Source organism: Panthera uncia, chromosome B4 (genome assembly GCF_023721935.1).
Source record: "Panthera uncia isolate 11264 chromosome B4, Puncia_PCG_1.0, whole genome shotgun sequence".
In the NCBI taxonomy this organism is placed as follows: domain Eukaryota; kingdom Metazoa; phylum Chordata; class Mammalia; order Carnivora; family Felidae; genus Panthera; species Panthera uncia.
This window is the reverse complement of record NC_064809.1, coordinates 81,373,677-81,510,370: the sequence shown is the minus strand read 5'-3', so window position 1 is coordinate 81,510,370 and position 136,694 is coordinate 81,373,677. Positions and strand designations below refer to the sequence as shown.

Here is a 136,694-nt window from a genome sequence, read left to right as displayed (position 1 = left end):
CTCTGCGGGTGTGCGTGAGTAGCAGTCTGCGCCTGCGCAGGCGGCGGGTTTGCGGGCAGATACCCATCACTCACGTCAGCTCCTGGAGTTTGCTGCTCTTCTCATGCTCTTCATTCTTCAGCTTCTCGTAGTCAGCCTGAAGCTTCTCTAGCTCTAACTGGAGCTTCTGATTCAGGCTGCACGGGGCAAGGAGGTGTCGGAGAGAACAGAACGATGTCAGGGACCGGGAAAGGGAAGACCGGCGCTGCAAACATTTTCCTTCCGGTACAGCCGGGCCAAGTTGGGACTGATGCGTCTACCTTTGGATATCAGAGGCAGACGCAGGCCGCTGACAGAGTGAGGAACCCTGAGCTATCCAATCACAAGAGCTCAAGGAGAGGGACTAGTCCTCACTCCCGTGTCTCCTGGGGTTGGGTGATAAAGCTGTGGCATCGCTGGGGGAGGGGCGCTTGGAAATGAGCAAAGCAGACCTTGGGCCAAGAGGGAGCACGCGTGTGGGCAGAGCAAGGCAAGAGGACCCGGGGAGGCCGGGGCTGCCCAGGGGGACTCTTACTCTTTGAGCTCATCGATAGTCTTCTGCTTCTCATTGATCTCGTCCCGGAGCCGGGCCAGCTGCCGGTGATGGGCCTCCCGGTGACTTTCCATCTGCACCTCCAGGGCCTTCTGCAAACAACCCCACCGCACACTCAAAGCTGGACTCCCTGACACCAGCTTGGAGCGGGCCGGCTCAGCCCTGCCAAGCCCCAGTGGTCCCCTACAGCTTCCCCTCTCACCTTCACTTCATCTGTGTCCTGTGTGTCTGGCTCCTTGTCCTTCAGGGCCACTTCATGCACAGTTTCTGAGGGAAAGAAGGAAAGACAGCTTACCTCACACCTACCTCCTCCGGAAAGAACTTCCATTTTGTGACCAGAGCTCCGGGTCGGGCAGGCGACATCTACCCAGTATGGACCCTCCGTGATGTTCTTCTGGGTTAGGACAGTCCAATTGGACACAGCAGGGAAAGAGATCAACGGAGGGTTTATGGTTCGTGTACAATAAGCTCTGTGCAAAAGCATGCTAAGTAGCGTATGAGTTGGCCTCTGTGATGTCAGTCTAATGCATTGGATGAGTGTGCTGTCAGGTGGTTTCTTCTGATGTCTGCCACTTTTCCTCCCTGCCCCCTCTGGGATCTCAGATCCCAGGATAAGTGGTTTAGAGGTTTAAGAAGGCCTCACCCTGGGCCTGGAGCTTGGCCAGCTCGTCACTCAGGGAGTCATAGGACTCTTCCAGATGCCGCTTCTTTAGCTCCACGCTCTGCATATACTCTGTAAGCGAGCGGATCTTCGCCTCGTGCTAATGGGGGAAGGGTTGGTGAGAGGAAGAAGAAGGGTGGAGTCAAGGACACAACTCCAGGCAGCACAGACCTCTGCAGCTCTCCCAGGCCCTCCCCTCCTGCTGCGCCTGCCTGAAGACACAGGGCCAGAGGCCATTTCTTTGGACCCTTCCTTTAGACCCCATCAGCTCAGAGCGTGCTATCTCCTCTGACCCTTCACTTCCCTGGCCTGGACCCTTCCCTGCCACCCCAGGCTCTTCTCTTCTATCCTTGACTTTGGTTGACCCTAGGTCCTTGACATGAAAGTGGGTGCTAGGAGTTTTATCCCACAAGCTACAGAATCACCCTCCTTCCCATTGCACGCAAAGGCCCTCAATGCCCAGCGCTCACCTGGGAGATGAGGAGCTGACAGGAGGAGAGTTCCCGCCCAGTCACTTCCATTTTGCGATGACATTCGACTTGCAGGTTCTCTAGCTGCCGGCAGCGCTTGACCACAGACTTGACTTCTGATTTGATTTTGCTGATATAGAGTCGGGCCACCGTGAATTCCTCCTCGATGGCTCCGCTGATCTCCACCGGCTGCGGGGTGGGGGAAGGCAGGAAGAGGTACTTCTCTGCTGCAGGGAAGCTTTTGCCCATTCCCTTCCACCCTGCCTATCCCCGTGTACACCCACACACACAGGGATTTGGGTGGGACAAGTATTTTCCAAACAACTTTTACCTGCCATCACCTGGCATTTCGTATTAAATCCTTCTACCTGCACTTAAAGATCCAGTTCCGACAATCGCCCTCTTCCATCTTATAAAGCAATATGATTTTCTTTTGCAGTCAAACTGTTCTGCCCGATCACCCAGATGGGTCATTTTCACTGCCACAGATTTGCATATATCATTCTCACATCTGTGCCTCATCTCTAAAGCCTGCTATAGGCACATCTCCATTCCTTCTTTATTCAGCACCCTTTGGAAGGTGTATTTACAGTTGAGTCTGTGCAAAATTCTACTTGTTTTCCTGTATCTAGTTTATTTTTTTTTAATTTTTGTTTAGTTTTTGAGAGAGAAAGAAAAAGAGCACGAGCGGGGGAGGGGCAGAGAGAGAGAGGAACAGAGGATCGGCCGCAGACTCTGTGCTGATAGCAGAGAGGCCGAGGTGGGGTTCGAACTCACAAACCAGGAGATCATGGCCTGAGCCGAAGTCGGATGCTCAACCAACTGAGCCATCCAAGCACCCCATGCTAAAGGCATGTTTCCCAGATCTCTGGCCCACCTTCCTCAGCATCCCTGAGGGCCTGGACTATCCACCCTGCATCTCCCACCAGTGCCCAGAACAAGAATGACCTGAACAAGATTCCTGCCTCTGTCTCCACTCACCAGCTTAATCTCCCCGTTGCCCACGATGACACTGAACTCACTCAGGTCCTTCATCAGCCCATTCAGCACCTCAGCAATGCGTTTTCGCTGGTGTCCACTGACCTCCTGTAGCCGCTGCAACTCAGACTCCAGGGACAGCATGGTGGCCTGGGGACAGCCCCTTAGGTCATCCCACTGCCATCTTCCTACCCCCCTGCCTAGCCCAGGCAGAGGCCTCCCCCTCATACATGACCCTGAGGGCTGCTACAAAGAGAACATGGGCCCTGCAAAAGGGTTTGGAAGAGACAGGAGTCAGGAGGGCAGTGTGGTGACAGGTGGGAAAGGTTCCCACAACACACCACACAGCAGTGCAAGGGTACAAACGTGACGCAGGGGTCGCTTTGGATGTGGGGGACGTTCTGGAGGCCAGGGAGCTCTTGCACCCCAGTCAGCCACTCACCACCTTCTGAGATAGCTCATCCACCAGAAGCTGGTTCTGCTGGCTCTTCTCCTCCACTTCCTGGGACTTCTGGTCGTAGTTCACGGCCAGCTCCTCCAGGGCCTGTAGCACTTCCTTCACCTCATCCTTAGCAGCGTCATTCTCTGACTGCAGGTGGCTCAGCTCCCGCTGGACCTTTTCATTGTCTCCTCGGGTGGATACCAACAGCTTCAAGAAAGAGGTAAGGCACGTGAGGGACCACCGCTATGGTCCCCTGGTCTGGGGAAGCTCAGAGCACTACCCCAGACAGGGTCCCTCTGGCACCCGAAGCCTGGAGCGCACAGCTCTAGGAGAGGAGCAAGGGCCAAAGTGAAAGTCAGGAGGAAGGGGGGTGTAGGCTTCTTAGAAGCAGGACAACAGAAGGAAGAAGCACCCAGACTCCAAAAGCCGTGGTTTACACAAAGCCCCAGTTAAGTCCCCAGACTTCTATAGTTTTGGGGCGTGACTAAGTCCTAAGCAGAAGACTAAGCCCTTCCTCGGGAACACACCGCTCTCCTCTCATGTCTTGTCCTCCTTCCCATTACCTCTTCCTGGTCCAGCATCTGCTGCTTAAGCTTCTCTATGAGCTGGCTCTGCTGGTTGATCTCATCATCCTGTTGGAGGCAAGGGGGGAAGAGGGAGTGAAGGAAGGCAGCCCCTTCCAGTCTAGATGGATGGGGTTGGGGCCAGAGGTCGGATCCTGACAAAAATCCAGACTGGTCAGGCTTTGAGTTAGAAACCCCAAAACCTAAAACGAGGTTTTCCCTTCAGCCTCTCACCTCACTCCTACCCTCACTTTCAAATTCCTTTCTTCTGGAAGATGATCTAACCCTGCCAATACCCAGCAAAAGCCTTTAGATTAAAGGACACGGCCTCTAACCAAGAACTCCCACTTTGGTCCTCCATTCTAATCAAATCATTCAAAAGCAAAGTCTTATGCATCAAAGGCAAAGATAGACCTTTCAGGGTTACTTATAAGAGCAAAAACAAACTACCCAAAACAAAGAAAACTAGAGGCCTTGCAGTAAGCAAGTGGTTAAATAGGTTTTGAATAAATAAATAAATAAATATGTTTTGAGAAATGGACTTTTAAAATGCTTTTAAAATGCTTTTACAAAAAAGATTTTTAATGAAAAAATACTTTTATGAAGAATTGTTAACAAGGTAGGAAATTGCTCCTTATAGAATATGGAATGAGGAAATCAGATGCAAAGTTACACACACAGTGCATCTCAACTGCATGCTCTATGTATGAAGAAAAGCAAAATGTTGGTAGTGTTATTTCTGAATCGTGTGATGATGGGAGACTTAAATCTTCTATTTATTTTTATTTATCTTCCAAATTTTTTTAATGTTTAATTATTTTTGAGAGAGAGAGAGGCGGGGGGGGGGGGGGGGGCAGAGAGAGAGGGAGACACAGAATCCGAAGCAGGCTCCAGGCTCTGAGCTGTCAGCACAGAGCCCGATACTCGAACTCACGAACCGTGAGATCACGACCTGAGCCAAGTTGGATGCTCAACCGACTGAGCCACCCAGGCACCCCTAATTTTTTTAATAATATGGGTAACATACAGTGTTATGTTAGTTTCAGATATATGATACAACAATTCAACAATTCTAAATGTTAGTCACTGCTATCTTCCACATTTGCAGTAATGAGTGAGCATTTGTCCCTTTTAAAATAAGAAAATATATATATGGGACACCTGGGTGGCTCAATCAGTTAAGCGTCCGACTTCGGCTCAGGCCATGATCTCACGGTTCGTGGGTTCGAGTCCCGTGTCGGACTCTGTGCTGACAGCTCAGAGCCTGGAGCCTGCTTCGGATTCTGTGTCTCCCTCTCTCTCTGCCCCTCCCCCGCTCACGCTCTGTCTACCCTTTCTCTCAAAAATAAACATTAAAAAAAAATTAATAAAAAAAATTTTTAAAAGGCAGTAGAAGCTAATTCCTTAATCCCTCACTTTTCATCCCCCTGGCCTCCCCTCTGTGCCTTGGATGTCCTCACCTTGTCATCGAGCTGCTTATAGAGGCGGCGGATCTCCTCCTCGTATTTCTGCCTCTCCTCAGGCGCGATGCGCACCACGATGGACGAGTTGTCATTCACAGGGGTCTCCTCACAGAGCTCAGCTCCCAGGGCTGCGTCGTCCCCAGCCAGGCGCTCTGTCTCAGGCACGTTCTCTCCTGGCCAAGGGGCAGAACAAGGTGAGGGACAGGAGGAGACAGAGCTGTATCCAGGAGTCCTTCCTCCCTCGCTCCTCAACGCCAAGACCTCCGGGCAGGTCTCCAACTCTGTTGCCAAGTGCACCTTCAACCTTTGCTGGGGGGTGGGACAAGGGTGGTCAGCCCCCTCTCCCCTTCCCTCATGACCACTCTACTGCACGCCTCCAGAAACACAACCCTCCTGGGAGGTTCGCCTGTCCTTAAGCACCACCCCAGACAGGGCCCCTCTGGTCCCCCAAGCCTCCTCCTCCCGCAGTCTCTCGCGCCCACTGGAACCCTCTCTAACCGCTGCGCCACCGGCTCAGCTCAGCCTCCAGCTTTGCGATCGTCTCTTTCTGAGCTTTTGTCTTCTCTTTCTCCTTCTCATATTTCTTCTTCCACTGCTCAGCAGTCAACTCCAGATTCACCGAGGCAGTGTTCTTAATGGTCTTTGCCCTGGGTGAGGAGAATGAGGAGATGAGACCTCCACAAAGGCTTACGTGATCCTGAGGGGTGAGTGCAGCAGGGGCTGGCATAGGGACGAGGGACTCTGCCACTGACCGCTGCCCAAACATTAGGGTCGACTTGGTCTCCGCATCGTTGTAGCTGGACGGTGAGCAGCAGATGAACATAGTTGTCCGGCAGTTTCCTCCCAGAGAGTCCTGGAGGATCCGTGTCATTTTGCTGTCACGATAGGGAACGTAGCTTTTCTGGGGGAAGGGGGGGGAGATTATGAATCAGGACAACACTCAACAAGGGAATCAGAAAGGACAGTGGTGCTGACTAAGGATCGCACACCCCATGAACTGGGCGTGATGAGATAGCAGCGGCAGCAGGAGGAGAAGCTGGAAGACGGGGTGCAGCCTGCAGAACAAGGGGGCCTGAGGAACACTCACTGTGCCCTCAGCCAGCGCGGAGATGACGTTCCCGAGGGCTGACAGTGACTTGTTGATATTTTTTGCTTCATCCAACACGGCTCCCTCTGCTCCGGTCTTGCTGACCTACCAGAGAATTAAGGGATGAGTGTGTCATAAGCACTGCAGAGGGAGAGGGCTCTCATGGCCTCTTCTCCATGTAGGGAGATTCAGTCCAAGAGGGGCAGGGGCAGGAAAAGAGAACAGAAAAGGCCCTTCCTCTGTTACCCTAAACTCTCTTGCCAAAAGCTACCCACATATTAAATGAAATGTCCAGAAAAGGCAAATGCACAGAAAAAAAAAAGTAGATTAGTGGTTGCTAGGGGTTGGGGGAAGGGAGCATAAGGAGTGACGGCTAACAGGTGATGAAAATGGTCTAGAACTAATGGTGATGGGTGCACAACCTTCCAAATATCCTAAAACCCACTGAACTGTATACTTCAGAATGGTAAACTTTATGGTATGCGCATTATATCTCAACTAAAAAGTTATTTTTTTTTAATTTTTTTTCAACGTTTTTTATTTATTTTTGGGACAGAGAGAGACAGAGTATGAACGGGGGAGGGGCAGAGAGAGAGGGAGACACAGAATCGGAAACAGGCTCCAGGCTCCGAGCCATCAGCCCAGAGCCTGACGCGGGGCTCGAACTCACGGACCGCGAGATCGTGACCTGGCTGAAGTCGGACGCTTAACCGACTGCGCCACCCAGGCGCCCCTAAAAAGTTATTTTGATTGAAAAAAAAAGCTCCCCCCGATCTCCTTGCCTACCCACCCCACCCCCAGGCCCCAACCTTCTCGCTCCCCGCCAGGTCCACTAGATACAGCTTCCCACTGAGCTTCTGCTCGGTCTCCATGTTCTCCTGCTTGATGTTGATGAGGAAGATGCTGTGGCTCCGAGAGCTGTGTTCGTTCATGTCTGCAGGACCAAGGGAGGAGCAGTCCCTGTACTAATGCCTGTGGAGCCAAAGCCCTCAGCCCCCAGCTTCCACTGACCGCTGGCCCACCCAGAGAGAGAGGGAGCCGGTCAGGACTAGCCCTGCCCCAGCGTCTCCCAGGCAGCTGGGTTGCACACACAAGGGCAGCCTCTTCTTGCAGAGGACACAGTCTTCCCTCGCTTACTTCCAGTCCCTCAGCCCCAGAGGATGCAGACAAGCAGCAGACTCCCAGACTCGAGAGCCCCTTATATCCCCACTCACTGGTGACAGCCACATGACGATTTGATTTCCCCTCATCAATCACATCTAAAATCTCCTCTGGGCTGGACACAAAGCGTTCAGTACAACCCTGTGGGGGTGGGGGGGGGGCAAATGGACAGCAACCTGTGAACGTTGATCTGCAAATTACCTGCACACTGCCCACGTGACCTTTCAAGACTGTCTTTTCCGAGCCCTCAGACTCTCCCTGGTCCCTGAGCACATCTCACTCCTCCAAGCTATCTGCCCTCCAACTTCTGGGTCTCTGGTCTATCTTCTTCCCACAACCCCACTGGTCAATACACCCACCCAGGTGCCCCTGTCCCCACTCTCACCTTGACGAATGGCACCCGATTCTTGTCCTCATGCACAGATAGATTTGTCTTGGTCACTGAATCAAGACAATGCAGGGTAGGCAAGGTTAGCATTTCCATCCCCAACCCCACACCCTGTAGTCTGCTGACACAGTGGTTTCTTCTATGTGCAAAAGAGGAGAAAGACTTCCCCATGAAGCTTAACGTCCCTGCATACACTGAAAACTCAGTTTCTCCTCCTCCAGGATTCTAGCCTCAAGGTTCCAGCTGGTCTCAGGCTGTTTCTATGCTCTGGGTGAGCAGGCTCACCTTGCGTGTCTAAGCTCATCTTCTGACCCTTTGTTTTTGGAAATTCTGGTTAGTGGAGGCAAGGAACATAGGTATGAGTGTGTGTGCCCTCTCTTGCCAAACAGCACGCAATCCCAAGAGCAATGTGACCTTTCTTTTCTTTGCCCTCCTCACACCCCCACCCACCCAAAGGGATTAAACACCACTCACCATCCAGAAGGTCACGAATTTTGTCCAGGTAAATCTCAAAGTAAGAAACCTGGTTAGGGAGAAAGTGAAGAGGGCCTATCTTAAATCCGATACAAGAATCTCAAGTGAATGTGACTTACTCAAACGGTGGTAGTAGGAGCGAAAGGGCAGAAGAGAATATCTTAGCAGAGAAGAAGAGCTGAGGTGACTAGAGCAGGAAAATAAGTTGGGGTTCCCAGGTTCTCAGTGGGTTCATGTTACATCTTCCCCTCCCAGGCCCCATCTGAGGATGCCCAACTGTCATGCTGTGATCACCTTGATGTGGAACTCAAGGTTTTCATCCATGGAGTAAATGTGGTTAAAGATGTCTCGGGCAATTCGAGGAATGATTCCCATCAGCTGAGGGTCATGCAGCTTTCCCTGGGGAGGAAGCGTATTCCAGAATGAGGCTGGGACTCAGAACGAGACAACTCAAGAATGCAGATGAACACAGAGGTAATAGCTGATAAGAAGACCATCTTAAGGTAGGAGGCAGTCACTGCCATGTCTACCTTTTTAGTGGAACAAGGAGAGAACTGAGTAGCCCTTTTAACTCTTATTGTAGCTGCTTTTCCAGATGAAAAGGAAAAAAACTGGAATAGTGGAAAGGATGGGAAACCGCAGCAGGCTGGAGGGATTTCACTAAACTTCCACAACAGTAATGCTCCTCACTTCGTCCTCCAGATCAAGCAAGCTTGATTCCAAGATCTTGCCCCACACTGAGATTCCTTGTCTTCTCATTATCACTCCCCGCTCTTCACCTCTCATGAAAGTCAGAACCCTCACCTCCATGGTATGTGTTTTCCCTGAGGATGTCTGTCCATAAGCAAAAATGGTGCCATTGTAGCCAGCAAGGACATCTGGAAGAAATGGCAGAGAAAGAGCACTGGTGGAAAGAAGTGGGGTAGGGAATGGGAACCTGAAAACATACATTATAAAAATATACCCATTACCTTTAACAATCTGCATGGCGCATGCATGATAAACTTGCTCCTGGGTCGTGTTTGGAGGGAACACCCGGTCAAAGACATATGGCTTCCCCTAGAATGGAAATAAAACATGGCAGACATCAGCAGGCAGGGTGTGAGGGAGAAGAAATACTGCAGCCCCCTTTCATTAGTCTGCAAAGGCACCTGTCTTTCAACCATCCATATCCATGGATGATTTGGGGGGATGAGGGAAACTAGAGAAAGAGGAGCAAAAGTTAGTACTGACACCAGGAGTTGTGCCCATGCACTACTGAATGTCATTGAGAAGTGTCATACCATGAGTTCGTGTGAGGGGATCTTAGTTTTCATGTGACGATTTAGTACTCTATCACTCCAGGCCCCTCCCTGGGAAACCAAATGGGAAAAGACAATAGGGCCACAGGCTGTAGAGAGTGAAGAACAATTCATTAACACTAAAAATCTACCTCTAGCTTTAAAAATATCTTCCTCAATAGATCCACATGTCCTGATATGGAAGGATCTTCGAGATGCATTAAGTGAAACATGGAAAGTTAGGGACATATGTATAGTATGTTTCCTGTTGCGTAAATGAAATATACATATACCACAGCTACTGAGCTGTTGTGCAAACACTAATGCAAGCTCTCTCTCTCAGTGAAAGAAATATATGAAATCAGAAACATGGGTCTCCTTTTAAGGAATCAACTTTAAAGAGAAACTATGAAGCAATTCACTGACTTGCAAGTACTTAATTCGGTTTATATGTTACAAATCATGTGTGCTGATAAGAATGCTAAAGATACAGGGGTGCCTGGGTGGCTCAGTCAGTTGAATGTCTGACTCTTGGTTTTGTTTTGGGTCATGATCTCATGGTCATGGGATCAAGCCCCACATTGGCCTCTATACTCAGTATGAGCCTGCTTGAGATTCTCTCTTCCTCTGACCCTCTCCCCAACTCATGCTCACACTCTCCCTCTTTTTCTAAAAAAAAAAAAAAGAAAAAGAATGCTAAAGATAAAAAATATTTAAACCTGGGGAGCCAAACCAAGTATGTATTCACTATCCAATCATACTAAAGATCTCTGGTAATATTAAATGAGACAATGTTTGTTCTCCACCACAAGTGACAAATTTCTGTCATGTTTCCCTGCCATTCAGTTTAAAGAAACTATGACTGGGGCACTTGCATGATTCAGTCAGTAAAGCATCCGACATCAGCTCAGGTCATGATCTCGCAGTTCATGAGTTCGAGCCCCACGTCGGGTTCTGTGCTGACAGCTCAGAGCCTGGAGCCTGCTTCAGATTCTATGTCTCCCTCTATCTGCCCCTCCCCAACGTGTGCTCTCTGTCTCTCTCTTTGTCTCAAAAATAAATAAAAATCGGAAAAAAAGAGAGAGAGAGACTATGACTGGGGCACTTGGGTGGCTCAGTTAAGCGTCCAACTTCGGCTCAGGTCATGATCTTACTGTTTGTGGGTTTGAGCCTTGTGTTGGACTCTGTGCTGACAGCTCAGAGCCCTGAGCCTGCTTCAGATTCTGGGTGTGTGTCTCTCTCTCTGCCCCTCCCCCACTTGCACTCAGTCTCTCTCTCAAAAATAAATAAAGCATTTAAAAAAGAGAGACTATGACTTAGTTGTCAAATTGTTTTACTACAGAGCCCATCTTTATCCAACTGAAATGTAGAACTCTAGGTCTACGGTCACCAGAGTTTGGGAGACATGTCTTAACTAATTAAGGAAAAGTCATAAAACTTGGCCAGAGCTGGATATGGTGGTGCTGGGAATATTCGCACTATTCCATCTATATGTAGAATTGTTTTTTAGAAGGAATTATACAAAAATATTGGCCGTGGTTACTATGGAGAGAGACAAGTCTTTTATTTTTCATTTTGTATCCTGGGCAGAGAGAGAGGAAGAGAGAGGATCTCAGGCAGGCTCTGCACCATCAGCACAGAGCCTGACGTGAGGCTCAAACCCCCAAAGAGCAAGATCATGAGCCACCTGGGTGGCTCATTAATCCACTGAGCCACCCAGGTGCCCCGAATTCTGTTAAATATTTAAATGTCCATACTGTTTGTACTCTATATCAGTGATTCCAGTGCTAGGAATTCATCTTACAACACTTACTTAAGCACTTAAAGATTTCTGTAGAAGGATGTTCAGTGCAGCAGCTTGTATTAAAGTAAAACTAGAAACAATTCAAACATCCATCAACAAGATGTTGGCTATGGTAACTCCATATTCCACCCCCATTAAAATGACTGAGGTTGGTTTACATATATTGACATGTCCAAGCTTGATAAAGTGAAAAATAAAAACAGTATGTGTAATGTGATTATACTTTTTAAAAAGCATATGGACAGAATTGTCTTAGAAAAAAGACATGGAGGGACTATATACAGAACTGCTAACGGTGAGTATCACTGGAGAGCAGAATAACAGGAACTTATGCTTTCAACATTTTTTCTGTGATATTTAAATGTTTTACAGTGACAACATATTGCTTTTAAACTAAAAATGTAAATTATTACAGGGCACCTGGTCCATTGGTTAGTCTGTGCTGACAGCTCGGAGCCTGGAGCTTGCTTGGGATTGTGTGTCTCCCTCCCTCTCTCTCTCTCTCTCTCTCTCTCTCTGCCCCTCCCCTGCTCATGGTCTGTCTCTCTTCTCTCTCTTCTCTCTCTCTCTCTCAAAAATAAACACTAACAAAAAATTTTAATGTAAAATATTAAAGAAGATGGTAGAGAAAATGTGTAATGACAAGACTGCACAAAGTACTGTTAACCAAGAAAGTAGTTTTTAAAATAGTATGCAGTATAGGGGCGCCTGGGTGGCTCAGTCAGTTAAGCATCGACTTCGGCTCGGGTCATGATCTCACGGTTTGTGAGTTCGAGCCCCGCGTCAGGCCCTGTGCTGTCAGCTCGGAGCCTGGAGCCTGCTTCGGATTCTGTGTCTCCCTCTCTCTCTGGCTTTCCCCCCTCACACTCTGTCTCTCTCTGTCTCAAAAATACATTAAAAAAACCCCCAAAACATTAACTAAAAATTTTTTTTAAATAGTATGCAGTATAAAAAGCAAAAAGAAAAGTATGTAAAGGATGAGTCCCTTTCTGTAAAAAAAAAAAATAAAAAGTATATGTATGTATGTATGTATACCTTGCTTAGAAAAGCATGTTAATAGTGGTTATCCTTGGACAGTGGAATTTTAGGAGTTTCCACTTTCTTCCGAAAATGAAGGGCACCTGTCCGGCTCAGTTGGGAGAGCATGAAACTCTTGATCTCAGGGTCATGAGTTCGAGCCTCGCTTTGGGTGCAAACATTACATTCTTTTACAAAAAAAATTTTTTTAATGTTTATTTTTGAGAGAGAGAGGGAGAGGACAGAGCGTGAATGGGGGAGGGGCAGAGAGAGAGAGGGAGACACAGAATCCAAAGCAGGCTCCAGGCTCTGAACTGTCAGCACAGAGCCTGACGTGGGGCTTGAACTCACAAACTGAGATCATGACTTGAGCCAAAGTCGGCTGCTTAACTGACTGAGTCATCCAGGTGTCCCTGTAAACATTGCTTTCTAAAATGAAAATACATAATTTTTTAAAGTTTATTTTCTTTGTTTTGAGAAAGAAAGAGAGAAAGCATGAGCAGGAGAGGAGCAGAAAGAGAGAAGAGAGAGAATCCCAAGAGCCATTAGCTTAACCACATGAGCCACCTGGGTGCCCCCAAGATACATAATTTTTAAATAAGAAAATCTTAAGTTTTTCAAACAAAGATATTAATATTCTTACTACATAAAGAACTCTCATAAATCAGTAACAAAAAGATAAAACTCAACAGAAAAAATGGACAAGCGCTATGTACTAACAACAGAAAATTATATACAAATGTTCAATGTTTTCTTCTTCTTCTTTTAATGTTTATTTATTTTTGGGAGAGAGAGAGAGAGAGCACGTGCATGACTATGGGAGGGGCAGAGAGAGAGGGAGACACAGAATCTGAAGCAGGGTCCAGGCTCTGAGCTGTCAGCACAGAGCCCAACCCCAGGCTCAAACTCACAAACCATGAGATCATGACCTGAGCCAAAGTCAGAGGCTTAACTGACTGAGCTACCCAGGCACTCCAAATGTTCACTGTTTTCAAACTAAAACAGTAACATCGTTACTCACTTATCAAATTGAAAAACACAAACTTAATTATAATACCCAGTGTAGGTGGGGGTTCAAGGAAGTATCATTTCCACACAATGGGTACCTTTATCCTTTTCTGGTAAGACAGTATGTCCATTCAATTTTTATGGGGCAATTCAGAAATACATAATCAAAATCCTTGAATTATGCATATCCATTGACTCAGATGTTCTACTTCTAAGAATTCATGCTATGAAAATATTTGTAGCAAATATGTAGCTACAAGAATGTTTATTATCATGGGGTGCCTGGGGGTGGCTCAGTTGGTTAAGTGTTCAAATTTGGCTGGCATCATGATCTCACAGTTCGTGGGTTTCAGCCCTGCATGGGTCTCTGTGCTGACAGCTCAGAGCCTGGAACCTGCTTTGGATTGTGTCTCCCTCTCTCTCTGCTCCTCCCCCCATGCTCTCTCTCTCTCTCTCGCTCTCTCTCTCTCTCTCAAAAATAAATAAAATGTTAAAAAAATGAAAAGAAAAGAATAAGTTGTTTTAAGAAGAATGTTTATTATCACACTGTTTATAATAACAAGAAATTGAAAACAACTAAAGGGGAATAACATTTTAGGGGACTTGGTTGATTAAATTATGGCATGTGCATATTTTTATCCTTTGCTGCTATTTAAAATGATGTCATAATAGAACATCAATAAATTTCAAAAATGTGTTAGTAAAAGAACAAAACAGCACATACTGTATTATTCCCTTTGTATAATGTTCAAGAAAGGACAGAACTTAGCTAGTGATAGAAGTCAAAATAGCAGATGCCTGGGGGTGATATTGACAGGAGGGGGCTAGAGAGAACTTTGAGGAGTGATAGAAATACTCTAGTTTTCAATCTGGGTAGTGGTTACATGGGTGTCAAAATATGTTATAAAATTCATCAAACCACTTAAGATTTGTGCACTCACTGAATGTAAATTATATACCTCTTATAAAATACGACATCATAAAATGGTGTTATTATAGTGGTTCTTAAAAATGAATTGATACACAACCTCATTATTAAGACAAATGCATATTAAGACTATGAAATACCACTTTAACCTATCAAAGTGGCCAAAGCATTGCACTGGAGAAGGCATATATAAGCTGGAGCCGACTCTGTGAGAGGCAATTTAGAACCAGTTCTTAAATTTTTAAGTGCATATATATACTTTAAGACCTCAACTTCCAAAAATGTATTCTATATAGACATACTGCACATATGCAATATGTATACACACACACACACACACACACACACACACACACAAGATCATTTAATTGTTTGCAGTAGCAAGTTAATAGGATAACCCTAAAAGTCTACCAATAAGGACCTGGTTAAGTAAATTATGGCATATCCCTACAACAAATTATAAAGTTGTTAAAAAGAATGAGATGTATCTTTATGTGCTGATAAGGAAGACTCCTAGACTCGTTGTTAAGTGGAAAAAAAAAAGTAAGGTACAGAACAGTATGTATACTATGCTTCCATTCTTGTTAAAAAAAAAAAAAAATACATGCACGGGCACCTGGCTGGCTCAGTCAGTACAGCATGTGACTTTTGATCTCAGGGTTGTGAGTTTGAGCCCCACATTGGGTGTGAGATTACTTAAATAAAAAAATTTTTAAAAAGTATACGCACGTATATATGCCTTTGCTTATAAATGTATAGTATGTTTTTAGAAGGATCCATAAGAAACTGGTAATCAAAGGCAAACTGGTTGTCTCTTGAAAGGGGAACAGGGTGGCTAGAAAACAGAGGTAGGAAGGAGACTTACTTTCCATTGTATACTTCTTTATATCATTTGAATTTTATCACTTGTGCATGTTAAGACTTATGCAAAAAATTAAACATTTAAAAACATAAATAAAATTATGTAAAATATTTAATGATAGTAAAGTAGTAATCATAGTAATCATAGTATTGCATATAATACTATGCAAAATAATATATAGTTTATGATACACTTATTAAAATTAATATATGCATATATGCAGCAAAAACTCACTGGAAATAAATACATTAAATTGTTAACAGTGTTTTTCTTGGGGTGGTGGGATTTTGAGTGATTTTGAGTTTCTTGCATGTGTTTCTCTTTGTTTTTAATTTTGTCAACAATTAAAATATGTTAGTGTTGCAATCAGACTATGTTTAATATTATTCAAGAAAAATCTACCTTAATTCTTTTTTTAAGGTTTGAGTGAGTTTATGGATTATTCATAGGACTTTTGTGAATTTTTCATTCTTTTTATCCAAATGGTTCATCATTACACTTCCTTACAAAGAATAAAATCCTTATTACATATAAGAAAATCATACAGTGTTAAACAGATTTAAAGTGGCATTGATACTTGTCCTCCTCAGTAATACCTTTCTTTTTAAATTAAATTAAAAAAATTTTTGCGTTGAAAATTGATTCTTGAATTGTAATCTAACTCAGTGTTTCTCCCATCCAGCAGCCGAGAAACAGAGACAAACACGTCTATCTCAAGCCAATGACTCTTGCCTCTTCTCCACCAATGATGGCTATCTATGCTTCTTGAAACCAGGAATGCAGCCAAAGGGGGTTAAGTAGAACTCTGGAGCCAATTTTGCCCCTCCCTTCTTCCCGTCTGGGAAAATGGGTACCAACTCTCTCCCTCCTTTCCCTTTGTCTCATCCTCTCACTTAAAGGATTCTACAGGAGGCTATGCATGCATTAAAATGGAGGGCGCTCTCCAAGTGCTGAAGGCAATTATTGCCTGAGAACCCCTTTTCTTAGCCTAGGCCAAGAAGAAGGAAGAGACCACAGAGAGTAAAAAGGGTGGTGTTCTCCGTACTGTGAGGCTAAAAGGTATCCAAGAACTAAAAATAGGTCCACTTAGGAAACTCATAAGCAGGGAAAGCCATAGACACAGATTATAATTTCAGGGTTTCTGGAAAGGCCTGCTATCTCTTCCTTACTCTTGGCTAGGCCCTTAAATTCCAAGTTTAGTTCATTATTTTATCTTAAGATTTTTATTTCTGTTAAATTGTTGATTTGTTTTAAATTTTCTATTGATTAAACTCAAGATGAATTTGTTTATCAGCTATTTTTATGCAAATAACTAGACCAGTGGTTTTCTACTTATTTTGCCTCTAGACTACTCACATGGGAAACATCACCATTATTTATGTCTTTTCATGACACACAATTACTTTGAGTCAGACTATAGTATGTTGTGGGAAGTTTCTTATCAGAATCTGGGGGAGTGAGTATAGTTAGCAAAAGCCATTTCTTCCTTCCTTCCTTCCTTCCTTCCTTCCTTCCTTCCTCCCTCCCTCCCTTCCTTCCTTCCTTCCTTCCTTCCTTCCTTCCTTCCTTCCTTTTTTAGCCATTTCTGATGCCCCCTCTCAGGCTTCTGCCCAGACCACTCCACAGCCTGGATCACCACATAGACCAAGAGTTTCTTGAAGGCAGGGATTCCCTGTAAAGCCCCAACATCGAGCCCAGTCCTTGGCCCACAGGATGTTCTTCATAAATATTTGTCAAGTAAATACAGATATTGATGGAGTAAGAGTGTAAAAAGATACTAGAGACCTGGATGTTTGGATAAAACAACTAGTAAGAAGCGGAAATGTTAACTACTTCCCAATGTGTCAAAGGCTAGCTTGTGGGGAGACAACATGTATACAATTATAACAACATCTAACTCTTATCAGGAGTTTATTATGTGTCTGTCACTGTGCTAAGCAATATGCATTATCTCATTTATTTTTTTTTAATTTTTTTAACGTTTATTTATTTTTGAGACAGAGAGAGACAGAGCATGAACAGGGGAGGGTCAGAGAGAGGGAGACACAGAATCCGAAACAGGCTCCAGGCTCTGAGCTGTCAGCACAGAGCCAGACGCGGGGCTCAAACTCACGGACTGCAAGATCATGACCTGAGCCGAAGTCGGCCGCTTAACCGACTGAGCCACCCAGGCGCCCCAAGCATTATCTCATTTAATGTTCACAGCAATCCTAAAAGATATGTACTGTTATTATTCCATTTTATAGATGTGGGAACTGAGTTTCAGAGAAGTAAGGTAGCTTGCCTACAGTCACACAACTGAGAAATGGTAGGGCATGGTCTCAAACCCAAGCAATCTGAATCCAGACCCCCAGTGCCATACTGATCCAAAAACTTGGGGCGCCTGGGTGGCTCAGTCAGTTAAGCATCCAACTTGGGCTCAGGTCATGATCTCACAGTTGGTGAGTTTGAGTTTGAGCCCAGAGTCAGACTCTGTGCTGGACAGCTCAGAGCCTGGAGCTTGCTTTGGATTCTGTGTCTCCCTCTCTCTTGTGCCCTTCCTTGGCTTGTGTTCTCTTTCTCTCTCTCTCTCTCTCTCTCTCTCTCTCTCTCTCTCTCTCTCTCCCTCTCTCCCTCTTTCTCAAAATTTCAAAACTGAAGTGCCTGAACACTGAGCACTGCATCAGATCCTTATCATGGCTTTCCTTTCCCCTTCGCCACATGCCACACACCCCCCTCCCCATTTGGACATTTCTCCAAATGTTTCCAGACTCTAGATGTTTCATCACTCCTTTTTTCCAACCTCAACCCCATCTTCAGAAATATGTGATTCTCTCACCCATCCTCTCTCAGGAACCCTCCCTCACCATGACAGCATCAGAGACTGGAAGATTTATTTCATTAGAAACACTCAGGGAGACTCTCCACCTTTGAGGAATGCCCCTGAGATCTACTCCCCTACCCACAGCAATCTAAGCACTCCTCACAGCCTTCTCCAGAGAGCCCACCTTCAGAGTCCCTCAGCCCAGGGCTCTGTTCTCCCCACCCCACACCTCCTTGTTGTTGCCTACTCCATTTGTGTCTCTTGGCACCTTTCAGTAGTTTTCCATTATGTGAGCTGACTAAAGCTAATGGAGGGCCTAAGATCAGGGGTCCCAAGATGACCAACCTTTTCAACCTTCAGTAAAGCACTTGGTAAAGGCTGGACTTCTGAGCACCAGGCCTGATTTCCATGGTGACACCCCTGGGGATTGTTGCCATGGTAATGCTGGAGAGACACTGGCCATGGTGAACATTACCTCTCCTCTCTATTTTCCTTTATGAGACTCCCCCAAAGCTAAAGGGAGACCTGCTCCCCCTCTTCAGATATCAAAGGAATCCTAGGCCACCCCAAACAATACTGACTCTTATCCAATAACCCATCAGGTCCCAACCTAGCTTTTCCAAACAAGGTACTTGATGGTCCTGGATTTTTGCCTGCTTTCCTAAATGAAGTACTTGATAGTTCTGGATTTTGCCTGCCTACTAACCCATTAGGAGACCTGAGGGAGGAAATATTGTGGACACTTGAATGAATGAGGGAGAGAGCAACAGGGGGAGGGAGGGAGAGTGCATTGTCTTCTCTTACTGTCATCCCTCCCATGTCTGGTATAGAGGCAACAACAGCCCAGACAGCAGGCACCAGGATACTTTGCCCACCAAGACCAAAGCAGAGAAACACTTAAATGGGTCCAGTGAAAAAGTCACACTGGATTCTGAGTGACACAGAGAGCAAAACAAGGTACACAGCACACAGACAGTGACCCAGACACCCTTCTACTATGACTCAGGCCATTAACTTTGGCTAAGTCCCATCCCCCAGATTGCTAGGAGAAGTCAGGGGAATGGGGGAGGGATAGGGCTGAAAGAGCTATCTTTCTAGCTTATTTGCCAAGCAGAAAAAGCCCACAAACACTAGGGACTCTGAAGCCCAGAGCTAGCCACAGTGCCGCAGAGGCAGAGAGGAGAGCCATTAGAGAAAGGAGCAGGGACTGGGTTTGGAGAGATTATTGTCTCCCCCTTCACTCTTCCCTCACCTTCCTGAAGCAGCTTCCTCCATTAATTCCTCAGATGCTGGGCCCCAAAGGGAGACCGAGGAAGAAAGAGGAAAGTGGGTAGGGGATTTACTCCCCTTGGTGGGACTCAAGGATCACCTCAGAATCCCTTCGCCTATAGCCCTCCTCCTCCCAAATGAGCAAGGAACAGTCAGCTTGGGAAGGCAAGCTCCAAGGACGCTGCCTGAGACAAAATGGCCCCCCAGCAGCATCTATCTCGGCCAGAGAGATTGACAGGAAGGGCTTGGGCAACGGAATATACACAGTGAGACAAAGGTGCAGCCCTGTAAATATCAGGCAAAACAGACAGGGAAGGACCAGCTGTGGAACTAAGATAGAATCTGAATTGGCAGGGGGCCCTGGGCCTCTCTTCATCTCTCCCCCTTCTCCACCTTCTACTGTGTCTTTCCTGTTTAGCAAATTGGACAGATCAATACCACCGCTCCTTCTCCCAACATCACCCCATGCCCCATGCCCGCCACACTGGGATGGCCTGAGAGCCTAAAGGAGTTTTTCAGACTTACCTGAAAAAAATAAAGCAAGGAAACTAGGCTTCACAGTAGAAGCCTTTTGTGGATGGGCTCTCCCATGACCACCTCCCTCTTGTTTCTCAGCCTTCATACCTCAGGGGACCATCAAGCTCTAACTCTCACAGCTAATGCTTGCTGTCCAGACTACTTGGAGAGGATCCCCCAGGCTGGTCATGTTAGCCTGGCCAGACAGACCAGACTGTAAAGCCTAAGGCCCTTGAGGCAAAGAAAGACAAGAGCCCTCTGTATGTGGTGAACACACACATATGTAACCACACACACAAGGCAGAGGCACCCATTTGAGTTCAGTTGGTGACAGCTCAGCATGGTGACAGACTGGGGTCCTTGGGGACGGGACATACAAGCAGGCTCTTCTTAAAACATGTTTATTCAAAGTCCCATTCTCACTGATTCAAAAGGCTCATGCTCCCTCCCCATCTTTCCTTAATTCCTTTAATAAGCATGCCTTGTGCCAAGCACTGTGGACCAAAGATATATAAACAGTGCTCCTGACCTTGACAGCAGTCCTCATATGTGCCCCTCCCTTCTCCAATTAGCTGCAGTTTCTTGGCCCAGCACCCCTCAAAGCCTTACAGGACTCAGCACCCAGATCCTTTCACTCCATAGCCTGACATCCCTACCAACCTCAGAAAGGAGGGGTGGGTGAAGAATTCCCTAGGAATTCCCTTTAGGCCATCACAGATAAAGGTCCAGAAGAGAAATCCGCAGAGGCAGTGTGATAGGAAAATCTATGAGCTTTGGAGTTACAGATTAAGGTTCAGATCTATGAGTTAACAGTGTGACCTTGAGAAAGTCATTCAACTTCTTTGGGCCTCAATTTCCTCATCTGTAAAATGGAAACATTAATACCTACTTCAGAGTGTTGTTTTGAGGATTAAATAATACACGTCAAGTAACAAACCCACAGGAAACATCAGTCCTCCTTAACAAGATCTCCTCCACGGATAGGGCTGTCATGATGAGGTAGAAGCGACTTGCTACTTTTTTTACTGGATCATCAAGAGAAAGGATGAATAAGCAAGTACCTATTAAGACCTCAGGATTTGGTTATTTTTATTTGTTAGGGGGGACTGGGGTGTCTGAAATCCTCTTCCTACTGTACCTGGGAGGGAAAGGCAGACATTTCCTTAGGACCCCAGAGCCCCCCTCCCCGACTGGGTGTGGCATCAATGTATTCCTCAGAAAACCCTTCATCAGATCTGTGCCCTCCGCCCCAGTCTAGGCTGCAACTACTTCAGGGGCTGACGGAGGGCTTGGTCCTAGAGCCCACTCTCATTTATACCTCCGCCCGCAGAAGCCCTGGACTGCCCACCTGTCATCTAGCCCATCCACTGGTCTACCCCCTCCCTTCCTGGGAGGTGGGGGTAGAGATCCGAGCCAATAACAAAGGGAAGATGTGCTTTCTCTAGGGGAGAGGGAAAACATCAGAAAAACATGGGACCGGCTCTGAGGGGTGCGGACGCTGCAGCGAGCAGCAAAGGAGAGTTGGGTCCCCCGACTGCGAGGAAGTAGCCCCCTCCCACTCTGCGGAGACTTGGCCACCAGCCTGGCCAGGCCACACCCAGTCATCCTGATGCAGGGGAGAGGAGGGGCTGCGGCGGAGGATGGAGGCTGAGCGGCGGGGAGGGGGTGCAGTGACAGCCAGGGGCTAAGACTCGGCGGGGGCGGGGTAGAATCTTCCCAAATTCCCTCCCGGGGCGACACTCACCCCAATAACGACGCTGTCGTCCCCTTGGAAAATTGGGATGAACTTGTCTCCCCGCAGAATCTCGGCCTGGTTCAGGGGCCGAAATCGGCAGAGCACCTTGATGCTGCATTCGTTGTTGGTCTCCGCCATGGTGGTCGCCGGCGACAGGCTGCAGCACTTCTCGGGCAGCAGGGCTGTGCGCGCTCCGGAGGAGGGGGGCTCAGCTGAAGCCGAGGCGGAGGACAGGTGCTCGGTCTCTGGGACCGAGGAAGCAGGTGGGGCGCCCGGGCGAAGGCTGGGGAGCAGGGCCGGGGCGCGCTTGCTCGCTCCTGCGGCACAGGGATGCAGGCGACCTGGGCGTCTGGTCCTCCTCTCTCGGCTCTCTGCCTCTCCGCCCCTCGCGCTGCAGCGCCGCGCTGCGGGCCTGGGCGGGGCGGCGGCGGGCGGGGCTTCCTTCGCGGGGGGCCTCCCGTTCGCCTCCACCCGAGGGGGCGCCGGTTCTCTCCTCTCGCCTCCTCCCTCACCCCCGAAGCTCCTAGGTAACCTCGCCCTCACCCCTTCCCCACCCAAGTCACTCGCTGCATCCCAGCTCCCCACCTCCCTGGCCTGCCTGTCCCTCCCTCGGACTCCACCCCTCTAGAAGGGATAAGGGGGCTGAGGTGGGCTTGTCGCCTGGGTAGGGAAGAGAGTCAACGGCGCTTGCACCCTTTTTATTCCGGGACATCCTCCTCCCCCACCCCCGCCCCGCCCCTGTCACTGTCCTCTCTCCATATTGAGAGCCTTCTTCTCATTCTCCATCCCCAACCCCCTCACACAAGATTCCCAACCCACTCAATTTTCAAGGGCAGCTGCCTATACCCCTGTGGAGGAGGGTGTCCAGGTCTCATTTTTCAGACAGGGGTGTCAGGGGAGAGGCTAGTCTCAACCCCTTCTACGTCCAAAGGTGCGCTCGTTCCCCACTATACACACCAGGTCCCCGGTGTGAAGGAAAACAAACTCTGGTTCTGGGCTATTAGAATTCAAAAGCAAATAAAATTCTCAGTTTTGCCTCATAGGCTGGGGCTGGGCATAAGGTGGGCAGGAGAAGCTTTTGCAAGAGAAAGGGAGTCAGAAAACAATGAAGGAGGGGTAATGATGAGGGTGGGGAAGGCCACAAGGGCTTTGAGAACCTATAGGGCAGACCTCTGCCTTTAGGTTTCAGGCAGGTTTAGGCACCTATGTGTTTCCTGTCCAAGTTACCATTGGTCAGAGTCCCAACACCCCAGCCCCTTTCTCAGGCCTTGTTCTGTTTCTCCCCCTTCCCTAGCAAAATGAAAAAAGAAAAAAAAAAAGCCTTAGAGATTCTTTGTCCTTCCTCCCCTCAGGTCAGACTCCTGCTGCAGCCCCTGGGCAGAACCACCTAGAAGCTGGCCAAATTGATTTTTCTTCACGTCACAGGCCTTGCTAGCCAACAGAGAGTTGGACTGCAGGAGTTGAGGCTCTAGGCCAAGGGGAGGAGTGGGGTGATGGGAGAAGGGAGGAGGGGATGGAAGTTTTGCCTAGCAATTGTCTGAGGTCACTTGGACATTATGAGGCAAAAGTGAGAGAATGGTGGCCTGGCCAGACAAGAACTAACTGCACAGAACTCAGCTGAGGGCTTCCCCTTGTTGGGCCTATACCTCTAACCCACCTTGAATCTTAAGGAAACTGAAGAAAAAGGGTCCAGCATAAGAAACCGGATGGATGGATGGAAGAGGGGTAGAGGTTTGGGGAAAAAGCCAGGAGAGTATGCATAGAATGACAATGAGTTCCAAACTCAGGAACATCAGCATCTCTCCAGTCACTTGGTCTGGCACTATTTCCAAGTGTTGCAGCATCCTGAAAGCTCAGGAAGCCTTCTGGAAAACATCCCAAACTCAGGTCCCCAGGGACTCCAGGGTGGCAGCCTTAGTGGAGTTGCAAAAAATGCTTGTCTTAAAAAAAAAAAAAAAAAAAAAAAAAAAAGCTTTGTCTATGGAGGGTCAGGGACAAAAATGTACTGGGTATAGGCCCCTCCCTCCCCCAAAAAAACATCCACACGTGATGCAGTAAGTTTTACATAAAGCTAGATTTATTAAGTTTCAAAGGATGGCCTTTCATTCTGAGAGTATGTCCTTCCTACTTTTCTACTAAGAAATGATGGTTATAGTAAACAGTGTTTTCTTTTTCTAGTGCAGTAATGGCAGAATTAATTTTAATTTTACTGAACTGTGAAAATTCAGAAGTCTGAAAACTATTAGTGAAGTGGTTAAGAGCACAGAGGGTGTTCATGGGGCGCCTCTCACCCACAGAGGGTGCCTCAGTAGGTTGAGCTTCGGACTCCTGCTCAGGTCACGATCTCCCAGTTCCCAAGTTGGCACCCCGCCTTGGGCTCTATGCTGACAGCTTTGAGCTGGGAGCCTGGATCCTGGTTCAGATTCTGTGTGTGTGTGTGTGTGTGTGTGTGTGTGTGTGTGTGTCTTTCTCTCAAAAAAAAAAAAACATTTTAAAAAAAAGCACAGAGTGTGTTCAGACATACAGCTACCACTTACCTATTTATGAACTTGAGATGGGATTGCCAGATTTGAAAAACAAAACAGGATGCCCAGTTAAATTTGAATTTCAGATTAAAAACTATTAGTGTGTGTGTGAGTGTGTGTGTGTGTGTGTGTGTGTGTGTGTGTGTGTTAGTATATCCCAAAAATGATGTGGGGCATACTTATACTACAAAAACTATTATTTATCTGAAGTTCAAATTTGCCTAGGCGTCCTGTATTTTATCTGATATCTCTAACTTGAGAAGATTATTTTCATTCCTAACATGACTAAGCCTTTACTAAATTTTACCTGCTATTATTGTTTTTGAAGCCTTTTCTGTGCCACAGCATGACAGGATGTGTGATTTTTATCTAGTCATTTAATTTCTGGAAGCCCAAACGAATTCTTCTGAAAAACAGGAATTATAAAACATTTATCATAGACCTGATGTAAAAATGAAAGAAAAGAAGTTGTGTGAAATAACTCCCAAGGCGCGTTATTGTCGTTCTCCGTCCAAGCCCCTATCGGCCGAGACTACAGGTCCCATAATCCCAGGCTGCGTCCCTCGCCATTACCTCATTCCCTGGCCGCATTTTCGCCAATCCCGGCTTCTCCAGGGGTGTGGTAGCGGGCTGTTCTCGCGACTTTTGCCTTGCCCTTCTCTCTCCTGTGAGATTCCTGTCGCGAGACTTCCTGCTCTCCACCTCCTCCGCCGCTCCCTTTGCCGCCGCCTTAGCCCGGGACCCGGACCCAGCCTCTCCCCTACCCGAACACCGGCCCCGGCTCCGCCGAGGCCCCGGTCCCCCAACCCCGCCTCGCCGCCGCCATGGCGGACCCTAAGTACGCCGATCTTCCCGGCATTGTGAGTACAGGGCCAGCCCCGGCTCCCAGGACCGCACCCCCGACCTACTAAGGACCCCCAACAGACACTAACCCGTGACCCCTCCCGCCTGCAGCCCCTCCTCCGCCCCAGGGCTCCAGCCCCTGGCTCCCCGACGGGCCGCAGCACCCTCCGGAGTCTTCTGACCCGACTTGGCCCTGCCGCGGAATGGCTTACCAGGCCCCTTTTCCGGCAGTCGCCGGTTTCTCCGCCCAGACATCGTCTCTGGGCGCTTATCGCTTGTGCCCTAGTGTTTCTTCCAGCCATGTCAGCACCACCCGTGTCTCCCCAAATCTCCCCATTATCCCCCCCCCATCCCCACTCCAAACAGACATACCAGGCCACTTGGTGATGGCCTACAACCCGCCAAAGAAGAGGTTAACCTGGCAGAACCCTTCTTGTGCCAGATAGAAAATTCTGCCCTCCCAGAAACCCGACCACCCCGTGGCCGACCCCCACATATGCCGGCCTGTACCCTCCTTTTGTGTTGCCCTGCCTGCATTCTCAAGGGTGGGGGTTGGGTCACAGTACTTTTGAATACTAAGGTCCTGAGTCACTCTAAACCTTTGTGCCAGTGTGCTAGGGTAGTGGTGTATAGGCTGTGGCCTAATTTGAAGATAGCCCTCTCCTACTTCTGATATAATGATTGCCAAGGGCCCGCCCCCATTCTGATTCAGGATAACATCTTTGTCATCACTTGCACTCGCCACCTACCATGAGGTCCCAGTTGTCCCTGCTGTCATCCCAATGCCTTCAAGACTGGGAACTGACATACAGTTCCCTGGGCAGGTGGAAGAGAAGGGACAGAATCTTGGCCTCACAGCCTGCCTTCTCTGTTAGCTTATTCAAATGGAGTGGTTTAGGGATATTGGTGGATGCTGGGTAATGAGGTAGGGTGGTCACTGCTTCTATCTGCAGGCCAGGAACGAACCAGATGTTTATGAAACCAGCGACCTACCTGAGGATGATCAAGCGGAGTTTGATGCGGTAAGACCATGTGCTGCTTCAGGACTCCTCTGGACCCTAACCTCTCTCCCCTAGGCAGACCCTTTCCCTTTTCTGGTGAGCCACAACAATAAGTGGGTATGCCAACCCAGCCTGGGAGGTATGTAGGTTGCAATAAATCATGCCAGGAAGGAGATTGAAGTCAGTGGAATTATAGCCAACAAGTCCTGATCCTTGGGTTTTTTAAACAAAGTCGAAATATCTCTCAAAACAGTTTAGTTTGGGGCTAGTGATTTAGGTAGACCTCTGGATGCTAATCCATGGTAATGAATCATGGAGTCTGAGCACTTACAGACTACTTGAGGTTAGGAACTAGGCCTTTGATTTCATAAAATATTTCACTCAATACATGTCCATTAGTGTATCCTACCAAGAGCTAGATTTTGAAGTATAGAGGAATACACTTTTACATGAATACCCAGTATCCTTTGAGCAAGGAGTGAGAAAATGATGTGGAGATTGTACAAAGATAAGGAATATGGTCAGAGGAAAAAAAAATTGAGAAAGAACATAAATATTTCATATCAGCAAAGGAGAGTGTCTTAGCACTTTCAGATCTAAGATGAACTCTGAGGAAGGAATTAGCTGTGGACACATTTTAACCATGAGGGGAACCACTTAGCATTGTTTATTGAATGTGTTCATTCTGTGTTGGTTTTTGTGCAGCACAGAGGAATAAATGTCCCTACCCTCAAGGATCCCCCAGACTAGTGAGGGAGTTAGGATACATATAGGAAACATGTAGTAAACAAAATTAAGTGAATGGAAACCAACACAGTAAAAACTTGTATGTTAAGGGCCAAGGAGAACAAAGGTCTACTAGTAAAGCGTGTCTTACAAGATGTGTTTTAGGTTCTGTTCCAAAGAGAACTGGGCTGAGGTCACATGGATGATAAAGCAGGCTCAGTATGTGTGTCTGTAAGTCCTGTGGCTATGTCTGTGGGGCTGGTTAATCCTGGAGAATGCTGGCTGCTGGCTTATAATGTATGGCTTGGCGTACTCTCTTATTCCTTACTTGGTTTCCCCTGTGTGGAAGTGGTTCCTACTTTGTGGGAACACCTTCCCTGTCTCCTCTCAGTGGTGTGTTCCTTGTGGCTTCTGTACTTTCTGGCATGTCAGTCTGTCCCCCAAGCTTGAGTATCTGGAGATAATGCAGATGTCATTGCTGAAAGACCTGGGTGTGCACCTGTCACTCCAGATGTATCTTATTAGGAAGCTGCCTTTGACCTCACAGAGCAGGCGTGTATAAGCTGAGGACTTCAGTCCTCTGCCCTGTTTCAGAGACGGTTCAACTTTGGCCTAGGCCTCTGCCTATAAAGTATCAAGCCTTCATGGTGAGATGATCAATGGAAGTTTGTCCATTTGTCACTGACTAGCATACAGACTGGCAGTATCACAGCAATCCCCTTTCCAAACCAAAACATACATTGTAGTTTTCCTTTTGAAAGTACTGGAATATTTCTTAATAAGATGACAAGCGTGGACGCCCCTGAATATGCAGCCGTGATTGGCTGTTTCTCCCCGTTGAACAGCTTATTTCAGTAGTAAGTGGGGTGGCTGATAGGGAGTGGATACCCAAAGTGTTCACGTCCTGCAGCATACTGCCTAGGATGACAGAATAGGAGTGATGGGAGCTGGATGGTACATGCAGGAAGAGTCGAGTTGCCTGCGTCACCTAAGGCTCAACTAAATGACTCTTCATCACTAGGCAGGAGTGGGTGAGGTGGGGAGACCTTCAGCTGCTTCAGGAGCCCAGGTGGGGGCAGGGAGCTGAGATGTTTACTGATGTCAGCTAATTTCTCTGGCCTCTGGGTGTCCCTGTGGGCCTTAGGAGGACAGCCTTCGGGAAGTCAGCTGAGTAATGGTTCTGTTCCTGCTCTTAATATTGATGTAAATGTGCAACTTGAAGAGATGTGAGTTGTACTTAGTCCAGAAACCTCGTGTTGGTGAGGTCTGGATTGTCACTAGCAGCCTATAGCTTTTTCACCTGCCTTCCCAAGACCTAGCACAGATGACAGTGCACATCACCAGTATCGTGGCTGAACCACGAGGTGTTCAGTCACCTTCCTAACTCCCAGCAACGGAATGTTCTGCCTTAGTCTCCAGATTATTTTCAACTTTAATTTGATCAGTTTTTAAAATAGACAGTATAGGCACATAGAGCAAAAGTGTCTTCCTAGCCCTGCCTGCCACCACTCCGTTCCCTTCCCTGAAGACAACCAATATGACCAAATCCTTATGGAACCTTTTGGGGGATCTCCAGATTTTTATTTAAAGAAATAACCAAAGTGTGGACCCTCACTATCTTTTAACCTCCTTCCTCTGATTTTCCCACTGTGGAAAAAAAAAAATGAGGTGCTGGAGGAGATAATGTTCTCTAACATCCCTTAAAGATTGTAATTGCTAGTTTAACCTAAACGTAAAAGTATTACAGTTCTCATAGTGGGGAGGATGAGGGAGGAAAGTAGTGTAAAAGGTTTAAGTTTTGCTAAAGATGATCCTGATTTTCCTGTTATCCCTTTAAAACAATTTTAGCAGGAAGTAAAATATTCTAAAATGAATGGGCCAGGCAGATGCACAGGCTAGCCCTTTCTTCTTCAATCTGGGAGAATCTCATCTCTGTATCTCAGACACTCCTAGGTCGATTTGGGTGCGGGACTGTTTGGAGACTTTTTTTAAAATGTCTTATCAGGAAAGTTAATTCCCAACTGGAATTCCCTCCCTGCTGGGCCCACAGCCTCCTTTGGGTCGGTAAGGCATTCTGCTCATGGCTTTTGAACTGCTGGAGCGAGGAAAGTAAACTTAGAAAACCTCCCTAGAAACAGGGTATAGTTTCTCCCTTTATGCCTTATCCATCTCTAATGCCATGTGAAAGGGGAGAGGTGACCTAGCCATAGTTCGATGGGGCCCTGGCAGAGGCTGTTCTTCAAAGGGCAGATACTGCGGAACCCTTCCCCGGCCCGAGATGAGAAACAGTACGTTGTCTTCCTTATGGATTGAGATATCATAGAGTTTGCTTGATTGTGTTCATTGACTGTTGGCACTCTTGAACTTACCTGAGTTTTTCCTAATGCTTCCCCCATCCTCCCTCCTCACCACCTTGCCTGGACACTAGTTTGCACAAGTAAGACCATTCGATGCTTCTTCTCTGCATGTTTTTTTTTTCATCTGCCATCTTGCATGCAATGCGCTGTCACTGTGCTATTGGTGTAGCTAATTGTTTTAAATTCTATTGAGTCCCTAGCGGAGTCACTAAGGGGCCTGCTGGCCTTGTGTTTAAAAATCATTAATCCAGGTTTAGAAGTACAACTATGGTCCATGAATCATTGTCTCTTTCCCTTATGGGGTCTGCAAAATAAAACTGTCCAGTGGAGGATGGAATAGAAACATGGAGGCTAGGAATGCTTTTGGATATGAGGCATTTAGACGCTGGAGTTAGAAGGGGGTTGGCTCTTTTCTCCTCAGAGTGAAATGAAGTTAGGAGAAAAGGACTGTTAGCCATTCTGGACAAGGGTGAAGAACAAGGAGGACAATCACAGTCCTCACTTCCTAGCTGTATGTAGATTACCCCTTGGAAAAACTCGTTTTAATGTTCCTGTGCTAAGCCTTTAGACAAAGGTAAATGGGATGGAAAAGGAGTGTTACGTGCAATTTTAAAGTAATAACTTGGGTTATTTGTGCTTTCATGAGTCTCTGTTTCTGTACCCCTCCTGACCATGGATGAATGGTCAGCATTGTGTTGATCCATCCTGGACAGTTTTATTCTACAGCACTCTCCAACTTCCTTGTCATCGTGGTTCTGAAGTTCTCCTGGCTGCAGTGTTGGCATAGAGCTCAGAGAGCAGCAGTGGCCTCTTTCCTTGTCTGATCTAGAACCTCAGGTCTTGCCCTCTGAGGCACAGCCATTAAGCCAAACAGTCCTGGGGAGTCAGGGGGTCCATTAGTGAGAGGGACTGGAAGTCATGTACCAGGTAAGCTGGTACCTGAGTTCAGGGCACTTCGAATTTTCCAATCGAGGTGGCTGGGTGTACTGTTTCCATGGTGACTGTCACTACTCTAGGTTATAAGAATGATGATGAGGAAAAACTCATCATCCCACAATGCACCCGTGGGACAGCCCTGGAGATGGTATATACTGTTTACAAACTAATATACCACTTTTCCTTTTCTTTGATTTTCTGTCCTCCCCCATTCTGCTTGTTCCTCATGATTTGAACTTGAGCTTACGGCTCAATGTTCTCTCCTTCTTTGAGTTTCTCCCAAGCTGGTTTTAGCTTGGTGGGGCAAGTAAGAGAAAGGTAGTGTGTGTGTGTGCCTCCCTTCGTATGTTTGCATGCGTGCACCTGTGAGTGCTTATACTCACTCTGCGCAGAGACATCCCGGTGTAGACCACAGGGCCTGGATCCGCCTCGACCCTGAGCTGAAACAGGAGTCTTGGATTAGCTGGACCCTGGCATCAGACAGGACGGAGAGGTTGAGGCTCAGGTGTACCTAGCTGAAATCTCTGGGGCAGGAAGCACTTGTCTTTGTCCCAGCATGCGTTTTCATATACACAGCCATCTTCAATCCTCCACCATTCTGTGTGCCCATCAGTAGAGCTCCTGGAGAGGCAGGGCATACAGCTAGATTTCGCCTCCTGGCACTTCCTCACCAATCTTGCTTAGAAGCGAGAACTTTATCTATGTGGCTGGACTCAAAGAAGGCCTCTTTAAAATATTCTCACCTTTCCCTCTTGTCCACCCGCTAACTTCTGTGAACCTTGAGAACAGAGGGTTGAAGAAACATTTTCTGCACATGTGCTGGTAGCCCGTGAATCTTGGTGTCCTCTACACTTTTTGTGCTAGCACGTCGTGGCCCAGTTGCTCTGGTTCCCTCAGTGCTGCAGGGCGAGTTACCAACTAATCAAGATGGATACAAACACACTGGACTATCCAAGGGACCAGGACTTGCCCTGTCTCTACTCTGACAGCAGAGAATGAGAACGGAGCTGCAATTAGGGACTTCATATCTCCTGAAACTCACCATCTCCTGACATATTTTGTTCTGCCTAACCTAAAGTCATATCAAACCATCCACATGGGCACCCTCATTGTCACCGATTCTGCCATCCAAATGTCTAATTCTTCAAGACTAGAGAAACCAAGAGACAGCGAGACTTGAACCATGAGCTCCCACCTTGAGAATTGTGAGCCCTCAATCAGCTACATGTCCTCAGAATCTCCATAGCCTCTGCTTCACATTCTGCCTTGTCCACCTCAGCCTTGTCTCCCCCCACTTTCCTGTTCCATGCCACTAGCTTGCAACATCTCACTGGTTCCCAGATGATCTTAAATTGCTGCCAATGGCAAAGCTTCATGACAGTCTCCCCACCAGAGAGGAAAGGGTCCCAGGCTCTTCTTTCTCTTGGGGTATGTGGTGACTCCAGCTGAAACTTCTTGGCCCCCAAATTTTGCTAGGCTCCCCTGGGCCCTATGGTGCAGTGTGTTTGAAGCTATCATATAGTGCATGTGACAATTTGCTAATAACAATTTTGTCTTTTTTTTCCCTCCCTCACCCCCATTTCCCCACTCCCTTTCCTTTTAACTCTTTTGATTTTCTCACCTCTGGGGAAACCACAAGGAGCTGGTAAGAAGCCTGACCTTTCATCTGCTTTTTAATGGGGTGTGCTGTGATGGGCAGTTGTTCCTCTGTCCTTTTGTCTCTGCTAAATTTTTAATCCCTCTATCCAGCCCCTCCCCAGCTGACAGCCTTTTCCCATCTTCCAAATCACTGTAATGATACTGCCCCTAGCCCATGCCCCCAGATCTCTGAGACACTGGCGGAGTGGGTGCCACTGGAGGACTGAACAGTGTCGGCCACCTGAGTCTCTGGGGCCACATCCTTGGAGAGGCTCTGAGATGTTGCCCGCGTCGGGCAGCTCCTCTCCTGATCCAGGACATGGTCCTAAGTGGGAATAGTGACATGAAAGCACTGTTCATTCTTGTCACCGTCCAGGACCTCTGAGACTCACGGTCTGTGTGTTGATCCTTTTCTGCTCGTCTCCTTCCCTATTTAGGAAGCATGTAAGAAAGTAGGTTCTCATCAACATAGTGCCTGGCCCAAAATAAGGGCTTACCAAATGGTATCTATGATTAATTTCATTCCTTGGTCTATATGTGCTTCCCATTTCTCTTTTTAGGAGGATTTTTTTTTTTTTTTAATGGATTTCTACTTCATTGGCCTTGACTGGAGCACTCACAGGGGAGAGTGGCATACTCTTGATTATGAACTTAAGAGAAGGTGGTTGCCACTCCTGATCAGGAGTGCTTCTCGGACAAGAGAGGCCAGAGACTACTCAGTTATTTGGCCTGTGGGTGTTCTAGCCATACATTTCAGAGAAGGTTAAAGAGCTGATAATTTGGAGCCCAGTTGTCTCTTTACCGTTGCATTATGGGGCATCGAGCCCTTTTGTTTTCCCTTAATCTTTAGCTCTTGCCCCTCTGCTCAGCACTTCCCTGAAGAAGAGGTAAAGATCAAAGTTGATGTTTTCTCCTTACTCCATCCTTTCCCTTATTTTTAAAGCTGCCACTCACACTGATTCCTTCTCCAATAGCAGACCGGAGATGCTGCTGCTCTTCATGATGTCTCTCCATCATCATCCTCCGCCCCCACCCCCAATACCCACACACAGGCAGAGACTCTGTCCAGTCCCGGCTGCACATTAGAATCATCTGGGTAGCTTTTCAACTGGCCTGCTATCCCAACCCTACCCCAGAACAATTAAATCAGAATCTACAGAGGCGAGCCCAAGCCTCTTTTTTTTAATTTTAATTGTCTTTTGATTTGTTTTTACATTTTCTAAGTGATGCAACTGTGCAGGCAGGGGTGAGAACCATTGTTGTAGTGAAAGGAAAGACTCACTTTGCCTCCTGTAGAAGATGGAGATGGCATCCTCAGCACAAAAGAACTTCTGGTCTCCTCCCTGCTCCTTCAGTAATGTAGAGAGAGCTGTCGGACTGCTGACAAGTGACGGGGTTGGGTAGTTTGGAGTGCCCCGGCTTGGTGTAGTTACTGGAATCTGAACAGCCAGTCGATAACTAGTAAGGAGGAAACCTCTCTGCTTCGGTCCCTAGGGTAAATTGTCTTTATCCTTCTCTTCACCACGCGCCCTATTTATGGAAGAGCTAGTGCTTGAGACACGGCCAAGGACTCAGGGAGAACAGTTAGGTGCTGCAGCTTCTCTTCGAAAAGATGCTGGGCCACCTCCATGTCAGGACCTAGGCGTGGCCCTTACCCACAGGTCCTCGTGGCAAGCAGATGGCACATACGCTTATCGCTTCTAAGATGTCCCTTAGAGAATACATTACTCTCTTGCCTGTTTTCTGTGTGCACTGAGCTCCCCACCCTCATGGCAGCCTGGAAACAGGGCTGCTGGTCAGGCCCTCTGCCAACCTTCCTCTTGTGTCTAAGAGTTGGTGTCTTCCCTTCAGCAGCACATTCACCCTGGGAGTTAGCAGCTTGCTTGTCTGCCATCCTTCCTCTCCCCAACCCCCAGGAGGATGGAAGGTTAGCTTGAAATGGCCTTCCTCAGCAGCAAGGAAATTTACTTTTGGGAGGGGGAGGTTAAAAGAGGTCAGGTTGGTTTCTTGCCCTGAGTGCATGGTGTGTGCCAGATAAGCGGGAGGGCCCAGTTGGATGGGGTCGGGGGATGGGAGGCTTATGTACAGAGTGGGTGGGGAGGTTATGCTACCTCTGTTCCCACTTGAATCAGGGTGTTAATATTTATACAACTGAGACTAAATTTACCGGGAAGCTTCCGTTTCCTAGGCTGAGCCTAGCTCAGCAGCTTGGAGTGGAACTGCCCTTCTCTTCCCTTGGGAAAGTAGGGCCCAGTCTCCTCTAATGGTTTGGGGATTTTGTGGGGTCAGGGAAGTCTGGGGGGAGAATGAATCTGCCCTTGGCCTAAACTACCTATTCCTGCAGGAGGAGCTGACGAGCACAAGTGTGGAGCACATCATTGTCAATCCCAATGCTGCCTACGACAAGTTCAAAGACAAGAGAGTGGGGACAAAGGGACTTGGTGAGACCAGGCTGGAAATTGGTTGGGGGGAGGCCTATCCTCAGGCGGTGGTGACTTTTGCTTTGGGGAAAGGGTCGTTCATGGAGATCTTTCATGGTAGCCCTGACAGTCAAGTCACTTGAGTCCATGACTGCCTTGGGCCTAGATCAGGCCCTCAATTCTATCTTCTTTTCTTGGCAGATTTCTCAGATCGTATTGGAAAAACCAAGAGAACAGGATATGAATCTGGAGAATATGAGATGGTTTGTTGTGTGTGTGTTGGTGGGGATGGTACAGTGATCCTGTTTAGGAGAGAAACCAAAGGATACAGTCAGGCTTCTGAGTTTTTCTCTCATTAGGGGTCCTGAGGAACCCAGCAGGATACAGTCGGGATGCTTAGTCCCCCTGCTGTTTGCTCTGGAGAGTCTCCAGGCCTCTAGCTACCTCCAGTTTTTCTGTACTAGGCTGTTGTGAATTCTGAGGTGGATAGGATACCCTTATAACTTGGGCCCAAGGTTTGGATAAATTCTTTTCTCTTTTTTTTTTTTTTTTTTTTTTAATTTTAATGTTTATTTATTTTTGAGAGACAGAGAGAGACAGCATGAGCTGGGGAGGGTCAGAGAGAGAGGGAGACACAGAATCTGAAGCAGGCTCCAGGCTCTGAGCTGCCAGCACAGAGCCCAATGCGGGGCTTGAACCCACGGGCCGCGAGATCATGACCTGAGCCGAAGTCGGACGCTCAACCGACTGAGCCACCCAGGCGCCCCTTGGATAAATTCTTGAAGCTCCCTGTATTAAGAGGTGTAACTTCCCTGTCTGTGCTTGCTCTCTAGCTTGGAGAGGGTCTGGGAGTGAAGGAGACCCCACAGCAAAAGTACCAGCGACTACTGCATGAGGTCCAAGAGCTGACAACTGAAGTTGAGAAAATCAAGGTAACTAAACTCTCTTCTCCCCTCTCTGCTCTGACTTATGTCGCAGAGGAGGACCTCACAGCAGGAGGACAAACATTCCCTAAGCTCCTGGCTAAGGGAGCTGAGGTTCCTAGATTTAGGAATATACATAAATCTACATTCAATGCCATAGATGGGTAAGAACCATCCAGTGACTTCCAGCCACTGCTGTTTTTTTTAAGTTTATTTTGAGAGAGACAGAGGGAGAGAGAATGAATGGGGGAGGGACAGAGAGAGAGGGAGAATCCCAAGCATGCTCCCAAGGTCAGCACAGAGCCTGATGTGGGGCTCAAACTCATGAAACCGTGAGATCACCACCTGAGCCGAAATCAACAATTGGACGCTTAACCGACTGAGCCACCCAGGTGCCCCTAGCCACAGCGATTTTTAAGGGTCTTGATCCTCTTTTTTTTGGTCTTGATTCACACTTGCCACCCCTCATTGTCTACTTCACACTAGACAACGGTGAAGGAGGCGGCCACTGAAGAGAAGCTGACCCCCGTGGTACTGGCTAAACAGCTAGCAGCCCTGAAGCAGCAGCTCATTGCTTCCCACCTAGAGAAGCTGCTGGGACCGGATGCGGCGATCAACCTCACTGACCCCGATGGAGCTCTGGCTAAGTGGGTGCCCTACGTGGTTGGGAAATCATTGCTGATTGGGGCACAGGGGGACTCAGCCAGGTGCTGGCCAGGATACTAAGGGGAGAGGTAGCCCAGTTTTTCCTTAATGCTGAACGTGAGGCAGAAATGACCGTGACTGGGCTGGCCCACATGCTTCAAGACTTGATCTTACTACTTGGTCTCCTGGCCCAGGCGCCTACTGCTGCAGCTGGAAGCAACAAAAAACAGCAAAGGAGCTGGTTCAGGGGGAAAGACCACCAGTGGGACCCCTGCAGATAGTAGCCTTGTCACTTACGAACTACATTCTCGGCCCGAACAGGACAAATTCTCTCAAGCTGCCAAAGTAAGTATGGGCGTGAGGTGGTTGGGGGGCCGGGGTGAGGTGGCCCTAAAGACTTTCCTGCCTCCCTCCAAGGGATCGGATCTGAGGAGAGGGTGCTGGGAATGCTTCTGATTCCTCTTGATGTCTTGTTCCAGGTTTCCCTCACCCATCTACTTTCAGTTAAGATTTTAGGATTGTGACTAGGGATGTGTTCCAGGGAAAGGAGTCGCTGGGCAGAGTAGAGAGGAGGAGAGAGGGAATGGCAAGTGGACAAGCAGAGAAGAGCAGGATCTTAGTGCCCGCTGCAGCAGCAGGGAGGCGGGTGGCGAATCGCACCTCCTTTCTCCTCTCTAGGTTGCAGAACTTGAGAAGCGCCTGACAGAGCTGGAAGCGACCGTCCGCTGTGACCAGGATGCTCAGGTCAGGTGCTCTCCTCTACTTAGTCTGACCCTTGGATCCCGCGCCCTTCTTCCTAATGTCCACAGCATTCCACAGAACCCTGGAAAGAGTGGGAAGGGCTTCAGTTATCAGACCAGCCAGTGGGTTGCCAGCTAGAACCAGAAAGGATGGGAGAAGGTAATAATCATGTGGAGATACAAGAACCACTGATTTCTTTCCTCCTTTTCCCAACTAGAATCCCCTTTCAGCAGGTCTACAGGGAGCCTCTCTTATGGTGAGTGTAAAAGGAACCGGTGTTAGGATTACAGAGGTGATACTGGGATTGGGTTTGCTTGGAGAACTGTGTTTGGGTGTGTAGCTCTATACTTAATTCCCTTCAGTGGAATAGGGGGTGGGCTCTTCTAGTCTGATCCTTTCTCTCTCGTGAAGTTTGTCCCAACCCCCACCCCCAGGAGACTGTAGAGCTGTTGCAAGCAAAGGTGAACGCCCTGGACCTTGCAGTTTTGGACCAAGTGGAGGCTCGGCTACAGGTACTAAGCGGAGGGCAAACTGGATTACAGGTATCTTGGGACTTTGGAAGCCCTGGGTGCCCTGTCAACCTTAAGTCTGTGTTTTCAGAGTGTCCTGGGAAAGGTGAATGAGATCGCCAAGCATAAAGCTTCTGTAGAGGATGCAGATACACAAAGCAAGGTCAGGAAGAGCCCTTTCCCTCATTTTTATACCCTTTCCTGTTCCCTCGTGTTCTTGGAGTCCTTCTGGTGGTCCTGCCAGAGCGTGGGAGCATTGAATCCCAGGTGCTGTCTTCATAAGCTCTGATCAGCTGAGAAAGTCAGGGCAGTGTTTCAGTCCTGTCCCACCCTACTGAAATGACCCTTGTGTACTTCGCTCAGCCACCCCCTCTGGGCCCTGTCATGTCCCCCCCCCCCACCCCCAGGTGCATCAGCTATATGAAACCATACAGCGCTGGAGCCCCATCGCCTCCACCCTTCCAGAGCTGGTGCAGAGACTTGTCACCATCAAGCAGCTGCATGAGCAAGGTGGGAGGCCGGCGGCCAGGGGAACTAAGAAGTGGAAAGTGGGCAGTCTTTGTTTCCTTCCCTCTTGTCTTAGATTCTAACCTCACCCGTCTCTTTCTTACCTTCTCTTGCAGCCATGCAGTTTGGTCAGCTCCTAACACACTTGGACACCACACAGCAGATGATTGCTAGTTCCCTCAAGGACAACACCACCCTCTTGACCCAGGTGTGTGCCCCTCTGTTAGTCTGCAGCCTCCCTTCGCTAGCACAGACTAGTGGGTTCTGCCTTGGCCCATATCGTAGCACGTTATTGTGGCAGGAGTTTGCTCTCTCTACTGTGTTTCAGTGGTCATGGGACCTTTGACAACTGCTTCACCTGGGATCTTCCATCTCACCATCGGGAAAACTATACCTACCTCAGGGTTGTGCGGATTGGGTGAAACACCAACGGGTGAATTGTTAGGAGTCCAGTGAACTTCAGTTTTTCCTGTAACACCTACCCCGTCCTCATCCAAATGCTCCTGTATCCAGAGCACGGCACATCGGGAGGAACATGGACTTTGAAGTCAACAGCCAGGCTCCAGCCTAGTTCTGCCACCTCTTCTCTGACACTGGGCAGAGCCTCACGTTCTTCATTCTTACCAGTGCCCAGCACATAGTCCTCAGTTTCTCTTGGAAGGCACTGTTTTCAGTGCTGAGGGCAGAATTAAAGCTGAGAAGCCCAACACGATAGGACCGTCAAGATAAATGAAAAAATATATCAAGTACAGTATGTCCTTCCTGTACATGGCAGTTTCCTTAAGTTTTGAGTCCATAAAAACCCTCACTTCAACAAAATCTTACATGTCCCTCATCACATGAAACAGATCAAAGAGTGGTACTGCTTGAGTCCTGCCTGCGTGGCAGATCCTAAGCTGGGTCCATCGGACTCCAGGGGTATTTAAAAACTGCTGCTCTAACCTCCCTGCTCCAAGGCCCGTCAGCTAGGCTTCCATGTCTCTTTTGTCTTCTCTAAGAGAACTTCTCCAGGTCCTCATCCAGGTAAGCACCTGGACCCGACAAAGAGTAAAACGTCTCTGTTATTTTCTAGGTGCAGACAACCATGCGTGAAAACCTGTCCACGGTTGAGGGGAATTTTGCCAACATTGATGAACGGATGAAGAAACTGGGAAAGTGAGCGCCTTTAAGAGATGCGGAACGGGGGTAATCCCTACCCCTTTGAACTCTGTTAACAGCTTATATAGGGTTTCCCCTTCATTATAACTCTCACATCCCCATCCCATTTGACACTGGGGGCAAGGGGTTCTTCTTGCATGTGGGGTTTACACCCCTCCTCTGATGAATACAGACTGGTAGTGGGGGGGGAGGGACATGACACTGTGGTCTCCCCTCAGGCCTCGGAGACACGGGCCCAGCCACATGCCAGCTCCTGTCCAGTACTGCTTTGCCTGGGGTGGGGAAGGATTGGGCCCGGTCCTCCAGCACAGCTCCCGTGGCTGGTTGTAATACTGTACAACTGTTTCTGACCATTAAATGCCGTTGTACTCTGCGTGACCCCTGCTGTGTTTCCTGGGGAAGAGGCGGCACTGAGACAGACCTTCACAGTGTAACAGGCAGTTTAAGCCACTCTCCGCTAGTAGAGGATTTAAATTGTAACGTGTTCTTCAATTAAGGAAAAAATGAGTACAGAGTCAGAGCCAGAGTTTCAAAATATTCTCATCTGTTAAATTAAGAGTGTCTCCCATAGAAAAGCAGTGGAGGCCCCACAGGGCAAGTACAAAACAGAATTAAAACTCCCAAGGGTCTTGTCTTTACAAAAGAAAAGGCAGGAGGCAGCCCCTGGACAGCGGGTCGTGCTGGCCGCTCCGGTTGGACCACGGTGCATAATCCTCAGTCGCATCATCACAACGTCTCTGAGCGTTTCGATGGGGGGAGAAGGGGCAGTGTAGTGTGTGTGGGAGGAGAGGCCCAGAGGGCTCTCTGTGCCCCCTTACCCCCTTTTATATCCCAGAGGAAAGTAGAGGGAAGCTGGCTACACCTTGAAATGAGGCTATGTGTTTCAAACCTGGGGACAGGGGTAAGAGGGGATCTGTGCTTTGAGCAACCTGAGCCAGAGGCAGAGGGGTGTTGGAGGGGTGAGGGGGGAATGCATGATGCTTATTGCTTTGTACCTTTCACTGGGAAGGAGGGCAGCAGCCAACAGTAGCTCACAGGTTTGTAAACTGAGCCTGCTGGCTTCAAGAAGGGAGGCAATGAAGTCGAATTAAATATAAAAGAGTCATTTGTGCAAAAATAACTTAAACAAATAAAAGACCTGGGGAAGGGGGTGTTCCCCTTAGCCTGGTGGGGAGAGGGCCATATACCACCCCCCCCAGGCCTTTTCAGTGACATGGCTTTGGGGGGGAGAGGGTGAGCTTCCCTACCCCCTGCAATGGCTCAGGATGGGATTGTAGGGGAAGGGGTTGCATTTGTGCTCTGAGTGGGGAGTAGTGCCCCCACCCACTGTCCACAGGTGCAGGTGGCTGGCAGGGGCTCCCAAGGCTCAGCACTCAGCTCTCCCCAGTCAGGGTCAGATCCAGCTCCAGGTATGGCTGCTAAGGGGCCAGTTTCCTCCTCTTGTTTTTGGCAGGACGGCCAGGGCGGGCCCGGGGAGGCAGAGGGACAGCCGCCTATACAAGAGGGGAAGTTGAAAGAAGTGATCAAACACCTAGGTATTGGGAAGTCTTTTATTTTCTCCCCATGCCCTCTAATCCTCTTCTCTTGCCTCGTCCCTTACAACCTCCCCCCATCCCCCCCACCCCGCAACCCTGACACACACTTACGCGGGTTGTGGGACTGGGGTCCAAGGTAACGTCCTGGCGGGAGCTATTGCTGTTCCGAGCAGGGCTGCAATAAGGGCACAGATGATCAGGAATACCTCCCCAAGCACCAGGTGAAGCTCAGAGTTTGGGTGGGAAGCTTTCTACTTTTGGATAATAAAGGCATAATATCCTGTTCATATTTAAACATGAGCCTTATTGAAAGCCAAGCCACTCTAGACATTTCTATAAACCCATCAAGAAGTGGGAGAAGGCCAGGACTGTGGCAGGCCCAGCACTCACTTGTATTTTCTCCTCCGGCCACGACGAGACTTTCTGACTACCCCTGGGGGCACCTGGGAAAACATGGACTGTATGTGTAGGAAAAGTTAGGAAAAGGAACCAAGTTCCCAGCCTTTCCTCAGAGCCCTTCAGCCCGGACCTCCATCACCCTGCACTCACCTTAAGGTCCTCAGAATGGGGTCCAGGAGGGGATGGATCCTTGGGTTCAACACCCCCTTCAGCCAGCTCCCCATTATGCTGCCAGTGATGGGTCCTTCTTGGGGACCGTTCCATTTGTCCATTGAAGCCACCACGTGCCCCCCACTTGAGGGCCAGTCGGCCAGGCTCCCGCCGGCTACCAGGCTTTCGGCCCCGGCCTGGCCTGGCCTCACCATTAATGCCCCTAAGTCCCCCTCCTCCCCTCCGGCCCCGTTTCCCTGACCCCCTCCCAGCGAGCAGCTCAGGGACTGGGGGGTCGGGAGAACCGTGGGGTGGGGCTAAGGCACTGAGGGGAGGCCGGGCAGGCTCCGGTTCCAGGGCTGAGGTGGGGCTCTGAGGGGGCAGACAAGGGGCTTCTGGCTGCTCTGGAGGAATCTGCAGGCGAAAAAATAAAATCTTAGTCCCAAATATGGTTACTCTGCTACTGTAACTCAGAAAGTCATACATCCAGTTTGGGAAAAAATTCTGTCCCTGATACACACGTGCCCACAGGCTCACCTGGAGACTCTGTAGCAGGCAGGCTAGGGGACTAGAAGCCTCTGAGAGGGGTGGAGGAGCTCCCCCCCCAGGGAGGAGCTGCAGCCCCAACTGGCCAGAGAGAAGAGGGCCAGGAGGCTGCAACAGGCTGGGGAGGGTTCCAGGGCTGCTGGTCAGCGAAGACAGATCACCTGTTGAAGAGTTAGGTCAGGAGTCTCCCTTGGCAAACCAGTTAGGCTGAACAGACCCTATTAATCTTAGGCTTAACCCCAGGGTCAAAAACTCTTCCCCAACTCATCCAGTCTCTACTCCCAATTTTTACTGGTTCCTTTCTTCTCTTTCACACCAGAGTTTTCCCTCAGGCTCACCCAGCAGGCTGGCACTCAGCAGAGGGCTAAGGAGTTGGGGGGGTCTCCCTGAGTTGGAGGGGGCCTTGCCCAGAGAGGAGGCCCCCGGGTCAGTAGTTGCCGTGGTGACACTGGAGGTAGGTGGTCCAGGTTGGGGGGCACTCAGGACACAGGGCTAAAAAGAAGAATGACAACACCATATGCGTAAAGTATTTAACAAACGTACAGTACTTTCACATATACGATCTCACTGAAGTCTCACGTGAAGTAGGCCACGCTTATTAAATACAGACCCAGTTCTTGCAGCCATCCTACCCCCAGCCAAGAACTAAGCCCTCCCCAAAGGCCCTGAGGAAGAGCTCAGGCATGAAACTGAAAGCCTTTGATTCCCAGCTCCCATCTCTGATTCTACCTCTTGTTCTGTCCCACCCACTCCTCCCTTATCCTCACCTGGGGGGGTGTCCCCGAGGGGGGATCCAGGCTGGCAGCCAGCAGCGCAGAATTTAAAGCTATGAGGGTAGGGGGGGCTGAAAGTGGGGGGAATAGTAGGGGGGGCAGGTCTCCCAAACCTGAAAATGTCTCCCCACTTGGACCCCCAGCTCCTTCTGCAGATCCCTCCCCATCCCCAGCTGTGGGGCCCAGGGCCAACAGGGGCAGGAAAGAGGCAAGGAGGTTGCTAGGAGGTGCAGAAGGGGGTGGAAGAAGGTCTGAGGGGGGTGGTGGAAGCAGGGAAGCCACAAGAAGTGAAGGCCCTTCAGGTTCTCCTGGGGCTAGGGGAGGGCCAGGTCCCCCGGGTGGGGGTAGCAAGGGCTCAGGGGGAGGTTGTCCCCCTCCCCCAGCCAGCACGCCAAATAAACTGTGGCTGAGCAATGGAGAAGGTGGAGGTTGCCCCAGACTCAGAGGGAGAGGCAAGGCCCCTAGCATCCCTGGGAAGCCGGCTCCACTCAGCGCCAGGCCCTGCTCAGGACTAGGGAAAGGGAAAGCCTCCCCACCAGCCAGGGGAGGCAGAGGACAGGCTGGGCCCGCCCCCATCCCAAGCCCTTCAGATGGGCTTTGAAGCACAGGGCTGGGGACAAGGGGGGCTTTGGAGGCAGCTGGTGGGGCAGGGGCACCTGCAAAGGAAAAGAAAAATTCAGCTCAAGACAGGAGTGTTTGTTTCTCCCAGTGTCCAAAGAACCCAACCCTCATGCCTCCGACCCAGAAAACCACCCAAGACCTCTCTAAGCTCCCCTAAATACCTTGGCTGCCTTTATCCACCAGAGAAGGGGAAGGCTCTACCACACTCACGTACCTGGCACACTGCTGAGGCTGCCACTGGTGGTCCCAGGCAGGGAGGGTGGGATAGGGTGCCTGGGCTGGGGAGGGCTCCCTGAGGAGAGGGTTGGGGGAGGAGGAAGGTGTGCATCTGACCCCAAAAGGTTAAAGCTTCCATCAGAATGGGAAGGGCCAGGGGTGGGTAGTCCCAGCAGGGACAGCACAGAAGGGAGAATAGGTTGGGATGGCTCAGGGAGAGGAAAGGGTTGAGGGGCAGGAGCAGGGGCCCGAGGACGGCTCCGTCTAGGGGCTTGAGGGCCTCCCCCTTCTAGCAATCGCAATACCGTTGGGGGTCTGCGGGGACGACGCTGAGAGGGACGGGGTGATGAGGAGTGGGAAGCTGAGGGTGTCTGGGCACGGGGCCTTCGGCCCTGTAAAGTGCTGGGAGGGGGGAGCGGGGGATGCTGTGCCTTGGCCGCTGCAGAGAGTAGGCTGCTAGCAAGGAAGGGGGGTGCCCCAGGCCCCTCCACCGTGGGGGCCCCTCCCAGGGGTCCCAAGACCAGGGGCAGGTGCATAGTGGCTGAAGACACTGGTGGCTGAGTGGCAGGACCAGGGGGGCCAGGGGGACCAGGGAGATTATTGCTTGGGGGCAGAGGAGGGGGCGTTAAGGCATCACTACAGTGGAAAAGAGAAGGGTCTGAAGGTGGTGAGGAGGAGGCATGGGGGGCTGGAGATGAGCCCAGGTCAGGGGGCACCAGGCTGGCTCGGAGGGCAGCTCCCCAGTTGTAGGAGGGAGCATTGAGGCTGATAGCAGGTGGAGGCGGTGGGGCTGGAGAGGGGGCATTGCCCCTTGGAAGGAAACAGGGGCTGCTGCTGCCTCCAGAAGGGACTGGGTCAGGAAGCCTTGGTGGTGGGAAGAGCCCCCCAGGGCCTGCTAGAGGAGGGAAGGCCTGTGGAACGGAGGGTGGTTCTGGGGGAAGGGAGCCAGGACCCCCATTAAGTGGAGTTGTAGGAGGGACTCGACAGGGAGGGCGGGCAGCGGGGGGCCCTGGGGACACAGTGTGGAACATTTGGGGGCTCGCTCCCTCTCCTGCAATGAATGAGAAATGAAGGGTCAGCCTGTGGCTCCCCTTCCAACAACTTTCTTTCATCTTCTCCATCCCATCTCCCATAGATCCCCAACCTCCCTGTACCTTCCTCTCAACAAGCAGCTCCCCGCGCCACCCTTCTCCTTACTCCCTCTCATAGAGCTCCTCCCACCATCCCTCTTCCAGGCCCTTAAGTTTTCCTCAGTTGTCGGGAAAGTGGAGAAAACTCACCAGGAGAAGAGTGTGAGCAGGTGGTCTCCATGCTTCGGTACAGAGTTGCCATGGCAACGGCTTTCCGCCGGTGGTTGCACAGCTTGGTCATGTCCTCCTCTGATGCGGGCCCCACCCCAGCCCCACCCGGGGTCACCGGGGCCAAAGGGTCAAAGTTGAAAACCTGTAAGGCAGGAGTCACGGACAGGGACTCTGAGAGGGTGAGATCTGTGAGAAGAGCTACCATGATCAGTCATTTGCAGTAGGTCACTTGGCATATCCCTGTATTCTCTGGCACCCCTCACCACTCTGACCTTGGGGACATTGAGTGGACACTCCAGACCGCACTTGCAGGTCCCATCGCTGAGGAGGTAGCTCCGGGTTTGCTCCAAGGAAGACAGCTCTGTGCCACTTGGGCTGGCAGACGACAGGGTCAGAGATATAAAGTTAGTTGACACCATATCAGGAAACGTGCCTAAAAGGACAGTTCTTTAATCAAAGACCTTCCTGGGAAGGACAGAGGATAAGGGATGTGGAAAGAGAAAGAAACAGATTTAAAGGGCCAGATACAGACAGCAAAAAGGCTGAGGAAAGAAGAACAGAGAGCAATAGGGTAGGTACCAGAGATGCGAGCTTTGAGAGGAGGGGTGGGAAAGAAAACTCAGGCACCGAACAGCCTGAGGACAGAACTGTGGGAACTCTGAGGAGCCATACCTGATATAGAGCACAGCACCCTCTCGAACACAGCGCTGCCAGCCGATGGGGACAGATGTGGCCACAGGGCCCCCAGCTCTGTCTGCTCCACTGCTCTCATTGCCCCCATTCATTGTGTGTAATCAGCTCCCACGTGCCTGATAACAGACATCCATGTGGGCATTAGGAGGATTAAACTGTGCTGGGTACCTGAGGGAGTACTCCAGGAAGGCAAAGATTCTGGGGAGACCCGAGAACTCAGGAGTATGGAGAAACCCTCAGAGAGCTGAGAGAGAAAATGAAGAAGAACTCTCTGCCATCCCACCATGGCTACCTGAACATCTCTGCAAACATTGTGGGGTCCAGTCTAAAGCCGGGGCCTCCGGCTTAGCCCACACCTGCAACACAGGAGAGAGAAAGGACTGTCGGGAATCTGCCCAACTCAGAAGAGCACCAAAGCTCAGGATACTCTCAAGGGAAAGATCCTTAACCACATGAGGTAGGTGCCCACACATATCTCAGGGTTCTGTTGGCTGAGTCCACAACCATCCTTTCCGTGTACAGGACTGAGGAACCAGAGGATCAAAGCCTCCACTACCAGGGACCAAGAAATCAGAACCCAATTACTAGACGTAAAGGGCAAGCCCCCTTTGTCCCATCAGAGACAGAAGACTTCATCCTGGAATATGGGCAAATTCCCATGCCAGGCCACTAGGAAGTTTCCCAGAGAGTCTGGCCCCCTGCTGTTCCCTACTCCCCAGGAAGATCACATAAAAAGTGCAGATTGCCCCACAGGTCATCAGGCAATTGCCCAACTGCCCGCTGGGGTGGTACCAACAGATCCCCTCCATGCCTGTTTCATTAGACAATCACTGATCTAGTTCATTTGGGTCTTCTGAAGAAAGGTTGGATCCATAGCTCTGTCTTCTCCCAAGATACTTAAAAGCTCCTGATTTCCCCCCAAGCCTAAGGCAAGGGGCTTCAGGACCTCCTACCCCACTGGCTTCAAATTGCCTCTAAGAAGGATTCTCTTCTGATATGTGGGGAGGCCCCCCCCCCAAAAAAAAACCTTGCAAGTATCCTCTCCAAACTCACCATCGCTCCCACCCCACACTGGCGGCTTCTAAACTTTCCCTCTCATAACAAGGCGCCCTGTCACCCAGCCTGCTTCCCTCAGCTTGGGGAGGAGGGGAAGGCGCACGAAGTAGGAAGGAACTTGGGGAGAGGGCGGGCGGAGGGTGGGAGAAGCACTGAGGGGAGGGAGGTGAAGAAGGCAAAAAGTCAAGCAGTGAGAGGGAGAAACGGCGGGGGCAGGTGAGGGTAGGGAAGTGGGGATGAGGCCAAGGAAAGGGGCCGAGAGGACGCGGAGGGGGCAGAGGGTAGGGACTGGAGGGGAGGGGAGGGGGAGGGGCGGGATGGGGGGGCCGGGCCCTGCACTCACCGCGGCCCATGGTTCGGCCGGCCCCGCCCTGCGCAGTCGCGGCCCAGAGGGTGAGTGGGAGGGAGTGGGAGGAGGGTCGGTGGAGCCCGAGCCTCCGGTACGGCCCCGGCCGGTCCTAGCAGGAAGCGCCGCCGCCGCCGCCGCGGATCACCGAGCGGCCTCCCGCGCATGCGCCATGGGGGCCAGGGGCAGCCCTGGGGATTCCGTTCCCAGAAGGCACCGCGCAGGCTGGTGCCGCCGCCGCCGTCGCTGCCGCCGCCACCGCCGCAGCCGCCGCCGCCGCCGCCGCCGCTGCCCGGACGGGAGAGGGGCGGGGCCGGGCCCCCGCCCAGCGGACAACGACGAGCCAACAGGAGGGGCCGCAGTGCGCATGCGGGAGCGCGCCTACCCCTCCCCCACAACCCCCCATTAATCCCCAAGAGAACAAACACCCCACGCGGCCCCCCCGCCCTCCGCGGAAGGATCTGAGCCTCTTCCCAGGCCACTGGTGGCCAATCCCAGCCCTCCCCGGGAGGGGCCCCTTCTAAAGCCACAATCTGTTGGGGGAGCCAGGAATGCCAGGTCCGGGAGGGGCCAGCCCCAAAAGATGAAAGTCGCGACTTGCCCTGCCCCACCCCAAAGGCTTCCCGGGTAGTGTGCTGGGACTTGACCCGCCTCCCCAGGTCAACATGTCACAACACGACCTCAGCCTGTCAAGTCACATGACCTTTGCCTGTCACTGACAACCTGGTCATGTCTTTGGGCCAGGAGAGACCATCTGGTCTAAACCACCCCCCACTCCCATTTACAGAAGGGGAAATGGAGGTCTGGAGCAACGCAGCGCAGGCCTGGCCAAGGACCTGTCACTGTCACACCACCACCGATACCTGTCTTCCAGCCACAACCGACCTTGTGACAGATTCTACTGAACCCTGGCTGCCCCCACGAGGGTATGACAGTATATGTAACCGGCCGTCACATGGCATCTTTTTTCTACCTAATGGCACAAGAAAAATACTTCGCATTTTAAATGGTGCTTTTCACTTTTGTTCAGGCTGCCTCCAAGTTCATAGTTCTCTCATTTTACCTTCACAACTCATTATCTTTTATTTACAAATAAGAACGGTTGAGGCACACACTTAGGTGACTGGCCTGGGATCCCTGGGCAAGTGAGGAGCAGCTGAGGCTAGAATCTGGGCTGCTGACAACCCAGTCCAAAGCAGTTGTGCGCTCAAGTGCATGCAATGTCCTAGGCGAAAGGCTCTAACGCAGCCCAAGGCACCTCCGCGGCAGGAAGCTAGTGCAAGGCTCCTCACAGCAGGGAGTCACAGGACTTGGGCATCTGGTACAGTGAAAAGGGCGGGTCTTGAGCTTTCGTGAAGAGCGCCAGGGCACCGTGGGGGAATGATAAGTAGGGAAAACAGTGAGAATCGGCTCGACTGGTCAAAGGACACGAATCCTGGCATGCTGGGGGCCCATCAGAAACTTTACAAAGATAAAAGTTAAGGGTGCTTTTCTGAAAGGAGCTGAAAATGACAAGCAAAAGTATTCAAGTTCCTCGGCCTCTTCTGGGGGAGTTGGGGGCTAAAAGAGAAGACCTTTTTAAGAATACTCGAGAAGACGTTAGGCAGTCCTGTAATGCGAACTTTCAAAAGTGGTTGGTTTAAAAGGCCTTGTGTCCATTAACTGGGAGGGGACCAAGCAAAATGGGAGTCTCTTATGGAGAAGGTGAAACAGGGGCTAATGCCAGGTGGGCGGAATCAAAGCTCTTGAAGAAGACAAGCTGCAGTGAGGCTTCTCAGGCAGCCTGGGGGCAGCCACGGTTGATAGCCGTTGGGGCCGTTGGGAGCCGGGCCCTGGCGCCCCGCCCTCTCTTCTCCCCTACACCACCCCCCTACCCTGCACCTCCCACCACCCTTGTAGTCCCCTGCGCGTGCGCGCGAAGACACCGGTTGCCAAACATTGCATCATCCCCGCCCCCCTTTCCTCCCCTCCCCCTCCAGCTCTCCCCTCCGCGCGCGCGCATGACTCACTCACCTCCTCCGCGAAGCCTCGTGACCCAAAGCCACTTCCGGGTCCAACACAACGTCTACCCCCAAGCCGGAGGGAGCCATGGGGGCGGGGCCGCGGGAGCTTCTGAGTGGCGGATGTAAGGGATGAGGCGGGGTTGGCACCGGCGTGCCGCGCCCTGATTGGTAAGCTTCTGGATCCGCCCCTGAGAGGAGGGCAAGGCCTTATTAAAAGATCGGCGCTCCCAGCTACCGAGGTCAGAGGCTTGAGTCTAAGGCACAGAGCATATCATGTTGAAGATGAGCGGGTGGCAGCAGCAAAGCCAAAATCAGAGCCGGAACCTGAGGAGAGAGGCGAGTACTGATCCCTTATCTACCCTTTACCTTCCGAAATTCGGGAACACCAGTTGTCCCCTCCGAGTCAGGCATTTGTTTTTAGGATGTGGCCCCACCCCCTCCTCGATGAAATTAGTGACAGTCCGAGGGAGGGATGGGGAGAATCCTTTATTCGGGAGTGGTGCTTGCAGACCTCTCTTCCTTCGGACGATAGCGTCACCCCACCCCTGCCCGGAGCGTGGGCCCTGCTCTGTGCTCTTGGTCGAAGGGGTCTGGATGCCCTCGGGAGATTTATTTTATGTTGCTGACCCCCGGCCTCTTTAGGCCTGTACGGTGGGAGGCGAGGCAGCAGGACACTCCCCCACGCTAAGACGCCTGGGTGACCATGGCTCACGCCTCTGCCACCGCCTTACGGTCAGCGGCACTACCCCTACCCCACCCCCAATCCTTCTCAGCCCCAGCGTCTCAGGGCCAGAGTGGCCACGTCGGTAGCCGGCGCTCCTGGATCCTCCACAGGATAGCCATTCCGCGCCCTAACAGAAAATTGAACCTTAAGGAAACTGACTCAAGGCTTTTGGGAGGAGGGGTACCGATGGACAACAGGGATTGGAGATAGGTTTTCACATTCCCCCAGAAGTCTCTGGGCCTCCCGCACAAGAGAGCATCCTGGACCTCTTAAGTGTGGGAAGCCATTTGGGACCTCTCCAGTATACTGTCTTTCCCCTGAGATTGGTCCCTGCCTCTTTCCCTCTGTCCTGTCTCCATACTAATCTCTGTGTAACCATTGCATCAGGCCAGCCCCCTGTTTGGCTCTGCAGCCCTCTGGCCTGGGGCTCCACTGCTGATGAAAGCTGCAGCCCACACACTGGAAGGCAAGGAGGGTTCCCCAGGGAGGACAGCCCTGAAGAGAAACACTCTGGGTGATATTGCACCTCCAGTCCCCAGGGACAGGCAGCTACTGCTCTGCCTCTGGGCTTCCTCCTCCCTTCCCTGTGAGAGACTGGGAAGAATTTATCCACTCATTCCTAACAAATATTTAACACATACCTGCTACATGCCATGCATTTTGGGGCCCAGATATATCCGTGAACAAGAAAAAAAAAAAATCTCTGCTCTCACAGAGCTGATATTTCAGTGGGAAAAGGCATACCACAAACATATGTTAAGTGCCATGGAGAAAACTAAAGCATGGAAAAGTAGAGAATGCTCAGGGTGGGGGGGTTAGTTTTACATTGGGTGGTTAGGGATTCTCTCACTGAAGTGACTTCTAAATGTAAGATCTAAAAAGAGGCAAGGCAGTAAGCCAGGCAAATATGTGGAAGGAAGAGCTTTCCAGAAGAACAGCAAGAACAGAGGTCCTAAGGTGGGAGCATGCAGTCTCTTTGTGGGACAGGAAGCCAGTTTGGCTGGACTAGAGTGAGCAAGAGGGAGAGTGGCCAATGAGAAATCCAGGGCAGGGAAGGAAGAGATGGTATGGGGCCTTTTTAGCCATTTTAAAGACCTTCGCCTTTCATATTCATGAAATTGGAAGTCATTGGGGGGTTTTGAGCAGGATGACAGCACCTGGCTTAAGTTTTAAAGGGCTCACTCTGGCTGCCTATAGTGAACAGACTTGGGGAGGGGTAGCAAGGACAGAAACTGGGAGACCTGCAGTAATCCAACAGAGATAACAGTAACTTGGTCTGGATTGGAAACAATGGAGTTGGTGAGAAATATTTAGATTCCGGGATTTTGAAGAATGAGTTAAAAATTTTTGCTGGTGGTTTGAATTGTGGGGTGTGAGAGAGGAATCAAGGACGATTCTGAGGTTTTTGGTTTAAGCAAGTAGAGATGCCATTTACTGAGATGGGGAAGACCATGGAAGGGAAAGGTGAGCAGGGATTTGTCTTTGGACATATAAAAGTCTGAGATGCCTTTTAGACATCCAAAAGGAGATTCAGGTAAGCAGTTAAATAGCACAGTTGGAGATCTCATTAGAGGTCCAGACTGGAAATGTGCATTTGGAGGATGTCAGTGTGGGAATGGAATTAGGAGAATACCACTTGATTTGTTCCTTACCCTGGCAGGTTTGAATTTAGAGAAAGTAGAGTTGGCCGTGACTTTTCTATTATGTAATCAGGACTACTAATGTCAGCAACTAAAAATAAAGGCTGTCTTCTGTCCTTGGAAATGGCTGCAGGGACCATTGACTGTACCCTGTAAGACAGGAAATGAGGAAACACCAATAGGAGGCTGGAGATAAAAGAAGCTACCTCTCTCCCTTCCAAAAAATGACTAACATCTGTCTTTGATCCCTACAGTGTTCCAGAAGGAAGTGTATCTTCATACATCACCATACCTGAGAGCAGGTAAACTTAACCAACCTTTCCCAAAACCAATTCCTAAGAGGTGCTGCTTAGGGTCACTGTACTGGGAGTCCTAACAAGTTATGAAAGCACCTAAAGAAGACAGGAGAGGAGGGTCTGAATCTGAGCAAACTTTTGCTGGCAGGCTAAATCCATCCTCCTGGCCTTCCCCTAACTAGGTGACCAAATCACTATTCTTAGAGCATGTCCTAATTGAAAGCTGGCTGAGTGAGCAGTCAGTCCCAACAAAGATAATTGGTTTGTCTTACCAAACCTCAGTCCCCATCAAGGTTAGACTCACCCAAAGGACTCCCCACACAGGAGGAGAAAGGAACACAGATGGTCTGATAATTGCCCCTGGAAACTACCAACAAGTTCCCCCAGGGAGGCGGAGGACTTTTACTAGGATCGCCTAAGAATGTATATTCCAGATCCTTGCTTCTTCATATGCTGGGCAAAAGCAAGGAAGGAACGTTAGTATAGACCAATTGGAAAACTTTTTAAAGGGCCAACCAGTAAATATTTTGAATGTCGAGGTCTCCGCTGTCGTAACATGAAAGCAGCCGTAAGCAATATGTAAGTAAACGGATGTAGTTATGTTCCAATAAATCTTTATCTGCAAACAGGTAGCAGGCCAGTTTGCCGTCCTGGGGTATAGACTGTTTAACTGCTTTGTGGAGCTTATTCCACTCCTACCCCTGACCTCCACATCCTGAGTATGTACTTTTCCAGAGCCTGATCAAACTGCAGAGATGGCAGCCGAGTCATTGCCTTTTTCCTTCGGGACACTGTCCAGCTGGGAGCTGGAAGCCTGGTATGAGGACCTGCAGGAGGTGCTGTCCTCAGATGAAAATGGGGCTACCTATGTTTCACCCCCTGGAAACGAGGTGAGAATGCTAGGCCTGAAGCTGGAGGGTGGTGGGAGGGTCTTGCCCTTCCCTTCTTAACTAATATCTATTCTATCTTTCCTCATTCCCTTGAAGGAAGAATCAAAAACTTTTACCACTCTTGACCCTGCCTCTCTGGCTTGGCTAACTGAGGAGCCAGGACCAGCAGAGGTCACGAACACCTCCCAGAGCCCTCGCTCTCCTGATTCCATTCAGAGCTCCCTGGCTCAGGAGGAAGAAGAGGAAGACCAAGAAAGACCCAGGAAGCGGAAACAGAGTGGCCAGTCCCTAGCTGGAGCTGGAAAGCAACGCATGAAGGAGAAAGAACAACAGAATGAGAGAAAAGTGGCACAGCTAGCTGAAGAGAATGAACGGCTCAAGCAGGAAATCGAGCGCCTGACCAGGGAAGTGGAGGCGACTCGCCGAGCTCTGATTGACCGAATGGTTAATCTGCACAAAGCGTGAACGGTTGGAACCATCACTTCCCCCCTCAGGCTATTACCTACCTTTCGTGGAAGTGGCTGCTGACCATCTTCTCATCAGTGCCAAATGATGTGACCCTCGACCCCATCTATTCAGTAGGGGGAAAGCTTGGGGTAGACAACAGGAAAGGGTCTCAGCATGTATATAGAGATTGTACATTTATTTATTACTGTCCATATCCATTAAAGTGACTTCCTATGAGCCACGCTCTCACTTTCACTTTTTCTTCTTGCCTTTAGGGGTTTCGAGGGGTTTCCCCTCAGCTAGAGCCAACTGTTTCTTCAGATCCAAGAGTTTAGCCACCTCTGCGGCAACCTGGTTCTTGTCTGCTTTTTGTGCTTTTAGTTCTCGCACAATGTTGCCCTAAAAGGAGAGCAGGTGGGGAAAGAACAGTGAGACCAGAAGGAACCTATTTAGGATTCAGCTTGTCCAGTCTCCCACAGGGTTTAGGCTGCGTACCTGTTTGGTCACTTCATCTGTCAGCACTTGTATCTGCTGTGGTCCAGCTGTTGCCATAGCCTCTACAACTGCTGGCTTGGGGGGTGCTTTTGCCTAGAGAACAACAACAAAGTTATCACCTGCTCAATAAATATCCCTCGACCTCAAGCTTTACAGAACATCTCAGAGGAATGGGATTACCTTTAACTCCAAGGACTCTTCCAGCTAAGACAGGAAAGAAAAACTATAAGTAAGGAAGCAGCAGGGTCAAAAGGTGGAAAGAGTAATGAGTGAGGACTACTCGGGGACAAGGAGAGGACACCATGGCTCTTGCTGGGTGACAGCACAGTCTTTAGCTTTCTCACCTGGCCCCCGCCAAAGCGCTGTCTCAAACTTTCAATCTGGTCATTTTCCAATTTTTGGAATAAGGGACTGACCTGTGAAGAGAGGTACATAATCATTCACTGATTACGTATAAACGCTACCAGATTACAGAGAGGGCCTCTCTAATCCGTCACTGATACTCAGGAGCTCTAAATGTTACAGAAGAAACAAATGAGCATGTACCTGCTGATTTCAATAAAGAATCCAGAAAAAGCACTGCCATTCACTAGGAAAGCCCAAAATATTAATAAAGTCCAAGACTATTTAAACTCTTTAAGGATGCCAGATTGACACAAGGGTGTACAGGTGAACTTACTTTATCCCTCCTGTTAGCATTATGGAGACCAGGTGACCATGGTGTTTCTTCAAACATCTACTCTACATGGACTGTATACCAATTAGTTTTACATGCCAGGTACTGGGTTCTGGCACGAAGAACAATGATGATATGTGGGCTACAGATAACATGGAGCTCGTGAGCTGATACTTTATATCAGAAACAAGCCTGAGTGCGGAGTGGGGAGGAGTGGGGAGGGGGTTCAGAGAACAGCTGTAAGAGGCCTATGTCCAAAGTTCTCTGACCCCTCCCCAAAGGCTGCATAGCAAAGGTAGGGGTTTTAAGAGGCTGGCTTCTCCAGCCCTGAGAGACCTACCGTGCCAATCTGGTGTCCTGCTGGTAAGGTACATAGGAAGTTTGTGAGGAGGATGCTGCAAGCTGGAGCTGGAAGCTGCAGCTGGGCCTGGATGGTGGCACTAACCGTGGGCATGTAAGGCTGGAGCATGACGGACAGCAAGGCAGCTATATTCACCGCCAAGCCTGTCACTGTCCCCGCCCGCTGCCTGGGGAAGAGATATTAGTCAGAATTTCCAGAAGGACCCAGCCTATCCCCCACGTTATTCCACAAACTTACCTGTCAGCCTCGCTGCCTTTAATCCGCTTCCAAGGCTCATTCACCTGAATGTATTGGTTGCCATGGCGAGAGATGGTGAGGATACTGCGTAAGGCCTCCCGGATCCTGGGAAGGGAGGAGGCAAACTGAAGTGGAAAGTCCCAGAGGGACCAGTATGGGGCTCTCAACATGCCAGCAGATTACTGAGATGAGGCAGAGGTGCAGGTTACTTACCGAACCTTCTCTAGCAGCTGGTGATAGTGCTGGAGCTCCAGAGTGATATGGGCCAGCAGGCGCCGATCATCAGGAGTAAGCACCATCTCGGGGACACAGCCCCCAAAAAACTTAGACACAAACATTCCAGCTCTTCATGGGAGTAAGGAAGGAGAAGGAAGAGAAAAGGAATTACTGCCCAATGTCCTTGTAGAAATTTGACCTGATTTTCATAATTCTCCATTCTCTCAGAATTGACACCTCCTGGCAGCCCTCAAGGCAAAGCTTAAAAATTCATTCCTTGGGGCATCTGGGTGGCTCAGTCGGTTAGGCGTCCATCTCTTGATTTCGGCTCGGACCATGATCTCAGTTTGGAGACTGAGCCCCGCTTGGGGCTCTGAGCTCACTGTGGAACCTGTTTAAGATTCTCTCTCTCCTTCTGCCCCTCGCCCCCCTCAAAAAAAGAAAAAAAAATGTCTTGTTCTCTCTCTCCCCTAAGAACCTGATAAAGTCAAGCAACCTCATTTTATTTTTAAGAAATCAATACTCAGAATAACCAAGTTGAAATCTGTTACTTGCTATCCAATACTCTAGTAGAGACTATCTGTGAAGTGCAGTTAACAACCAAATCTGAAAGGATGGGTAGCCACAGAGTATACTTCTTTAGATTGCGGAATAGCTGAGACAGAGACCAATCATGGAATGTGAGCCTAAAGTAACAAAAACCCCAAAAAGTACGGCAAACATCTCCTACCCCTACCCTAAGATAACCCCCTTCTTTAGCCAAATTTTTCCAATGATCTGTAAGTACACTTTTTTGCTGGGAGAAAACACATTTCCAATGTCTCCTACCGAGTGCAGCAGAGCTAGCCAGCGCCCCACCCCCCCCCCCGCCCCTCTGCTGACTCTCTACCCCCCCCCCCCCCAACTGAGTCCCACCTGTTGATGAAGTTGCCCAGGTTGTTAAGCAGTTCAGAATTATTCTTGAGCAACATGTCTGTCCAGGAGAAGGCACTGTCCTGGCCCTCAGGCCGAATGTATAGCAGATAGAAGCGCCAGATGTCAGCAGGGATCCCTGTGTCCTGGGCCATGTCACCAAACACTCCTACACCCCGGCTCTTGGAGAATTTCCCATCCTCGTAATTCAGGTACTCTGGACAGAGGAGAATGAGAACCATCTGTTCAAATCGCACCTTTCCCTCTCTGACCCACTAACTCTTCTCTCCTCTCCCTCAACCTCAATTGTGAATGACTAGTTACACTTCTCCTTGAATAGCTGGCCTGCACAGAACTTGGAGATCTCTTCCTCTCCATTCTACTTTTTCCCCTTCGCTTCTACCCATTACAAAATTTTAGCTTCAGACTTCTGCTTTCTTCTGGGTTGAGTTCTCATCTTCTAAGTATTCCTATTTCATCTCAACTCCTAACTCAAGATCCAGAACCTCTCCAAGATCTTCTTCCAAATACTGCCTCAGCCCTCATTCCCTAGCAACATCCCCATCTTCAGTTTTCCAGGGTACCTGTAGCAATGAGGTGGTTGACCAAGGTATAGTTGTCCTCAGCTCCTAAGGCTGAACAAGGAAAGACTAAGCCGTGGAAGGGAACATTGTCTTTGGCCATGAACTGATAAAGGTTCACCTACAAAATACAGTTGGGAGACAAAGCTCCTGAGACCGTCTTCAAAGGCCCAAGAAAGACCAGGTACCCAATTCTAACCACCTCAACACACATATGCACACACCCTCCCCATAGACAGGCTAACCAAGAGCTGCTCACTTGTTCTGGGTTCTTCCACCATCTCTCCCACTGGTCTGTATAATTGGCTGTGATGGACACATAGCCAATAGTGGCATCAAACCAGACATAGAATACCTGAAGGGCCAGGAGGAGAGAGATACAATAGGATGAACGAACACTGGAAAACTTCCCTAACCCAGTCTCTGACTGAAGCAAGACATAATCAACAGTCTATTCTGCTAGTCCAGGGTCTCAAACCCAAGGCAGAATAATATGACATATGAACAAAGCATAGGCTTTTTACCTTGTCCTCAAAACCTTCTAAGGGTACAGGGGTTCCCCATTTGAGGTCTCGGGTTATGCAGCGGGGCTTGAGGCCATCTCGAAGCCAAGAACGAATGATGAACCGGGCATTGGGTGTCCAGTCACTGCCAGGCAATGTCTTCCCCAACCATTCCTCCAGTCGTTTTTCCAGCTGAGATGGCAGAGAAAGAGGGCTGATTTAGGACAGTCTCATACATGGTTCGCATGAAGATAAACAGGTATGACCTCTCTGGAGTAGTCTGGCAATATACAATTAAAAGACTCGTGACTGTGACATAGCAATTCCACTGCTAGGAATTATTTCAATAGAAATACACATAAGCGTATGGATACGTATATAAAGAAGTACACTGTTCATCATAGCAAAAAAATTGAAACTAACTCCCACGGTTCAGTAGAGTTATGGAAATATGATATATCATTACAATGAAATACTTGCAAGGCCATTAAAGAGGGAGTTAGATCCGCATGTACTGACGTGTAAAGACCTCTGAGATATATTAAATGAAGCAAACTGCAAAACAACAATATACAATCCTATCATAATAAAAATAAGTAACAACACACAGAAGCTCAGACAAAATTTTGAAGGAAAATATGTATCAGTGCTTTATTCTCAGATGGAATTATGGAGAACACATCTAGTTTTGTACTGTATTTCTACCTGAAATTTTAGAAATAAGCTTATTTCACTTTTGTAAGCAGAAAAACAGATAAATCTGTTGGAAGGGATGGTTTATGTGATTTACCCACATAAATACCATAGCTTCTGAAGCCTGACGACACAGTCTATTGGTGAGGCTATGGGGAAATAGGCACACACTTTGCTGGCAGGAAGGCAGAATGGAACGATTTTGTGTATACTCCCACAGACTGCTTATAAGCTGCAAGGGGGGAAATGTTAATTGTACAATGGAGACACTGAATAACATCTTGACCAGACAAAATCAACATCACCAATGAGGGGGAGATGGCTATCAGGTGCCTCCGGAAAGGACATGATATCATTTATATAGTATTACAACTGAGGACGCAGAACCTGAATTTATTTCATCATGGCAAAATAGCCAAATCCAAAATGAGGAATAGTCTACTTGGGGTGGGGAGGTGATTAGAGACTGCAGTCTTAAAAACTGTTAATGTCATAAAAGACAAAGGCTGAGGAACTGTTTCAGATAAAAGGAAACCAAAGAGAGAAAAACTAAATGGAATACATGATCCTGAACTAGGTTCCATACTAAAGGAAAAATTATGCTGTAAAGGATATTACTGGGAAAACTGACAAAACTGAAATATGGATGGGAGATCCATAGCTTGAGGGAAAGGCCCACTTACCTTAGGCAGGTCCAGGAACAGGTGCTGAGAGGATTTCACCACAGGGCACGACCGGCAGACTTTACACTGAGGCTTCTGTGAAGGGAAATTGAAGGGAAGGCGTGATGCAAGGTGGGATAATCAGGATCTGGACCACAGGCCAGGGGGAGCTGTGCAGGCAAGGCGTGAGGCACAAAGGGATGAGCTCCCCAGTCTGCCATCTCACTTAGCTCCATGCTTACTTGGCCTTCTGAGAAATTGAAGACTCAAGTTTACACAGCATAACATTGGTTACTGAGAGTTTCACGACTCTGTCCTATCACTCCAAAGAACAGGAAAAAACAGGGGCGACTGCCTGGCTCGGTCAGCAGAGCACGCAACTCCTAATCTCAGGGTTGTGAATTCAAGCCCCACGGTGGGTGTAGAGATTACTTAAAAATAAAATCTAGGGGTGCCTGGGCGGCTCAGTCGGTTGAGCGTCCGACTTTGGCTCAGGTCATGATCTCACGGTTCGTGAGTTTGAGACCCGTGTCGGGCTCTGTGCTGACAGCTCAGGGCCTGGAGCCTGCTTCAGAGTCTGTGTCTGCCCCTCCCCTGCTCACACTCTGTCTCTCAAAAATAAATAAAGATTTTTAAAAAATTAAAAATCAACCAATCAATAAAATCTTTAATAAATAAATAAATAAGGAAAAAGCATTCTCTGAGCACAGGCTAGGTAGAGAGCACTGCACTGTATGCAGCTGTGTGAGGGAAAGAAGGGGCACAGATACACAGTTCCTCTCCCTGAGGAAGTTACAATCAAGTTAGGGAGTGCGGACCTTTCCAAAGCAAAATGTCAAGAAATATTTGTGGCACAAACTAACTATGCAAACACTGGTGAGTGATGATTAGAGGACTAAACAGTCAGGTGGGGCTAATCAATGAAAGCTTCCTAGTGAGGTTAGAACTGAGCTTTCGACTCTTTTCTTGTCTGAGTACACTCCACGCCCAACGTGGGGCCTGAACTCGTGACCCTGAGACTTTGCATGCTCTACCAACTGAGCCAGCTAGGCATCCCGATCTGGGCTTCTAAAGGTGAGCCATTAGAACTCTCTCAGGACCTCTGTCCTGAGCTCTACACGCCTATCTGCAGCCGCCTACCTACCACTTCTACATGGGTGTTTAACAGGCACCGCAAACTGGACAAACCCAACAGTCTCACTGCCCTCCACCGGAACTCCTGCCCTTCAACCAAGCCTGCCCACGTTTGTAGATGGCACTACTGTCTACCAAAGCTGCTCAAGCCAAAAACTTCCAAGTCATCGTTTCCTTGACTTCCCCTCACCCAGAATTCATCTATCCAGTACAGTCTACCTCCAAAACCTATCTCGAATCCTTTTTTTCTCCCCATTTCTGCTGTTACTAACCTAAACCAACCTACCAGCATCCCATTTCTGAGTTACCATTCTGGCCTCCAAACCGGTCTCCCCACTTTCTCTCTTGCTTCCCTCCCATCCATTTTCCAAGGAGCAGCCTACCATTCAGCTCCCACATGGCTTCCCGGCCCTGGTAATCTGGTCACCGCTGACCTCTCTGACCCCCCCTAATCCCCCTTCCCTGTCACTGTGCTATAGCTACACTGGCCTTCTCCATTCTGCCTTTTCAGCTGCTTGCTGCCTTGTGCCTTTGCATTTCCTGCTCGTTCTGCCTGGAACACTCTCAACCCCTCATCGCCCAGCTTGCTCCTTTTCATTCTTCAGTTAAACTCTCAGTTCAGGAGTGTTACCTCGTCTGAGAGGTCTTCCCCGATCACCTGGCTAAAATCTTTACCCAGAGGCCACTGTCACATCCTCCTGGCAGTTTATCATGTACATACATTCTTGTCCCTAGGGCTGGTCTCCTCCCTGCACTACACAAAGATCTGTCTTACTCAGTGCTACATCCCCAGCAGTTCCCAGTGACCACCCTATCACAAGAGCTCAAAACACAGGGGTTGTATAAATAAATGAATAAACTAACACATGAGTAAACGTGGAGAAAAGAACACGTGTTTACAGAAGAGAGAAAGAACTACACACATGCAGATCAGGTGATCTGAAGCAGGAACAAAGGTAGGGAAGCATACACTCATCCTGTCTCTTCCCTGGCACAATGCTCAGCATGTAGTAAATGCTCAGTAAACGTCCAATGAACCAAACAATGAGCTGGGGCAAAAAGAGACACCGACGAAAGGTCCTGAATGCTAAAATAAAAATCCTGAATGGGACAAGCCTGGGAATCCCTGAATAATACAGACTGTCTCCCCTTCTGGGCTTCCATGAGACCCTCCTCTCACCTTGAGCTCAATGGCATTGATGAGCTTGCCACACTTGTCACACTGGTCACCTCGGGCCTCTTCGTAGCCACAGAAGGGACACACACCTTCCACAAAGCGGTCAGCCAGGAAGCGGGCGCAGTGCTCACACCGCAGCTGCTCCACAGTATCTTGGAACACAAAACCTCGGGTCAACAACCGCTGGAAGATGTCCTGAGTGATTCTGGCAAAGTGAATCAGGGACAGGGGAGGGCCGGATCAGAGGAAGTCAGAGGAAGTGGTGCACCCCTCCGTCCTGTCACTGCACCCAGGCCCCAAATCAGTCCCAGTGCCGAAGAAATCGGGCAGAAGGCCCCTCAAGGCCAAGGCCATCTAGTCAATTTCAGGGAGTTTTACTGGATGAGCCCAGACCCCTCATATATCCCTTACTCCCCACACAGTCCCTTCCCTCAACACTTCCGAACTTATGTTTGTCAAATATAAACTTAACAGTTTTGTGCTCTTTGCTAACAAAAATCTCTAAAAGGATAGGACTATACTCTTTTTCGATATGTCCTGAAGTGAAAATTAATCAGTCCAACTGCTAAACTGCTGAACACTATTAAGCTACCGACCTGTCTACTATACAGTTTTTGTAAGGATGCGTGTCAGGCAGAGGAAGAATGAGTATATTTGCTATAAACCAACATAGGAGTGGAAGGGAAGGTCCTAAAACTCAACAGCAGCCAGAGAAGAGCAGAGAGGCGGCAGAGGGAAGGCAGAAACTTCCTTTAAGCCTAAGTCCTATCTCTTCCCATCCTTGGCTGCTTCTTCAGCCCTGGTCAGGCCTCTTCAACCACTGAATCCCCACGCTTGGGATACATTTCAGGGCAATATTCAGATCCTAAGTTTGAGAGGGATGCCTAAACAGCACTTCCGGTTCCTTCAGTCTCCAGGATATTTTCATTGCCCCCAGCCCCAGTATCCACCTTCTATTTCTGCCTGATTAGAGGAAACCTACTTGGTCTGCTGTGGAGTGGTGGTACGACCAAAAATATCAAATGAGATATTAAACCAGCGATAGATGTTGGCATGGATGGCGTGGTACTTGTCACAGATCTCCTGGGGGGTCAGGCCCTCCTCCATAGCCTTGGTCTCTGTCGCTGTACCGTACTCATCTGTCCCACACAGATAGAGGGTGTTCCACTGGCGGAGGCGGGAGTACCTGGAAGGGGATATGGGGATTACAGGGGCCCCGTCCCAGACCCTCCCATGTCCCCAGGATCCTCTCTACTCGAGGCATTCTATTCGCTTGGGCCCACTGCTCCCTTAGGAGGTCCCTTCCCCTGCAGCTGGCTCCACCTGGCAAAGACATCAGCACTGAGCACGCAACCAATGATGTTTCCAAGGTGGGGGACATTGTTGACGTAAGGAAGGGCACTGGTGATGAGCACATTCCTTTCCCCAGCCACAGGCAACCTAGTAGGGAAGGAGGAAAAGAACAGTTCATGGGGGAGAAGCAAGGGTCAAGAGGGACCAACAGGGCACAGAACACCCACACGGATCTGTTCTATTGTCACAGACTCAGGTACATCTGAAGTCTTCCCCACACGAACCCACAGCATTATGAATTCCCCCAAAACCACAAGACCCCCTACAGTTGCAAGTGTAGGTCCCTGCCACAGTGAGCAAGCCCAGGTACTGCTCTTAAAGAGCTGCATTCCACACCGACCTCTGTCCGCCTTTACTATCATAACTGCTTCTTTTCCAGCCGCTCATTCTCAGGCTCCAACTTGCTGGGTATCGACAAAACTTTCTCTGGCTCTGTCAACCACTACACCCCCCAGACTTCGACACTACCCAAGCATCCCTTCTCAGCACTGTCGTGTCCTCTCCTACCCAGGTGTCATGGAAGCATTACCTCCAGTCACTGTCTGAAATGCTCACAGCCTGCCACCCCATCTTCATGTCTTCCCAAGTTCTCCCATACCCCCTACTCTCCCGTCCCTAACTCATGTCAGTTATTTCCTTGCGGCCCTACTCAAATCAGCAGGCATCAGCTACTGCCTTCATAGCCACCCTCCCCCCACACTATTTCAGGTGCATGCTTAGTCGTGGCACGTAATCTGCTGTCTGAAGTCATTCAATCCACTCCTCTCTATGCTTCACCACCTGATAGCTCAGCTGTACAATTGGGTACCCACCCCCCCTCCTTGGCACTGACCCCTCACCAGGGCTCCTTTCACCTTTCCAACCATTCTCAACCTATACTCCCTGGCTCCCACTTTTACCATGTCCTTCAACTTTGGGCATCCTGAGAACTCAGGATTCCCACGGTTTCTTTCCTATTTTTTTTTTTTTTAAGTAGGCTCCACGCCCAACATGGGGCTTGAACTCACGACCCCGAGATCAAGAGTTGAACACTCTACTGAGCATTGAACGCTCTGACTGAGCCAGCCAGGCGCCCCTTGGATTCCCATGGTTTCCACTATTAACAAAGACTCAAATGATTCCTCTGATTAACCTCATCCTTTCTTCCCAGCTGATATACACATCCAGTTAGATGTTGCAACTACTTCCCAGAAAGTTTTATAGCTCATTTCCTTAAGAAAAAAAAACAAAACAAAAACAAAAACAAAACCCTGATTTCTCTTGCAGTCATTGACTTTGCTCCCTATTAACTGCATACCATAATTTTCTCTGAAATCCCACTTAGAAATCAACTCCTTCGGGGAAGCCTTCCTTCAAGACAACCACCTTCCGCCCCGTCATCCTTGTATCCCAAGCCCCTAAGCACTATAAACACACTGTGTGCTGCTCCTCATTGTGTCAGTGTGACTTCTCTCTCATTATGAGTGTGCTTACTACTGTAGCAAACATAAAGGTGAGTATGTCTGGGGCTCTACCCTCAGGGGGGTTGCATTCTATTACGTAACTGGTGACTGGTTACATTCTCTTATGTAACTGGTAACTGGATCAGTGCAGCGAGAGGTACAAAGTGCCAAAGGAAAAGATGACCATTAAAGAGGCCAGCAAAGGGGACCTGGCAAACAGATATTGGCTCTATCGGTAATCTCCCTTTAAGAAACCAAGCCCCACTGGCTCTATCGGTAATCTCCCTTTAAGAAACCAAGCCCCACTCGGGGTGCCTAGGTGGCTCTGCCGGTTAAGCATCTGACTTCAGCTCAGATCACGATCTTGTGGTCCGTGAGTTCAAGCTCCGCATCGGGCTCTGTGCTGACAGCTCGGAGGCTGGAGCCTGCTTCGGATTCTGTGTCTCCCTCTCTCTCTACCCCTCTCCCACTCATGCTCTGTCTCTCCCTCTCTCTCCAAAATAAACATTAAAAAAAAAAAAAAAAAAAGTAAGAAAGAAACCAAGCCCCACTCATCTGTGCCTACTCACACAGGATTCTGCTGTGGCCGAAGTGGGGGTAAGCTTCCCAGGCCCTTCTCCCAAGCAGTTACAGCCATGGCAATCTCCTCCTCAGACAGAGTAGCCAGTTCTTCCTCCTATAAAGAGTGGATACAATCCCTCACCAGGTGAGGGGGCCCAAAGACTAAAGAAACTCCTTCCTTGCTCTCCAACAAAGGAAAGAGTTAATAATGGCCATGGTCAAAGTCCCTCTCCAAGCCACCTCCACCCCCAAGTACTGAAGCTCTGTGGGGACCCCACTGCTCTGTTCCAAACCTCAGGCTCATTGCTGACAGCCCTCCCCTCAAAGGAGCTAGGGAGGGGCTGCTTTTGGAGGTAGGGCCGGAGGGCCAGGACACCCTGCTGCTTCAGCACAGTCTCTGCAGCTCTCTGACATGGCTCCTGAGAACTCAGTGTCTGGAACCAGCTGTGCAGGGCACCCAACTCTTCTGTGGAGAAGGGAGAAAAAAAGGGAATCAATCAGCAAGACCCGGAATGGAGAGGCAAAGGTGGACCTCCTCCCTCTCTTCAGGAAGTTTCTCCAGTTATCTTCCCCAGTTCCCTCAGCCATCTTTCTGCTATGGCTGCCCTGTCAAGCTATGCCTCAAAGCGGATCCTCAGTATTTTATTGCCCATTCTGTACTCCCTACACCAACCTCCTGGGTTGGGGCTGGGCGTGAAGTGATATGCACAGTTCTCACCAGGGAGGTAGGCTGGGTCTTGAAGTAATGGGTATAGCGCTCCCCACAAAACAATGTCAGCTAGAGATTCCGTCTCCTTCGTTGAGAAAAGAAAAAGGTCCACAGGTAAAATACTCAGTTTCTTCCCAAGGTATACAATAACGTCTAACATTCCCTAAGCACTTTGTGACTACGCATCAAGCACTCTGTTAAGCACTTTAAGTTACCTCACTTAATCCTCACAATAATCCAATGAGGTGGCTACTAACATTACCCCATTTCAAAGATGAGGAAAAACTGAGGATTAGAGAGTCTGGTGATTTTTCTAGGTTACACTGCTAACAAGGGGCAGTGCTAGGTTTTGCACTCTGGATATAGCCTTCCTTCTTAATTCTTTTATCATACAGCTTTCCCTGATCCCTATCTCAAAGCCCAACTCACCCCAGCCAGGAAAGGACAGCTCCGACGACTCAAGCTGTGGTCAATGTGTGTCAGGGCTCTCCGGACTGGGCCAAAAACATCTTCCCCCTTCTTGCCTTGGACCACTAAATAGTACAGGGCAGCAGACAAGGCTGGCTAAAATGTGGGAGATGCAGGTCAGGATGGGTATGTAGAGCAAGGGCCTGCCTGCCACCCCCCATATCTCAGTCCCACCTGCAGTTCTGTAGCTTCCCACTCCAGCCACTGGTTGGTGAGGTCATCTTGCTCCCAGCCAGATAACAAAAAGAAGTATCTGCCCAGAGAGAGCGACAGAAGGTAGAACTAGAAAGGCCCATCTGTCCAGCCCATTTCTCACCCCATAGTGAAACAGTGGTGGCAAATAAAGTCACACAGGGGACAGTAAGCCCCGACTTTATTCAGCCACCTTCCTGCCTTAAGGACCGATACTGACCGGCAGATTGCACTAGTGGAGAAGAGGTAGTTGCCACTATCCAGTTGTAAAACAGGGACCTTAGGCCGGGTCAGGAACGGGACCACACACTCTGATGCAGAAGAGAAAAATGAGTGAAAAAAACAAGGAAAAGAAAAAAAAAAAAAAACTCCGTCAACTTAGATGGACAACTTCGCATTGTTCAGGGAAAAGGGGGGAAAAGACACTGGAAAGTTTTCTGGATAGGACCACTGAAAGGGGGTGGGTCCTGAATGAGCTGGACAGACTAGCAGGTGTTCAGCTGGGACCGCCAGCTGGAGGCAACAGATGGGCATTGCAGAGGGGTGGTGGTATTGGGACAGTGCTGCAGCCAAACACTGGAACAACGGACAGTAACTGAGAATGATCTAAGAGAAGAGCGGGAGAACAAAATTAAGAGAACTGGGAAAACTGACAAGAGAACCGCTATTAAGAGTCGCCCAAACAGATGGCTGGGAAGAGGTAAAACGAAGGAGTCCGTGTGTTTGTTGTCTGCGTATTTTAGGAGAGGAGAGCAAGGTCTCCTAAAAATGACAAAGGGGTGCCTGGGGGGTTGTGATGAATAACTAGAGAGGATGTGGGGGATGGGAGATGCCTGATAAGTGCGGGAGAAAGTTGGAATGGGGAAGAGGTTCACTTGAGTGACGCTGGGTACTGGGAGATGAAGGGGGGAGACTAGAGGTGAGGAAAGGGGTATACTGAAAGTAATCGAGGGAAGCGACTAATGAAAGACGTGACTGGGAGAAGAGAAGTGGGCTGACCGAGGATAATGGGGGAGGAGGCTGACGGGAGTGCGTGATGGGGGATGGAGGTTTGGGGAAGACAACTGCTGGATGCGTGTTGGGTGTGTTTCGGTTCCGCCCCCCTCATCCACCGCCCACCAGCACCAGCCAGTCCGACTACCTTCGGGGCCTACGGTGCTGATAAGCAGCTCCTCTCTGCCCTGGGCCCTGCCCGCGGCGGCCAGCACGGGTAAGCTCCCCGGGGCGCCCTCGCTCACGAACAGTCTCATTTCGCCGTGAATCCCACGCTGATGCAACCGGAACCGGCCTCCGGCCTGCGGGTTGAGCGTCCACCGCGACGCACGCCGGGAAATGAAGTTCTGAACCGTGGCATTCCCTGCACGCCGCTCACAGAAAGTAAACTACTTCTCCCATCATGCCACACCAGGAAACAGGAAAACAATATCAGAGAGATGGGGAGGCTGCAGAGGCTGTGCTAGAGTGGCACTTTTTTGGTGGGAGAGCGGGAGGGGTAGTTTACGAGTGGAGTCCAATGTGCTTTGATCCTCTACGGCAGCCGGAAGGCGGTGACGGAAGCCAAGGCCGCTTCTAGTCTTGCTGAAGTGGCGTCGTGACAGCGGCCACCAGCAAAGGCCGACTCTCGATTTGGGTTCGCAAGAAACGGAGTTATCCAGATGAGAGGATGAACTTACTTTAGTGACCCAATGGAAATGAATGTAGATATCCTATTAACAAAAGAGAACGTGACTATTAAACAATGATTTACTACCGGTCTGCAGCTAATTACAGGTAGACAGTTTCACTGAAGGTGAGGGAGCACATGTAGGGAAAAGGTCAGATTGAAGGGAAGAAAGAAGGCTAAGAGTTTGGCAATAAGTATATACTTTAGGAGGAAGTGCATATCAGTAATTGAGAAAGGGATACTTACTCGTTTCTCCATCCCTTTAAGAATTATTATTACCTGGGGTGCCTGGCTGGCTCAATCAAAGAGCATGTGACTGTTGATCTCGAGGTCATGAGGTCCAGCTCCACCTTGGGTGTAGAGATTACTTAAATAAACTTAAAAAAAGAATAATTAATACCTAATGGCACTTATGAGTTAGGCACTGTTCTAACAACTTTATGTGCATATATATATATATATATATATATACATACACATATATATATGTGTATGTGTAGATATATCTGGACATTTTGAAGCTAGGCCCTGCAGCTTCTCCTCAGGCTTCTTGGAACGCTCTGGTAGCTCAGAGCAGCCACATAAGAAGTCTTACCACCTTGCCATGCTGAAGAAGTTTCATGTTGACACTCTGGCTGACAGCTCCAGCTTTCCCGTCATCCCCATCAAGGTGTCAGCTATGCAAGAGAAGCTCTCCAGACCAATCCACCTGCCTGCTGAATATCACTAAATGACCCTAGCCAATGCCACATGGGATAGAATAGCTGCCCAACTGAGCCCTGTCCAAATTTCTTTCCCATAAAATGTGAGCTATAAGAAAGTGGTTACTTAACAAAATACAAACAATGAGCTACTTTTGTTAAGTGGTTACTTAACAAAATACAAACAAAATACAAAAAAAACAAGCTCTCATTCTTGTTTTACAGATGGGAAAACCAAGGCACAGAGAAGTTCCTTTATGCCAGGCACTATACAAGGCATTGAAGGTACAATTATCAATAAAACAGATACAGGCTTCTGCCTTAGCAGAGCTCACAGACTTCCTCGGAAGTCAGAAAAGTATCTTTAAAGTTTCATGAAAGTCAGGGCGCCTGGCTGACTCAGTTGGAAGAGCAGGCAACTGTTGATCTCAGGGTCATGGGTTCAAGCCCCACACTGAGTGCAGCGATTACTTACATAAATAAATAAGTAAACTTAAAAACACATTAAAGTTTCATGAAAATCATAAGGGGGCATGTAAAACTTGCTGTGGGAGCTCCTAGTTAGGGCCTCTACCCAATTCTAAGTGGTTGAGAGAGGGCTTCTTGTGCAAGTGAACTTTCAGCTGAGATCAGAACGGTAAGTAAAAGTTAGCCAGTGAAGATTGGTGGGATTGGAGAGGAAGCGTTTCAGGCAGAGGGAAAAAAAAATATATGCACAGGACCAGAGACCTCAGTGCACTTCAGGAATGTGAGGAATTAGTGTATGGCGAGAGTTTAGAGTTTGTGGTAGGGAGCATGAAAAGGTTGGGCTCAAGGGAGAAAGTCTCTGTAAACCGTACTGTAACATCTGGACCTTACTCTGAGGACAATGAGAAGCCTTCGAAAGGTTAAGTCAGGGGAGTAGCAGGGCATTTTTGTGCTTTAGAAAGGTCACTCTGGCTGCTGGGCCAGGAATGGACTGGAGGTGGGCAGGACTATATGCAAAGAGACCGTTAGGAGGTTCTATTATCCAGGCGAAAGAGGATGATGGTTGTAGAGTTTAAAGGAAGTAGGTAGATTGAAAAGATTTAGTAATCAGCTAAATATGAGTAGTGAGAAAAGAGAGAAATGAAGGTTGGCTGCCAGGTTTCTGGCATGGATCAATTGGGTACACCCTGTATGTGCTGCCACAGCTGATAGTATTTTTCTTATCATAGTGATTATCACACTGTATTTTGTTATGAGAAGGCAGGAGCCATATTGGTCATCTTAAATGACAATGCCTAGCACACAGTTCCTGCCTAGCATGGGTGGCAGTAAGCATCCAATATTTATTGAACTTAAATTTAACTGAATAGTGGTGCTGGAGGAGAAACAGGTTTGGCCGGGGCCGGGGTGGGGGTGGGGAGGGGAGCTGACAAATTCAATTTAGAACATACTATGTTTGGGGGCGCCTGGGTGGCTCAGTCAGTTAAGCGTCCGACTTTAGCTCAGGTCACGATCTCGCGGTCCGTGAGTTCGAGCCCCGCGTCGGGCTCTGGGCTGATGGCTCAGAGCCTGGAGCCTGCTTCCGATTCTGTGTCTCCCTCTCTCTCTGCCCTCCCCCATTCATGCTCTGTCTCTCTCTGTCTCAAAAATAAATAAACATTAAAAAATTAAAAAAAAAAAAGAACATACTATGTTTGTACTACTTTGAGCATTGTGAAATATCCAAATGGAGTTTTTCGGTGGACCATGGATTAAACTGGAGTTCCACAGAAAGATCCGGACTGGAGATAGGGTGCTCACTGGCACATGGAGGTCATTGAAGCTGGGGAGAGAATAAGACCACATAGAGTGTGTAGAGAGTGCAAAGGGCATAAGATCTTAGGCAGAACTCTGGGGTTTAAGGAACAACCAAAGTCCTTCCTTATGCAACAGAGAAGGAACTGCTAAGAAGGTAAGGACACCAGAAGTGTTTGTAGAATAGTCGATTGTGTTGGCTGCTGCTGAGATGTCAAGCAACATAAGGACTGCAGGGTCCCTGTAAAGTCAGGGGTGACCCTAATGAGGAAGAACCTTGCAGAGGTGAGGAAGTGAGAGGAGAGAAATGGTGACCCCATATGTAGGTAATTCTTCCAAAAAGTTTGACCGTCAAGGCGCCTGGATGGCTCAGTCGGTTAAGCATCCGACTTTGGCTCAGGTCATGATCTCACAGTTCGTGGGTTCAAGCCCTTATCAGGCTCCACACTGACAATGTGGAACCTACTTGGAATTCTCTCTCCCTCTCTCTCTCTGCCCCTCCTCCACTCGAACTTTCTCTCTCTCTCTTTCTCTCAAAAAAAAAATGAAATAATTAAAAAAAAAGTTTGTAAAGAGGGTGGTAACTGAAGAGTACAGTAAAGGGAGATTCATCTAAACCTCCATCTAAAGGAGGCCATCTAAAGATGGCTGAGACTTGAATATGTTTAAAAGCTAAGGGGAAAGAGTCAATAAAGAGGGAGAGGATAAAGTGCAGGAAAGATGGCAGAAAAGATAGAAGAGGATGAGACTGGAACACTTAGAAAACACCGGATGAATGAATGATGAATAAATGGGATGAAGCTGATCACTATTTTGGAGGTGGGAAGGAATAGTTGAGGGGTAGGGTTCTCCACATTTTGAAAGTGGAGCGAACTAAGGAGGAAGATATCACTGAGGCCCAATCCCAGTCCTGGGAACCAGCCCTCAGATCTCGTGTCAGGGGAGGAGAGTTGGCTCTCTGATGTCACCAAGGGGAGGTGTACTCCCTACCTACCTTTCCAAAGCCAAACAGCCTCACATTGTGCAGTGGGGAAACTGAAAGAAGGGGAAAATAAGAGTGGTTAGGTAAGGAGAAAGCCTCAGCATGTGTTTTAAAGCTCTGGCAATTGACAGAAGTCCATTCCCACCTTCCACCGAGGAAAAGCGGACAGCAGTGCCCCCTTCCTCCCTCCCCACAAATGCTGTCATAGCACCCTGTGACCTTGTCCACAGGCCTTGATTCAACTGTAGTAAATTTATTGTTATTAGTTAAGATCTGTCTGTAAGCTCCAAGAGGGCCAGGGCTGTGTCTGTCTTCCTCTCTCTTATCTCCAGTGCCTGACACTGTTCCTTTCACACAGGAGGTGCTCAGCCAATCCTTAGTCACAGCATGAGTGAATGAACCCACACTGAAGAAGGATTCCGCCCAAAGGGCTTTCCTACAGAGGGTTGTTTCAGGCCTCTCAGCTCCCAAAACACATCCTGGATTGAGAGGATGGTGGTATTTGCACCTTTTCCTCTAACTTGGAACCCCTCTGTGTTTCTCCCAGCCACTTTCTCTTCCTCTCTACTTTCGTCTTATTGTTATTGCTCTGGCTCTGTTTCTCTGTCTCTCTGTCTCTCAGAGTCTGCACAGGAAGCACGCCGCTTTAGGTCTGAGGCTATTGGTAACGGAAACATTGGTGCCTGTGTAAATTTCATAAAGGTCACAAACTTTTTTTATCTTTGTCGTTCATTCCTGTCTCTTTGCCTGTGTTCTGTCTCAGACCTGATTCTTTCTCATCTTCTTGGGTCCAGCTCAAAAGTCCTGCCACCACCACCCAGGACCAGCTCCTGCTGCCTGTGGATTTGCTGATGGGCCTCAGAAGGTACTTGGAGGAAAATCACAAAGCTAGCCACTCTCCTCTGATTTCCTGCCTTGCTGGCTTCATAGCTCTGCTGACCACATCCTCTCTCACCTTACTTATATAGTTCCTCACCAGTCACATCACCCAGGAGTTCTCAGCCCCCCAAACCTGTCACTGACACCCACCCAGGCTCTCTGCTTTCATTCTGAGCTCCCTGACCTTACCTTTCCCCCAACGCTGTTCTTGGAACCATGTCCCTCTGCTTGGAAGCAGCCAGTTGTGTCCTTTTCTGGATCTCCAACAGCTCTTTTTCCTACAGGTGACAGTACTGACCACAATGCTGTCAGGCCGGTGGTGGCCAAGTACCTGGGGGAGCCTCGGGCTGGGATCCCGAAACCCTTCTCAGGGATCCCAGCTCTGCGCCCTCTATGCCTTCACTTACACTGGGGCAGATGGCCGGCAAGTGTCCCTGGCTGAGGGGGACAGGTTCCTACTGCTTCGAAAGACCAACTCAGACTGGTGGTTGGCAAGGCGCCTGGGAGCACCCTCTACTTCCCGACCCATCTTTGTCCCAGCTGCCTACATGGCAGAGGAATCTATCTCTTCCCAGAGACCAACCACCATCACCTCCAGCCAATCCCTCTGGATTCCTGGTAAGTACTCCCTTCACTTTCCTACCTCGCCAGCTTCTAGGAATTATTGGAAGGATCTCCCTCCCTCAAAGCTGACCCCCTTCTCTTATTTACCTCTGGTCAGCCTACTTTTCATTCCCATCATGGTGTCCCCCATTGCCCCTCCTACTAGTCTCAAGCTTTCTAGGTCTCATGTACTTTTCCACAGCCTCCCCCGCTCTTGTCTTCCCCGTGAACCCCTGGGATGACTGATGCAGCCAATATCACCTCTCTGATCACCTGCCCCCCCCCCCACTCTTCCCATTTCTCTGTTTCTAGGGCCAAAGTTGTTTCCTGGCTCCCTGGAGGAGCTGCACCTGTCTCAGGAACCCCCAGGCAGAGCCCAGGCCACCTCTAAGCAGCCTCCTCCTCTGCCCCCCAAAATGTGTAGAAGTGTCAGTGTTACCAATTTGAGGCCTACCCTTCTGAAGCCCTTTCAGGAAGGAGCAAGTGGAAGATCCCTCTCTCAGGAAAACTTGCTGACAGAGGCCAATGCTAACCCGGTGAGTCACAGCTCTTCTGAGTGCAGTCAGCAGTTATTTACTGCTGGGCCTTGTTCTAGGCACAATGGCAAACAAGGCAGACAGAATCTTTGCCCTCAAGGGATTTCCATGGAGGTGACAAACACACAAACGGTTGGTATTGATAAGTGCCACCAAGAAGCATGGTAGGGAGTGATGGAGGGGATCTGGGAAGGCGTCTCTGAGGAAATGACATGTAGTTGAATCTGAATGAGGAGGAAGAGACTGCCATGAACCAAACTAGGAAATGAGAAGGAGTTCTAGCTGAGGGATAGCAAGTAGCAAAGATCCTGAGGATACAAGGAACCTGGCATGTGACAGAGGGACAGTAAGAAAGCCAACTAGCTATGTTGTTCTCTCTTCCTCCAGATTCCTGGCCCAGGGCAGCATTTTTCCTGTGTCCCATCTTGCCAGCTCAGGTCACCAACAAGTCCCATTTAGAGCTGTAACTCCCTTGCTCTTCCCGAAGCCTCAGCTCCTCCCCTCCTTCTTACTTGCTAGTGGATGAAAAATGGCCCCCTCTCTCATACTCCCCTAGCAGGGGTCTCTGACACCTCTCCCTCTCTCCCCTATCAATCCGGAGGATGTGAGGGTGGGGCGCTCCCCTCAACCCTCCTCCCCCCCTCCCCCAGAAAAAGCAGGTTCCCCTTTCCTGAGGCCCTGGGGTAGGGGCGGGGTAGGGGAGGAGGGAAGTTGGCAACAGGAAGTGAGGAGAAAAGCAAAGACTGAGGGAGGGAGTCAAAAAAAAAAAAAAAAACCAACCAGCTGGGGACTGGGGTTTCTTCCCCAGTACCTGGCTCACCCCAGCCAGGAGCTGGGGGTAAGAAAACAGTGGGGGAGAGAGGAGGAGGTGGTTAGGTGGAGAGAAGATTGGGGATGAGCACAGGCAGAATAACTACCTTTTTCTTCCCCCTTTGCTGACAGGCAAGACCCCAGCCCCTCATGTCAGAGCACCCTGTGTACTGCAACCTAGTGGACCTTCGCCGCTGTCCCAAGTCTCCTCCCCCAAGCCCTGCGTGCCCCCCGCTGCAGAGACTGGACGCCTGGGAGCAGCACTTGGACCCTAACTCTGGGCGCTGCTTCTACATAAATTCGCTGACTGGCTCCAAGTCCTGGAAGCCCCCGCGCCACACTCGCGTGCGAGAGATGGTGAGACTTTCCCTCCAGCTTGTTCCTTTGTCCCCTCAATCTCCTTCTTTTCCCCACTGAACCCCAAAGTAGTGTGTTTTCTCTCTTGGGCCCCATCAGAAAATTGTAAGAAGGGTGTTGAGACCGGGTTGAAGTGGCATCTGGTCGTAGCTTTACTCCCCCCATCCCCCAACCCCAGAACCTTGGCTCCATGGAAGGGACGCAGACCCGGAATAGGGGCAACGGTGTCCTGCAACCTCAGACAAAGGGCTCAGAATCTGAAACAGGGAACCCAGAACTGCTTGGCCCCCAGGTGAGACCCCCCCCCCCTTCCTGATCGCATGCAGGAAAAGTCATCTTTTTACTACTCTCTTTTATGCAAGACACTCTTCTTCTTTACCCATCACACCCCCAGCCTCTCACCCACATCCGCACGCTTCTTCCCCCTATAGCCAGGAACTCCGAAGTTCAAGTTTCCTCCACTTGTTCCTCCAATCCCCTCCCCCAGGGTTCACTCTCCCACTGCCAGCACACCTCCCAGCTCCACCCCTCAGACCAGCCAGCAGCCTTGCAGCCCACTCGACCTCTGCCGCAGGTCTTGGACGACCCCCATGTAAGTGTCCCATTTCCTTGTGCAGGCCAAGATCCTCACTGCCCTACCCCCCAATTCCTGCTCCTCTAGATACATCTTCCTCTTTCTGCGTGTTCGCTGGGTATCCTCTCTTACCCAGTCTCCCCCATCCCCCAACTGTAAAGGACCTCACTCCTGGGACACCTCCTTGGGAACGCTGTGGCCGCTGGGGTGGGGGGGGGAGGGGCGCTGGGTGCCTTACTGATACCCCTCGCTCCACTTCTCAGGAGGTGGAAAAGTCGGGTCTGCTCAACGTGACCAAGATCGCCCAGGGGGGGCGCAAGCTCAGGTGACGAGAACCGGGAATACAGCTGGGGCTTGGGCGTCTAGATTCTGTATTGTGGAGCGGAGTGCGGGGAGAGCGCCCTTCCCACGTGATTCTAAATGACTTTTGCACTACTACCACTGCCGCCCCCCCCCGCCCCCCACCCCTGTAGGAAGAACTGGAGCTCATCTTGGGTGGTGTTAGCAGGTAACAGCTTGGTGTTCTACCGGGAGCCGCCGCCCGCCGCGCCCTCCTCAATCTGGGTGAGTGTGAGGGAGGGGAGGAGGGGGCGTGCAGGAGGTGTTTGGGCACTTCTACTCCCGCGAACCGTGGGGAGGAGGTGGGGAGGGGGAAGTAAAGGAAAGAGCACAGCCTCCCACGTCCTCGCAGTCCCTGGGGTGGGAGGGAGGCAATGAGGGGAACAGCGCCGTTGGCCTCAGTTTCTCCCAATTGCCAGGGACCAGCGGGTAGCCGACCCGAAAGCAGCGTGGACCTGCGCGGGGCAGCCCTGGCCCACGGCCGCCACCTGTCCAGCCGCCGCAACGTCCTGCACGTGAGTGCCCCTCCGCACGTCCCCAAAGCTCCACGCGACCCGAAAATGCGCTCCCAGTTTCCCGCGCGGGTGTCCTGCTCGGCCTCCCTGCCTTTTATGCCCCTTCCCTCTGACTGAAGCCCTTTCTCCGCTGGCGGCTCAGATCCGCACGGTCCCCGGCCACGAGTTCCTGCTGCAGTCAGACCACGAGACCGAGTTGCGAGCCTGGCACCGCGCGCTGCGGGCGGTCATCGAACGCCTGGTGAGCTGGATGGGAGGTGGCGGGACGGAGCCCGGGCACAGGGAGTGGGGAAGAAACAGTAGGATTCTAGGCTGGTAGGAGGCTGGGTGGTCTCGGTGTAGTGCTCTGGAGTGGGGTGGGGGGAACGCGGAACCCCGGCAGCCGGTTAAGGTCTCCCTGCGTCGAGCTGAGGTTGCAGATTTCACTCTTCTCTCTCCCAACCTCCGACTCGCTCCCTCCCCCCCCCCCCCCCCCCCCCCCCCGCCGTTCGGTGTGTAGGATCGAGAGAACCCCCTGGAGCTGCGTCTGTCAGGTTCGGGACCCGCAGAGTTGGAGGAGCTGAGCGGCGGAGAGGAAGACGAAGAGGAGTCGGAGCCGGTGTCCAGGCCACTGCTGCGGATCGGCGGCCGCGGGAGCTCTCGTGAGCGGCCCGGGAGGTCCTAGGGTGGGCGGGGCCCGGGAGCGCGTCTCCGGGCTCCGTCCGGGCGTCGGCTCTCACGCCCTGATTCCACCTGCCTCCTGCAGGTCGGTGTCCTGAAGGAAACGAGCAGAACCGCGTGCGGAACAAACTAAAGCGGCTTATCGCAAAGAGACCATCCTTGCAAAGCTTGCAGGAGCGTGGTCTGCTCCGAGGTGAGGTGGGCTGAGCCGGCCATCACCCTTTTCCTTCGTACTTGCTGTAATATATTTGCAGGCACTTTTATAGTCCTGATCTGGGCATCCGCCCACTTTGCGGATGAGAAAATTTCAGTGAGCAGAGCTTCCCAGAACTAGGTCAGTGGTCTTCAGAGACCACTACTGTCCCCTACACTTGTTATTTGGGGGGGGGGGGAAGGGGTGTACCTCCTAGAGTACAGGCCTAGAAAAGGCAGCCAGGAGGGCCAGCCCAACTTTAGGGTGAAAACCTGTGCTGAGAAGAGCTTCCATGGGCAATGCTGCCACTGCTTCCCATCTCGCCTCTTTGCTTCTCCAGACCAGGTGTTCGGCTGCCAGTTGGAATCACTGTGCCAGCGGGAAGGGGACACCGTGCCCAGCTTTGTGCGGCTCTGCATTGCTGCTGTGGATAAGAGAGGTCACTTTCCAGAGACCGCACAATCCACCCCTTCCAACAGGCCAAGGCCTGGAATTCCCCACCTCCCCCACCTTAGTCTCCCTCCTGCATTATTTCTCTCCTCCCTTGGGTCTCTCACCAGTCCTCACCACATACAACTTAGAGCGGGAATCCTTATCTGCTCCTTGCCTCATCTCCTAGGTCTAGATGTAGATGGCATTTACCGAGTGAGTGGGAACTTGGCGGTGGTCCAGAAACTTCGCTTCCTGGTGGACAGAGGTGAGAAGACTTACGGGCGAGTGGTGGTACTAAGAATTTCATGCCTCAGAACCACAGGCGGTTCTGAATGAGGGAGCTGACAGAGCAGGGAGATCTGGCTAGAACTGCATGACTTAGCTCTTGATCTCTTCTCATCCATGTTGCAGAGCGGGCGGTCACCTCCGATGGGAGGTATGTGTTCCCAGAACAGCCAGGACAAGGTACTTACATGGGAGGCTCCTTACACCCTTGAAACATCCCACATCCTCCCTGCTCCCTGTGGATCTCCCCATGTCTTGCTCCTGGGAGGGTTGTCCCCAAGCCCACCTCTGCTGCCTTGACCCTCTATGGACCTCCTAAGTATTCCTGTGGTCTTCCTTACCTGGATCTTCTCCCAAACTCCTGACCTCTCTGTCTTTGGCTCTCTCTGGACCTTCATAAGCCCTGAGCCCTTCTGCACATCCTTCTCCTCCCAGAGGGCCGGTTAGATTTGGACAGTGCCGAATGGGATGATATTCACGTGGTCACTGGAGCACTGAAGCTTTTTCTCAGGGAGCTACCCCAGCCTCTGGTGCCCCCACAGCTGCTGCCACATTTTCGTGCTGCCCTTGGTAAGGGATGAGAGCTTTGGGTAATACCCTTGGTACAAGGGTGGGGCATGAAAGGTAAAAAATAGAGATTCCCTTACACTCTTCTATTTCATCCTGAGTACAAAGATGGAAAATAACTTAAAAAAATTTTTTTAATGTTTTATTTATTTTTGAGAGAGTATGAGCGGGGGAGGGGCAGAAAGAGAGGAAGACACAGAAACTGAAGCAGGCTCCAGGCTCTGAGCTGCCAGCACAGAGCCCGAAGTGGGGCTTGAACTCGTGAGCTGTGAGATCATAACCTGAGTTGAAGTCAGACGCTTAACCGACTGAGCCACCCAGGTGCCCCGATAGCTTTCAATTCCCGTGCCAACTCCAGTGTTTTTTTTGTGAATGGTTAGAGGGCTAAGTTAAAAAGAATGCTAAAGCTGCAGTTGAGGGGGCTGTCTGGCTGGCTCAGTCGTCAGTAGAGCTTGCGACTCTTGATCTCGGGTTGTGAGCTCGAGCCTCATGTTAGGTGTAGAGATTTCTTAAAAATAAAATCTTGAAAATAATTAAAGTTGCAGTTGGGCTCAGTAAAAAAGAAAGCAGTGGTAGATTAATCGTGTCTTCCATGGGCATGGGAAAGAGTAGCGAGTTTACCCCCCTGCCTAAGGATCTTCCTTGGCCTCACCCCTATGCCCTTCCCTTCATTCTTTCTCTCTAGCACTCTCTGAATCAGAACAGCGCCTCTCTCAAATAGGAGAATTAATAGGCTCAATGCCCACGCCGAACCGTGACACCCTGAGGTACCTCCTGGAGCATTTATGCAGGTCAGGAAAACCGAATGTCTTTGTGCATGCTGAGGGAGGGTGGAGTGGGGCAAGCAGCAGGGACCCTGTTCAGATGCAGTAAAGGTAGGAAACACCTCCCTTCCTCACCTGTTTACTGGGCAGATGGAGGAAACAGGCAACGTCTGTTCAGGGCATCGAGTGGGGATCAAGAGAAGCCCAGGGATGCTTTGAGAGAAATGAGGGAGATTTAACCTCTCCCTTCCCTCTGCCTCTTTGTCTCCTGTTGGGACAGTGGTCATGGCTTATGTGGCTGACCTGGGCCTGGGTGGTGACTTCTGGAAGAGGATAGCCATTTGAATTAGAGTCTCCCAATCTGTGAGCAAAGAGGACTGTAGAGGCAGTCTCTGAAGCTGGGAAGAGGCGAATGTATCCTAGGTTGTATCTTCAAGTTGTGTCCTGAAGGTTTCTCTGCTGGTCCTGTCTCCTTTGCCCTTGAGACTCTCCGCTTGGTTTCCTTCAGCCACCACAGAGAGAGGTCCCAAGGCGAACTCTTTCCTGCTCACACCATTGAAGGGTTAGATTTATTTGAAGTGATGAAGCTGCTGCCTTATAGCCCCTTCTCTTCACCTTTGCCCACAGGGTGATAGCACACTCAGATAAGAACCGCATGACCCCGCACAACCTGGGAATCGTGTTTGGTCCAACCCTGTTTCGCCCAGAGCAGGAGACATCTGACCCAGCAGCCCATGCTCTCTACCCTGGGCAGCTAGTCCAGCTCATGCTCACTGATTTCACCAGGCTTTTCCGCTGACTGGTGCAAGGAAGAAGAGAAAAGGTGTTTCTCCTGATCTCTGTTGGGTGCCCTTTGGTGGGGGTGGGGATAGTGGGTGTTCTGTTTTGAGGACATCCCATTAAACCCTGTGTCTCCCATATGGGTGTCTTTGTGAGTCTGACCTGAGGGATTTGGGATGGGGCGAGGGAGCCTCTCTAAAGAGGGAAGTAGGTGGATTAAGCCCTGCTTCTCTTCTTTCCCTGTCATCACCCCTCCCCTAAGAGAGTAACTTGTAAAGCAGGGCTCTTTCTGATGCAGTTCCTTTATTATCCAGAAACAGTGTCATTATCAAATTCCTCCCCCAAACACATACAGAAGATGTACAGCCCCCACCCATACCCCCCATCCCTGGGGCATCCCAGGGGCTATGGCTCCTCCTCCCTACTTCTCTGTGGGGATGGAAACCCTTTAGGAAATGGATCTGTGATTACTGGGATTCCCCACTCTTTAGGCACTAGAGTTGAGGAATTGTGTCTCCCCAGGCAGGGATCCCAGTAAGATACTCATGTTGCCCACAGCCATGTTGGCGGGCCCAGAGGGAGGTGGGGTATGTTCAGAGCTGTCCCCTTGGTCATGCGAAGGAGGAGGACTCAGCCCCTGGGCCTCATCCAGAATAGCCACAAAGTCCAGCTGAGTGTTGTCAAGGTCAAGAGAGTCCAGAGGGTTGCACACCTGCCCTTCAGGAGGAGCGTACAAGGCAGGACCCCCTCCCAGCCTGCCCACCTCGGGATGACCACAGCTGGGGTTCGTGCCCCCTGCCTTGAGGGTCCCATAGCAAGTAGTCAGTGGGGGCAGAAGTCGGGGTGGTGCTGCTGCCCTATGGGAAGCCTTGTTTGCCCCCACTGCAAAATTTTCATGGCACGGTGGAGGGGTGGGATAGGAACCTGACTTGTTACTGGGCAAGTTAGGTGCAAAGCCAGGTCCATATGTGGCCAATGGGGCCTTGGCAGGACTTGGGCTAACCTGGGAACCCCCCAGAAACTTGGGACTCTGGTAGAGAGGTTCCTGGACTGGGAGATCTCCCCTGCCCCCACCCTCCCATAGCAGTTCCTGTTGAGACTGAACATAATTACACACAAGCTGAGCCTTGAGTTGTCCTGTGGAGTGAGTGGGGGAATCAAAATCCAGGCCAGATCTGGGTTCTGAAGAAAGATAATCAGAGGGTGGCTGGGTATAGGCACCTGACTGGGGATACTGGGGAGGGGGAGGCTGGGGGTAGTGGGAGAACAGAGGCTGTGGGCGAGGAGGCCCCTCACTGGGGTGGGCATTGAGGCAGGGTGCCAGTCCTGTGGAATCAGAACCCACTGGACACCCCTGTTCTGGCTTGACCTGCACTTGTCCATAATGTTCAAGACGAGGACACTGGCTGTAGACTCCAGCTGGAGCCTTGGGGCTTGGGTACAGCCCAGAGTGGGAAGGGAACTCACTCCACGGTTCAGGGGTGGGTTCAGGATAGGAGACCTGCTGGGGACAGGGGTTTGGCCCATAGTTGGTGGGTGGACCAGGCCCAAGAGGCAGGGAGCCTGGACCCCTAGCTCCATAAGGCTCAGCCACTGCCCCCTCAGGTCCCCCATATCCCAAAGTATCAGTAGGTGGGAAGTCCATATAGGGGGTTAGACCACTGCCTATCATGGAGGTCCCACCTTCTGGCTCCTCCCGTAGCCCTCTGGTGTCCATGGCAACATTCTCAGTGATGCTGGGGGGCTGTGGTGAGTAGACAGTGGGTGGGAGTTGGGGATCGAAGTTCCGTCCTCCCCCTGCCACAGTGGGGGGTGTGTGGACACAACCCAAGCTCTTGAACCGCTGGACTCTGGCTGGGGCAGGACGGTCAACAGCCCGGGCTGGGTCACTGGCCCTCCGGGTGACCCCTACATTGGGGTTGTATCCTGGATACTCAGCTCGGCTTCTCCAGGAAGGTGTGGGAAGATTCCCCATCTGATCCAGGCTGGGTGCTGCCGTGGGTGGGGTACCACCTCCCCTGGCTGAAGCATATCTTGCCCGGAGCAGGTAGTGCTGGGCAGGCGTGAGGCCGGGCAAAGAAGATGCCCCATTCTCTGGTGGGGAGCCAGGGGGGAAAGGGGAGGCCAAGGAGGAACGGCGGCTGACAGTATAAGCTGAACTGACACTGCTGGAGCTGCTGCTGCGGCGGTCAAGAGAAACTGGGGGCCCCAGACGGCGGGACACAGGGGTGCCTACAAGTGATAAGGAGAAAAGATGGGATGGTCAGGGAGCCCTCTGCATCTCACCCTGCCTCCCTCATGGGGACAGCCTTGTCCCGGAATCCCAGCGACAGGCTCCTTAATGCTGACCAATCAGTTCTGTCTCCTCCCATGCCCTTTCTACATCTGGGTCACCAGGAATTCAGAACCACCACGAACAGTTGTATAGGTTGCACACTGCACAGCCCTAGGGGACCTAGGCATTCACATTATAGACTTTGTATATCGCAATTACCTGAAGGAAGCGTCTTGAGGAAAGGGGACCTTTTCCTAATTGTACAAAGGTATATAGGGCAGCCCTGAAGGGTGAAGTCCTCCTGACTTCAGAGGAGGTCCAGATCTCAGCCCAGCAACTATTCCCACACCCAGGTCTCACCAGTATGGGTCAGGCTGGGCAGTTTGAGGCCCCGGGGTCCTACTGGTCGAAGCTGATGTAGCTGGTCCAGTCTGAGGTTCTCAAGGCGGCGAAGAGTAGACAGACCGGTGCCAGCAATGCAAGGCCCCTCATCCAAGCTGGACAGGTCCTCAGTGCTGCCCCCCGCATTTCCAGTCATTTCCACACCACTATCTGTATTAGCTGCACTGCCTGCTGGGGAGTGGTCGCTGCTGCAGGACGACTGGGCTCCAGGGCTGGGCTGTGGCTTCTGTGGGGAAAATGAGGTCTGAGGGTGGCCCCTCTCCACTTCCCCCCAGTTCCCTAAGAAGAGCCTAGACTGGAGCACAGACTGCCTGGGTTCAAACTCGCACTTAGTTCTGTGACCTTGGACAATTTGTCTATGCCTGAGTTTCATCATCTGAAAATGCGGAAAATAAGTCCCTTTTTCATGAAGTTGTTGTGAGTATATGAAATTATAATCATATTACATGTGAATCATGCATGTAAACCATACATAAATTAGAGTAATATACCAAGCCCCATATAAGAGTTTGTTAAACCGATTAATTAATTACACTAAAATCTCTCAATTTGGGGTAGCCCAAGGAGCACCACTGGCATAAGAGACTAGAGGACTGTGCACAGAAGAGTGATTTACAGAGGACATGGAAGAGTTGGAAGGGACTAGAAGAACGTGGGCCGGGCATATGGGGCGTGGAGGCAGGGGTCACCCAGGCCGGCTCACCACGGTGCCCTCCGGCACGGTCAGTCTGCTCTCTTCCCTGATGGGGCCTCCATCCCGCTCCCTCTTGGGCTCCACTGTGGAAAGGGATGATGCCCTGGGCAGGGGGCCGTCTCCTCGGTGCCGCTTGGTCACATGGGCATCAGGACCGTGCACCGTCTTGACATGTTTCCGAAGTGAGCTGGGATCTGTGTAGCGTTTGGTGCAGCCGGGGAGCTTACACACATACGGCTTCTGTTGAGTGGACAGTGAAGACAGCAGGCAAAGAAATCAAAGCGGGAGAGTGCAGAAGGAATGGGAAGCAGAGGTGGCATCGAGTAGGGACGAGGGGATCAGGGAGAAATGCACAACGCCCGAGGAATTAAGGAGAGCGGGACCCTTGGAGTGAAAAACAAGAGGGTCAAGGGGAAGATTAGGAAAACTGACAGCCCAGATCCGTGAGGCCTCATAAAGTCAGGAGTTGAAGGGACCAGGTGTCTCCTCCAGTTAGAACGGGTCTATTTAGGTTGGCCCTTTGGCTGGTTAGAGGTAGGGGGGTGGGGACGGTAAGTAGAAATTCTTGGTTTCAGAAAGGCCTTAACCAGGTGAATTAAGTTGTAGGGGACAAGGGTGGGGTGGGGACTCACCTCTGTGGAACGGGTGCTGGGCTAAGGGATTTCTTACGGGGGAATCTCCCCAGTAGCTGGCTTCTCAAGTGGGGAGGGTCTTTTAGGTGGGGCATTCACCTCATTGGAGTGGGTCCGATTCTGGTGCTTGGCTCGGTCACTGGCATTGCTGAAGGCTTTACTGCAGCCCTCGTGCTCACACATGTATGGCTTCTCACCCGTGTGTGATCGCAGGTGTGTCTTCAGATTTTCAAGGCGTGAGTATGACTTCCGGCACCCCTCAAACTAGGGGATGTTGGGGTCAAAAGATAGCTCTCAGACAGAAGGACATGGAGATTAGAAGAACTGTAAATCTCAAAAGGGATGTGCATTAGAGAATATAACTCAAGATGGGAGAGCAGTTCCCAAAATTCAGGGACAAGGGCAGGCAAGAGCTGGAGAAACAAGAAGCTAGAGTCACTCTGGCTGCAGGGACACGGAGATGAGGCAATGAGCATCTCCTGGTCAAGCCGGAGCAGATCTCCCTGTACAAGGATCTGAGACTGCCTTAGGATGGGGTCATTCGGGGAGTGTATTACGTCCTTGACACAGAGCTTCTCCCTTCTCCATTAGGTAGAGTGGTAGGCACAGTGCTGAGGGCCCAGAGTATTTTCAGGGGCCCACAAAAATGTTTTAACCTCTTTTATTTTTATTTATTTATTTGAGAAAGAAAGAGAGTATGCACACTTGGGGGGAAGGGGCAGAGACGAGAGAGAGAGAGAGAGAGAGAGACTCAAGCAGGCTCCATGCCCAGCGGGGTTCGATCCCACAACCATGAGACCATGATCTGAGCTGAAATCAAGAGTTGGATGCTCAACCAGCTAAGCCACCCAGGCGCCTCTGATTTCTTTTAATTAAAAAAATTTTTTTTAAGGTTTATTTATTTTTGAGAGAGAGAGAAAGGGCACAAGTCAGAGAGGGGCAGAGAGATAGGGAGACACAGAATCTGAAGCAGGCTCCAGACTCCGAGCTGTCAGCACAGAGCCCGATGCAGGGCTCGGACTCACGGACCGCTAGATCATGATCTGAGCCGCAGTCGGACATTTAACCAACTGAGCCCCCCAGGAGCCCCTCTAATTTCTTTTAAAAGCAAGGGAAAAATAACCTTTAGGTCCAGGGAATGTCCTAATATGCAATATCAATACGTTCGTTTTTATACTAACACAGTTATAATATACAGTTTTTAAATACTTGTTTATGGAGGAAGTGGCCAATGAAGGCAAAAGTGCCTAGGATCCATGAGAGTCCTATGAGCTCTGCCTTGGTGGGGAGCCCCAATTTAGGGAGGGACCCTGAGCTTGGAAAGTGGGTGCCTCACCGTGCACTTGTGTGGCTTCTCGCCCGTGTGTCTGCGCATGTGGACCACCAGCATATACTGGGCTTTGAAGGGCCTCAGCTCCCTGGAGCAGCCCCCCCAGTGGCACACGAACTCTTTCCGCTCCCCATGGATGTGCTCACTGTTGATGTGCTGAAGGAGGAGACACAGAGGCTCTCTGAGGTTCCCTTAGGCCATCAAGGTGCAAAACAGACCTTCCCTTGACCTCCCCATCCCACCATATTCCCCCAAGGCTTCACTTCACAGGGGGAAGGGGCAGAGAGAACATCAGAGCCCGCCTCTCAGTTCTTCCAGAGTTTCTAAAACAAAGCTATAGCTCCTGAGTTTCTGCCTGCCGCACTAGGCACTCAGCCTCTGACCTCAGGATCCTGACCTCCTGCCCTTAGCCTGATTCCACAAGGTCCCACCAGAATGTCCTACAAGATCCAGCCAGCATTCCTGTTACCCCCTGGGGCTCACGTGCACCAGCTGCTCCTGGGAGTCAAATTCCTGGCTGCAGCCATCCCAGCGGCAGTCAGTCTCATACACGGATTCAGGCTCAGGCTTTTCCTCTCTCTCCAGGTCCTCCCGCCCATCCAGCATCCCCAGCAGGGGATCCTAGGGCAGAAGATATGATTCTAGGGTCACTCGGGTGACGGCTTTTGTTTAGCTCCGGTTTCAGAGGCAAAGTCAGCCCCTCTTACCTGTGTGCCTGTGGAGTTGGGGCTGGACATATCACCCTCCAAGGGCTCCTCTGGGCACTTGCTAACCATCAGGTCCAGCTCAGACTTCAGCTTCCCCAAGGGAAGAGGTGAGGGTGATGAAGGTAGAAGTGGGCAGAAGGAAGAGGGAGCCCAGCCAGGTCTTCCTGCCCTGAGTGCCCCCACCCAAGCAGCTGGAACCCCTGGGTTTAGAAGAGACTTCCTCCTCAGACTGCACTGGGATGGGCAAAAGGTGAGGGATCTCATTTGGAAGAGTAGGATTCAGCCCCAACATGTGAACCCCAGCAACAATACCCCTTTATTCCTCTGCTGCTGAAAACTTTTATATCCCCTGTCCTTCCTTCACCTTGCCCCATAAAGTCCACCACCACCCGCTCTGAGCTGAGGGAGACTGAGTGGCGACATGAGGACTCTCACCTGGCAAGTTGGGAGGGGTCCCCGGGACTGAGGATGCGGCATCATCCCACCCTGGGTGGGGTCATGGGGACCACAGGGCTGGACCCCGAAGGAAGGCGAGGTCCCTTTTTGGTGATTCATCTGGGGTGGGAATCCCAGAGATGGGCTGAGGAGGAGGAGACGGAGTTACTTAGGACTGTCAGCTCAGAAAGTTGCAGGAGTTCTTGGGCTATTTGGAGTGTTTCGGAAAGATGGTATGGGAAGTGGCTGAGGCAGTTCCAGGGAAGTGCTTTGGAGGGCTTGAGGCTTTTAGTAGGGTTTGGTAGGGTCATTAGGGGGGCCTCTTAGCCCAAGGCTATCTGCACCTCATGGTGCTGATGGAGAGGTGACCATAGGAGCCCCCGGGAGATGCACAGCGTGAGTTGATGAAGGCCACAAGGGAGTTGGGGGAGGTGCGGATAACTGTCTGCAGGTCCAGGCTGGCGTCGGACAGAGGTGAGATGGAGAGTGCCCGCTTCTTGGTCAACTTGACTGCACTTCGGGGAGGAGGAAAGAGTGCGGCTGGGGCAGGAAACAGGGAAGACAGCTATAGTAAATGGGGCGTGTGTCTCCATACACCCAACCCATGGGTCCTGATTCAAACAAAAAATGACACTTGACTCTGCTTTGCCCTACAGATGCCATCTGTGACTTCTTGATCATGCTCTGACCCCTTGCTCCGATCTCCAAGCATTTCCTCTTCCAAGTTAGAGCCCCTGCCCACCCCCACCCAACTCTTTTATTTGGGACAAGTCCCAGAGGGGCAGAAAGGGAAGAGATAATTGCTTGAGGCCTCACCCTCAGTGCAGCTGTTGGTCTCCCTGGCTGGCCCATAACTGTGGGGGCCAGACATGAGGTTGGCCTGATGGCAGAAGGGCAGACCGGGCAGTCCTAGAAAAGAGAGACGGCCAGAATGAGTAATAGGAATGGGGGATACGTAAGGCCTCACGTTGAAACCCCAGGAAGGGGCCTGATCTCATATTCCAAGCCTCTACCACACGAAGCCTCAAATCTTCTTATGGATTGGAAACTGGCATGGGGTAGGAAATGGAAGAGGGATCTCTGAGGCTGACTGAGAGAGCTGCCAGTCCTCAAGACCCAGAGATTGGTATTTGCACTGACCTTCTGTCCCCATGCTGGGGGCCTGACTGGGGAGGGGCCGGAGACAGCAGGGCTCGCCATAGCTACTGACTGGCGGTGGGGTCATCGAGTTGAACATGGTGTCTCAGAGGCGAGTGTGGGGACACTGCAGGAGGGGAAGGGAGATCTGCAAGTTATAAAGGCGGGAAGGAAACAGGGAAGGTCAGATAACTAAGTCAGGTATAGAACCCCAGGCAGAGTCCCTCTAAGACAACTGCCACAGGAAATCAAATTGAATCGAGCATCACGCAGACAGGGTGAGGGTAAGAAAAGAAGTCCCAAAGAGGCAGAGGCACTCTTGGGGATCTTTGTGGGAACTGAGCGGGATCTTTGCCTGGGTGGTCTATGCGAGTTCGAGTGTGTGTGGGGGAGGGTGGGGGGGGGAATGTCATGGACTAATTGAGCCTTTACGAGCCTTAAGCGATTTTATACCATGGGGCCTCTATTTTTTCTTGCTGTGACAATGGGCCAGCTTTGAGGGGTGGGATGGGGGAACTCATGCTGAGCATCTAACTTCAAGCGCTGCCGAAGCCCCTTTCCCTTTCCTTCATTTGTTCCAGCCCGGGGACAAGCCGTCCACAATTTCTCCAGTATCCAGCAGAGGGAGCTCTCGCCACAGCCCAGACTGAGCGGCTGATTGGGGCCCGAAGGGAGCAAGGAAGATCTGCCTTTTTCTCTCTAAGGCAGAAACTGTGTATAGAAGGGGATAAGGTTTCTGAGGCAAGCCTCCCGGGTCTGTTGAGTACAAAGAGTGGAAACTGGTGTTATTCTGCGGTGGTTTGAATCTGGGCACCCATCTAATTCTTTTGGTCTATTTGGGGGAAACAGGAAAGGGACTGTAAGAGAAGGCTTTGGAAGAATGAAAAAACAAAGTCACCATCCATTAGAGAAGAGTTGTGAGGGAGGAGAGGGTGCTGCTGTCCGCTCTTCTCCTCAAACTCCAGTTTTTGTTCCACCCCGGGTTTTCTGGTCTCCCGGGACTGAGGGTGGGGTGGGGCGGGGTAGGGTGGAGAACGACCGGGAGCGGGCCGGCCGGCGCGGTGGGTGATCCCGGGATGCTGGGATTTAGGGTGAGGGCGGGGTAAAATGGGGAGCGGAACCCGGACCCCAGGACCCAGCCCAAGCTCCACAGCCTGGGTTGTATGCTTCCTAACTCCTCCTTTCCCTGCGGAGAGCTGGATCCCGCATCCAAGACCTCCCAACTCGACCTTGGCACTATGTGTGGGGGGGGGGGGGCACAGCTGGCTGGCAGCTGGATGGGGGGACACTTCTCCCGCCTCCTTCCTCTATGACTCACCCAGGGGAAGGAGGCGGGGGCTTGCAAACGACCCCCCAAACACTAAAGAGACTCCCCCAAACGTGCCTACTCAGTCACCTTTCAGTGCCACTGCCCAGCCGCAGGGGAGTCGCGATGTAAATGGGACAACATCCCTCTTCGCCCACGCATGCCGCAGCCCACCCACGTCTCCCCTTCACACTAGTGACAGGAAAATTTCGCCAACTTTTCCAGCTTCAGTCAAGTTTTTCTGGGGTGTGGATGAAAGCGCAGGATGGGGCAGGGAGCTCTAGGGTTCCCCTGCTGGAGCCCTGAATCATCTTCTGTGTCTCCCTATTTTCCAGAGTCCCCCTCGCACCCCCGCTCCCCAACTCCCAGGAGTAGGCCCCGCCCCCCTCCTCCCGGTCCCGCCTTCCCCGCCCCCGTGCCTCCTCGGCCCACCCAAGTCGCCGCCGCAGGCTCTGGCTGCAGACAGCTCCGCTTCCCCCGCCCGCCCCGGGAGCCCAGTAGAGCGAGCCGCGGTGGAGGGAGGGCGGGGGGAGTTGAGAGGCGGGACACATTCTTCCCTCCTCCCCCTAGTGCATCCAGAAGGCTGGTAGTGGCGCCCAGGGTGGGGGACACTGCTGGAGAGTGGGTGTCCCAGTGGGTGGAAAAGAAAGAAGAATCCACAAACTATAGGGACAGAAAGTGACTGGGTAAATGAAATAAGGTGTGTATGGGGAAAGGGAGGGGTCAGGACACCTTGGGTTCCTGATTATCACATCTGGCTTCCCAAGGGTTAACCCCTCCAGACCCCCGGGAACCCCTGAGTGACGTCAAGGGCGGGTCTGTACCGCCTGGCTGGGGAAGCCGGGGAGCTAATGGGGGGGGGGGGTGTCTCTGGGCCCCGCCCCCATAGGGAAAACCACCCTAATTCCGGCCCTTTACAACTCCCCCGGGAAATTGCTCCGCCTTCTCCTTCCACTAGACGGTAAAGACCTGTCTTATGAAGACCCCAGGTCGCCAGCCCCCAAAACCTTAACTCCCCAGTCACTATGGGATCCCCTTTCCCTAATCCTATCCCCAAAGCTAGCTGCCCAGGGCGGATTGTTTCGGGGTCACCGGGCCTGAAAGAGGCTTCAGAGCGGGGAGCAAGGGCAGGCAGGGTGGTCTGAGCCAGAGGAGGGGCCTCGGCCCCCGGCTCCCGTTCGGGAGGGGGGGGTGTCCAACGGGAAACATAGGCAGGCAGTGGCCAGTGGTCCCGCCCAGTCCCAGTAGGGGTCTCCCTGCGGCTGGCCCCAGCCGTCCTGGTGGTCCTGAGGTCACAGGGTCAAGACAAGGTCTCCTCAGCTCCTCCTTAGCACCCCGTCCACAGCCCTTGGGACTCGGGAGTCCGAATTCCTTGAGGAGTCTTTCTAGGGCCTAAACTGGACACTGGCCCCTCCAGCCCCCTTCCTAGTCGAGAAGACACTCCTTTTCGTCAGAACACATGCACCAGCAAGCACATCTGTCACAAGACAGGTCAGGGTTCAAGCCTAGCCGTCCCCCATTGGTTTTGTCGCCTCACACACACCCATCCCCACCCCACCTAGGGCTCTCTCCTTAGCTGTTCCCTCCTTTCAGAAACACTGACGTCCTCCTGCCGGCGCTCAGGACACACCTGGAGCTGCCTGTCTACCACGCAGACCTCCAGCTAGCCGTCCCTCCAGCCTCTTCATCCCAACCTCATGAAAGTGAGATGTTTCTAATATATGGGAGAGGCGGAGACAGACAAAGAGATCCACGGTTGCCTGAGACAGAGACACAGAGACTGTCAGAAGAAAAAAAAGATACAGAGAAAGGAGACAAATGAAAAAATTCTTCAAACTTTCTATTCCTCACCCCAGGCTCTCCCACCCCCTTTTTGCCTCTGTCCCCCAGGTCTCCCTCTTCGCTGGGCAGAGTCCCTCGCAAGCAGGGCATCCCCTCGGGCCCCCTCCCCCACTGCTCCCAGGTGGTCCCCCGCCTGCCCCCCTTCTCACCTCCTTCTGGGCGCTGGGCTCGGGATGCGCGGTCCAGGGCTAGAGTCTGGGCTGGGGGGTGTGCGGTGGGGAGGGGGGGCGGACAGGGCCACGGCAGCGCAGCCTCAGTGCCACCCCCACCCCCCCTAACCTGGCCGCCAGCCCTCCCGCCGGCCCAGCCCGCCGGGCCGCGAGCCGGGACCACCCGCGAGAAGCGCAAACTTTTTTTTTCCCTTTTGCAAAAACTTTTTCTCGCTCAAGCAGCTGGCGCGCCGCCGCTCTTCCCGCTCGCCTCTCACCTCCCTTCTACTTCCCTCCCTCTTGCAGTTCTGGAAGATGAGGCGGGGTAGCTAAAAGCAAGAGAGGGGGTGCCGGGCTATTGCACCCCCAGGACCCCCAGGATCCCCCCCCTCCCTTGAGGGACCCCATTCCGCCCCCCCCCCCCCCCCCCCGCTGAACACGCTGCTGGTGGTGGGCAATAAATCCCGGCATGGATCTTTGGATCGGCAGCCCACGAAGAGGCCCCCAACCAGAGCCTGAAAAAACTAAGAAATATATTAGGGAGTGGCGGGGGGGGGGGGTGGGGAATGGGCAGAAGCAACGAAAGAGTCCATGCGAGAAAGATAATATTGGAGGTAGTGTCGTCGACTTTGGTGCTAAACTGAGCATTATGCCATCCTGTAGTTAATCTGCCCGCCTCACTCTTTCAATGGAACATATGAAGGGGTTGGGACAGATTTGGGGTTTGGTGCAAACGGCACTGAAACAGAGTTGGCTTGTTAGTGAGGGGTCTATAGAGCATAAAAAAGAGAAGCAATGGCTGAGGATCTGGGCGCAGAGTATGCGGTTCACAAGGCTACTAAGGAACCCTGGGATGGAATCACTGTTCCTCTAAGAACCCCCGCTCTCCCTCGTCTCGAAGTTTTGGAGACCGCGGGCACCTCCGCACCTCCGTGCGGCCGGCTTCCTGCGCTTCCAGGCTGTCTGCGCCCTCTGCTGGCTTTTCTGGCACATGACACTCTCTCAGAGTCTGGAAGCGGAGTAGACTGGGGGAGCTGAAGAAGTAGGAGGCTTAACAAGTCCCCCCAGTAAAGCCGTGTTAGGAGCCCAGAGAGGGGATTGTACGAGCCCTAAGAAATGCAAAGGCACACTAGAAGAGGCTGCTTGTACAGAACGGTAGTGTCTGATAGGGGAGTGCCCCGTCCCTTTGGATTTGTGTTGCCATGGTGACTGGATGCAGGGGAAGGGGCAGCTATTTTAGTCTCTCTGACCTTTCTTTATGAGAAAGGGGAGAAAACATGGTGAGGAAAAGGAGTCTCTTCCTTTCCTGTCACCCCTCAGACAGACCTCCCACATCCTAGCTCTGCTTCCAAGAACCACCTCCTGGGGCCTGGAGACTTAGTAGGTTAACTGTTCAGACTGAGGGTCAAGGGGAAAAGGTAAAACTAGGGAGAGGACTGAGGCCCTACAAATATAGGTAGGAACTGTGGGGGAACATAGCATGAGTCCTGTCTGACCCTCCCTCCCCCATATGAATTTGGCCCAGACATCAGTTATACCCAGAGGGTCAGGCAACACCAATGGTCACTGGAGAAGAAGGTAAGACCATTGGTCACCCTACATATGCTCCTGTCCCAGCCATCTGCCTTTTCTTTCAGGGAAGCTTTTTTAGAGCACACTGCTTTTTCCTCTTCACCCAGGTCTCTAGATCAGTGATTCTCAAACATTTTGATTTCAAGACCTCGATACACTCTTTTTTTTTTTTTAATTAGGCTTCATGCCCAATGTGAGGCTTGAAGTCATGACCCAGAGATTAAGAGTCACATGCTGTACCCACTGAGAGAGCCAGGCACCCCCCATTACACTCTTAACATTTATTGAATTTTTGTTTGTGTGGTTCATATCAATGTACTATATTAGAAATTAAACTGAAAAAAAAGTTTGTAACACAAGAGCACACAAGCACACATCCCATTAACAATGATGTCAGAAAGATGATGTAATCACATGCCACATAGCCTCTGGAAAACTCCACCGTATACTTTTAAGAAAATGAAAATAAAAAAGGCAAATAACATCTTAGTGTTATTATAAAAGTAGTTTTGACCTTGTGAACACTCTTGAAAGGGTCTCAAGGGACCTTTCAGGGGTCCCCAGACCTTACCTTGAAAACCTATCCCTTTAGACTATCACCCCAGCCCTTCTTTATGACTCATACTTGTTGGGTTTTCCCCTCATTTTTATTAGGAAAGTATAAACATTTGTCTCCCCAGTGCGTCCTGTCCCCCACTGGGGAAAAAAAAACAGGGAACTTCTTGGGCTCAGCACCCCTCTCTCCTGACTCCCAGTTCTGGGGCTCTCCCAAACACCTCCTCTTAGCCCCTTGCCTATCTCTTTCTTGACCCTCCCTTAGAGCTCTTCCAAAGTTCTTACCGGCCAGCCTGTTTCCCCTGTCCCAAGCCTGCTGGGATCTTGGTCTGCTTCTTCCTCCCCTCACTTGAGGACTTTCTCTTCTTGAGAAAAACGAAGTAATTTTTCTCTGCCTTCTCCTTCCCTCCCTCTGTCCCTCCCTCACCTCTGCCATCTTTTCATAGGGGTTAGAGTAAGCAATCATGCTTTCTGGGTAGATTCCTTTAGAGGACACACCTTCCCCATCTCCCCACACATCAACCTGGAATAGGCAAGAGTCTGGACGAGCACGTGCCCATTCAGGTCCCCTAGGGGTCAACCCAGTCATACTGCCACCCCACCCATTGGGTGGGGCTGTGGATCAGGAATCTAATGTCTCCAGCCACAGATGCCCTTTGCCTGGGAACCCCCAACTGATCTCTTTACTCCAAATCCCCAGGTCCTCTTGCTAGCTGCAGCCGCAGGCCTCCACCACCATATCTGGCACATCTGTCTTGACCACATTGCCGTCACGGTCGAGGTAGAGGAGAGAGAGGGGCCTTCGGGCAGTAGGAACACAGCAGGAAGTACCCAAGGGCCAAGGGTTGTTGGCCTTGAGGAGGCTGAAGACAGCAGAATGGAAGGAGGCAGCAATGCCCGGGCTGCCTGCCAGGTGAGGGGGGCACTGTCCACTGCAGTAATTGAGCTGGTACCCCTCCGGCTGCAGGATCCAGTCCCGCCATCCCAGTTCCCGGAAGTCTACATAATGGTCTCGCCTGCAACATAAGGGGGTCTCGGGCTCACAGGTGGGGGTCCTCCTCCTGGTGCGGCCTGCTCCAGGCCCCTTGGGCCAGATCTTAAGCTCCAGGAAGGGCCGCTCATCTCCCGCGGTGTCCACGAGCCGCTGTGGGGCAGCCGTGGCGTTGCCTCCTGGGAGTCTGCAGTCCAGCTGGAGTTTCAGGACAGCGGACGCCTCACCCCTCAAGCCACTAGAGGGCAGAGTCAGGGCGTGCCAGCCTGGGGTTGTCATCTGGTGCTCCGCCAGGAGGGTGCGCGACTCTCGGCGCCTCCTGCCTGGGTTCCACCTGAAGGTCCTCAAGGAAAGAGTGCCGGGAAAGGTGGGGAGCACACGCAGCCAGAGGCGGGCGTGGTACAGGTGCCGGGACTGAGCTGTGGACAGGTGGAAGGTGAGCACGGAGCTGCAGGCGGAAGTGGAAGGCTCTGCCAGGGAGATGGAGAAGGGACGGAGGAATGTGAGCAGAGCTAAAGCTCTCCTCGGAGACCCCCGCAAGCCCTACCCACGGCTCTCCCTAGCACCCACCTTTAGAAGAAACTGGGGCTGCCTTGGGTCCCCCGTCCTCCGCAGCCAGTCCCCGCCCCAACTTCTCCTCCCACACCCTGCGCCGTCTGCCTTTTCCATCAGTCTCCCCGTCCGCCTCCCTCTCCCTGTCTGCTCTCTGCCTTGCTCTCTCCCTCACCCACCTGTGATGGTAGCAAAGCTGATGACCTCCTCCCCATTCACTGGAGCCACACTTCCTGGCTGCAGTCTCCGGAGGGCTCTGGTCAGCGCTGCCTGGGGTGGAGGGTGAGTTATTCTGGGACGACTGGTCAGGTGCAGCCCCTCCAAGATCTGCTGCTTGGCTAGCTCCAGGACCAGAGCACGTTCTGCTTGGGGCACCAGTGTGGGACCTCCGCAGGAGGGACAGACAGACCCTGCCCCCTGTGCCCACACCAGTGCCCACAGCAGCACCAGCTGGCACTGGCCATCAGGGAGCCCCATGCTCCTGGTGAATGGCCCTGGGTTGGGTCAGGAGCCTTGGATGGCAGTTGCTCCTTCTGTTGATCTGATTGCGTGGAGGCCAATGAGGGCGCAGCAGAGGCAGACAGCGGTGCCACACCTACCCTTGGCCAAGGGTAGAGCCACCTGTCTTCTCTTTCCTGGGACTCAGGAAGGCAGTAGGTGGATGGTCCTATGGGTAGCTGAGTTTAGCGTAGTCTGTGGGTTTGACCCTCACAGCTCATGGCTGGTTACTGACTGGGGCCTCTTTAGAGCCGCAACCTGGGGCTCCCTCACCTAGTGGTCAGCCAGCAGACCTACCCTCTGAGCCCCAGGATTGGCCAGCTGTGCTGCCCATCAGGTCCCTGCAGGGGAAGGGGTGGAGGTCCCCCCCACCCCGCCCCAGCTCAGGTTTCACCATCTGGCCCTGGTCACTGAGTTTGAGGTGGGGTAGGGGGGTGGGGGGGGGGCAATGTGGACACGCATGATGCAAGAAAGAGAATGATTTCACATGCTCAGTCCCCAAGGTCTGGGGCTCAGGGGAGGGACTCCATACGAGCTAGGTGGGGAGGGCGATTTTCCCCATACCTCTAGTCTTTCTAGCTTGCCCGGCCACCTCTGCTGCAACAGTTTTCATCAGACAGCTGTGAGTTCTGATGGTCATTTCTCCAGGGTCTCTGGGCCAGAAGGAGAACTCTGGTCTCTATTTCTAGCAATGGGGTTGGGACAGCAAGGAGAGGTTGTGGGTGGGAGAGGAGCGGAGTCCTCCTGCCCAGGCCAAGGTGGCAGTGCCACGGGGCACGGAAGTCACCTCCTGACCCTGCCTATGCTGGCCGCCCAGAGTCCAGTTGGACTGGAGCACAACGTGGAGGAGGGCTGGAGCACGGAGGGGGGTTGGGGGGGAGGGCATGTCGCTACGATGTCTGAGGAACCAGAGAGGTACGGGTGGTGGTGATGCAATCTTAGAGCAGGGCAGAGTCCATCAAGGCTGGCAGAAGGGCATGGGACTTGGGAGGGCCCATACCCAGCTGCTGGTTCTCTTTAAGGGGACTGTGAGAGTTGCCTAAATTTAGGACATCCTGGAAGTGGTGCCAGGCCTCTGTGAGCGGGGACAGGAAGTGGGAGCTTTAAGGACTTTTAAGAGCAAAGCAAGATGATTGCAGCAACCTCAGTTCCAATCCCAGCCCTCCTTACCATGCTTCCTCACTGAGTGGAAGGGCCATGGCCCCTCCACCTTCAACTTAGGGTTGACTTCATGCTAGCCTTTCTCTCCGTGTCCCTGGTTTCTTCAAGAAGCTAGAAAGCAAGAAGTGTGATTGGGAAATGTGCCCCTACTCCATTTGGTTAATCTCCCCTCTCTTTAGCCAGTGGGGGCTGTCAAGGGACTACTAGACCTGGCACCAGGGGAAGAAAAGTGGTGCTTTGGGGGCTGGGCCTCAGTACCGCCGGTGTCCACCATGTGGCAGTGTGGCGCCACTGGACCGCAGCTGGCTTAGCGTTGACCAGCTTCCCAGGGAATGGGCTGTTCTCAGAAGTGGGGAGATGCAGACGCTTCCCAACCTCACATTCTGGGGACTCTGTCTCTCCTACAGCAGACAGAGAGGCTGGTCCGGTGCTCTCCCCTCTCTCCACTGCCAGAGAGCAGAAGCTGTCGTCAGGCCCCACGTCGCTGCTACCTTTGGTTTTAGACCTCGTCATATTGACACGTGGCAATGGAGCTTGGCGACGGGTGCCAGGCTCTTCCTAGAAACCCAGGGCACTGTGTGGTGGGGAGGGGGAGAGGGGACAGTGAGATGAGACTCTGAGACTCTCCTCTCCTCCCTACATGTCTCCCCGGGTCAAAACATACTCAAACCCCTCTGTCCAGTTCTCTCCCCGGCTCTCAGCAACTTCTCTGTTGGTTGAGGATGATGAGAGTGACAGCCCTCTGCTCCTAGGGTCTGGAACATGGAACTACGAAGAAGATTCTGCCTATGCTTGGTGTCTCAGAGGGCTTACCTGTGGGTGCCAAGAGACAGGGTCAAGGGAAGCAGAACAAAGTGGCAGCCGACCCTACTTCTCCCCGACCCTCTCTATCAGGTGCCCCCAATTTTCAGCTCTTCCTACCCTCTTGCTGCTGTGCCTGGCCTGGCCCTACCTCCCCACTGACACTTACGTCAGAACCCAGCTATAAATATGCTCTTAGCATCTTAGTCACTTTCCCCAAGAAGTGCTCCCAGGTTATAAATACCCCAGCCATCTGCCTCACAGGCCCGCCCTACCACCAACCTGGTTGGGTGCTGGGGAGGGACAGGCTTGGGGGTGGGTAAGGAAGTAGAAGCCGGAGTGATTATCTCGCCCAAATGAGAAAAACCCAACTCAGTCTGGAGTTAGGGGCCAAGAGGCTCTGGAAGAAAAGGATCGGAAGAAGACAGACCCACCCTTTTCCCTTTTCCCAAAAGGCAGAGCCAAAAAGAAAGAGAGTAATACTGATGCCGTGTTTATTTTAAAATTTGTTATGTTGGTCATCATGGGTTTGGGGGCATTCATTTTGGTGTTTTAAAAATATTCCATTAAGATATTATTTATCTTAACTGATGAATTTCTTGGCATCCCCTTACAATTTTGCCCCCCCCCCCCCCATGTGAGTGCCTTGCTTCATCTCACCTTTGTCTTGCCCCTGGAGACTGAAGGTATAGTTGGAGGGAGAGAGGTTAGATCACAGTGGCTTGTAGGGAGGGGATACACTGTGGAAGGGGGGGAAAGAGGCACAGAAGACTTCCTTAGATGTTGTCCTTAGATGAAGATCTCCTCAAGGCAAAGGTGGCAGAGCTTCCGTGGGTTGCTCAGGAAGCCCCAAGGCTCAGATTTGCAGGGCCCTAAGGACGTCCCTTTCAGGCTGTCTCTTCTAGGCTTACTATTCCAGGGACCTCAGAACCTGGGAGGAGGGGGTTATAAGCTGAGCAAACACAGACATCACATTACCCAAAGGACACATGGGTTTTGCGCAAACTCGGCCTTGGGCTGCAGACAATATCGACCCCATGGTTCAGGGCTGTCCAGCCAAAGGGAAGGGATGATGGGGAAAGAAGGGCAAAGGTCTAGAGAGGACCCCGTCTCAGAGCAAATACCTCCCTGTCCTCATTCCGTGCCTTCCTTTTATTCTCCCTGTCCCATGCGAGTGGCCCTTGGCCAGTTCCAGCTTCCAAGCACGTCTCCTGGATGGAGCCCTTGGGTTCAGTGAGGGAGGGCAGCCAGCACTGAGCCGTGCCTCTGCCTCCCACCACAGAAGGGCTCACAGGTTGTCAGCCTGATTGCTGAGTGAGCAGTGATCTGTCTCATCTCTCGGAGTGAGGATAGAGAGAGGAGACGAGCAGGTAAAACCTAAGTCTTTATCAGCACAGAGACCAGCAAAGGTGGTTCTGGGAGGGGGGGAGGAGGGGGCCTAAGGAAGAAGACGAGGCAGCCTGGGGAAGGAAGAGGCATGAAGTATGGGATAGACACAACAGCTCAGCCCTGAGGAGCCTGTGTGTGAGAAAGAGTAGAAGTGCACAAGGCAGGCAAACTCTGTGTCATCCTTGGTGTCAGCCAGGGTCTCAGCAGGAGACAAAAGAACTATTCAGCTGTCTGCGTTTGTATCACGAAGGAGACTTAATAAAGAACTTATTTACAGAGGCAGGGTTAAGGGAACCAAGGAGGGATGTTGAAGCTCCCCGGGACTAGCAAGCCCCTAGTGCAGAAGCAGTGATATCAGAACCTAGGCAGAGCTGGGGCCAGTGGCGAGCCAGACAGGAGTTGTAGGGACAGGCCGCAGCTACAGTCACACAGATCCATGGCAACTAGAAAGAGGAAACAGGAGTAAGAAATACCCTGACCTCTATCACCTCCTATCCTTTGATCTCCTGCTTGTGTCTCCCCTTAGTCAAATTCAGCAGGAAGCCAGAGGCCAAAGGAGCTCAGGTGAGTCAGCCCCTAAGGTCATAGAACAGGGAAAAGAATGGATAAGGATGTGCCAAGAGAGCCTTAGCAGACCAGCAAGGCAAATAAGAAAGGGGCTCAAGATACAGAGAAGAGTAAACCTCACTTTGGAAAACAGTGATCTAATCCCCAGTGAATCCAAGGAAGGGGCTCTCTGGTAATCCAGAAAATCGGGGAAGGGGCTTGGTCAGCTCATCCTGGAGTAACAGCCATCAAGCGGGAAGAGGGGGAAGTATTGTGGATTATGGGATGGATTAAGGGTAGGCTACGGGTATCTCTGCCTAGGAACTAGATGTCACTGCCAATGGCTGCAGGTGGATCAGAGTCCCTGGGGTGGCAGTTGAGCCTGTGGGGCTTGCTGGATAGACTAAGCTTGAGGAGAGAGACTGGTGGTCATGAAGATGGTAAAGTGACTCTCTTTGGATGAAGATCTCCTCAAGTCACAGTTGGCATAATTTCCATCAGTTGCTCAGGAAGAGGGAGCCCTCCTTCTGGACAGAGACAGTAATGGGGCCATCTCTTCCTCTCAAGGAAGGGTACTTCCAGGAGGGCATGCTTGCCTACCCCACCTTGGGCTGTCCATACCACACACGGACTAACTGCACCCACAGGCCTCTACCACCATGTCAGGTATGTCAGTCTTGACAATGTTGCTGTCCCTGTCATAGTAGAGCAGAGATAGGGGGCGCCGGGCCGTGGGCACACAGCATGAACCCCCTCCGGCGGTGCCTGCCGCTGTGTTGGCCTTGAGAAGATTGAGCACCGCAGTGTGAAAGGAGGCAGCAATGCCAGGCATGCCTGCCACATGCAGTGGGCACTGCCCTGTGCAGAAGTTCATCGCATAGCCCTCAGGCTGGATGATCCAGTCGTGCCAGCCAATCTCACGGAAGTCCACAAAGAACTCTCGTCGGCAGCACATCCTTGACCCACCCTGGCAGTCGATGCCTCGCCGGTGAAGCCGGTGCTTGCCCCCAACCTTCACCTTGGCTGCCACAAAAGGTCTGTGGGCAGCCCCACCCAGTATGACCGAGCTCTGGGCTCCTTGGCCTTCAGGTACCAGCTCCAGGGTCAAGTGCCCTTGGCTGAAGGCAGCCTGAGCTTCAGGCCCCAAGAAGAGCCGGTGCCAGCCACTGGCATCCACCTCCAGCAGTTGCTGAGTGGCCCAGGTGAGGTTGGTGTCACGTGAGCCTGGCACAAGGATCCTCAGCTTCAAAGGTAAGGTGATGGTATTGGGAGGGAGCTGTACAAAGAACATGATGCTGGCCTGCTGGATCTCCATGGCATTGGCAGTTCTATCAGAGGAGAAGTGGAAGTCAAGACGAGTCTGGTTGATGTTGGAAAAGCCTGCGGACACAAGAACCCCCAGTCACTATGGTCTTCTGGGTGTCAGTTCTACCTCTTTACTCTCAGCATGCTTGAACTCCCTGCAGTACTTGGCATTGTTGACCACCCCTTCTTTATTGAAAATCTTTTCTCTCTTGGCTTCTGTGACACAACTCTTATGAGTCTTCCTTGATTTTCTTTGCTGGCTTTTTTTTTTCTCTGACCATCTGTTCAATGCAAGAGTTCTCCATAGTTTGTCTTTGGCCTTCACTTCCTTTTACTCTACACTGAAGAGAGTTCTTACCCACCTTCATGGTCAGCCAACACAATTTTTATGCTGGTGAGTCTCATATCTGGATGTCTAGTCTAGACCATTTTGCACCTCTGGACTAGATATATGGACTTGGGAATCAACGGGGTGCCTGGATGGCTCAGTCGACTGAGTGTCCAACTTGGCTCAGGTCATGATCTAATGATTCATGGGTTTGAGCCTCACATCGGGCTCTCTGCTGTCAGTGTGGAGCCTGCTTTGGATCCTCTGTCTCCCTCTCTCTCTCCCCCTCCCCACTTTCTCTCTCTAGAGCTCTCTCTCAAAAAAAAAAAAAAAAAAAAGATTTGGGAATCAACAACCTTCAGGTTTAAACTTCTAACTGCTTAATTTTGCCACATGAATGTCCTGCCAGCACATTAAAATAAAAAATTTCCCAAATGGAAATCACTCTTTTCCTTCCTATATACCCCTCTTTCTGTCTTAGAATTGGTGGCACCACTACCCTCCTTATCACCTCTAGAAACCATATCCAGTCCCTCGCCACAATGATTCTATGTATTTCTTCCTATCGCTATTACTCTTGTCCAATTTTCTCTCTTCATCCCTTACCTGACCTCCTGGAACACCTTAATTGGGTTTCTGTTCCCTCCACTCCACTGAAACTGCTCTTGTCAGGATCACCAACACTTTCTACACTGCCAAATCCAATGGTTTCATCTCTTTATATTCATCTTATTTGACCTTTAAGCAGTGTTTGACACACTTAATCATTCCCTCCCTCTTGAAATATTTCCTTCTCTTGGTTTTTGTGACTCTGGCCACTCTATCTTGGTCTCTTACTGACAGCTCCTCTTCCTCTCCCTGACCTCTCAATGTTGAAGGTCCTGAGCTCTCTTCTCTATCTATATTCTTTCCCAGAATGATCTCATCAATTCCCGTGGCTTTCTATTCCATCTGTATGCTGATGACTCCCAAATATATATCCCTGGCCCTGACCTCTCCCTGATCCTCAGGTTTGTATATCCAGCTGCTGATCTGATATTCTATTTGGATATCCAATGATATCTCAAACTCTTCATGTTCAAAGATAAACTCTAGATTTATCCCACCCCAACCCAAACCTATTCCTTCTCCAATCTTATTCTCTATAAATGCATTGCTTGAGGCAAAACCTTGATTGCCCTCATCCCCTACTTTAAAACTATCTGCAAAATCTGACAGCTCCACCTCCAATTCATAATATAATTGCACTCATCCCCTTCTCCTCTACTACATATTAGTTCAACCCACCATCATCTTTCTCTTGAATTATGGCAATAGCTTCCCAGATGGTCCACTCTTGTCCCCCAAATCATTCTCCATATATCAGCCAGCGTGCATTTTATTACATAAATGGGATGATCTCCTTAGCTTAAGGACCCTTCAAAGGCTTCCCATTGCTATTTGAATAAACTAAACCTCTTAGCACAAAAAAACTTGTATGATTAGGCACTCTGCCATTTAACGACTATATTCTACCTATACTGTCTCTTTTCTGTTCCATGAACTCACCAAACATGGATTCACCTCATGGTCTCAGCACGTGCTGTTTCCTCTGTCTGGAATGTCTTTCCAAGATCTCTGAAGGACTGGCTTCTTTTTGGCATTCAGCTCAAATGTCTCCTTCTCAGAGAGGCTTTTCCGACTAACATATCTAAAGCAGCCTTCAACAATATGACCATTTCTCTAATACATCGTCCTGCTTAACTGTCTTTATAGCTACTACCACTCTCTGTAGTCATTTTTGTTTTTTGTTCATATGTTTACTATGTACTTCTCCTCCTCTTCTCTCCTCCTCCCTGCCCCGCCATCTAGAATGTAAACTCCATGAAGGTGGAGATTGTGCCTCTACGGTTCACCATTCTCTGTAGTATCTAGTACATAATAGGCACTCAAAACATGATTGTTAAATGAAAATAAAGTTCAACTAGGCTTTGTGTGAATTGGAAAGTCAGGAATAAGGTTGTTCTCGACAGCTCTCAAAGCCAACATGACATCTCTCATCTCCATCTCTCTAAGTAAGTCTACTCCATTCCTCTCTCCCTGTGGATCTACTTCTGCTCCTTTGTCAGTTTCCTCAGGTCCTAAAATGGTGGCCCCAGCTCCCGAATCTACAGAATCTTTTACTCAGCTCCTCTTAGCTAAGAGACATGATCTTCTAGTGTGCCCCAATTCCCAAATCCTAGATGAAGAGTCTGAGGGGCTCAACTAATCTTGCTATGTCACTAAGCATCCTCCCATTAAAATCTCTTAATTTACCCTAGTTAAAGCAGGCAGACACATAACCAGTAGGGGCTATGGTAGGCTATTACACCGTTGGCCCCCAATGAACAACACCTCCCAAAATTCATGGCTTGGTGCAGTTCCTTTCCACATTAAGTCTGGGCATGGCTGTGTGACCTGATTTGGCCAATGAGACATAGGCAAGCACACAGTTCAAGCAGAAACTTGGTAAGTGCTTACACAATGATGCTTTGCCCTTTTGGAGGCCAGCCACCAGGCTTTAAATAAACTTGGGCTAGACTACTGAATAATGAGAGACTTTGAGGATCAGACACCATCTTAGATGTTCCTGTCCCATCCGAGCTCCTGACTGAATGCAGTTGCTTCAGTGACCTTACCTACTCCTCAAATGGAGATGAAGAGCTGTCCAGATAAGCCCAGTCAAACCACACGATCATCAGCAATGTTGACTTTTTTGGTTTAAGCCTCTATGTTTGGGCTGATTAGTTGTATTAAGAGATAACTGAAACAGAAATTTGTTACAGAAGTAGGGTGCTCCATAACAAAGACCCAAAATATGTAGCGTTGGCTTTGGGACTGGGTGGCAGGGAGACGTTGGGAGGATGGTGAGGAGACTGTTAGCAAAGGTAGGAAGAACAGTGAGGAAATTGCCACTGGAAGCTGGAGAAAGGGGAACCTGTGTTATGTATTGGCTATCATCTGTGGTAACTTGGAAGCTAGAAATGGTATCTAACAAAGTTGTGAATTTAGCTAAAGATATTTCCAGGCAGAATGCTGGAAGTGCCAATTGGCTTATTTTAGCTGCCTATGAGAAGGCATTTCAGGAGTGACATGAACTAAAAAAGGAACTGTTCAATTTTCAAGCAGAATTTAGAGAAAATATTTCCAACAGGACTTGCTAGATTGAACAATAAGATATTTTTCCATTCCTCACCTCTCTGTCTGGCAAAAGGTTCTCAAAGTAAGAAATGGTCTCAGGGTAAAAATCAAATCCAGGGCATTGCCAGCAAAACATGGTCTCCGAGTGAAGATCAAAACATTTAAAAAAGGGTCAGCTGTAAGAGCCTTTGTTAAGATCTAACACCTTTGTTAAAATCTAAAATTTAAGATGATGTTCTGTAGATCCTCTCAACTAGACAAAAGGGCTTCGAAGGATCTTGAGTGTTGACCCACAATATCCCGCCTTGTAACCTAAAGAGGGGTCTGTCCTGATAAAGTTGAGTGTCTTTTGTCTAATCGAGTAGACTACAATTCATTATTTAGAAGACTCACAGGGTTTTACAGATAATTTTAGTAGTGAAAGCAGCACCAGTTTGGACTAAAAGGGACAGAGATGATTCAAAATGAAAAGATGTCTCTGGGCCCCCAACTTCTTTGGGCAGGAAGCAAGCTGAGAAAACTTCTCAGCTGCAGACACAGGTCATTTCCTATGTAAAAGGAAAGACATCTCAGAGGGTGGAGCCAAGGGCTGAGACAGTAGATCTAGAAGCCAAGAGCACTGATGGGCTCTCCTTAAGAGGAGAGGAAATTCTTAGCAAGGAGCAAGACCCAGCCCTAACCAAGAGAATTCTGGATTTGGGGTAGACCGAGATATGTGCCTGGCTGGATATCAGAACGTTCATTGATCAGTGACTGTTCTGTGTCCCCCACTCCCCTGTCTCCCATATTGAAGAGGAGTATCTATTATGGTTATCCTGTCCCTGTGTCAGCATTGCATGTTAGGTGTGTGGCAGGCAGATAACTTGTATTTTAGGTCACAGGCAGTGGTGTGCTGGTAAATGTTTAACAACTGGATTCCGGAGGGAACTAAACCCTGATTTGTAATGTTTGCCAATTTCTGTGGTATAAATTCTCCCACCACATCTGATTTCAAACTATTAACATGACAACCCTAGATGCGGAGTTGGGAGATGTTTGTAATTTGTTCTCGCGAGCCAGTAGGAGGCAGTTCCAGGACATCACTGAACGCCCCTACTCCAGTTTCTCCAGAGCCCCAAGCTCTCTCTTCCTATCTCCACCAAGAGCAACACTCAGATCTTGCTTTCCATACTGTAGTGTAGATGATAGCTTAAATTGGAATAAAAACTTCAAGCTAACATATTGAAATGAAAAAGGTAGAACCCAGGTATCAGTCATTCTCACTTCCAAATGTCATCTCAGATCAGGCCCCCTTGGGCCTGAATGTTGTACTCATTCATTGATTAGCAAATATGTGGAAAGTATATAGACTTTGAAGTCAGAGAGAACCGTGTTTGAATTCTGCCCCCTGCAAACTGTATGACCTTGGCCATGTAAATGATCTTCTTTGAGTGTCAGTTCTGCTTTCAGAAGATGGAAATAATAAAGTCTAAAGTCTACTGTAAATGAGATGAGACAGGCACACTAAATACCTGGTAGCTGACATTATTATCACAATGTTGCCAGGAACTGGTGTCAGGGATACAGAGGTAAAACAAACAAACAAACAAAACAAAACAAAACAAAACAAAAACAAAACACCAAACAGGATCTTGGTGTTCAAGGGAGCCATGGTTCGTTGTTATCTATCTTGTGCTCATCCACTCCGAGCTACTTTTCAACTCCAAATGCAGTTTACTCCTTCAGACTTTTACTCTCCATTTACTGTGTTTACCATTCTCTACCCATTGAAGTCAAACTTATTCTACAATGCCAGTCCTTTTGCAATCTTCTTTTGAAAGCCTTCCCTCTCTCGCTAGGACCCAATGAATAACTCCTGCCCCAGCAAGCTCTGTGCCCTCCTCTAGCATTATTTCATTCTGCCTTACTTTCTAATTAATTTATTCCCAGCAGCAACTAAACCCCTCATGCACAGGAGCTGAGTTTTCGATTTCTTGCTCTTTCCCACCTTAACCTTCTAAGAACATTACCTGTGTTTCTTCATTTAATTCTCTCAACTATCCTCTCATTATCCCCATTTTATACGTGAGAAAACTATTAACAACCGAGGTCACAGAGTAATAAGCAGCAGAGCAGGGATTTGAACCCAGGTTTATCTGGCTCCAGTTTGTGTTCTTAATCACTGCAGAAATCCCCTTTTGAATTAGAATAGGGTCTTATGCATCATTGATGATTCTACACTGTGGTCAAGCTGACTTATAGCATGGTTTGGTTGTTTAACGCAACCAATGTTTATTGATCATCTACTGTGTTCACGAGAGGCAGAGTAGTGTGGTGGTCAAGGTCATGGGTTCCAGAGCTAGGCTGTCTGGCTCCACCACTTACCAGTCATAGGACCTTGAGAAGTTACTCAACCTTTTTTTTTTTTTTTTTTTTTAAGTAAGCTCTAAACCCAACGTGGGGCTCAAACTCATGACCCTGAGATCAAGAGTCGCATGTTCTACGGACTGAGCCAGCCAGGTGCCCCAATTACTCAACATCTTTGTGCTTCAGTTTCAGTATCTTTAAAATGAGGATAACAGTAGTACTTGCCTCACTGGGTTGTTGTGAGGATCTTAAGGAGTCAGTGTGTGTAAAAGGCTTAGAATCAAGTAAACATCATACAAGTGTTAGTTATTTCTACTATACACTACCTTCTGGTGATAACGCGAAGAATAAATGACAGTTCTTGATCTCAAGGGATTGACATTTATGGGAAGACAGACTTCACAGAAAACCTGGAAACAGGCAATTCCACACAGAGTTCAGGTTCAGGGTGAGGGTATGGGAACCACGGGAGAGGGAGCCCATCACCTTCAGGTCAGGGTGGGTTTTTGAGGATGGGAGCGCTGGGTCTTGAAGGGACAGGGGAGTAGGTGCTGACCAGGGGAAAGGGGCCAGGAGTGGGCAGGATCTTCCAGACCTCAGAAAGAGCTTGCAAGAGGCTCAGAGGCCAAAGACATCACTTTGTGTTCTGTTTCTAGGGTCCTGTCTCCAAATTCTCGACCTTCTCTCTAACTACGCACTAAATTCTCCAACTCCTCTTCCCTCTCTGGGGGTAACCCTCCTTTCTCCTCTATCTTTTACCCACCTTTCTGAATTCCATTTTGACCCTGTTCTGATGTGAGGACCCAAGGTATTAAGACGAGAGAACAGGAGTAGGTTGGAGGGGTATTGTAGTCCCAGTGTTCTACTGTTTCCCTTTTTACTAAAATGAGGCATCTGGGGGATGGGGAGAACAGAGAAAGGAGAGACTCCCCAGATCCCAGCCTCAGGGGCCAGGCCAAGGATGTAGATTAGCTCACACCACAGCCTGTGGAAGTTTGTGGGAGCCAGAGGACATGAAGACAGGCGGTCCCCAAAGAAGTGAATTCTACCCACTTCCCAGCTGCCCATTGGTGAAGTCTAAATAAGAGAGAGCAGGAGGTAGGGTGGGGAGAGGTGAGAGCCTGGGGTTAGGAGATTATAGGCCATGGGAAGCAAGAGTGGGATGGTTTGGGGGAGGGGGACAGGGGTTAGGCTGGGAGGAGACATTTCCTTTCCCCAAAAGGTCAGGTGGTTTGGGGAAGATCTATAGCATAGGAACCCACCTGTGTCGGCAAAGCTGATGATCTCATATTCCTGTTCCCTGTCAGCCTCCAGAAGTGTCCCCTGGGGAGGCCCATGGAGGTGCTGTAGCACAGTCCTCAGAGCAGCTCTGGACACAGGCCGGCTCAGTGTTGGGCGCTGGCTGAGGCGTAGCTTGTCCAAGATGCTTCTCTTGGCCAGGTCAAGAAGCAGCTCCCGCTGGCGATCCAAGTCCAAGGCGGGTCCTCCACATGCCAGACACGGACTGTCAGCTCTGAGAATGGCCGCTGTAGCCGGAGCCAGGAGGAGGAAGGCCAGGAGCAATGAGGAGATCATTGCTGGGGGAGGGCCTCTTTGAGTGATACAGCTGAGGCAGAGCTGTAAAACCGGGGCTCAGGGTCTCAACAGCTGTGGTCTCAACTCCAACCTGGCCACTGGGGGCCCTGGAAGGAGAGTGTGTCCAGCTGGCATGACTCCTTGTTGCAGGGGATACAGCAGCCAAACATCTGACTTGGGAGATGAAGCCAATTACAGGTAGAACTTGGCAGGAGCCTCGAACACATAGTCAGTGAAAGTACAGAGTGGGGGATGTGAGGGGAGGTTGGTTTGTTTGGGGAAAGAAATGTCCCCGGGCCAATGTTGGGAGACAGTGGGTTACCCAAGTAAGCTGCCAGGCCTGGGGACAAAGGTTAGAGATGAAATTCCTCTTCAGATCAATAGCCTTGTTGGGAAGCCTGGAGGAAAAGGGAGAGATGAGAGGTTTTTAGGCTGAGTGTTAAAGGGTGACTGACTCTCAAACAAGAGGGGTCATTGGCATGACACTTCCTGTCACTGTCGTGGGGATAATTGAGAATTATATTTTCCTTTGCCTGGTCCTTCTCAAAGCCCCATGCCCCTTTTCTCCCTCCCTGAGGTTCATAATGCAGAATCCTTTGTTAGTCCTTCCCATCCCTATCCCGTTAGGTTTTACCCAGCTGGGATCCAGATTAGCCAGTATGAAGGTTAAGGCAAAGGAGGGAAAGTGTTCCAGCCAGGTCTTCTGTGTCCTCAGTGGGAAGTCTGAAGGTGGGAATGGGGCTTGAGTGCTAGATTTACTCACCTTTTGGGGATTTGTCTGTTTAGGAAGAGAAATTTTGAGATTTCTCAGAATCCCCGGTCCTCCAAAGGTCCTGACCAGTGGCTCTCCAGGGAAGGGCCTGTGCCCCCACAGCAGGGATTTACCTGGCAGGAATGGTGGGTAGAGTTAGGAAGAGAGATTTTTTTAAAAACTAGATGACCTTGGTCAAATTCTGTCTCTTCCTTTTATTAGTGGCGTGACTCTGGGCAAGTTTCTTGACTTCTCTTGCTTTAGTTTTTTCAGTTTAGTTTTCACTTTTACAGAAGTGGGAAAAATGGTTACCCATGATACCAAAATCCGAAAAAACCCATAATCCTTTTTTTTTTTTTTGATAACTCATATGGTGACTAAGTCTGACCTGAACACAGGGGAGGTTATCTATGATCTTTTTAAAAAGTGTACTGAGACTATTTATACATTTTTACTCCAAAAATATTAATTGATTCTGGGATCCTACTCCTAGGGGTGTTGTGTAATATATAGCATATGTATCATTTTACCCTTTTAAAACTTGAAATTTTCTGAATTCTGAAACATGTCTGGCCCAATAGATTTTGAATACAGGATTATAGATCTGTAATGATTATCTCAGAGCCTTGAGATTTAAACAATTTTGTAAAAACACTTACACTGGCTGTCACATAGCAAGTGCTTAATAAAAGTTTATTATTTCTGCTATGTAGGTTTGTTTGTGGACCAGAGTAACCTGTGCCTCTAGATGTGCTGAAGAAATTCTGCCACTATTAGCCCTTCTGGACTCTTCTTTCCTAGAAGCCATGCCCCCAATCACCATCTGCAGTGCAGTAACTTTTCAAGTCATATCTGTTGCTTACCATTATATTACTAGCATTGCACATAGTGCCTGATCTGTGATATAGGTGTTTAAAGGTGTGAAAATTCCCTCCCCCCAAGTTTTATTGAGAGATAATTGCTACGCATCACTGTATATGTTTAAGGCACACCGCATATAACTTCTCTGTAGTTTACTCAATCTCCCTCACCTCTAAGAGCTAATTGCTCCTTCTGGCGCCTCCATAGCACATTGAACATATCTCTATAGCACATACATGGCACTGTAATTATTTGATTATTATTCTTTTTGCCTACTGCAGTTCTTGTGACATAGTAAATATTTAATGGTCGAATTCTATCACCGTAAGACTACAATGCTTCTCGGAGGGAATTGGTCAGTAAATGATCCAAATACATCTAATCAATAACTAAATTGATTTGCCTAGAACAGACAGAATGGGGGAGGTTGCAACTTCAAATGACTCTTAAGGAAAAGAACTCTATCTTGAAAGGAGGTGGTAAGTGATTTTAATAGGACGGACTTAAAACTGCTTTTACGTAGAGTTACATTTTTACATCTGGAAAAAATGGACATTCACCTACTACATCTTCGTCCATTTATACCATAAACATTTATTGCGCATATTGGGTGCAAGATTTACTGTCCTAAGTGAAAGGCTATTTTGACAGTGCTCTGTACACTTAAATTACTTTACAGTAATTAGTATTATGTTTTAATCTTGGGTGAATCTGACAGGCTTGATGGATTTAAGGTGGACTGAGGATCGCAGTGGATCTGGATTGCCGGCCTGAGACACAGGTAACGCGGAGAGAGCGACAGAGAGAGAGAGCGAGCGGACGTGTGTGCCGGGGAGGAGAACGCGAGGGCAGGCTGGGTGGGTGACTAGGTAGGGGGCGTCTGCAGCGGTGGAAAGGGGCACAGAGAAGCGGGGACGCGCGGGGCGCAGGACGCGCTGACGATTACGCTAGACGTGGTGACGTAGCGCGCAGGCCGCAGCGGGGGGCGGACTCTGGGCCTTTCTTCCCCTTCTGATTTTCCCCCTCCCCCCTTTTCTCCCTTTCCGGGTTTGGTTCCCCCCTTTTCTCCCCCTCTCCCCCTTCCTTCCCAAGCCCCTTTCCCCTCCCCCGCCCCAGTCCCCCCTGCTCCCCCGCCCCGGGCCCCGGGGAAACCCCCGCCGAGAAGAGCCCGCCCCCAGAAGCGCGCCGCCGCCGGCCGTCGGGGCCGAGCCGCAGCCGAGCGGCCGTGGGCCCGGGCGGCGGGCGGAGACGCGGGCGCCCTGCCTGCTACGGCCCGCGTGAGGTGAGGCCACCTCCCGGCCGAGGGGGCGGGCGGCGCGGGCTGCCCGTGGGGAGGGGGCGTGGCGGCCGCGCGGGCTGGCGGGCGGAGGCCCCTGGCCTGGGTTCCCCGCGCTGGAGCTATCCGGGCCTGGGGGCGGTGGGTCAAGGCCGGAACCCACCGTGAAGGACGGCCCTGAGGCCCGAGACGCCCCGAGTGTGCGCGGGGAGCCCAGGCGAGAAGCGGAGGAGTGGGGGGCGCGGGGAGGGCGGGGGGCTGGCGCCACCTGTGGCCTGTGCGGTGGGAGCTAAAAACTGTTGCGCCCTTGTAGTGCCTTGGGGTGACTAGCTCCATGTGTTTCTTGGGTCTCCGTTTTCCTTCGAGCGTTGGAAAAATGGGAGGGAAAGGTGTTGGAGCGTTTCGAATCATGCTGGTGTCCGAGTTGTTGGAGGACTGGGCTCCGACTAGGAACATACAGGGAGATGTTTCTGGAGCTTAAAAGTTGGGCCTACATTAGGCTCATAACTCACCCTTGAGCTTTTTAAAACTCTTCCTGATTTTGGTAACTCCACAGAGTATTCATTCAATGAATCGTTCTTGGATGAGGATGAGACATGTTTTCCAGGTTTATTGAGGAATAATTGACATACATTATTGTGTATGTTTAAGACACACAACTTTATGGTTTGATTTACGTGTATTGTGAAATGACTATCGAAATAGGTTCAGCCAACATCCATCATCTCGTATAGATACGATAAAAAGAAAAAGATAAAAAGTGTTCCTTGTGATGAGAACTCAGGATTTACTCTATTAACAACTTTCCTGTATATCTCATAGAAGTGGGAACCATAGTCTTCAGGTACATTACATCCCTAGTACTTGAGTATCTTATAACTGAAAATTTGTGCCTTTTGATCACCTTCCTAGAATTCCTCCTCATCGTACCCTCTGCTTCTGGTAACCCACAAGTCTGATCTCTTTTTCGATGACTTTGGTGTGTGTGTGTTTAATTCTACATATAAGTGATATCATACAGTATTTGTCTTTGATTTTAAGTGCCTTCCAGGTCTACCCATGTTGTCACTTATTTTTTATGGCCGACTAATATTTCCATTATATATATATATGTATATATCACCCAACTTTATTCATCCATCCATGGACACTTAAGTTGTTGGTGTGGGAAAATTTAAATTCAGATCCCAGTTGGATGAACGTTCTTGTATACATTTTTTTCAAATAGACTTAACTGAAATTGAGAAGCCTGAATCCTGTCTGATGGTGGTAGGCAACATGGAGACTGAAGAAGGAGGTGACAGGTTCCACTTAAGGAGTGTCACACATTCCTAACATTTTATTGTATTTTTGGATAGTCATATTGGCAAATTAATTGTTAGCGGATCCTCTTTCTTTCTCATGTATTTTTTCCATTTCCTTCTTCCAATATTTCCTTTTTTCTATCAAGACAAAAATGATTTAAATTGGGGTGCAAAGTAGTAGGTTAGTTAATTCAGTTCACTTTTTAGTTGTGTTTTTCTTCCCTCATTGCTGATCCCAGAGGTTGAGAGGACAGAGAACCTGTGATGCCTGATGAACTGTTAGCAAAAGCTAAATTTCAGAGTTGCAGTTCCAGCTGTCTTTGTGTCCACTGTAAGATCTATATTGTAGATCTCCGCAATTTAAAGCAAAATTTTAAAAATTTACATATGTAAAAATAGGGTGTCTGATATTTTTTAATGGAAAAGAGTCTGAAGAGGAAATAGCTTCCTTGCTTTTCAGAATAAAAACCAAAGACTTTACAAATGTCTTTAAAGCCCTGGATCTGTAACCCTCTCCCCCCGACCCCCCTCCTGTGCTCTCCTGGCTGTTCTTGAGCACACCAGGCTCACTTCTGCCTCAGGGGCTATGCACTTACTCCCCAGATCTTCCTGGATTACTGTTTTCTTTTTACAACTGCATTGCTTTGTCCCCTCACCTCCTTCAGGTCTTTATTCAACTGTCACTCAAACAGTGACATTTCCTTGGCTTGATAAATTGCAAAAAAGCCCCCCCCCCCCCCCCCGCCATTTACATAACTCCTATCCCACTTCTCTGCTTTATTTTCCTCCTTACCACTTAGCAACCTATAACATAGTTTATGTTTGGTCCACCCCTCCCCCCCCCCCCCCCAGAAAGTAAACTTAATAAGGGTAGGTCATCTTGTTAATTGCTGTGTCCTCAGCACTTAGCATAGCACTTGACATGCATTGGGTGCTCAACAAGTCTCTCCTAGTCCTGAATTTCTGGTCATGATTGGTTGTCCTTGGAGGTGTGGAATTCATTTTCACTAGGATTTTGTGAGGTACTCCTTGGAAGAATTTGAGATCCTTTTTCTGTCATTTCTTGCCACATTTCTCAAGTCTTGTGCTTTCAGGTCATTGAATGAAAGCACTTCGAAGGCAGAGAGGATGGAGCCTGGGGGATTTTTGTATTGGTCCTAGAGGAAGATTGTCTCAGATTTCATGTGACTAGAATTTTTACCTGCTGTTTCAGGCTCTTCCCTTGATGTTTGTTCACTTTCCTGATCAGACAACTATCACTGTCCTTACCTCTTTGGCCTCAGGGTGCTGAACAGGCTGGTTCCCCTTTGAATTTTTCAGTAGACTGAAGATATTAATATTTATAGCATGGGTTGTATGGGTAATATTTTTCCCCCATTCATGTGGAGCCAGTTGAGCTCAAAAGCTAAGATAGCTTTCTCTAGCAATGATGTGGTCAGTTTCCGGGGAACATCGTATCCTTTTTTCCCACAAATCCTTTTTTTGGGGCATTTTTAGCAACTAAGTTCTGTTATTAAGTCTGAAGATAAAAGGAGCAGGCCTCCTGAATTCTGTGGATTATCCCTCATTATTTTTTCCTTTCTCATTTCTTGATTGGTGCATTTGTTACCTTCTCTGGCTAGAGTGGCCTAGATGAGGTTTCTCTTTGGGGCAGTGCTGGCCACTTTTCTCCGGCTTAGGAAGGCAAAGGGGGTGAGATAGTGCTTTTAACACTTTGTGGGAAAGCTGGTGGCAAAACCTAAAGTTTTTGCTTACATCTTTGCCGGGACATTGAAAGCTGCCAGGCCTATGAGAGAGCAGTTTGTGGTAGGGTGGAAGAACTGGGGATCTTTATCTATTGGACTGGATGAAGTTCTGATATGAATGTAAAGAATTAACAACATCAGAAGTATAATAGTAGTTCTTATTTTGTGAATGATTTCTGACGTAATCTAGGCAGATTGAGAAGCACTTCTACCAAACATCTGTTGCCCCCCTTTAAATCCTTTTCGCAAAGTTTCTAGGAAGTCTTTGTGATACTCCAGAGATAACTTAAACATCTCTGTGCCATGTTGTCACCTCTTGCAGATAATACTGAGTACTGACAATGTTTCAGTGTCGATAATGGTTTGGTAATGGTTTCTGAATGACGCGGTGCTTATTCCTGTGCCACATCTCTTCATAACCCAAGGAAAGCTTTTAAGAAAAAGCACATTTTGAGGAAGGGATAGTAAGTGTTGCATTTTGGTTGCATGATCTCAGGAAATGCAGAGGAATTTTGTGAAACTGTGTGTGTGTGTGTGTGTGTGTGTGTTTTAAAGGTTTTTCTTTGCCTCCTTGTAAGACTGGATAAGGGACTCTGAGTGTCCCTGTGTGGATTGTGCTGCCAACTTACAAGTAGGAAAAATAACTGGACTCATGGCTTGAATGTGTGTGCATGAATACAGTTGGTGGGTCTAATTTTAGAGACCTTCTTCATACACAGTGGCTTCAGTATTTTCCTCCAGCTGTATCCTTCTTACTCTCTGTGTAGAAAACATTTCTCTTACTAGTCTTTTAGTGGTTGGTTAACTTTTGTTCTTACCATGATTGCTGGTTTGGCAGTGTAGCAGGTGTTCCATCTTTCCAATGAAGTTACTCTGTCCATTCCTTCCTAACTTTGAGTTTATCTCTGAAAACAGAGATGGAAAAGATATCTTAACCTTGATCAGTTTTAACTCCTTTTTGAGTTCCTTTAGATTTCCTTAGCGTATATCTGCTTTCTCCAACACTTAAAATTGATATTGAAATCTCTCTTAATTACAATAGTCTGTGGTGATTTCATCATTTTTCACTTGGGAGGTATGAAAGGCTAGATTCTGGTATGCTTCTTAATTGCAGGTGTCCTTGCTACTTTTCAGCAGGCAGGGTCTCTTATGATTTGGTCATTGGTTTGAGCCTATACTGGGAAAGCGATTTCAGCTTTCTAGTTTTGACAGTAAGTTTCCCAGAGTGCTTTCCTGTGCTTAAAAAAAAAAAAAAAAAAAAAAAAAAGAACTTACCAAATTGGGCACCCCAGCTAGAGATGAGAGAAAAGGTGCAAAAGCCTCAGGTGGTTATGTCTCCCCATAGGCAAAACACTTTTGGTATCTTTAAAGGACTCATTCTGTTCCTGTTTGTTAACCACAGAAGCATCAAAAATCTTTCATTCCCTTTAATTACTTGCTTATTTGTCACACTCTGACTTTTCTAAATTGTCAAAGACTTCGATTTTTCCTGGGAAATAATTTGCAGGCGTTTTTGGGTATTTTCTTAGGGGGAAAAAAATGAAGCTAAATTGTTAAATGTTCCTGTAAGTTCTCTTCTCTGAGATCAGTGTTCTGATTCTTCTATTTTTCCAAGATGTTAATAGTATATTTTACTGCCTCTTTTTTTTTTTTTTTTTCCCTCATTGAAGATCTTTTGCAAGCAAGTAAAAACTATAGTTTGGTACCCATACAGTTACTCAGAGGTCCTGAAAGATTTCAGCTTAAGTCCTTATAGAGCTAGAAATGTAAGAATTTCTAGCTTATAGAGCTAGAAATGTAAGAATAAATGAAGTATTAGCAGGGTTTAAAAGAACTCATTTATTTCTCATAGGTATTTGTTGATTGTGAGTCAGTAGTGGAGAAATAAAAAGCTGGTCAAATTTTAGTCAATTCTATCTAGACCTTTTGGAGGTAATTTTGCTCCCATTATTTTAGATATACTTGTCTAATGTACAGAATAGAGATAGACGGTTTTAACTTCATTAACTAGTTTCCTTTGCCACTTGGTCTGTTACCTTCCTTGTGTGGATGCTTTTGATATATTTCATGTTGATAACATTTGTGTTACAGTGTTTATTATTAATACTGATCAAAACCATATCTGCAAAGCACTTTTGTCTTTCCTAAAAGCTCATTGGACCTTAAAATGGTGGCAACATTTATATTAAAAGACTAAATTTTCCAAGTAATGTAGTTCATATTTTTTGTGGAGGCAGAGTTTTTGTTGCATATGTCTGCTGTAAGAATTTATGTATGATTTTGGTATGTGAGCAGCATTGTGGGCATTAGGTAATTCTTTGTCCCTTGGAGCACTGGGTAGATTAGAGTTGTAAAAGCTTCTGGGGCGCCTGAGTGGCTCAGTCTGTTAAGTGTCTGACTCTTGATTTCGGCTCAGATCATGATCTCACAGTTTGTGATATCAAGCCCCACATCAAGCTCTGTGCTGCCAGGGCGGAGCCTGCTTGGGATTCTCTCTCCCTCTCTCTCTGCCTCTTCCCCACTCATACTTGCTCTCTTTGCTCTCAAAATAAATAAACATTAAAAAAAAAAAAAAAAAGATTTGTTAAAGCTTCTGTAAGCTTCCTAACAGAGAATTAGAGGAAAGTAATCAAGGCAGTGACAATCCAAACTTAATAATGAATGCATTTGAAATACATTTTCTCCCCATGCTCACAAATTGTTCCTTTTCCTTACTCTTCCTTTGTGATTCTGTGGGAAAAGGGAAGAAGAAATTGTAGGACAGTAACCAGCTGATAACATCCAGGAAACAGTGCGGTATGGATAGGTAGCAGGTGAATGTCTACCCACACAAGAAGTGCTCAACTAGTGTTTCTAATGCTCTTGGTGGAGGCAGTTCCCAGCAGCCATCAACGATTTGTGGGAAGAACATGGTAGACTTTGTTAAGTGTGATGGACCCCTTTTCATCCTTATTTTATTCCACTGTTCTGCAGCATTTGTCACTGTTGACCCCTCTCTTGAAATGTTTCAGTGACACTAATTTCTTTTCCAGTTGCATTCCTGGGTCTTTTGCTCCTGCCCATCCCTTAGTGTGTGTTTTCCTTAAGATTTCTGTTGTATTCTGCCTCTCTTCCTCTGGTTCTTAAACCTTAATGGCATAAATATCTCTTGGAGAATTTGTTAAGAATGTGGCTTACAGGGGCCACTGCGCTGGGTGGCTCAGTTGGTTAGGTGTCCTACTTTGGCTCAGGTCATGATCTCGCAGTTCGTGAGTTCAAGCCCCGCATCAGGCTCTGTGCTGTCAGCACAGAGCCCGGAACCTGCTTACGATTCTGTGTCTTCTTCTCTCTCTCTGCCACTCCCATGCTTCAGCTCTGCCTCTCTCTCTCAAAAATAAATAATCATTACCAAAAAAATTTAAAAAAGAAAAAAGAAAATGTCTTAAAAAAAAAAAAAAAGAATGTGGCTTACAAAAGCCTTTATGATCTGGCCCCTGCTAGCTTCTCTGACCTACCTTGTACCACACTTTCCTGTTCTTCCTATGCTCCAGCCATAGTGGCTTTTTTCTGCCCCAGGGCCTTTGTACTTGTAATTCTTTTTGCCTGAACTACTGTTCACCCAGATCTTCACCTGCCTTACTTCTCTACTCATTATTCAAGTCTCAGCTCAAATGCTTCTTCCTCCATAGACTTTCCCAGACTACCTTATCCAGAATAATTAATCTCCCCTTTTGTGCTTTAGCACATTCCTCTCTTTCATTATCTCCATAGCACTTACCACTATTTTAAATTATCTTGTTTGTTTTCTTGTCTGTAGTCTGGTTTACACCTAGAACTTAAACCCTATGAAAACAGGGATCTTATTTATATTCTAACTGCTATATTCCTAGTGCCTAGAATAGTCACTCAGTACACATTTATTGATTGAGTGAATGAATGAATGAATGAATGAAATGTAGATTCTTATGTCTTATCTCCAGAGATTTTGATTTAGTGGGCTTGGGATGAAGCCAAGGAATTTATTATTTTTGTTTGTTTAAAAAAATTTTTTTTTAATGTTTATTTTTGAGGGGGGGGAGGGGCAGAGAGAGAGGGAGACACAACTCCAAGCAGGCTCTGGGCTCTGTGCTGTCAGCACAGAGCCTGAAGCGAGGCTCGGACTCATGAACCACAAGGTCATGACCTGAGCTGAAGGGGGACACTTAACCTACTGAACCACCCAGGCACCCCTAAGGAATTTATACTTTAACAGAAATTCCAAGTGTTTCTGATGTCTCTGGTCAGTTGTCTTGGATGACATTTAGAAAAACCTTGCTGTACACAGTCAGTCAGTTTAATCCATCCTGATGGCTTCACTTGTGTCTGTTACTATAAGCTGCAACTTACGAGTCTATCTCCAGTTCTGATCCCTCCCCTGAGCTCTGGGCCCATTTCTTCAGTGTTCTCTTGAACATCTCCACTTGATTGTCACCTAGCATCTCAGATTCAACATGACTAAAAAATAATTTTACCATGGAAATTTTTTCTTCAGAGTTCTTTTTTTTTTTTTTCTGTTAATGATATCACTTAGGTGCATAAGCCAGAAACCTTGATGTTACACTCCAGTCCTTACTGTAACACTCAGTCATGATAAAGTTATGTAGACTTTTCTCCTCAGTCTGTCTTGAATCCTTCCATTTCTCTTCATCAACATTGCCACTTTATTAATTCAGGAGACCATCATCTCTCATCTGGATAACTGTGATGGGCTTTAACTGGCCTTCCTGTCCTAGCTCCTTCTGATCTTTCATTTAGTTCTGTACCCTTCAGCCAAAGAAAACTAAAATCTGTTTTCTGTTGCTTACAACCTTTTAGTATCTTCTTTTTGCTCCCAGTACAAAGGCTAGGCTTTTTTTTTTTTTTTTAAACCTGGGTGTTTTAACCTCATCTGCTGTATATTTTGCTGTAGTTCTTTGCTTTCAGGGTTAGGCATCAGTTACAGATGAATTACTTGTTCTTTCACCCTCCTCGTTCTCTCACCTTGCTGCCTTGGATATACTCCCCTGAATGCCTCTCTTCCCCCAAAACAACAAAAACAGAAACCATCACTGATTTAGGTATCATGTTCTGGAACCCTTTCAGGGCATCCTAAACCTCTCATTTTGTCTGCCTCTTTTGAACCAGTTTCTACAGAGCTGGGTTCCCCTTTGTCTTTACCTTAACCATATTTCTCTCTATATATCTCATTCTGAGTTTCTGCTCACACTGAAATTAAATTTGCTAGGATCGTGATCTCTACTGTGCCAAAAGAGCTCTCTAGAACATGTGATTTTTGTCTTATTCCTCTACTGACTATAAGGAAGAGAAGCAAAGAAAGAAACTAGATGATTTGAAGCATATGTTCTAGAGGTGTGTGTTCTAGATTGTGATTTTGCCAGTTGTTTTGCCTCTCCTAGCTAATATCGTAACCAAGAGAGATCATTGTTTGAGTCTTGATTTGGACCAGAGCTATACTAAGCCCAATAACTGAAATCCTGAACCAAAGTTTTGCTCTCATTGCTTGTACCATCAAAGATTTACCTTTCCTATTATCATAGTATCTTCAGACTTACATTATGTATACCCCTTTCCAATCTTCTTATTTTCCCTTCATAGTTATTTGGTTTAAAATTTATTCTTTGTGTTTTATCTCCATCCTATCAGCATTTTTGATTATGAAATCAAAATAGGGATTTTTACTTGTAGTATTTTCCTTATATGGTAGTGCAGATCTTTTTGAATGAATGCGATGGCTGAAAAATTACATGTATTTGACCAGTGAGATAGTACTATTGAAAGAATACAGACTTGTTTGGTTTCTGTGTAGGCTTTATGAGAAGTAAAATCAGAGCCACTGCTTAAATGAATTTTTAACCCTGTTTGAAGTTCTCTGATGCTTTTCTGAGTTTAATCTCATTGATTCCACTGAATCAGTGTCTTTATATGTAGAATGGAGTTGATGGTCTGTATCCTTTAGGGTAGAGGAAAACTTTTGGAGGTGTCTCTTAAGGTTAAGTAAGTAATGCTTTTTGATGGATCTATTGATTTAAAATGTAAATGCTTGAGACTGACGCTGCATTTAATGGATTCTTAAGCTAGCTTCAATATTTTACTCACAGTTAGCTAGTAATATGGAAGAGGGACAAAGAAGTGTCTGCAGATATTAACGAGCACATTTTCCATGTAGCTGGTTGTATTTACACCCAGTGGCCATAGTAAGCAAGGATAGCCTACTTCACAGAAGGACAGTCTGTATTAAACATGATCAAATTACTAGTCTCTAAATATTGTTCTCCAACGCTGTTAAATAACACAACAGTATTGAAGTTAATATTGGCCAAGAGAAAATGGTGCTTTATTTCTGTGTGCTCTGTTTTCTTCCATTTTCTTCCTTTTTTTCTCTTTGGAATTAACATTGTTTTCATAATTGCTTTTCTCTCTTGGTTTCTTATAGTTTGGGAAATGGCAGTTGTCTTTTCAATTTAGTGGACTGGCTGGATCCAGGCATAGGATCTACTCAAATCCATAATGTGTTCTAGGCCATGAGGTTCTGTTTTCTCTGTTTCATCTTGTCCTTTATTGTTGACTTGTGTTTTGCTCAGTGCCCACAGTAAGGGCGTTCTGCCACATGAGGACCCCTGAAAAGCTGATAGATTTTCAATGAAGAATGACAGGAACTCACTTGCTACTGTTTCGTTTTACCAACTCAGTTTTTTTCACTTAACACAGATACAGTCTTGTTATCTAACTGCTTAGGTGTACTACAAGCCTATCATATAGCATTAGCTTAGAAATCAGAGAAACTGTCTGTTTATTATTAGTTTGTGTTTAAAATAAGTGGTGCCTATGTTTTTCTTCCTAGAATAGTTCTCTGTTGGAACATCTTCCCTTAGCTTCTGATCCTTCTGTATTTTTATAATAGAAGGAGGGATCTTCAAGTGAGGTTTATAGAACTGCTTCCAAAGTAATACCTAACATCAAGAAAATTTATGAAGAGACCAATACATTCATTCACTCAGATGTTTATTAAGTGCCTGTCTGTTAGATACTGTGTTATATGCCAAAGATACCAAAAAAAAAAAAAAAAAAAAAAAAAAAAAGTGACACTGCCCCTATCCTCAAGAAGCTCACGTTTTATTTATTTATTTTTTTTGAAAGTTTACTTATTTTATTTTGAGAGAGTGTGAGTGAGCAGAGGAAGGGGAGAGAGAGAGGGAGACAAAATATCCCAAGCAGGCTCTGCACTGCCAGCGCAAGCCCAATGCGGAGCTCAACCTCACGAACCATGAGATCATGACCTAAGCCAAAATCAAGAGTTGGGTGCTTAACCAGTTGAGCCTCCAGGTGCCTCAATTTTTTTAAATTGAAAAAAATTTTTATTTATTTTTTTTAATTAGAAAAAAAATTTTAAGTTTGTTTAATTTGTGAGAGAGAGAGAGCACTCACACTGGAGGGGGAAAGAGAGAAAATCCCAAGCAGGCTCTGCACTGTCAGTGTTGAGCCTGACATGGGGCTCAAACCCATAAACTGCAAGACCATGACTGGAACCAAAATCAAGAGTTGGACTCTTAACCCACTGAGCCATCCTGGCTCCCCAAATTAAAAAAAATTTTTTTTAAATATTTGTTGATTCATTTTGAGAGAGAGAGTGAGTGAACGAGCAGGGGAAGGGTGGAGAAAGAGGAAGGGAGAATCCCAAGCAGGCTCTGCACCATCAGCGTGGAGCCTGACGCAGGGCTCGATCTCATGAAACTGTGAGATTATGACCTGATCCAAAATCAGGAGTCAACTGCTTAACTGACTTAGCCACCCATGTGCCCCGGAGCTCATGTTTTATTATAGATTCCAAAAAAATACAGTTAACCCTTGAACAACATAGGGCACCCAGCCCCACACATGGTCAAAAATCCATCTATAACTTTCGACTCCCCAAAACTTAACTACTAATAGCTTGCTGTTTACTTGAAGCCTTATAAATAACATAGTCGATTAACACATATTTTGTATGTTATATGTATTATATACTGTATTCTTACGATGAAGCAAATTAGAGAAAATAAAATGTTATTAGTAAAATCATAAGGAAGAGAAAATACATTTATGGTACTGCACCATGTTTATTGAAAATATTCACATATATGTGGACCAGTGTAGTTCAAACCCGTGTTGTTCAAGGGTCAACTGTACATAAGCTGTAAAGTTACAAGTGTTACAAGATGGTGATAAAATGTAATAGGAAAGGAAGGAGGAGGGATGGTTAACTCTAAGTGACAGGATCAGATTCAACTTTTTAGAGAAGGTAAAATTTGAATGGAGTCTCAATGGATTCTTTCATTTAACCAGCATATGGATAGCTACAATATTAGGTTCTAAGAGTATAAAAGAACAAAGAGCTTAGACAGGCCCATCCATGATAATGCAGCCTGATAGAACGCTGCGCTTAAAGGAATGTACAAGGTGCTTTGGAAGCACAATGGAGATCTGGAAAGACTTCCTGTCAGAAGGTAATGTTCCAGCTGAATCTTGAAGGACTGGTAAGAGTTAGCCAGGTGGAAAAGTATGTGGAAGAGAGTTTTGGGGAGGAACTGTGTGTATAAAGACTGGAGGTATAAAGCAAAGCAGCATGATGCCTTTGACACACTGCAAGGAGCAGGATGTGCCTACACATGGGATGCTTGTGGGGATTAGTCAGAGAAGAGGCTAGTGAGGTAGGTAGGGGCCTGATCTTGAAGGCCTTCAATAAGCCAAAAAGTTTACATTTTGTCTTAAACTATGAAAACTATTGAAGGACTTTTTTTTTTTTTTTTTTTTTAAAGATCACTGTGACAATGTGGGAACTGGGTTGGAAAATAGACTGGAATCAGGGATCCAGTTTAAGGGTAGTCAAAATAGTCCAGGTTAGAAATAGGCCTAGGGGCACCTGGGTGGCTCAGTCGGTTGAGCGTCCAACCTCAGCTTAGGTCACGATCTCCTGGTCGTGGGTTTGAGCCCTGTGTCAGGCTCTGTGCTGACAGCTCGGAGCCTGGGGCCTGCTTTGGATTGTGTCTCCCTCTCTCTGCCCCTTCCCCACTCATGCTCTGTCTCTGTTTCTCCTAAAAAGAAAAAATAAAACATTAAAAAAAAGAAAAATAAATAGGCTCCATAGTGGTTCTACAAGTACACAGGGATGAACAGATTGAAGAGCTATTTAGGAGGTAGAATCAGACTTGGAGGGGGTGTGTGTGTGTGTGTGTGTGTGTCCGCGCGCATGCATGCACGCTTGCACGCGCATGAGTGACCAAGCAAGAGAACCAGAATGAGAGAGAATGAATAGTGGTAATTAAGAGGGATGAGCTCTTGGATGACTCCTGGTTTTCTGGGTTCCATACCAGGGTGGATGGTGACATTATTTATGAGTTTAGGGAATACAGAAAGTTGTATGTCTAGAAATACAGGTAAATTTATTTTGGACTGGAAGGAAGTTAGGTGTACTGGTTTGGAGTTGGAGAGAGAATTTGAGGCTGGAGAGACATTGTGAGTCAACTGTGTATATATGCTGCAATTGAAGTGAAATGTTGGGTCATCTAAGGATCATGTTGAGACTGAAGAGCTGAACGCTGAGGAGAGAACCTTGGAGAACACTGACAGTTAAAGGTGTGACTGGTGGCAGCGGAGTCTTGGAGGAAAATTGTGGAGGTCAGGAGGTAAATGGAAAACCAATAAAATGTGTGTGATAGGACCTTAGAGAAGAGAGTTTGAAGGTGGAGGAAGGCGAAGTCATGTTAAGTGAGGTAGAAAGGTCAAGTATGATAAAGACAGAAAAGAATTTAATGGATTTGGCATTCAGGTCATTGGTGACATCAGTGAAAATAGGGTTACTGGAGTGATGAGAGCAGAGGCCAAATCGCATTGGATTGAGGAATAAATAGAAGGTGGGAAAATAAAGGCAAATAAGCCCTGTTTTTCAAGATGATTGCAGAGGGGTGGAGACAGAGAATAGTAGGGAACGTGGGGTTCAAGGAAGAGTTTTTTAAGATGACAGATTTGAGCATATTTATATGTTTGGTGAATGAGCAAGACTGTAGAGAGTGGTAATAATGGAGGGAAGTCCTGGAGTACGTAGAGAAGATGAAATCCAGAACAGAGGTAGAATTATTATTTCCTTCATTAAGATGGAGGGAAAAGGTCAAGAAAGGTGTGGGGACAAATGTTTGGTGTCTGAACAAAGGAATTTGAGGGCCTTAGGTCCCTACTGTTCCTTGTGATGTAAACTTATCCGTTTGGGTTAGGGACCTGATGTGTAAAATGGGGGCCTTGAGCAGAGCCAACTCTGAATAGCTTTTGAGAGGGTAGGAGGGATAGCTGACTAGGGAGGGGTCTTGTATGGCTGGCTAGGCAGGCAAAGGTAGGGGAGGTGGTGTGAGGGCCGGAAGGCATTTCAAGTAGATAGAATAACCTGAGCAAAGACCTAGTATTAAAGGATATTGTATGTATGGAGATGTAGCACTATTTTGAATAGCTGGAGAGAATATGTAGAGAGCCTGATTTTATGGTAGGCTTTAAGAGTTGTGTTAAGCAATTTGGGATATTTTGAGGGAAAGAGAAACCTCTGAAGATTTTAATCAGAGAAACAGAATGTTTGTTTTACAAAAGTAACTGGTAGCAATTTAGAGAAATACTTACAAGGGATTTAGAGTAGAGTGGGAAACACTTGTTAGGAGGCTGGTGTAGTAGTCCATGCAGAAGATGTTGAAATCTGGGTAGACCAAGGTATGCTGGGTAGGAAACAAAACCTAGCTCTCAATAGCTTGAAATAAGTTTATTTCTCATTCACAGTACACATCCATCAGGGGTAGGTCAGAGGCTTTCCTGTATTCAGGAATACAGGCCAACAGAACAGTTATCAAGAACATAGCTGGTTGCTCTAATGGAGGCCAAAAAAAAAAAAAAAAAAAAGCAAGCTCTGGAGGTCTTGCTCCATTAACTAAATTCTTTGCCCGGAAGTGGTGGGAGTGGGGAAAGGTAGGAGCTGAGAAGATCAGATGGGTCAAGGAGATGGTGCTAGAATTTGGAAATTGGTTAAATGTGAGAGGAGAGGGAAGGAATTGTGAATAAATGACTCTCAGTTTCTGTCCTGGGTGACTGGGTGGTATTGTTAACTGAAATAAGAAAGGGCTTTAGGGGCACCTAAATATATAAAGCAAATATTATTAGACCTAAAGGAAGAAATAGGAGTACAATAATAAGGGACTTTAATACCTCACTTTCTTCAAGGGGTAGAATATCCAGGCAGAAAATCAATAAAGAAACATTCCCATGAATGACATGGTAGACCAGATGGACTTAACAGGCATACACAGAACATTCCATCCCAAATCAACAGAAAAAACATTCTTCTCAAGTGCTCATGGAACTTTCTTCAGGGTAGATAATATGTTAAGTCACAAAACATATCTTAATAAATTTAAGATTGAAATCATATCAAGATCTTCCCTGGCTACAATGGTAGGAAACTAGAAATCAATTACAAGAAGAAACCTGGAAAATTCACAAATATGTAGAGATAAACAACATAGCCATTGGATCAGAGAAGAAATTAAAAGAGAAAAAAATACAAGAGACAAATGAAAATGGAAATACCAACATACAAAATACTAACCCTATGGGATGTAGCAAAAGTAGTTCTAAAAGAGAAGTTCATAGTGATAAATGCCTACATTAAGAATCAAGAGAGATGTCAAGTAAACAACCTAACTTTATACCTCAAGAAACTAGAAAAAGAAAGAACTAAGCCTAAAGTTGTAGAAGGAAGGAAATAAAGATCAGAGCAGACATAAGTGAACTAGAGACTAAAATGATGATGGATTAAATCAGTGAAACAAAGTGGGTTGTTTGAAAAAAACCAGACAAACCTTCAGTTACGCTCACCAAGAAGAAAAGAGAGAGTACTCAAAATCAGAAATGAAAGAGGAGAGGTTATAACTGATACCGCAGAAAAACAAAGGATTCCAAGAGATCCTACAAACAATTTATATTCCAACAAATTGCACAACCTGGAAGAAATGGATAAATTCCTGGGAACATACATACTACTGAGAGTGAATCATGAGTAAATAGAAAATCTGAACAGACCCATTACTAGTAAAGAGTTTGAACCAGTAATCAAAAATCTCCCAAGAAACAAAACTCCAGGTCCCGAAGGCTTCACTGGTGAGTTCCGTGAAATATTTAAAGTAGAATTAATACCAATCTTTCTCAGACTATTCAAAAAAATAGGAGGGAACACTTCTAAACTTACTCTCTGAGGCCAACCTAACCCTGATACCAGAGTCAGGCAAGGGAACTGTAAGAAAATAAAATTTCAGACCAACATCCCCAAAGAACACATATGTAAAAATCCTCAACAAAATATTAGCAAACCTAATTCAACAGTATATTAAAAGAATCATATACTGTAATCAAGTGGGATTTATTCCAGGGACACAAGGATGGTTCGACAGCTGTAAATCAGTGTGGTATACCACTTTAACAAAATGAAAGCTAAAAAACATGATCATCTTAAAACAAAACATGATCGTCTCAATAGATGCAGAAAAAAGCATTTGTCAAAATTTAGCATCCGTTAATGATAAAAACTCAATAAAGCAGATACAGAGAGAATGCATCTCAACATAATGAAGGCCATATATTACAAGCCCACAGCTTACATGGTACTCAACAGTGAATAGCTGAAAGTTTTTCTTTGCCACTTTTATTCAGCATGGAATTGGAAGTCCTAACTGGAGCAGTTGAGCAAGAAAAAGAAAAGGTATCTAAATCAGAAAGGAAGAAGTGAAAATGTCACTGTATGCAGATGATGTGATACTATATATAGAAGACCCTAAACACCAAAAAAAAAGAATAAATGAATTCAGTAAAATTGCAGGATACAAAATCAATATACAAAAATCAATTATGTTTTGTACACTGATAATGAACTATCAGAAAGAGATGCTAAGAGGGGTGCCTAGCTGGCTCAGTCAGTTAAGCATCTGACTCTTGATTTTGGCTCAGGTCATGATTTCACGATTCACGGGTTCGAGTCCCATGTTGGGTTCCCTGCTGATGGTGCGCAGCCTGCTCTGGATTCTCTTTCTCTCCTCTCTCTGACCCTCCCTTATTTGCACTCTCAAAATAAACTTGATTTTTTAAATTTTTTAAGTGTTTATTTTTGAAGAGAGAGAGCATGTGAGCAGGGAAGGGGCAGAGAGAGAGGGGGACAGAGGATCTGAAGTAGGCTCTGTGCTGGCAGTGGAGAGCCTACCACAGGGCTCGAACTCACAAACTGTGAGATCATGACCTGAGCTGAAGTTGGGTGCTTAACTGACTGAGCCACCCAGACACCCTCAAAATAAATAAACTTAAAAAGTATATATTAAGAAAATAGTCCAAAAAAAGAAAAAAGAAAGAAAAGAGTCTTATTTACAATTGCATCAAAAAGGATAAAATACCTAGGAATAAATTTAGCCAAGGATGTGAAGGGTCTCTACACTGAATACAGTAAGATGTTGATGAAATAAGTTGAAGATACAAATAAATGGAAAGATATTCTCTGTTCATGGATTGGAAGAATTAATATTGTTAATATGTCCATACTACCTAAAGCAATCTAAAGATTCAGTTCAATTGCTACCCAAACTCCAGTGGTATTTTTCATGGGGATAGAACAATCCTAAAATTTGTATGGAACCACAAAAGACCCCAAATAGCCAAAGCAGTCTTGAGAAAGAAAAACAAAACTGGAGTCATCACACTTTTTTTTTTTAAGTTTGTTTTGAGAGAGAGAGAAAAAGTACGAGTGGGGGGAGGGGCAGAGAGAGGGAGAGAGAGAGAGAGAATCCCAAGCAGGCTCCACCTGGGCTCAGACCCACAAACCATGAGATGATGACCTGAGCTGAAGTCAGAAGCTTAACCAATTGAGCCACCCAGGAGCCCTCGCATCACACTTCTTGACTTCAAACTATATAGCAAAGCTATAATAATCAAAACAGTATGGTAACAGCATGAAAATGGTCATATAGATTGATGGAACAGATTAGAGAGCCCAGAAACAAACCCAGGCATATATGGTCAATAAATTTATGACACAGGAACCAAGAATATATAATAGGGAAGGACAGTCTTTTCAGTGTTGGGTAGACTGGACAACTGTCTTCTACCATATGTAAATATAAATGAAAAATGAATTAAAGACTTGGAAACAGACCTGAAGCCATAAAACCCTTAGAGGAAAACATTGGCAGTAAGCTCCTTGACTTCTGTATTGGTGATGAGTTTTTTGGATTTGACACCAAAAACAAAGGTACCAAAAGCAAAAATATACAAGTGGAACTACATCTAACTAAAAAGCTTTTGCATGCAGGCGCATGGCTGGCTCAGTTGGTAGAGCATGAGACTCTCGATCTTCTGGTCTTGAGTTTAAGCCTCATGTTGGATGTAGAGATTACTTAAAAAATAAAAAAAATAAAAAGTAAAAAGCTTTTTGCACAGTAAGGGAAACTCAAAATGAACGATCTGGTAGAAAAAAATTAGCAAATCATATCCAATAAAGGGTTAATATCCTCAAAATATATGAAGACCTCCTACAACTTAAATAGAAAAAACACAGTCTGCTTTAAAAATGAGCAGAGGAGGGGTGTCTGGGTGGCTCAGTTGGTTAAGTGTCTGACTTCAGCTCATGTCATGATCTCAGGGCTTGGCTCATGGGTTCAAGTTCTGCATCAGGCTCTATGCTGACAGCTCAGAGCCTGGAGCCTGATTCGGATTCTGTGTCTCTCTCTTTCTCTCTGCCCCTCACCTGCTAGCACTCTGCCTCTCTCTCTCTCTCAAAAATAAACATTAAAATTTTTTTTAAAAAATGGGCAGAGGAGGGGCGCCTGGGTGGCTCAGTCGGTTAAGTGTCCGACTTCGGCTCAGGTCATGATCTCACGGTCCGTGAGTTCAAGCCCCGCATTGGGCTCTGTGCTGACAGCTCAGAGCCTGGAGCCTGCTTCAGATTCTGTGTCTCCCTCTCTCTCTGACCCTTCCCTGTTCATGCTCTATCTCTCTCTGTCTCAAAAATAAATAAACATTAAAAAAAAAAATTTAAAAAAAAATGGGCAGAGGAACTGAATAGACATTAAAAAGTTTTTTTAGTGTTTATCTTAGAGAGAGAGAGAGAGAGCGCGCGCGCGAGCGTGGGGGAGGGGCAGAGAGAGAGGGAGACACAGAAACTGAAGCAGGCTCTGGCTCTGAGCTGTCAGCACAGAGCCTGACACGGGGCTCGAACCTGTGAACCATGAGATCATGACCTGAGTCAAAGTCGGATGCTTAATCGACTGAGCCACCCAGGGTGCCCCTAGACACTTTGTTTTGAAGTAGACATACTGATGAACAACAGGTACAGGACAAGGTGTTCAATGTTACTAATCATCAGGGAAATGCAAATCAAAATCACAGTGAGATACCACCTTATACTATTGTTAGAGTGGCTAGCATCAAAAAGATGAACTAACAAGTGTTGGCAAGGATGTGGAGAAAAGGGAGCTTTTTGTGCAGTGTTGGTGGGAATGTAAAGTGGTGCAGCCACTATGGAAAACAGTTCCTCAAGAAATTAAAAACAGAACTAAAAGTAGAAAAAATTTTACATTTTCATTTAAAAATATGAACCAGCAATCCTGCTTCTGGGTATATACCTGAAGAAAATAAAGTCACTATCTCTAAGAGGTATCTGCATCCCCATGTTCATTGTAGTATTAAACAAGAGCCATGACATGGAAACAACCCAAGTGTCTGGCAACAAATGAACAGATAAAATGTATGTGCATACAATGGAGTATTATGCAGACATAAAAAGAAATCCTGCCATTCGTGACAATGTGGTTGGACTTGAAGGGCATTATGCTAAGTGAAATAATGAAAGACAAAATACTCTGATCTCATTAATGATATGGAATCTAAAAAAACAAAACATAATTCATGGAAAAGAATGGTGGTTGCAGGGGTGGAGGTAGGCAAAATGGGTTAAGGTGGAGAAAATGTATAATCTTCCAGGTATGAAAAAAAGCCTTGGAGGTTTCATGTACAACATGGTGGCTGTAGTTAATAATACTGTGTTATATATTTGAAAGTTGTTAACAGTAGATCTTAACAGTTCTCATCACAAGAAACAGTTATAAATATGTCTGGCGATGGATGTTAACCAGACTTACTATGATCATTTTTCAATATATACATATATTGAGTCATGTTTTACACCAGTAACTAATATGTCGATTATATCACATATATCACATAAAGTGTGGGGGGGCAGATTTGGGGTTAGAAGAGTGTTGGTAGAGAGTTCACTTTTGGAAATATGTATCAGCTAATTGTGTAAATGAATCTGGAGCTCTAGAGAGAGGAAGGGATGTTTCAATCCAGGATGAGGTCACCAGGGCAAACTTGTGGAGTGATGAAGCCCCGGTAAATAGAATTTAAGAGGTACTTCTGGTTTGATGGCTTTGGACTTTAATGTAAAGATTGCTATTTGGGGGACGAAGGCAAGCCTGTGACTAGTATTTTGAGTAAGGAGCAAATATAAGCTGTGAGAAGCTGCTTGCTGCTTATACCACTTACAGGTACTTCAGAGTATGTTAGCTCTGTTATTTGTGCTAAAGGTGGACTTATTTTTATTGGGCCTTAGATGGAATGCATTTTAACTTTTATTTGAAGTTGGATATATTTGGCAATTCACAAAATTTTAATAAAGTTACTGTAACCTAGTTGCCAAGACATAGAAAGGCTAAAAATTGGTCCAGTGTCCCCAAACTTACAAGAAAGTTAAGTGAACAAAGAATGTGATATTATGTAAGTATAATAGATAATAGATAATATTATGTAAGTATAATAGATAATAGATCATTTATTTCTCACAATAATAATCCCCATGGAGTAGTACTGTAGTATCCTTATTTTATAGTTGAAGCTTAGAGTGTCTTTTGTCTGTTCAGACTGCTATAACAAAATGCCATAGACTGTGTGGCTTATCAACAACAGAAACTTATTTCTCACAGTTCTGGAGGCTGGGAGGTCCAAGGCACTAGCATGGTTGAATTCTGGTGAAGGCCTTCTTCCTGGTTCATAGCCAGCTGCTTCTCACTGTGTCCTCGCATGGTAGAATGGATAGGGATCTCTCTGGGACCTTTTTTATAAGGCACTAATCCCATTCACCTCCTAAAGGCCCCACTTCCTAATACTATCATTTTGGGAGGTTAGGGTTCAAAATGAATTTTGGCAGGACCCATGCAGACCATAACAGAGAGGTTAGGTTAGGTCATGCAGCCAGAGCATAACAGCTTCATGCCAAGGTCTGTGCCTGTAACCACCACCTGGAATTGGTTTTTCAGGACACAGCAAAATTTACATCGGATAGCTAAGAGTTTGGGTTAACGTTGTTTCTTATTCTTTTTCACCCCCAATTTTTTTTTTAATGTTTATTTATTTTGAGAGAGAGAGCACAAGCATGGGAGGGGCAGAGAGGGAGAGAGAATCCCAAGCAGGCTCTGTGCTGTCAGCGCAGAGCCTGACGTGGGACTCAAAAACTCACAAACCGTGAGGTCATGACCTGGGCTGAAATCAAGAACCTGACGCTTAACTGAGCCACCCAGGTGCCCCAATGTTTATTTGTTTTTGAGAGAAACAGCATGAGTGAGGGAGGGGCAGAGACAGAGGGAGAAAAAGGATCTGAAGCTGGCTTTGTGCTGACAGCAGTGAGCCCCATAGGGGGCTTGCACTCATGAACCCTGAGATCATGACCTGAGCTGAAGTTGGAAGCTCAATGGACTGAGCCACCCAGATGCCCCTACCCCAGCTTTTTTATTTGGAAGAATTCTGAACCTATAGAAAAGTCGGAAGAGTGATACACTGAATATCAGTATGACATTTACCTATATTTATCAAATATTTTATTGCATTTGTGCTCTCTCACTCTCTTTACCCCCTTCTTCACTCTTCTTTTTCTGTATCCACCTTTCTCTCTCCCTTCCCTCCCTACACATATATACATTATTGTTCATTGTATATCAAGAATTTTTATTAGTGTATTAGGAAATCTGGAAACTTTTATTAGCATATTACAGACATTCAGAAAACTTCACCTCAAAATTTCTTAAGCATCTATTGCCTAAAAACAAGTTGTTTTCCTGTATCACCATAATCATACTATCAAACTTATTATCACATTCAAAATATTTTACAGTGGTATAATAGTTAATGCAATAGTCTATACTCAGATTTGCTCAATTATCTCAATAATTGAGATACTGCTTTATAGCTTTCCTTCCAATCCTGGATTTAGTCAAGGATCATATGTTGCATTTAATTGTCATTTTTGTTTTTGTTTTTTTTTAATCTTTTAATTCAGAGCAGTTCTCCCCCGTTTTTGTTTTTAATGTCATTGATATTTTTTAGAGACCAGGCTAGTTATGTTGAAGAATGTGTCACAATTTGGCTTTGTCTTGATTAGATTCAGGTTAAACATTTTTGGCAAGATGTTATGTGTGTCTCTGTGTACATAATGTCCTTTTGTTCCATTGTTGGTGATAAAAAGTTTGGTCACTTAGTTATGTTGATGTCAGCTACATTTCTTCTTTGTAAAGGTACCTTTTCCCCTTTGTAATTAAGCAGTCTGTGGAATGATACTTTTAAAAATGTGTGACCTTTCTATTCCTTAATGTTTTACTCAGTGGTATTAACATGCATTTATGTTCCTTGCCTGAATTGGTTATTACATTGGTGGTCATGCAAAATGTTGATTCTCTCATAAATTCTACGTTTTCTAGTTGGTGGTGTTCTAAAAGGAAGAGTTTTATTTTTACTCCCCCTCCCTTTTTTTTTTTTTTTTTTTTAAGTTTATTTTGAGAGAAAGAAAGCGTGTGAGCAGGTGAGGGACAGAGAGAGAGGAGAGAGACAATCCCAACAAGGCTCAGCCCAGAGCCCGACCTGAGTAAAGATCAAGAGTTGGACACTTAACTGACTGAGCCACACAGGTGCCCCTCCTTTTTTTGTTTTTGATGGTTACTGTAGACTTGGTATTTTTAAAAAATTCAATATGTTATAATCTATTGCTGTTAAAAATACCATATTCAGTATTAAAAATACAGCAAATTTGTTGTAAATTTGGTCAGTGGGAGCCCTATCAAACTGATTCCTATGTCCTTTTGACGTGATCCTCTCTGGCACTGCAAGGTGTTTCAGGTTCACTTTGTACTTTACCTGCCCCAGACCTGGAGTAAATCATTTCTGCAAGGAACCCTGATTCCTTTAGTGACAAATGATTCCTTAAAAAAATTTTTTTAATGTTTATTAATTGTGAGAGAGAGAGACAGACAGAGACAGAGTGTGAGTGGGGGAGGGACAGAGAGAGAGGGAGACACAACCCGAAGCAGGCTCCAGGCTTGAGTTGTCAGCACAGAGCCCTATGCGGGCCTTGAACTCCTGAGCCATGAGATCATGACCTGAGTCTAGGAAACTGACATGAAGTTGGTTATTTATTATTGTATTGAACATTTCTGTTGGGAGTATAGTTTTTGTGGTTCCTTATAGAGGTCTGATGTTTTAGAGAATCCAAAAAGAGTTAGCCTTAGAATTATGATCTGGTATACCCCAATCACTTATGGTCCAACAGCTTGAGAACATATTCCACTCTGGGACTCTACATGAAACAAGATAGGTCAGTTCCTTCCACAAAAACATTTTACACTGAAGGTGAAATCCATTAAGCCTATTGGTATGTTCATTGATGTGGAAACAAATCAGTTGTAAGGAAAGTCACCATGTGCTATTAACCTGTTCTGTTGAAATATTTAAAATCCTGTCCTGTTATCCCTATGGAAGAAGTTATAACCTTTGTTTTTGGAGGAGGGGTGTTATTCATTTTCAGAAATTATAGGTAATATTTTAATTAACACCATTACTAGCCTATCAGTTGATTATATGGCTTATATATTTATTCTTTTATGTGGATGACTGCTCTAGGATTACTTAAGAAATTAGCTGCCTGGCAACATAAAAGTTCAGATATTAAAGTGAATTGCATGCCTTCCAACTATTTCTATTACTTGTCTAAATTTAGAACCATGTAGAGTTCCTGCAGAATTGAAATCTCTGGGGATTTTAATAGTCAAGACAGACAATATTCAGCTTTTCAGAGTAAAGAAGAAAGGTAGTTTCAAATTAATTTTTGCACTGTCACTCAGACTACTTAATTAAGACACAGAGTCCAGTGAAAAGTCAGGACTGTTCTGAGAATTTTATTTGACTGTTGCTGAAAACTTGTTAGAACCTACGCTCTGGATGTGAAAGGGATCATTTTTTTCCCCTCCTAGGTGAATTGCTGGGAGCTATCCACTATTCTTTCCTTACTGTCTCCCCAAATTATGCTTGATAAGTACAGTTCTTACACTTTACCTGGATGGATGAGGCATTCATTACATCTGAGCTAGAGATCAGGTGAGCATTATATTTGGGTACTTGTGGATGAATTTTAGGACACTGGAATTGTTTTGCATGTGTGTGAATTCAGATTTTTGTGGGATATTTTGAGGAGAAACTTATTCTATATACGTTTAACTGTACATAAAATGTGAAAATCTGTTGATGCAGTTGGTAGACTTCAACAAAAGAAATAAGAAATAAAAAGTTATTTTGAGTAACTAATTTAAATATAAGTTAAAATTGAGTAAGATTTTACATATAGAATGAATATGTGTTTACTACCTGATTTGGCAATTGGAAATGTAGGACTTTGCTGCTACTATGGTAAGAAATTTTAAGGATGCTGGAAAAAGGCCAAAAAATTATTATAAACCAAGAAAAATCCATAAAAATGAAGTGTATGGGTTTTTTTCACACTAGATTTATACGAATGGGGAAATGTAAACAAAGTAAAAACAAATCTATATATTACTCTCATTGAATTAAGCCTATGTGCTTTTTTTTCCCCCCTCCCTTTCCTTTCTGCTGGGGTTTCCATGGATGAATTCTAGAAGTGAGGGACCTTGTTCCTTGGAGAAATGAGCTGCCCTCAAAGAATATACTGTTTATTGAGACAAAATGTTATGAAGGAGGTAGCAGGATAATTTTTATTTTATTTTTTGCTTATCTCTATATAAAAGGAGCATTAATTTCTTTTAAATTAGAGGGAAAATCAGTTATTTTAAAACACCTATTAAAAGAGTAAAGGGACTATAAAATCAATTCTTAAAACTTGTAAGTACTCCAGTAGACTTATTTTCCAACACTCTTGATTGGTTTTCAGTTAGATAGTGAGTTCTTTGTTTCCTGGGCTTTCAGACTATTTTGGGGGGGTAAGCTGTCTTTTTATATTGTAGCTGAAGTTTTTATTAAATAACTTCATATTTAACCAATCACTTAATTAACATAATTTCTGTTTAAACCTAGTAATATATAATTCTCTTTCTTTGAAAGAGTGTAAATATGCCCATTTGAATTCTGGGAGGAAAAGCTTGTGCTTAATAAGCTTGCCTAAACTTGCTGGAAACTTACCATTTTGATGTCATGAAAGGGATCCCTGTAAAATTTGAAGAAAATATTATGTGCTTTTACTAGAATAAGAACTTAATTTTAGCACGAAATAGTCCTTAGGGCGACAAGGAAGAATATTACATTTTTCCATAGGTCCCAAGGTTTTTCCAGAGACATCTTGGGTGTCGTGTAAGGTACTTGGGACTATTAGAGTGTTCAGCCTCATTCTAGGGCTGTGGGATCAAAAATGTGTGTGTGTGTTAAAGGACCTTGCTGGCTGGTTGTGGAGATAAAACATGAATATTTGATGATTAAAGTAACAATAGGTATAATGGATTCATTCTGTAATATAAATAGTGCAGTGTAATTTAGTTGAATCTAGTTGTTTAATGCAAATACAAAAAGGAAAGAGAAAAACCAATATGGAAAAGTAGGGAAGGAGTTAGATATTGAACTGGGCTTCAAATAAAGATTAGTATCCAAATTCATTTCAGTGTTTGTATTCAGTATATATATATATATAAATATATATATATATTCAGTACATATAAAGTGTATATATTACTGTATATATTATATATATTTAGTATATATAATATATATTATATAATACATTATTATATTAATGTATTATATAACAACATTATTATAGATAATATATGTTATATGATACATGTTATATACAATATAATGTTATTATACATAATATATATCCAGTATTTGTATTCAGTATATGTATTATATAATACTATATAACAGTATATATGTATATATAATATGTTGTATAACATATAATGTATAATATATATTCAGTATCTATTCAGTGTATGCATAATACATAATATATTGTAATACTACATATAATACATATTCAGTATATATAATATATATTATATATTCAGTATTTGTATTCAGCATATATATAAAGAAATATATATGTAAATGTATATTTGTATATAAACAAATCTATAAAAATATATAAATATATATGTAAAGAGATATATGTTTATATATCTGTGCAAAGATGTATATATATCTTTGCATATATATTTCTTTTTTGAGATTTGCTTTCTAAAAAACTTACGGAAAATTTCAAATGTCCAAAAGCCACGGGAATAGTGAAATAAACCGGCATATACAGTTATCAGTTTATGGTTAACTTTGTTTCATCTATTCTCCTACCAACCCCCCTCCTCCAATTGTTTTGAAGCATATCTGTGACGTATTATTTTGTTCATAAATATTTCAGTATAAATCTCTAAAAAATAAGGACTTAAAAATTTTTTTTAATGTTTGTTTATTCTTGAGAGAGAGAGAGAGAGAGAGAGAGACAGAGCATGAGCAGGGGAGGGGCAGAGAGAGAGAGGGGAACACAGAATCTGAAGCAGGCTCCAGGCTCTGAGGTGTCAGCACAGAGCCCTATGGGGTTAAAACTCACAAGCTGTGAGATCATGACCTGAGCCGAAGCCAGATGCTTAACTGACTGAGTCACCCAGGCGCCCCTAAAAAATAAGGACTTTAGAAAACATAGTACCAAAACCATTTCTACATTCAAAATAATTAACAATAATTACTTAATATTAAATATCTGTTGTTCCTATTTCCTTGATTATATCATAAGTTGTTATTTATTTATTTGTTTATTTATTGATGAGGGAGAGAAAAAGGGAGAGAGAATCCCAAACAGACTAATAGCATGGAGCCTGACGTAGGGGTCAATCCCACAAACTGAGAGAGATCATGACCTGAGCCGAAATCAAGAGTCGGATGCTTAACTGACTAAGCCACCTAGGTGCCCTTAGGTGTTTTTTTGTTTTGTTTTGTTTTTTAGAGAGAGAGAGTCCATGAGCAGGGGAGAAGAGCAGAGGGAGAGGGCGAGAGAATCTTAAGCAGGCTCCATGCTCAGCATGGGGGTTGACTTGTGGCTGGATCCCATGACCCTGGGATCATTGTCTGAGCCAAAATCAAGAGTCAGAAGCTCGACCAACTGAGGCATCCAGGCTCCCCTGTATCATAAGTTGTTAAAACAGCCTATCTGTTTAAAATGGCATCCAAATAAAAAAAAAAAAAAAGGATCCAAATAAAGTCTGTACCTTATAGTTGGTCAATGTAGTTTTTTAAGTCTCTTTATCTAAAAGATTTCCACTCTCTTTTTTTTCTTTGCAGTTTATTTGTTGAAGGAACTGGGTCATCTGTTCAGTAGTTTCCCACAGATGGATTTGGTGATTGACATCATAGTAGTGTCATGTAACATGTTTCTCTATCCTCTGTATTTCCTTTAAATTGGCAGTTACATCTAGAGACTTGACCAGATTTAGATTCACTGTTTTTGGTTAGAATACTTCATAGTGTGCTTCTGTCAGGAGAAGGTGTGTGATGTCTGTTAGTCTCATATTTTGTGATGTCAACAGCCATTGATGATCATTGTTTACATTTCCTTCATTAGGGGTTATAAAATGGTAGTACTCAGATTCTATCATTTCTTCATTTATTTTAGCTGGAATTTTTTTTTTTTTTCTAAAAAGAAATACTTCTTTTCATCACCTGTTTGGCACAGGAAAGGTGCGACAGACAAATGCTTGAGCCTTTTAATTAACAGTTATTACTGTTTGCAAAAAATGAATTTGTTCACTAACATCCTGCAAAGGTGTCTGATAAGTTTTTTAAATATTGTCATTATAAACTCTGAGATTTAAGCCTATTTCTGTGTTTCAGCCAATTACAATTTTATCTGTATTGATGTCTCATTGATTGTCTCATCTTGGCAAATGGGAGCTTCTTCAGGTTGGCTCCAGTATCTTTTTGATGTGATCCTGTTAGCTATGATAGCTTGTTTGTTTTCTGGCTGACATGATGTTCTGAAATCGTCTATTACATACCCAATCCCTGGGCGTGCATCAGCCCATTGCCCCTGAAACTCTGGTTCCTTTGTGTGGAAAAAATGGAAAATGGTTAGAGACCAGTCTGGGTGAAAGAGGTATTAATTGCTTAGTGAATTGGTCTTTGTTTCTTGCTGTTTTCAGGGAATAAGGCTAGGAAATAAGGTGCCTTTTTTTTGTTTTTTTGGATGAATCTTTTTTTTTTAAGTTTGTTTATTTTGAGAGAGAGAGCACGTGTGCGAGTGAGAGCATGAGTGGGGGAGGGGTAGAGAGAGCACAGAGCCCGACGCAGGGCTCTCACCCATGAACTGTGAGATAATGACCTAAGCTAAAATCAGGAGTTGGACACTTAACCAATTAATCACCCAGGTGTCCCCCCCACCCCCACCAGCTTTAAGAAAGTATATCACAAGTTCATATCAGTGTTTCCAATTCAAAGTCAGGACCATAGATTTTTTTACTTAACATCTTCCATCTTACAGAGGTTTGCATTTTTCAAATTACAAACGTAATATACACTCATTTTAAGAAATTTAAATAATTCAGAATTATGTAAGGTAAAAGATGGAAGGAAGATCCTGATCCTGCCCCAAAATCACTAGTTAACCACTTAACACAATTAATTCAAAGGTTTCATAGTGGCTGTCTTTTTATTTTTATGTCAATTATAGTTACCTGGCTTAGGCAGCACTGAACATACAGTTAAAAATTAGGGATTGACATTTCTTGAGGCGAGGGAAAAAAAGATGAGAGGTTATTCCTTACATGAAATGAAGATTCTTACATATTTTTAGATTTACTTTTTGAATTGGTGTTACATTTGCATGATTCAAAATGCTAAGGATAGAAAAAAA

General features: G+C 47.9%; 10 protein-coding genes across 67 annotated transcripts in view; 4 read left to right on the top strand and 6 right to left on the bottom strand.

The window, feature by feature from the left end:
* KIF5A (kinesin family member 5A) overlaps positions 1-22,045 on the bottom strand; it is a 29,481-nt gene extending 7,436 nt beyond the window's left edge. Inside the window, exons 1-20 of the mRNA XM_049625839.1 lie at positions 21,490-22,045; positions 9,230-9,317; positions 9,063-9,136; positions 8,553-8,657; positions 8,259-8,307; positions 7,782-7,837; positions 7,450-7,537; positions 7,045-7,169; positions 6,236-6,340; positions 5,901-6,049; positions 5,647-5,795; positions 5,146-5,321; positions 3,686-3,754; positions 3,123-3,329; positions 2,684-2,830; positions 1,703-1,891; positions 1,215-1,332; positions 774-838; positions 554-663; positions 75-176 (exon numbers count right to left, since the gene is read on the bottom strand). Coding sequence (XP_049481796.1) covers positions 75-176; positions 554-663; positions 774-838; positions 1,215-1,332; positions 1,703-1,891; positions 2,684-2,830; positions 3,123-3,329; positions 3,686-3,754; positions 5,146-5,321; positions 5,647-5,795; positions 5,901-6,049; positions 6,236-6,340; positions 7,045-7,169; positions 7,450-7,537; positions 7,782-7,837; positions 8,259-8,307; positions 8,553-8,657; positions 9,063-9,136; positions 9,230-9,317; positions 21,490-21,618 — 2,300 coding nt within the window. The 5' untranslated portion in view covers positions 21,619-22,045. The remainder of the gene's footprint in view (positions 1-74; positions 177-553; positions 664-773; positions 839-1,214; positions 1,333-1,702; positions 1,892-2,683; positions 2,831-3,122; positions 3,330-3,685; positions 3,755-5,145; positions 5,322-5,646; positions 5,796-5,900; positions 6,050-6,235; positions 6,341-7,044; positions 7,170-7,449; positions 7,538-7,781; positions 7,838-8,258; positions 8,308-8,552; positions 8,658-9,062; positions 9,137-9,229; positions 9,318-21,489) is intronic.
* A 2,596-nt stretch (positions 22,046-24,641) lies between these two features.
* Positions 24,642-38,782, top strand: DCTN2 (dynactin subunit 2). The gene is made up of 14 exons (XM_049625835.1): positions 24,642-24,865; positions 25,802-25,870; positions 33,851-33,947; positions 34,128-34,189; positions 34,760-34,858; positions 35,336-35,496; positions 35,689-35,839; positions 36,173-36,238; positions 36,453-36,491; positions 36,670-36,747; positions 36,836-36,907; positions 37,152-37,254; positions 37,368-37,459; positions 38,324-38,782. The coding sequence occupies exons 1-14, from the start codon at positions 24,830-24,832 to the stop codon at positions 38,408-38,410; spliced, it is 1,212 nt and encodes a 403-aa protein (XP_049481792.1). The 5' UTR covers positions 24,642-24,829; the 3' UTR covers positions 38,411-38,782.
* A 149-nt stretch (positions 38,783-38,931) lies between these two features.
* Positions 38,932-46,434, bottom strand: MBD6 (methyl-CpG binding domain protein 6). 5 transcript variants are annotated; one of them, XM_049625824.1, is made up of 15 exons: positions 46,043-46,434; positions 44,936-44,999; positions 44,623-44,759; positions 44,223-44,325; positions 43,930-44,092; positions 42,648-43,700; positions 41,807-42,468; positions 41,378-41,531; positions 41,031-41,200; positions 40,494-40,907; positions 40,335-40,402; positions 40,056-40,119; positions 39,733-39,902; positions 39,405-39,468; positions 38,932-39,146 (listed from the first exon to the last, which is right to left on the bottom strand). In XM_049625824.1, the coding sequence occupies exons 3-13, from the start codon at positions 44,733-44,735 to the stop codon at positions 39,828-39,830; spliced, it is 3,039 nt and encodes a 1,012-aa protein (XP_049481781.1). In that variant the 5' UTR covers positions 44,736-44,759; positions 44,936-44,999; positions 46,043-46,434; the 3' UTR covers positions 38,932-39,146; positions 39,405-39,468; positions 39,733-39,827. The 5 variants fall into 5 exon arrangements, with proteins under 5 accessions (XP_049481781.1, XP_049481778.1, XP_049481782.1 ...); XM_049625821.1 differs by having other exon boundaries at positions 38,932-39,468; XM_049625825.1 differs by lacking the exon at positions 39,405-39,468.
* A 1,757-nt stretch (positions 46,435-48,191) lies between these two features.
* On the top strand, positions 48,192-52,283 carry DDIT3 (DNA damage inducible transcript 3). 2 transcript variants are annotated; one of them, XM_049625837.1, is made up of 4 exons: positions 48,192-48,384; positions 50,667-50,714; positions 51,444-51,598; positions 51,695-52,283. In XM_049625837.1, the coding sequence occupies exons 3-4, from the start codon at positions 51,464-51,466 to the stop codon at positions 52,061-52,063; spliced, it is 504 nt and encodes a 167-aa protein (XP_049481794.1). In that variant the 5' UTR covers positions 48,192-48,384; positions 50,667-50,714; positions 51,444-51,463; the 3' UTR covers positions 52,064-52,283. The 2 variants fall into 2 exon arrangements, with proteins under 2 accessions (XP_049481794.1, XP_049481793.1); XM_049625836.1 differs by lacking the exon at positions 48,192-48,384 and having other exon boundaries at positions 51,338-51,598.
* On the bottom strand, positions 52,223-65,936 carry MARS1 (methionyl-tRNA synthetase 1). Of its 2 annotated transcripts, XM_049625827.1 has the most exons (22): positions 65,559-65,936; positions 64,638-64,728; positions 64,400-64,478; positions 64,187-64,321; positions 63,767-63,842; positions 63,342-63,514; positions 63,057-63,163; positions 61,016-61,132; positions 60,675-60,878; positions 59,696-59,897; positions 57,403-57,477; positions 56,048-56,218; positions 55,783-55,878; positions 55,527-55,644; positions 54,946-55,159; positions 54,028-54,159; positions 53,815-53,919; positions 53,557-53,743; positions 52,885-52,956; positions 52,721-52,744; positions 52,541-52,633; positions 52,223-52,444 (listed from the first exon to the last, which is right to left on the bottom strand). In XM_049625827.1, the coding sequence occupies exons 1-22, from the start codon at positions 65,665-65,667 to the stop codon at positions 52,298-52,300; spliced, it is 2,727 nt and encodes a 908-aa protein (XP_049481784.1). In that variant the 5' UTR covers positions 65,668-65,936; the 3' UTR covers positions 52,223-52,297. The 2 variants fall into 2 exon arrangements, with proteins under 2 accessions (XP_049481784.1, XP_049481785.1); XM_049625828.1 differs by lacking the exon at positions 52,721-52,744.
* Positions 65,937-66,118: 182 nt separating this feature from the next.
* On the top strand, positions 66,119-78,141 carry ARHGAP9 (Rho GTPase activating protein 9). Of its 5 annotated transcripts, XM_049625831.1 has the most exons (20): positions 66,119-66,206; positions 67,007-67,066; positions 70,319-70,389; positions 70,688-71,021; positions 71,319-71,542; positions 72,485-72,709; positions 72,888-73,001; positions 73,197-73,301; positions 73,547-73,608; positions 73,757-73,847; positions 74,042-74,137; positions 74,280-74,378; positions 74,637-74,778; positions 74,883-74,990; positions 75,331-75,429; positions 75,610-75,687; positions 75,834-75,887; positions 76,143-76,277; positions 76,960-77,065; positions 77,666-78,141. In XM_049625831.1, exons 2-20 carry the CDS (start codon positions 67,039-67,041, stop codon positions 77,835-77,837), a joined length of 2,343 nt encoding a protein of 780 aa, XP_049481788.1. In that variant the 5' UTR covers positions 66,119-66,206; positions 67,007-67,038; the 3' UTR covers positions 77,838-78,141. The 5 variants fall into 5 exon arrangements, with proteins under 5 accessions (XP_049481788.1, XP_049481786.1, XP_049481789.1 ...); XM_049625829.1 differs by having other exon boundaries at positions 75,331-75,687; XM_049625830.1 differs by lacking the exon at positions 66,119-66,206 and having other exon boundaries at positions 70,288-70,389; positions 75,331-75,687.
* On the bottom strand, positions 78,136-85,557 carry GLI1 (GLI family zinc finger 1). Its single transcript, XM_049625838.1, has 11 exons — positions 85,434-85,557; positions 85,110-85,202; positions 84,638-84,833; positions 84,294-84,438; positions 83,859-84,092; positions 83,635-83,772; positions 83,158-83,307; positions 81,921-82,085; positions 81,199-81,429; positions 80,454-80,721; positions 78,136-80,050 (listed from the first exon to the last, which is right to left on the bottom strand). Exons 1-11 carry the CDS (start codon positions 85,528-85,530, stop codon positions 78,306-78,308), a joined length of 3,462 nt encoding a protein of 1,153 aa, XP_049481795.1. The 5' UTR covers positions 85,531-85,557; the 3' UTR covers positions 78,136-78,305.
* A 6,006-nt stretch (positions 85,558-91,563) lies between these two features.
* INHBE (inhibin subunit beta E) lies at positions 91,564-92,874 on the bottom strand. The gene is made up of 2 exons (XM_049627626.1): positions 92,577-92,874; positions 91,564-92,315 (listed from the first exon to the last, which is right to left on the bottom strand). Exons 1-2 carry the CDS (start codon positions 92,872-92,874, stop codon positions 91,564-91,566), a joined length of 1,050 nt encoding a protein of 349 aa, XP_049483583.1.
* A 2,462-nt stretch (positions 92,875-95,336) lies between these two features.
* INHBC (inhibin subunit beta C) lies at positions 95,337-105,745 on the bottom strand. The gene is made up of 2 exons (XM_049625820.1): positions 105,193-105,745; positions 95,337-98,172 (listed from the first exon to the last, which is right to left on the bottom strand). Exons 1-2 carry the CDS (start codon positions 105,503-105,505, stop codon positions 97,424-97,426), a joined length of 1,062 nt encoding a protein of 353 aa, XP_049481777.1. The 5' UTR covers positions 105,506-105,745; the 3' UTR covers positions 95,337-97,423.
* Positions 105,746-108,113: 2,368 nt separating this feature from the next.
* The window catches only part of R3HDM2 (R3H domain containing 2), a 161,456-nt gene continuing 132,875 nt past the window's right edge, over positions 108,114-136,694 (top strand). For 18 of the 48 annotated variants that reach the window (XM_049625770.1, XM_049625801.1, XM_049625799.1 and 15 more), the window contains exon 1: positions 126,640-131,926. In XM_049625770.1, the coding sequence (XP_049481727.1) occupies positions 131,889-131,926 (38 nt within the window). In that variant the 5' untranslated portion in view covers positions 126,640-131,888. Of the gene's footprint in view, positions 108,400-126,637; positions 131,927-136,694 lie in introns of those variants that run through there. The other 30 variants (XM_049625814.1, XM_049625811.1, XM_049625813.1 and 27 more) reach the window with 10 other exon arrangements.

Excerpts from the sequence above, each read along its gene's own strand:
- DCTN2 (XM_049625835.1), top strand. The coding sequence starts at position 24,830 with ATGGCGGACCCTAAGTACGCCGATCTTCCCGGCATT. Across the intron at positions 25,871-33,850 it reads ATCAAGCGGAGTTTGATGCG|GAGGAGCTGACGAGCACAAG; the intron begins GTAAGACCATGT and ends CTATTCCTGCAG. Across the intron at positions 35,497-35,688 it reads CCCGATGGAGCTCTGGCTAA|GCGCCTACTGCTGCAGCTGG; the intron begins GTGGGTGCCCTA and ends CTCCTGGCCCAG.
- MBD6 (XM_049625821.1), bottom strand. The coding sequence starts at position 44,735 with ATGAATGGGGGCAATGAGAGCAGTGGAGCAGACAGAGCTGGGGGCCCT. Across the intron at positions 41,532-41,806 it reads CCTCGGGGACACCCCCCCAG|CCCTGTGTCCTGAGTGCCCC; the intron begins GTGAGGATAAGG and ends TCTTCTTTTTAG. Across the intron at positions 40,403-40,493 it reads CCCATTCTGAGGACCTTAAG|TCCATGTTTTCCCAGGTGCC; the intron begins GTGAGTGCAGGG and ends CTACACATACAG.
- DDIT3 (XM_049625837.1), top strand. The coding sequence starts at position 51,464 with ATGGCAGCCGAGTCATTGCCTTTTTCCTTCGGGACACTGTCCAGCTGG. Across the intron at positions 51,599-51,694 it reads TTTCACCCCCTGGAAACGAG|GAAGAATCAAAAACTTTTAC; the intron begins GTGAGAATGCTA and ends ATTCCCTTGAAG.
- MARS1 (XM_049625827.1), bottom strand. The coding sequence starts at position 65,667 with ATGAGACTGTTCGTGAGCGAGGGCGCCCCGGGGAGCTTACCCGTGCTG. Across the intron at positions 64,479-64,637 it reads TCCACTAGTGCAATCTGCCG|ATACTTCTTTTTGTTATCTG; the intron begins GTCAGTATCGGT and ends CTCTCTGGGCAG. Across the intron at positions 52,745-52,884 it reads AGCGCTTTGGCGGGGGCCAG|CTGGAAGAGTCCTTGGAGTT; the intron begins GTGAGAAAGCTA and ends TTCCTGTCTTAG.
- ARHGAP9 (XM_049625829.1), top strand. The coding sequence starts at position 67,039 with ATGCCAGGCACTATACAAGGCATTGAAG. Across the intron at positions 76,278-76,959 it reads ACATTTTCGTGCTGCCCTTG|CACTCTCTGAATCAGAACAG; the intron begins GTAAGGGATGAG and ends CTTTCTCTCTAG. Across the intron at positions 77,066-77,665 it reads CTCCTGGAGCATTTATGCAG|GGTGATAGCACACTCAGATA; the intron begins GTCAGGAAAACC and ends CTTTGCCCACAG.
- GLI1 (XM_049625838.1), bottom strand. The coding sequence starts at position 85,530 with ATGTTCAACTCGATGACCCCACCGCCAGTCAGTAGCTATGGCGAGCCC. Across the intron at positions 83,308-83,634 it reads CCCAGGAGCAGCTGGTGCAC|CACATCAACAGTGAGCACAT; the intron begins GTGAGCCCCAGG and ends CTCCTCCTTCAG. Across the intron at positions 82,086-83,157 it reads AGAAGCCACACAAGTGCACG|TTTGAGGGGTGCCGGAAGTC; the intron begins GTGAGGCACCCA and ends AACATCCCCTAG.
- INHBE (XM_049627626.1), bottom strand. The coding sequence starts at position 92,874 with ATGGGGCTCCCTGATGGCCAGTGCCAGCTGGTGCTGCTGTGGGCACTG. Across the intron at positions 92,316-92,576 it reads CAGCTTTGCTACCATCACAG|AGCCTTCCACTTCCGCCTGC; the intron begins GTGGGTGAGGGA and ends TCTCCCTGGCAG.
- INHBC (XM_049625820.1), bottom strand. The coding sequence starts at position 105,505 with ATGATCTCCTCATTGCTCCTGGCCTTCCTCCTCCTGGCTCCGGCTACA. Across the intron at positions 98,173-105,192 it reads CATCAGCTTTGCCGACACAG|GCTTTTCCAACATCAACCAG; the intron begins GTGGGTTCCTAT and ends TTGTGTCCGCAG.